The sequence below is a fragment of the Grampus griseus genome (assembly GCF_964374135.1).
Source record: "Grampus griseus genome assembly, chromosome: 5".
Classification (NCBI taxonomy): Eukaryota; Metazoa; Chordata; class Mammalia; order Artiodactyla; family Delphinidae; genus Grampus; species Grampus griseus.
This window is the reverse complement of record NC_138998.1, coordinates 131,460,246-131,604,424: the sequence shown is the minus strand read 5'-3', so window position 1 is coordinate 131,604,424 and position 144,179 is coordinate 131,460,246. Positions and strand designations below refer to the sequence as shown.

Genomic DNA, 144,179 nt, shown 5'->3' with positions numbered 1-144,179 from the left:
TTAAGCTTGGGTTTTTCCTTGTAATTCCTATGTTTGGGGATTTATTTTCTTTATTTTTTATTTTTCTTGCGCAGTACGCGGGCCTCTCACTGTTGTGGCCTCTCCCGTTGCGGAGCACAGGCTCCGGACGCGCAGGCTCAGCGGCCATGGCTCACGGGCCCAGCCGCCCCACGGCATGTGGGATCTTCCCGGACCGGGGCATGAACCCGCGTCCCCTGCATTGGCAGGCGGACTCTCAACCACTGCGGCACCAGGGAAGCCCTGGGATTTATTTTATTATTTTCTGATTTATTAATTACTGTTTTATCTTTGACTATTCCTACTCCACACATTCTTGAATTGTTTTGCTGGGTTTTTCTTTCCTTTGTCATTTCTGAGGCTGAATACTTTATTTCTGTTTTCACTTTGGTAATTATAAACTTAAAGTTATACATTATTCTCTGTGTACCCCTTTAGCTATGTACCGTATATGTTCATATGGAAATACCATTTTTATTAATTTCTAGAGTTTTAGATAATGTATATTTTATTTCCTCTTTGATTCAGAGATTTAGAAGATGGTTTATTAATTCCAAAGTAGTTAAGGCTTTTTTTTTTTTTTTAATTAGGAAGTGTCACTCAACTTCTTGAATTTGGTTTGTCATTTAACTTTTTCTCTGGTTGGAAAACGTGCCCTATAAAAATCTCTGTTTTGAAGAATTTGTTCAGGTTTTTTTTTTTTTTTTCGTAGCCAGGTTAATGACTGATATTTATAAATGTCTCACAGATGATGTAGGTGATTAAATGGACTCTGTTTGGAGAGTACAAAATTCTATCTATCTATGTATTTGAGCTCACTGATTATATTATTAAAATCCCATATAAACTTACACATTATTTGACTACGTCATCTGCCTGATTGAAACTGAGAAGCATATTCAAATAATGTATTACTAAGAAAAATAATGTATTTAGTGTCCATTTGAAGTCTGTAGTTAATTTAAGAGAAAATAGGAAAAATTAGCCACTCAGGGACAGATAAAGAGAAGGCCACAGTCTGGCTCAACTATGACTAGGGTTTTGCTGGGTGAGTACAACAGAGCAGGAGGCGGAAAGGGAGTTGAAGTTGTTGCAAGGGAGTGACTATAATCTTGTCCCCATGAAATCCAATCTGGATAAGGAGGGAAACAAAGGCAGAAGCAAGAGGATGGGCAGTGAAAAGTCATGGGTTCATTGGACTGGAGGTAGAGTAAGCAGACTAGAAGGATGGAAGTGAAGCTTTCACTGGGGAAGACTCCCTGTAACTCACTAGTAACTTGGAGGAGGTCCAAGATGCAATGATTATGATAGGAGGACTAGAGTCAGGAGGTTAGAGAACTAACTCCAAGTAGATATTGCACTGGAATGTTGAAGCCACTAAGAATGAATGAGTGAATGTTCATAAAACAATTCTGGAAAGAAATTCACCAAAAATTAACTGTTAAGATTATAAGTGATCCTTATTTTCTTCTTTGTATTGTTCTACATTTTCTAAATTTCTAAAATGTAGTAACACAGGTAGTACTCTTAAAATCAGACAAAGGTTATTTTTTAAAGTCAACTTAGTTTTTTCCAAAATCCAAAGCTTGGGCTTTCCTGGTGGCGCAGTGGTTAAGAATCCGCCTGCCAATGCAGGGGATACGGGTTCGAGCCCTGGTCTGGAAAGATCCCACATGCCGCGGAGCAACTAAGGCCGCACGCCACAACTAGAGCCTGCGCTCTAGAGCCCGAGAGCCACAACTACTGAGCCCACGTGCCTAGAGCCCGTGCTCCGCAATAAGAGAAGCCACCGCAGTGAGAAGCCCGTGCACCGCAACGAAGACCCAATGCAGCCAAAAGATAAATAAATAAATATTAAAAATAAAATTCAAAGCTTGATTTGATGCTTCCCTCTGTAATCATACTATAATGTTACTGTGTATTTATTGTATAGTTTTGCTGCCCTAGAGTAAAACTAAATAACACAGAAAAAAAAAACATTCTTTTGTCTTTATACCCAGAAGAGATACTTATAACTCTGTTGTCTCTTTTTTTTTTTTTTTTTTTGCGGTATGCAGGCCTCTCACTGTTGTGGCCTCTCCGGTTGCGGAGCACAAGCTCCGGACGCGCAGGCTCAGCAGCCATGGCTCACGGGCACAGCCGCTCCGCGGCATGTGGGATCTTCCCGGACCGGGGCACGAACCCGTGTCCCCTGCATCGGCAGGCGGACTCTCAACCATTGCGCCACCAGGGAAGCCCTGTTGTCTTTTTTTTTAATTTATTTATTTTGGCTGCACCAGGTCGTAGTTGGGGAACACGGGATTTTCATTGTGGCATGCAGGATCTTTTTGTTTTTGTTTTTAGTTGCAGCATGTGGGCTTCTTAGTTGCAACATGTGGACTCTTAGTTGTGGCATGCATGTGGGATCTAGTTCACTGACCAGGGATCAAACCCGGGCCCCCTGCATTGGGAGAGTGAAGTCTTACCCACTGGAGCGTCAGGAAAGTCCCCAACTCTGTTGTCTTTAATAACGTATCTGCTTTTGACTTTTTCCCCAAGAAGGAAAGACAGTACTGTACAAATGATATTGAGCCAACAGAGCTAAGTGAGTTCTCTCATAAAGGAGGCATCACTATTTTTGCTTTTGCATTGGTTGTATAGTTCTTAGATGTACTCATAAAGTGTCCATTGTGAATGTAATATAAATATCATATAGGTACTATGATTATGAATTATATACTCTTTTACTTTTTTTTTTTTGCGGTACGCGGGCCTCTCACTGTTGTGGCCTCTCCCGTTGTGGAGCACAGGCTCCGGACGCGCAGGCTCAGCGGCTATGGCTCACGGGCCCAGCCGCTCCGCGACATGTGGGATCCTCCCGGACCGGGGCACGAACCCGCGTCCCCTGCATCGGCAGGCGGACTCTCAACCACTGTGCCACCAGGGAAGCCCCTCTTTTACATTTTAACACTAGAAGGTATAAAATACTAAACAGATAAAATGATTTCAGCTGCTCCTCATTTTGCATGAAATATTCAAAGAAAAGTTTACTAAAAGAGACATCCTGGAGCTACTAATTGTAATCATCTTGAAGGAAAATGCTCTGCACAATCTCAGAAATCTTTCCATATTTACTAATGATGAAGGTATTTAAACGGCCAGGGACTTCCCTGGTGGTCCAGTGGTAAAGAAGCCACCTGCCAATGCAGGGACGAGGGTTCGATCCCTGGTTGGGGAAATAAGATCCTACATGCTGCGGGGCAACTAAACTCACGAACCTCAACTAGAGCCCGGGTGCCGCGAACTGCAGAGCCCACGCGCTTTGGAACCCGTGCACCACAACTAGAGAGAAGGCCGAGCACTACAACGAAGAGCCCACGCGCCTCAACGAAAGATCCCGCGTGCCGCAACTAAGACCTGATTCAGCCAAAAATAAATTAAGTAAATAATAAACAAATCTTTTAAAATAAATAATTAAATGGCCATTGGCACAAAGGAAAAAAATGAATCAAATTGAAATTTATGATTTTATATCTGTGGTTTTTGCATTATAATATCCTATTGACTTCATAATATTAACTGCAATTGTAATAAATTTTTGGCTTTTTACGTGTTTTATTATCTGTCTTCAGCACCTGACTAAAGATCCAGAAGGCGAAAGAACACACCTTTCTTGTTCATTATAACAACACATCTGCCTTGTTCATATTGATTCCTATTGCCTAGCATAGTGCCCAGACCATAGCAGATGCTCAAAAAGTATTGTTGAATGAATGGATGATAATAGAATTACCCGGTCTAAGTAGAAGATGTATTTTAAAAATACTGAATAAATTCAGTATTTCCATGCAAGGAAATAAAACATCGTTTACTTTTATGTTACTCTAAATTTCGATGAAGAGAAATTTCTTTCTTTTTGTTGAAGAAACTGTCATTTCAGAAAATGTAAGGAATAGCCATTACAGTTGAATTGCCAATACATTTATAAAAGTTGAGTGGCTTTCCACTGGGGATACTAATATGGCAAAAAAAATTTTTTTTTAACTTTTAAAAGTCTGACTTTTAAATCTGGATCCCATCAATAATCATGGTTTGACTGAAAAGATAATCTTACTGAATTAGATACAATGGCTAAATGCAGTTTCAGACAAAGAATATAGAAATTTTCTAACATTTTTAAGAGGACCATTTACCTGCTCTGGATGGAGATACCTGTCTCTCTTTACTTACAACAACTATATATTTGCAAGGTAAAGAGCTTTCCTCACTTTAACCCACTGCTTAAATGTCAGTGAGCATACCTCTATGAATATCTTTAAAAAAGAAAAATAAAGGAAGAAAGAAAATCTCTCTGAACAAAAGCTATAACTGAAGAGTTATTAAGTTGGATAAAATTACCATTACTACAAAATTAAAATAACTCTTGTTTATTTCGTTAGAACTCTTTGGTCCTAGTGTTCTTAGCTTTTTTTTTTTTTTTTTTTTTTTTTTTTTTTGCGGTACGCGGGCCTCTGACTGTTGTAGCCTCTCCCGTTGCGGAGCACGGGCTTTGGCCGCGCAGGCTCAGCGGCCGTGGCTCACGCGCCCAGCCGCTCCGCGGCATGTGGGATCTTCCCGGACCGGGGCACGAACCCGTATCCCTTAGCACTGGCAGGCGGACTCTCAACCACTGCGCCACCAGGGAAGCCCTGTCTTTTTGTTTTGTTTTGTTTTGTCGTTGATGATGTTTTGTTTGTGTGCATGTTTGCTTAAAGTAGTTCAAGTTTATTTCCATTAATTAAAAGCTAAGGGGCTTCCCTGGTGGCGCAGTGGTTCAGAGTCCGCCTGCCAATGCAAGGGATACGGGTTCGTGTCCCGGTCCGGGAAGATCCCATATGCCACGGAGCGGCTGGGCCCGTGAGCCATGGCCGCTGAGCCTGCGCGTCTGGAGCCTGTGCTCTGCAACGGGAGAGGCCACAACAGTCAGAGGCCTGCGTACCGCAAAAAACAAAAACATTTATTCTAAGGATTCTGGGGGTATCTAAGGGAACCCACAGACAGGAGTGCAGTCCTGCTTTAAGAAGAGTTGAGAATAGGAACCGGGAAACGCACAAGAATCCCATATGCTATTCTTTTTGTCCTCTTCTGCTTTCTAGCACATCTGCTTCACCCTTCTCTCCTTCTACACAGACTAGCTTTCTCAGCTCCTGAATTGACATGGTAATTGATGGCTTTCCTACAGCTTCTGAGTTCACTGCAAGTCCAGCCACAAGCAGGGACTCATTGTCTCTGTTTCAAGAGCAAAATCTTGGGAGAACCTGATTGGCCTACCTTGGATCAGGTCCCTATCCTTTGCCTAATCAGTACAATGTAACCAGTCTTCCAGCCTTCACTGGGTGGGGTGCCTTCCTCCCAAAGGAGGCAGTTCCCAAAGGCAGAAGGGGAAGTATCTATAACTACTTTAAGAACTAATCTACCCAGTAACTTATAACGAATGTCTTGTGATCTTGTTTTGAGAATAAAGAGATGTAAACTGTTGAAAATATTGATTTATATCAACATAGAGTAAAACATTTATCACTAATTAAATACACAGATAATGTCTAGTACCATTCCGTCAACAAATATTTATTGCCTACTGTGTGCCAGGCACTATGGTAGGTACCCTAAAGCTAGCAGTGAACAAAACATAAAATCTCCTCCCCCATGAAACTTACATTTTACTTTAAGTTAATGCACAGCTGTCTGCGCCAAGGCAAGGGCTAACATAATTTAATTAAATAATTAAATGATTTCTTCAGCTTTTTTTTTTCCAGAACAGAATTATTGAGTTATAGTTTTAGGAAGAAAAGAAAAATCTGTAGATCAGGGATTCATAGACTATTAGATTAGACTATTACTTAGACTACTTATTTGCCTGCCAAATAAAATTCTTACATAAAATAAACGATTTGGGAGGACTCATAGCTTTCACTACCTTTTAGTTTGCCAAATAAGTGTATAAAAACAAACAAACAGGGCTTCCCTCGTGGCGCAGTGGTTAAGAGTCTGCCTGCCGATGCAGGGTACACGGGTTCATGCCCCGGTCCGGGAAGATCCCACATGCTGCGGAGCGGCTGGGCCCGTGAGCCATGGTCGCTGAGCCTGCGCGTCCGAAGCCCGTGCTCCGCGGTGGGAGAGTCCACGGCAGTGAGAGGCCCGCGTACCGCAGAAAAACAAACAAACAAACACACTACCATATACTATCATCATTATTTCATATAAGGAAAGAGATTTCAGTACCTAAACATGGAAAGAGAAAGACAATCTCTGAATAAAGGACCATTTTTTCCCCCCAAGAAAGGACATCTGGCTACTCTACATGAACAGGGTGTTCTTACTCTTCTCATCTGGCAGCTGCCTAGGGAAAACTTCACAGGTTCATAGACCTGCATTTGGTAACTGTCGTTCCAGACTATAGAGTCTGAGTTGGCAAACAAAACAAACAAAAGTGGTTTGCCTTTTTTGTTTGAATTTATGGGCCAGTTAATCCATTTAAGGTCACAATTTGGTGGGAAAAAAATGAATCAGAATTATTGCTTGGAAAGATAACTTTAAAAAAGCACTGAACTGATTGATTCAAACAAAATGATGGATGTAAGAGTTCTTAGGAAGCAGTCTTTGTCTTCCCAGATACTAAAAGCACTCCAACATTAAATAGTGATGACACACTTGGGACTTCCCTAGAGGTCCAGTGGTTAAGACTCTGAGCTTCCACTGCAGGAGGCTCGGCTTCAACCCCTGGTGCAGGAACTAAGATCCCACGTGCCATGCAGCATGGCCAAAAAAAAAAAAGTGATGACATACTGTATTCAATAAACAAATTAGTCAGTTTAATACTCAAAGCACAGAGCATTTTATAAAATAATTAGTTTCAGATAATATACTGGATGACAGGCAATTAAAGCAGCTAGTCAGTTTCAGGAATTTAATTTCCACAGGGTCTATAACCTCTAGAAGGACCTCTGGCTTGCTTTGGCAGCAAGATAACTTCTAAGAGTTTAACTTTGCCCTTCAATTATCTGAATAGGTAGATTGTCAAAGTTATAAATACATGTTGTCTTTTCATTTGTTAGCTTGCTTTAAAACTACCAATGGTCTCCTCTCTACCCATATTCAATCGCCACTTGTACAGTGGAAGATCTTTTTGAGGTTTTAAGCCAAAATATTAACATAGTCCTTAAGTCCTCCGGACCTTGTCTTTGTTGCCTCTACCCTAATCAAGTTACTGCAAATCTGTCTCTTGGCTCTGGAGCTGCTGTCTAGAGGCTGACCAGGCACAATTTGAATCTTCGGTGATAGGAATTGGAGTTCAATTTCACCAATGAAACACTGTTGGAATCAGAACTTAAATCAATGCTGAATAGCCAGAATATAAGAACTTAGAGTAATTTGAGTAGAATGGAAGCTAGATGTTATTAACGTTCCCTATTAACTGGAAGAAAATGTTACAGAGGACGCTCTCAGCCTAGATCATCTTGCCAGTTTCCAAAAGTGAGTGATGGGTGGGCAGATCTCAATCCAATCAAAGAAAACCAGAGGCAGATGTGTATGATATAGAAATTCTTGAGCTTGGGATCTTTTTCAACTTGGAACTTAAATCTCAAGTGAAATTTTGACAGGATGGTGTAGGCAAGTAGGCACTTTGGTAGGAGTACAGACTGGCACAGCTGCTATAAAGAACTTAGAATTAGCCAAATTACAAACGCACATCTTTGGATCTAGCAATTCCACTACTAGTTCATCCTACTAGTGACCATTTTTCGAAGCTTTTCATTGCAGCATTGATTATTACAGCAAGACTGGAAATAACCGTAATACCAATTTTTTAATGGGACTGGTTAAATAGATTATGGTACAGTCTAACCGTGGATCACTATGCAGGTGGGTATTAGAAGAGACAACGTTTTATGAACAGATATGAACTGATCTCCAATTTATGTTAGACTAAAAATGCACTGTTTGCACATTGTGTAAAAAGGGTAATTCATAAAATATACATCTTTTCTTTTATGTTCATAGAATACCTCTGGAGGGTCATAAGAAACTTTTAACATTGCTGGCGAACTGGAAGGCTTCTAGAGATGGGTGGGCTTTTTTCACTATATGAATGAATGCCCCTTGTCACCTTTTGAATTTTGAGACAAGAAAATTCGCATATATGCACATAAGTGAAGGACAAGGCCCTACATTTGGTGGCACAATGAGAAAGCAGGTGAGTTCCACTTCAAAGTCAAATACCCGGTTCCGCCCTTGGCAGTTAAGATTGTTACTATGTGACACAAGTCTGAAATGTGTCACAACCATTTCCAACCCTCAAGTCGATTTTTCCTTCCGTTTGTTTCTGAAATCAGCCAGGTTTCGGAACTGCTAGCAAACCTGGCATTCTTTCGAAAACACCAAAAACACTTTTGCTTTCGTTGTAACAGAGGGAAGGTGGCTAAAATATCAGGCCAAGGAACATTTTATCCTAAATGAGATTCAGTGTTTTTGAAAGTGCTCGATAGCCATAAAGCTGTAGAAATACGAAGTGCTACTCAGTAGAGTTAGTTATAATTATCATACCACACCTCAATGCAGTCTCGAGAGTAACATCCTACCCGCTGGATTGCACTTTCCCTCGCCAAACCTGGCTCCGCCCCTCCTCCCTCCCCTCCTCCCTCCCCTCCTCCCTCCCCTCCTCCCTCCCCTCCTCCCTCCCCTCCTCCCTCCCCTCCTCCCTCCCCTCCTCCCTCCCCTCCTCCCTCCCCTCCTCCCTCCCCTCCTCCCTCCCCTCCTCCCTCCCCTCCTCCCTCCCCTCCTCCCTCCCCTCCTCCCTCCCCTCCTCCCTCCCCTCCTCCCTCCCCTCCTCCTCCTTCTCTATTTGCCCCTCCCTGCGCTTGGCGGGAGGTTTCCTCGCGTGACTACGTAAGTGCAGAAGGCGCACTGCAGCTCCCTGGGCTGAGGGACAGCAGGGTTTACTCTGTCCTCTAATCTCTATGATCCTCTTTGTGACCCGTCGGATAGCACCGAAGTCTCAGAGTTCCATGCCGATAATCCTCCACGCCGACAGAGGACAGTGCAAACAGCTGATGTTCTCGCGAGAGGCGCGGAGTTCTCCCCAAGTACTGAGAGCGGGAGCGCAAGCGCGCTCAGGGGTGCACTGTCGCTGGAGGGAAGACGCGACTCGGCTGAAGCTTGGGGGGAGCGCGCGTGCGCCTTCGCGAGTTCTGCGCTGCCGGGGCCGCGGTGTGAGTGCCGGTGGGAGACAGACGTGCGGGCCGCGAGAATGTTCCGAAAGGCCCGGCGAGTGAACGTGCGTAAGCGGAATGACTCGGAGGAGGAGGAGCGAGAACGCGATGAGGAGCAGGAGCCGCCGCCGTTGCTGCCGCCGCCGGGCACCGGCGAAGAGCCGGGCCCCGGCGGCGGCGACAGGGCCCCCGGGGGGGAGCCGCTGCTGGGCCCGGGGCTGCCTCCGCCTTCCGCGCTGACCTCGGGCCCCGGGATTGAAGCCGGGGGCTGCTTCCCGGGAGGCGCGGAGCCCGGCAACGGGCTGAAGCCGCGCAAGAGGCCACGAGAGAACAAAGAGGTGCCCCGGGCCAGCCTGCTCAGCTTCCAGGATGAGGACGAAGGTAACCTTCGCGCTTCGACCTCCCAGATCCCGACATCCCTACCCCGCGCATCCACCTCGAGTCCCCGCATCCCTGGGCTCCCAGCCTCAGCCCCCGGCAACGGAGCCCCTTCCCGCCCGACCCGCTGCACACTGTCCCCGCCTCCGGCCTTCTGCTCTGGCTGGGGACGTGTTCCCGCGCCGCCACCAGCCTTTTCTTAACTACCGCCTCCTTCTCATCGTCCTCCCGTGCATCTCCTATTCCTGGATCTCAGATCAGTCATTCTGAGTTTTTCAAGTGGAAATTCAGTGTTCCCTGTCCTGCTTCTTTTAACTGGCGGGTGTGTTTTAGGGAGAACTCGAGTCAGGTCCCCATACTGCTCTTGGCACGTTCTCTGAGCCCTCTGTAGGTCACCGTGCCCACCCCTTTTGCCGTTCTCGTCCTGGTTAGACATCCTTGATCGGGAAGGCCGGGTGTGTAAGGAGTACTCGGTCTGGGAACAGACGCCCGGAGTTGAAGCTCTGGTTCTGAGTCACCTGGGGCCAGTCCCTTGCGATCGCGGAGCCTCAGTTTACCCATAAAAGTAAACAGGGGTACAGATGTGCGGCCTTCCTCGCATTGACATTTGGACAATGAAGAAAGACAGTGTAATGGTATTTCAGGGCAGTTTATCCAGTCTGGTGTGAGGGGCCAGGCTGCAGTGGATTTAGATTTCTGATCGTAAATGAGCCTTAAATCTTAAACCGTTTTACCTCCCGAATTGTTGAGTGTGTGTTTATATAACCCAGTTAAGTCCATGTTATGAAGCATCTCGGTGCGGGATGCTTTCTTGTTTCCAGTAATAGGCAGTTTCTCTTTGGCTTTCCTGTTGTTTTTTATCTTAAGTTTGAGAGGAGTACAGCCACATTTTTGTTTTTAATGATACAGGGACAATTTGGCAAAGTGCGTTTTGACTTTTAAAGTTTTCAAATCAAGGATGATGGATACGTCATCAAAACTTATTTTTGAAAAGTGATTAGCTCTCAGCTTAGTCTTGAAATAACAGTATGTCAGTTTGTGATGAATATAGAGTTACTCGGATTTGACAGCTCTGTAAACTAGCACCTTTTGATTTTGGATGTTTTGTTTCGGATACCTTAATAATATGATAATCAGGTGCTTTTTCGATGACTTTTTCTTCCTCCTGCAATAGATGATTCAAGGAAGACAGTAGGACACAGGACAATTTTTTGCAGTTACATGTGTTTTGCCTTTTAAAAAGTCTCAAATTGGCATTATTCCAGATTAACCTATGAAGTTGACTCAGTTTTTGAGAACCTATTACAGATTTGAAATAATTTCAAGTTATGTAATGATTTGGCGTGTATGAGTATGTATTTGGAAGAATTTGCAAGTTAGAATGGAAAACACTGTCTGAAAATGGTTACTACAGACTTCGTTTAATTTCTTTTTTTAAGAAAGTGAAGAAGTTTTCAAAGTGAAGAAATCAAGTTATAGCAAAAAGATAGTAAAATTGCTTAAGAAAGAATATAAAGAAGATCTTGAAAAATCGAAGATTAAGACAGAAATCAACTCATCAGCTGACAGTAAGTACCAAACGAATATGATTCTTTTGAAATGACAAAATGAAACTGTTTCTCACAGGGTTTGAATGGATTTGGTATATATAGTGAACTTGTTCAGTTGACTTTGTCGTTGTCAGGGGTACAAATTGAGTAACGATACAGTTCTTTTGTTTAATTATAAGACAATTGCATTGTAAATGCATTTTTTAAAAAGACAGAACTGTTGCCACAGGAATGTTTCTGCTGCAATGACTAAATTGTCTCCCAATTTTCCTACTAGTGTTCCAATTGCTGTTGAACAGAGAAGGGAGGTTTCGCACTTAAACCTGAGATACAGGTTTATTCCTATTTGAAGGAGTACTGTGCAAATTCCCGTACTTGTATTTTGTAGAGACAAGCTTTCGATTCCTTTGGTGTTATTTACACAGTTGGTTTAATTCTTAGAGAACTTTTAGGAATGCCCTAAGTCTAATGTTGACAATACTCCCATTCAGCAGCCTCATCAGCTACACAGATGAAGACTCCTCAGTGTGTGGCCCCTGCCTGCGTTGTACAGACATCTCTCATGTCCTCTCACAATCTAAGTTAAAATTTTTAAGCAGTTATTTGTCCTTAGGAAAGTGGTTCCATTATCATATGCTAATATGAGTTATTCTCACTGCAAGTGCTTTAGGGAAATATTTTTATTTTATGGAATTAAAGGTAGAATTATTATTTCCCAGTTCTCCGCTATATGCTTAATGTGGAAAAGTATGTCCTTATATCTCAAATTTGCGATCTTATTTTGGAGACAACATCACTTAAATGTATAACTGGACTCAGTATTTGGCAACGTGTCCGGTGAAGTTTAACTACATTTTTTTTTAGAGGTGGGTGAAGGAATGCTTCCTAGATAAAGTGGAATTTGAAGCCGGCTTTTTGATAATTTAAATACCAAAGGCTAGGGGAGGTATGGGGATATTAAAGATTAATGTGACCTAGGCTGTTTTGGAAAAGAGCAAGTATGCCTGACAGGCCAAAGTAGACGATTTGTGGAGGAAGCGGAGGTTTAGGGTGAAAGGTACGTTGCTGACAGAATGTGAAGGATGTTTACTATCTAGTAAGGGATTTAGGGTTGCTGTTTCAGCGGCCTGCAAGATGCCGACATGATGAATGCCTTTTGAAATCTTAACCTGGTGTTAGCATGCAGCATGGATTGGCACAGGGAGAGATTGGAGGCTTAAAGCAGTTGAAATGCAAGGGCCAGCTTTAATCCATTAGTAGTGGGTTTAAAAAGGTCTCAGCTGAGCAAGACGGAGGCCTTTCCTGACTCAGTGGGAAATTGTGGATGAGTTAAAAATGTTTGCTGTGGGTGTGGGTAAAGAACTAGTAAAAGATGATTTGAGAAGTATTGCAAGGGAAGAATTGGTAGACCTAAAGTATGAGTCAGCTATTGGATTTAAAAGAAATAGTCAGATTTGAGCTTTTGTGCCAGGTGACTGAGATAATAATTATGTATGATATACAGAAATAGGGAATGCAGGTGGGAGGAGGAGGGAGGAGGGTTTTTAGGGGAACTGATTATTTTTGACTCTAGGAAGCTGCTTCATATTTTCCAGATCTCTTGAGAACCAACTGTGTACGATGAAATCGAGCAAGGAAGGTCAGGAAAAGTGAGAACTGAGAAAGGACCATTTACTGTTGGGTTAAGAAATTGAAGCAAGTACAAGGTTTTTGAAGCCACCTTCTGTGACCTCTTCTATCTTCTACTTTCATATAACGGATTTCCTACTCACCCAATAACTCAATTAATGTCCTCCCCAAAGGTGGAGCCTCTGTGTTATATAGGTCGTCATCTCTGAAGTGATGGCGCTCTGTAGCTCTTCTCATTCATCAAATCACAATCCCGGGCTTTTCCTACCCCAGCCCTCCTTAGACAGGCAGAGGTGCATTAACTTGAAAACAAGGGTAGTATCAGTCTACTTTTGTGATATTCCTAAAATGATGAGTTTACCTTTAAACTTGAATTTGAGTGGAAATGGCCAGTGAAGATTTGGAGATGTAGGTTTAGATATGGTGCTCATTGAGGTGATCATTAAAACCAGAGTAAATGGAGTTGATGAGGGAGTAGCATAAAGGAAAAATTCCTGAGGACCAAAGACTTCTACCTGTAATAAGCATACACATAGAGAAGAGGGTTTACTGAAGAGATAAAAAGAATCATAAAGTCCAAAGGAGAAAAGATAGGAAAGTTTCAAGATGATGACTGTCAGTTGTGTGAAATAGTATCAGAAAGGTCAGGAAAAGTAAGGGCTGAGGAAGGGCTATTGGCAGAGTTGCTGTGTTCTTTTCCGGAGGAGGGCATCTGGCAAAAGAGGCTAGTTTACTTGCCAAGCTCTGTGCCTGTTTGGAGGAAGGAACATCTTTTACTAAATTGCTCAGTGATACTGTATGAATTAGCTGTGGCTGCAGCCTTTGGGTTAGTTGGTGAGCTTGGAATGGGAGAAATCAAAGGCTGTTTGCCAGGGTTGAGGCATGCAAATTGGTGAGGAAGGGGTGGGTAGCAGGTCTGCACTGCTGCTTTGGGAAGTTTGGCAGAGGGAGAAGGAAAGGACGGTAGAGAAACAATTGGGATCAAGTAGAAGTTCTTTTGCTAAAGAGAAGCCTGTGTGTCTTTGTAGACAGAAGAAAGGAGAGGGAGAGCCTGACCCCCACCTCCTTTCAGATTATGTTAAACTCTGACTCTGTCCAAGTGAGTTCACTTCCATTTTCAAATTTGCAGCAATCATAATTTCAGTTTATATATTCTTAATAATATTATGACCAAGAATTTTATCGCATTAATTTTTCAGTGTTGTTTGTTGTTTAAAATCATGTAATCATCCGAATGATACATAGCTACACTACTATTAACTATACTTCCATATATCAGTGTTTATTTCCTTGTGTTAAATGTATACTTATAAATAAAACAGCTGCAAACCTAAAAAAAAAATCATTCAAAGTAGAGAGAATATTTGTGAGAGCAAGTTTCTGAAAGTAGCAGTCAAAGAAATTGAGGCACAAGAAGAGCCTAGAGAAGGTTAGTTAGCGTCTCTTTTTATAAAGCTGTCTGAAAGGATAATATATGACCAAGTCACAAAAATTCACCTGTCAGCCATGTTTTGGACTTGTATTTGCTCAATCACAAGCAAATACTTATCAACTTATTGAAACACTGAATCTTTTGAAGTCTGCAGAAATCTTTATCTGGGCATATCTGATCTAGTAAACCTTCTTGTAGTTCTGTTTTGTCTATAAAAGCCATTGATGTAGTGTAGATTGAGAGCAGAAGGAAATGGGTAGTTCTTGACTATATCTATCTTTATACATCTGATTAAACTGAGTTTTAAAATCTCATAGCCTTAGAAGTCACTTCAGAGGGAGTCTGTGGCTAACGAGGTAGGATGGTAAATTTAAAAAACTAAAGAGCCTTAAAGCAGAATGACCTAAATCTTCTCAGTAAAGCTGGGGGGTGGGGGGAGTCATTATCCCCAGCACTCTTCTTTAGGGAAGTAGAATATGGTTTGAGAAGAACTAAGAACCTTTGAAGCAGTTTTGGGGAGGAAGGGGAGCATGCTAGGGAAACAACAGAAGTTTATCTTTCATGTTTAGAATGAACTTTTGTTTTACTCTTCCGTTATATTCATGGTGCCTCTTGTGTGCATTGCCAGGTTCAGTACTTCAAGGTGAAAAACACTGATTTTCTGAGCTTTGCCTGGGAAGGGTGTAATAGGACTATTTAGTTATAAGTAAAGTAAACCGTTTGGTGTGAAGTAAACCACTGTAACAGTCTTGAAACTGGCCTCGGGAATGGCCTGAGAACTAGAGAGCTCTCTCCTCTGTCCACGTGGCCAAGTACGGCTACTCCACAACTCCCTTCCTAGTTTGCATGTGGTTTTTAGTGCCACCTAGTCTCTGACTTGTCTCTGTGTCCCAATTCCAGATTGCCAGAAAAATCAAGTTTAGTCACACATCCACTCTTAAACGTTCATTCATGGCAATGGGGTCAGGGGCTTACACAGTGTAAATGTGACTTTTGGGTCTCGACCCTTCAGATGATGGGTGACAAATGGCTGTGAACTAAGATGATACCCCGTAAAGTGTTCATTACAGAGAGGTTTTTCTGGTCTGTAATCTTTGTTCTTGATAGAAAGCTGCCTCAAGTGGGCTTAGAGTTTAACGAAATACTGACATGTAAAGTGAAATAATGCTTCCAAGAGGTTTGAACAGTTACCTATGAGAGTTTAGAGGGAGAAACAGTTAGTTGATAAACTAGTAAAATTTTGATAAAATTAAAGGTAGCGAGCTTCCCTGGTGGCGCAGTGGTTGAGAGTCTGCCTGCCGATGCAGGGGACCCGGGTTCGTGCCCCGGTCCGGGAGGATCCCACGTGCCGCTGAGCGGCTGGGCCCCGTCAGCCATGGCCGCTGAGCCTGCGCGTCTGGAGCCTGTGCTCCACAACGGGAGAGGCCACAACAGTGAGAGACCCGCGTACCGCAAAAAAAAAAAAAAAAAAAAATTAAAGGTAGCGATTGGGCAGGCCTCATGCATCCCTGCGTCCCCTGTATTGTTGTTACCTCCCAATTGTGTTTATTGTGATTTATTCATTTTCACACATCAGTGGTTTTAGTTTTTTATAAACAATTAAAATAGTTCAAGCTTTAATGAATTGAGCCCATAATTGCATTAGAAGTGACTCCTTAATTTATGGATCTTGTTTTAGATATATTTTATTACTTTTTTCAAAAATGTAGGCGAACCTCCTTTGGACAAAACAGGTCATGTTAAGGACACCAGTCAAGAAGATGGAGTTATCATCAGTGAACACGGGGAAGATGAAATGGATATGGAAAGCGAGAAGGAGGAAGAAAAGCCAAAGGCTGCCGGAGCCTTTTCAAATGCTTTATCTTCTTTGAATGTTCTCCGTCCAGGTGTGTACTTGCAAATTCTCCTTAGAACTGAAGTAAGCCCTCAAGAATGAGCTGTCTGTAAAGATGGTCGTTAGGAAGGAGTTAGCAAAGTGGTGTTTCTTATGACATCCCTCTTTGAAGCCAGGTTGTTTCATTTTGCAAATACAGAAAGTAAGAAAACGAGAAACTTCCCAACTTTCCAAGTTCATTCTCAGACAGGCAGTTTTATTATCAAAGCAAATGTAGGGCTTCAAGTAAATGGTACTAAAGTCCTTTTTTTATGTATTTCAGATTAAGATTTTAACATTTTTAAGAACTGCTACCAAAGGCAAAATTGCTGCTAGTTTTATGTTCACACTTTTTTTTTCTTTAACTTTTTTATGGAAATAATTTGTAGATATATTCACTGGCTAATCAGCTTTTGAATAAATAAATTGCTTAGTAGCCAAATTTAAATTATGAAGAGTAACCATTTAATTCATTATAAAATCTAAAAATACTTATTCTGTGGGAATTCCCTAGTGCTTTCACTGCTGTGGGCCGGGGTTCAATCCCTGGTCGGGGAACTAATATCCCACAGGCTGCGCAGGGAGGCCAAAAAATAATAATAAATTAAAAAAAAATAAAATTCTTACTCTGGGTTTGTAAAGTTGTGAAAAGTTATGTATATAGTTCTAGTAGCATTCTAATTGGTACAGTCTATATGGGAAGCAGTTGGACAGTATGAATCAGTAGATTTCAAATGTTCTTAATCTTTGACCCTGTAATTCCATAGCGAGAAATTTATCCAAGGAAATAATGTTTTTATTGCAACGTTATTTGCAATGAGCAACATTTAGAAAATGTCTAGCAGGAGAGGAATGGCTTAGTAAGTTAAGTTGCATTTACATGATGGGATATTATATAGTTGTTTAAATAACAATTTGAAGAGTAGCAAGGCATTAATTTTTACTGTAGGTGAAAATGTCAATTAATTTGATTATGTAGTAGATTATGCTTTATTGAGTGAATGTTGTAAACCACTAAAAATTATGTTTATGCAAAACAACATGGGAAAAAGCTTATGTTTTAATATGAAGAAAAAATTAGATACAGAATTATATATTCAGTGTGCTTACAGGTCAACTGAAAACTATTTGCAAGAGAAATATACTATAAATCTAATAGTGTTTTTTAGGGTGTAAGATTGTAGATACCTTTTTTGTTTTTATTTGTTTTCTGGTTTAGTAATAAATGTGATTTTATTGCTTTCGTTTACTTCTTAAAAATGAAAAAATATACCATTAAAATAAAACTGCTTTGGTGGATTTTCCCTTCCCCCCCTTCCTGTACATATTGCCATTATACATATTTCTTAGTTTCCCTAGCGACTTTTACTTTCATTTACACTAAACTAAAAATAAATCAGTTGTTTTGCAGGCACAGTTTGGGAAGGGGGACGGGGATGCCAGCAGATAACATTAGAACATCACTGTGACAAGGTTGTCTTGACGAGATTCACTTATCTTTCATATTTTCAAGAAAATAGAAACTTTATTCCCTAATATTGCATAGTTTATAATCCTCACCATTTGTTTCCAGGAGAAATTCCAGATGCAGCTTTTATACACGCTGCAAGGAAAAAGCGTCAGATGGCCCGGGAATTGGGAGATTTCACTCCTCACGATAGTGAGCCTGGTAAAGGCCGCCTTGTTAGAGAAGATGAGAATGATGCCAGTGACGACGAAGACGATGATGAGAAACGCCGGATAGTTTTTTCTGTGAAAGAAAAATCACAAAGGCAGAAAATTGCGGAGGAAATAGGTAACTTGATTTAATGGGACAGTAAGCCTGTTTCATTGCTATTAAATATAATTTGATACTACAATCAGATAAAAAGTACCTATACTTATTTAACTATGTTTAATGGTAGAGAACTGTTCTTGCTTGGGTGTAAGTGTCTTATTGGAAGTTTTTGAAAAGTGTAGCATGATTTTGGTAGCTAGTCTGTTGAGCACTGTGTGACCAGTATTGTGCTAAGCACGTAACATACATAAATATATGTAATTGGCTCTTCATTCTTAGGAGGCATTAGGTTTCCAGAGGTTAGGAAACTCATCTGAGGTTTTAATTGTTACATTGATACTGCCTTTTGCTTAAGGTATGCTGTGTGTTAGAACAAGCAAAAGCAGAAGTATCAAATGTGGGAGAGATCATAATAGACATTTTAACTTCAGTAAGATTGAGTTAATGCCAATAGTTTTGCTTGATTTTTGTGAAATATCATGGTAGCATCTCTTCCCTCACTGTTTTTTTGGAATTATTTACTTCGCTGCTTATGGCTATAGGTATTGAGGGGAGTGATGATGATGCTTTAGTAACTGGAGAACAAGATGAAGAGCTCAGCCGATGGGAACAGGAGCAGATAAGAAAAGGAATTAATATCCCTCAGGTAAGAACCAAAGAATTAAACTTCAAAAATTAAAAAAAAAGAAATTAAAAAAAATTTTAGCTTATTTTGTTAAAGTAAAAACATATTGCACATTGAACTGATCCTTTGTCATTCATTCAAGTAACATAATGAGGAAAATTATATAAAGTTATGTATACAGTAAGCTGTTAGAAGAAACTATATTATATTTTGCCTTTTACCATCCAAATGATGGAAGAATTTCTGGTTTCTTAGGTAACTGTTTCTCTAACTGGTCCTTCAGCCGGCAGCATCAGCATCATATGGAAGCTTGTTAGAAATGCAAATTCTCACCCTCCCGAGTGAGACCTAGTGAATGAGAAACCCTGGGGGTGGGGCCCTGCCATCTGTTTAACAAGTCCTCTGGGCGATTCTGTTGCTCCTAAAGTTTGGAAACCACTGTATAGATAAGGTGTTTCTTTCCTATAGAGCTCTTTTTTTTCTGACTTTAAAAATTATTTTGTAGAAGATGGATTTCTCAGGAATGCAAAAATCTTATTGTAGATGAAAAATATCTTCCTCAATAGTTGTAACAATTTATTTTATAGAAGTAAGTAGTACAGCGGAAATACCACATAAAATTTTTTTTGTTGCTCGTGTTTTGACACAATTTAATGTCCCTAACTCTAAACTTCGTTATTGTTTTCCCGAAAGTTACTAGAAATGAATCCAGTAATCGCATAGGAATTAGAAATGAATCCAGCCCTACTTTTATCTGATTTTGAGGAGCTCTGCAATTACTTATTTTAGTTACATACTATTTGGAAAATGGGTGTAGTTTATATTGTTAGTGGGTTTTTTGTTTGTTTGTTTAACACTAAAGGCATGGGATTTTTCTTTTCATAGTTTCAGCTACTAGTTTTAATATACATCCCATTTCTTTTCTAGGTTCAAGCAAGTCAGCCCACTGAAGTGAACATGTACTACCAGAACACTTACCAGACAATGCCTTACGGTTCATCCTATGGCATTCCTTATAGTTACACAGCCTACGGATCATCCGATGCCAAATCTCAAAAAACAGATAATACAGTCCCTTTCAAAACTCCCAGTAATGAGATGACTCCCGTTACTATTGATTTGGTAAAGAAACAGCTTAAAGACAGGTAGGGCAGATCAACTTCTTAAAGACCTGTCCTCTAGCTTTCCGTTCCCTCAGGCAACATGTAGTCTGGGGTAGCAGATGCAGAATATCGGCAAAGAAGATTCACTGGCCTGTCTTCAAAAGCTAAACAGAAGATGACTTCATACTTTGTTCTGCTACCTTCTTGGATTACTTCTGTGGAAGCCTCGAAAAGTTTTTAAAAATACCACTCCGTGATCTTGTTGAAGACAGTTCTGAATTTGCACCTCTTGGACTCTGAAAAAGTGTAGTCAAGATATGGGGGGAAAAACAAAACAGTGAGATTTTGGTTAGCCCACCAAATAACTTTATGTGAAGTCTGTAAACTGCCGTGTTTTTGAGGAAAAGAGCAGTACAGATGAAAAGATCCACTCCAAGCATTTTTATATTTTAATAGTGGAACTAAATGCATTATTATAAATATTGCAAGAGTCCTGACAGCATAGACTTTCAGATGTAAATGTGTTATATTTATCCTTTTCTGTTCTTAAGGTTGGACTCCATGAAAGAACTGCACAAAACAAATCGACAGCAGCATGAGAAACATCTGCAAAGCCGAGTGGACTCCACCAGGGCTATTGAAAGATTAGAAGGGTCTTCTGGGGGTATTGGTGAACGGTATAAATTTTTGCAAGAAATGCGAGGGTATGTCCAAGACTTGCTTGAGTGTTTCAGTGAAAAGGTAAGAATGCAAAAATATTAATCTCTTTGAATAAGGCAAAATTAAGGAGGTCTAGATTTCTGTATTTCTCAGAAAATATCCACTGAATTCAACTTTAGAAGTGATGAAAAGTCATGCTTCATTTTCTCCACTTCATTAACAACCTTCTATCTTGGGGTAATCTAGTGCCTTGTAGAAAACAAAAAAAGATAATTCAAAGCATATTTAAATAAGACTTTGGCAAATCCTGCCTTAATTTAATGGTAGATTATTGGCCTGTCCTGAATTATTAAAATATAAGGGACTCATGAAATTTTCTTTTTTATGGTTCAGATCTAAACTTGCCTTTAAACTGTTTCTACAAGTAATTCCAAATATGCATAAAGTTGTAATATTTTATTAGCTTTTTTTTACCCTAGATAAAGTTGATTGCCATTGCTGCTAATAGCTTTCATCTAAATAAGCCTGTGCTTTATCCATTTCAGAAACCATTCATTGGCCATAATTTCTGTTAAGGTCTCATTTCTTCCAAGTTCATTTTTTTTAGTATGACAGTCAGTTGGCACAATTATTTGCATCCTATTGTACCATTTGTTTGCATTTTTTGTTAGCTGCCCGCGGAATCCTTTTCTCAAACAGCCTTTTAATTGATTTTTCTTTAAGATAAATGTTATTGTTTGATGCATTGGTTTATAGGCATCTGTGGACTTCACAGCCTTTTCTTTAAAAAAAAGTAAAATCATGGTGCTTTTGAATATCCTGTCTCTATAAACTTGCAAGTGATACAGGATTAGAAGGCACATTTTCTGTTATTCTTGGCCATATGAATTAGCATAGAATCGGTAAGCATACAGTATTTTAACTTTTTATTATCTCCGTTGATTACTTCAGTATCTTAAGGCCAAAGGCTGGCTAAAGAACAGTGCCAAACTGTGTCTTCCAAATGGATCTTAATGGTTCCAGCCAGTCTGTCAGATCCACCAAGTCTTCTCTGAAGGATTCATGTTCTTGTCCTTATCACCTGATTTCTGGAGAAGCAGCTACATTCTAAGCTATGATATCCCTTGTGGCAGATCTGTGGCTTAGGGTGACAAATACAGGGGTGAGAAAGAAACATAGGTTTGACTGCAGAGGGGCTGGAGTCAAGAGAAGTGGACATAAATGTCGGACCTGGCAGTTGTGTCCTTCCTACTAATAAAGCCCGTATGAGCCCAGGGGACATGGTGCCGAGAGCAGGTCTAATAACCTTTTGTGACTAGAGAAAGGATCTCTGTCTTAAACCATACTTTGTAAGTGAGATTTGTCCCCGTGGAGCTTTTTCTTGAAGTATCTGGGTCTTTGCTTTGGAACTTACTTGAGTAAACTTACACGCTTGTAATTGCAAACTGAACTCTTAAAAAATATCGACAGTAATATGATCAACTAGATTGTACCATTCTTGAGAGTTAAAGAGACTAGTAGAATATCTAGTTCATATAGTTTTCAATTGCTTACTATTTTAAAAACACTTAGTGTACTTTATCTCTCCTTGATTACCCTGTTCCTAGGGAAGTATCCCTCAGACTGTGCTGATAGGTTTTTACAGAGTCACTTAGATAAATGTTTATGGAGCAGATCTTAAACGTATCTATTATATAGTGACTACAGTTTAATTAAAAGAGAAGTAGATAATTCCCTTTTAAAGATGAGTATTTCATTTTGACAGTTTCATATGCATTTGATTTTATTGAGTCTGCTGCTGAGTTAATAATGTCATAAGTTGTCATTTTGGAAATACTGAGGAATAATTGGATAGATTTGAATATTCATTCCAGTTATACTATAAAAATATTGTTTCAGGGTAAGACCATCAAAATAGAAACACTCTTTTGTTTTTTTCTCTTTTGTTATAAAAGTTCAAGTGGTTTTGAACTTAGATTTTTAATTATTTTGCAGATTATTTTAACTTTACATTGTTTTGTTTTTCTGCAGTCATCTTCCTTCTGTGTTCTTTGTCTTAAATTTGGCCTTGAAATAATGATAGTCAATAACAATTTCCAGTTTGGAGAGGGTAAAGAAATTGTCATGGTGCACTCTTGAGATAAATTAGTATTGTTAAGAAACATGAATGAGAGCCGAAAATGTGTTTTAGGGCTTTTATTCTCAGTAGAATTTTCTCTGGGCTTTGTTAAAAGGCATTGTAATTACCTAAACAGGAAAATCACGTTATCGGAATTTTAACTATAAATTGAGTAATTAAGGTTCTGTCTGATGCAACCTCAGGCGTGCAGCTCTTATAGTAGAGGAGTGTTAATAATCTCCAGGACTAAAGGAATGCATAGGTACATTTGTCTTTAGTCCTGCACAGTTTGAAAATATGAGGGGGTAGGTAAGTGTAAGTCACAATAATATGACAGTAATTGCTTCAAAAATCGATTCTAGTTAATTTTAGAGTCTGTGGGCTCAGCCCATATCACCAAGATAAATCAGCGCAGATTTGGGGACATTGTTGCCCATGGTGTGGCATATTAAAGAATAAAATAACTCCATCAGTTTGACCTTTCTGTGAACATTGGCTGCTTTTGCAATGGGATCATGCAAGTGTATAAAACTGCTTTTATTACAGACATCTTTGTATTCCACCTGCCTTTTTTTATTTTCCATTTACAGTCTGTTCAGTTCAGGACGCTGCTATAACACTTGGTGCCAGTGTTCCCAAACTCTAATGTGTTTTTTCATTTGCACTAACCATCAGGAAACTAGAATTTCTGGTTTCCTCAGGTATGTGTAGTGGTTGTCAGCGTTTGTGAGAGTTTCATAGCATTTGGTTATAGCATAGGTATTTATAAAGAGAACATTTTCTGGTTTTTCCTTTTAAGTTAGGTGTCATTCCGTAAGCTTTTTGTATTCCATATGAACCAAGTGAATGCTTAGCTGTGGCTATTAACCTGGAAGAATTTGTTGACTTTGTAAACTGACAATTTATGCAAAGAATTTTATTATTTTACTTACAAATATGGAGAAATTTAAACATTGGATAGGAAGAGAAGAACTTTCTGAGTTTTAGATAGATTGATTTTAGACAGGTTAGTGATAGCTAGAAATTTTATTCACCGTATTAATGTAAATGAATGCAGTACACGTTTGAAATGTGTAATAAAGCCACAAAGGTGCTGTTGCATCTTCTGGTATTACACGGCAATAACGGTTTATTTTAGACTACAGAAATTGGCAAGGGAGATCATGCTGCTAGAAAGTTAAAAATGGACTTTTAAAAAGGACTTTCAAGTACTTTATTCTAAAAGAAGCACTAAAATTTCTGACAATTCTTTACTCACTCTCTTTACTAATGTTAAAGTGTTTAACCTAACCAAACTTTTGCTCCAATAACTAGGCACTGGACATTATAGCTCCATATACGGAATAAAAGAAGAAGTGGTGTTTCCCAGAAATCATAAAACTGAATTACTATTTGTGTTTCATTGAGAGTTCATGATTATTCTGTCCAGAGGGTACTTTTTCAGAAATCCGGAAATAATATGGAACCCTCAAATATATAAGCAGCTGAGGAGTTTGGTGTTACGGAGTGTGTTGTATTTTTACAGGTGCCACTGATTAATGAACTTGAATCAGCAATACATCAGCTGTACAAACAGCGAGCTTCCCGCCTTGTCCAAAGACGACAAGATGATATTAAAGATGAATCTTCGGAGTTTTCAAGCCATTCAAGTCAGTCCATCTTGAAGGTTTTTATTATTCATTAAACAACCTTGTTTACTTAGTGCATCCTAATTGAAAATTAGACGTCTCAGAGCATTTTTTCTTTTTAAAGAAACAAATTTCCTTGCTCTTGTGTCAGGTAGATCTAAAATTAGCATGTGCCTGGATTGTGTTTAAGAAAATATAGCTTTGCGAAGGAACTCAAATCATGTACTAATATTCTATCGATCTTATTCTTCTTTGGGCATTCTTTCATTCTTTATAGTAAAGACATCATCAGTATTTTATCTTAAAACCAGTACCTATTTGGCCCTAACTGATTTTCCCCCCATTTTAACACCAATACAAACGCTGTTGTTGATCACAACAAAGGTTTTGAGTTAGGGGCTGGGAAATTCTGTATGGGAGAGGGGGCTTTATTACATAACAAATGGTACAACTCCAAGATGAGGGGAGTTTTGAGCTTCACCCCTTAGATAAAGCAAAATTTTTTGTATTTAAAATTTTTTTGTATTTTCTAGTTTGCCTCATATAGTGGGGTTTTTTTTTTTAGTAAGTCAGTTGGTGCCTACACTTTTTGAAATTTTAGTGTAAAAATTTGGAGATTTAATTTATATTCCTTTCATTATGATATGTGTTATGGAAAACCAAAATTAATTGGAAACCTCTTCTTAAATAGTTGAGCTGAAATTCTTTAACCAGACGTTTTAAACATTTTAATTCTGCTTTTTCATTGCCCTCTTATATTCTTGGGTGCTGTAATAGGAATTTTCCTACGTTGGATTTCTCATGGCTTCTTTTGTCATCTCTTCGGTCCCTATGTCAGCAGTTCTTAAGTGGAAGTGTACATCAGAATTACCCATGATGTTAATTTAAAATGCGGATTTCTTGGTCCTGTCCCCAGAGATTCTTGCCAGGTCTTGGATGGTGTCCAGTAATCTGCATATTAAACAACCACCCCAGGTGTTCCAAGTGCAGAGGGCCCTGTTATTCTTTCTGAAAACAATGCTTTGTCATATAGTGTGTCCTCTAAATTAGAGAGACCTTGAATCCCTGAGAAAGCATTCTCCTGTGTGCTGGATGGGTTTTGGAGCATCGTAAAGAGGTGGTAACATGGCGGTCAGATGAGTCAGACTCAGATGTAAGCCACGTGAATGGCTTTGACCTTCTGTTTTTGCCGTACACGTTTAAATTGGATTAGTGCCATTTGGGGCACCTAAATAACTAATGCATCCCGCCCAAATCACTTTTGATCCAGACAGAACCAGATTTCTGGGGCAAATTACAGGTAATCATTGTATCTATGACGGGAAGTAATTTCCTTTTAAGTTAAACGGTTGGGTGAGCCATGCATTTCATCAAATGCTTTTTCCTGCCTATAATCTGTTCTTTACAATTTGGAGGTATTTACTGATATGGAATTTGAAGTAAGCGTTGAATGATGGATGTTAATTAGATTGATAGCTGCAAAGAAGTGAAAGGTAATGAGAAAGTGAAAAGTATTTTCCTAGAGGGAGTATTCATTAATTGCCAAACATTTGAGAAAAATTGCATGGGGTACTGAAGTATCGATTCTTTTTCTGATCTTTTTTTAAAGAAACAAAAATACAGCCAGAAATTCATTTGTTTAGATTTGTAAACACTTATCACAGTTACTGCATATAATTCTGACCGAAGTGAGGGAGGCTATCTCTCGAGTCATCTACTCTCTTATATCTCTCTCAATATATATTTTACAAAATCTGTAAATATAATAACATTTTAAGTATTTATTATAGTAGAGAATTTTCTTTAAAATATTTCTTTAATGAAGGGTAGCTCTTAAAGAGGCAGGAATCATTTCTGTAGTTTGGGACTTTTTAGCCAATTCATCTATGGTGTGTAGTGGAGTTCCAGTTGAGGTAGAGCTGGGGCATTTTGTTTACTGATCTTTTTTTGTAATTTGAACTCTGGAACATACTTCCTAATATCCAAGCTATTTTGGAATATGAATGAAAAATTCAGTAAAAGAGTCAACTTTTAAAAGTAGTAGGATCTAGGATAGTTAGGATACACCGAAGTGGATACCAGCTCATTTTTGGTTTTATTTTTCCTGTTGTTGCTATCAGTGACACATCTTTGATATCAGGAAAAAAACTATGGAAAAGCCTTAAATTGACGTCTTTCATTTTGCACATGATCTCCCCCTCCCCCGCCACCACCCTTTGGGTTTTGTGCTTCTCGTTACTATCCCATGTAATACAGAATATCTCCATAGCGTAGAACTTAAGTGTAGACATGAGGAAGCGTCACAGACAGATGTTTGCCCCACTCTTCCTTCTACCCTAGGCAAGAGATTCGAAGATTCTTCTCTGGAGAAAGAGAGTGGGTCCAGAGAAAAGACTATAACATCTGGGGGCCCCAACAGAAAGTTGACTTGTACCCGGGATCTGATGGAGATGCCCCTGCTAGACAGCTCCCACCTACATCCACAAAACTTCCAGTCTCATTCTTACGTAGGAGGTAGTTAATGATCATGGTGATCAACACAAGCAGTTAGAACCAAAGGGACTGAGGAAACAAAGACAATGCAGGTGACGGGAGAAAATTTAAAACATAATTGCTGTCCTCAGGGAGATGTTGGAAGGGATCCTACGCGTAGCACAAGTAGAGGATGCTATAGAAAAGGAATGTTCTAAGAAGAATAGCTGTATCTCAGAAACTAAACACGTGGTAAGTGAAATATAAATTTAAATAGGAAGGTTGAAAGCTAAAGCTAGAAAATTGCCCTAGAAATTAAAAAAAGAGAGATGGAAAATAGGGGAAAAAAGAAATAAGGGAATTGTGCTTTGAAAGTAGGGTTTGAGAAAGCACAACTTGGTCCTATCAGATATGATTTTCAGTCTATATGTTGATTCTGCCCTTGTTCTTAAAATAGTAATAGAGAATAAATTTCTACAAAGAAAAATTAGAATGAAATAGAATAAATGATTAAACTCCTGCAACAAAGCTGTTTTTTCATCCTTCCTACTTGTGTCTCTGCTGTCATATCATTCAACATGTGATGCCTAAGTTCGTCCTTAAAAAAGTAATGTATTATTTTTCCCTTTACACAAGTAATTTAGATTTTTAATTTATTTGGTCATCATGATAGCATAAACTAGTTCTGTTACTTAGACATAAGAACAGGGATTAAGCCCATTTGCATTTGTGTAGTGTTGTTGAACTCTCCATTTATTTTTCTCTTCCTTTTCATGGGAACACAGATTAATACTGAGATTTGCTCTAAACTAGAAAACTATCCAGTTTATCGGTTACTGCAGAATCCTGCTGTTGAGATTAGAAAGCAGTCTATCATTATGGCTTATTCTGTGCAAACTCTTTCCTCAAGATTGCTGAAGGAAGGCTTTTAATTTTAACCATCGTTGTTTTACAGATAAAGCTCTGATGGCGCCAAATCTTGATTCCTTTGGACGAGATCGGGCACTGTATCAAGAGCACGCAAAACGGCGGATTGCAGAACGGGAGGCGAGAAGGTAATTCTACAGACGCTTGCTGTTGGTTTGTTTGTGAAGGGAGGAGTCTCTTTTATCTGGTTTGGGAACTTGATATTTGTTATTTAGGACTCGTCGTAGACAAGCCAGAGAGCAAACCGGTAAGATGGCAGATCACCTTGAAGGCCTGTCCAGTGATGACGAAGAAACATCTACAGATATTACAAATTTCAATCTGGAAAAAGGTTAGACATTTATTTGGAAATGAGATTCACTGTCAATGTGCTTTCTCCTTGGCTGTGGTTTCTACCATGAAATAATTTGAAGTTTTGTGGCCTCTGCTTTAGAACTAGGCACTCTGGTTTAATTATTAAAACTCGCACCCATTTTTATTGAGGAGTTCTCAAAATTAGGGGTAACACTTTGTTGTGGGGTTCATCTAGTACTTGCATTATAAATGATATCACTCTTTGAATCACAGAATTTTAAAAGTGACAAGAAAATGTTTCAGATCCCAGGGGCAGCCCTAATGCAGCCTGTCTGGTCTAGAAAGGTAAAGGTTGGCAGTAGGGCATTCAGCCCTGAAGGGAATTCCTGATTTTGGGAGCCCCGAATAATTCAGTCAAGAGGAATAGTTAGTTCTGTTACATGAAGACCTTTCCAGAAGGATCCCCTAGTAAAAGTCTTTATTTCCCACCACTGGCTGTGATTATTTGGAATTGTAGTGACTGCGAGCCCTTTGGAACTTAGTTGGATAAGCTTATTTTTTTCTCCCACTCTTTTTACAGTGAACATTTCCAAACATACGGAAAACTGGAAGGAATAGCACAGTGATCGCCCATATACACCTGTCACCCATATTCAGCAATTCTTACCGTCGTTTAGCCAAGTTTGCTTTGGATTTGTGTGTGTTTTGCTGAAACATTTGAAATTAACTTACGGACATCGTGGCACTTCCCTCTAAAAACTTTAACATCTTTAATGTCTTCTTTAAAAAAAAAAAAAAAAAAGGATGCTTTTCTACCTAACTGCCACACTGTTGTCACACCTGCGAAAATTACCTAGAAGTTTTAGTATCATGTCTGCATTCAGTTTTCCTCCGTAACAGCCCCCCGCCACCCCGCCCAGAATTCCTGGGACCGTTTCTGTTACTCTGTATCTTCTAAACCTGGATCCACACAAGGTTCCTGCATCGCACTTGGTTGTTACATCTTTTTATGTAGAATTAGTGAATATCATGATACCTTATACACATACACACACCCCTTTCTTTATTTGTTTAAGGCATTAACTTCCTGAAGAGACCAGGCCACTTATCTTGTAAAACGTCCTACATTCTAAATTTGTCTGTTTCCTCATGGTTTTCACTTGTTCTTCCAGTCGCTATATTTCTTGTAAACTGGAAGTTAAGTCTTGATTAGATTCAGGTTAAAGCTTTTTTGGCAAGAATGCTTCACACAAGATGCTGTTACCAGCATGATACCAGATGGCAAATGTTAGGTTGCCCACTATTAGTGGTGTTAACATGGATCTTGAGAAGCAGGTTGTCACGACTTGGTCTCCTCGTTATAAAGAGTCTGCTGTTCCAAGTCATATGGAGCGTTAAATAACCTTTTACTTAAAGATCCTAGCATCCATTGCTGATTCTTGTCTATGTCAGTTATTGCAGTCACCAACAGACTTTGAAAGAAGAGAGATGATTGGTCACTGATAGTGATACTACACATCTGTTATTTACGTGGTGATTTGTGGGCTGAAGAGCTGGATAACAGAGTTTGTACTTTCTGCAGTTACTCACAGTTACTCTTCCATGGTGCTTGAAATTTGAACCGAGTTTTTGGGGACAGGTGTTATTTAGACTGTGGTGACAGATAATAGTACATATTGGAACTATGCAGAACGGAGACTACCTGCACTGTGGTTTGCATGATAGACGTTTGGAACCTAAACTTACCTCTGGTTCTTTTCTTTTAAGTTGCAGTTAACAGTTATTCCTTTGCTAATGAGCCTATCTTATTGATACTCAAGCTACAAAGAAAACACTGAAAATATTTGAACTGTGTTTTTTCTCCCGCATACTAAGTTTTGATTCTCTGTGGGGTTTTGTTGTTGTTGTTTTTAGATCGCATTTCAAAAGAGTCCAGCAAGGTATTTGAAGATGTCCTTGAAAGTTTCTGTTCAATCGATTGTATTAAATCCCAGTTTGAAGCATGGCGTTCAAAATACTACACATCCTACAAGGATGCTTACATCGGCCTTTGCTTGCCAAAGTTGTTCAACCCCCTCATAAGGCTGCAGCTTCTCACTTGGACTCCCCTTGAGGTGAGTGGCTTCTATCACTGTTGAAAAGCAATATACTGGACTTGCCTGGTGGCACAGTGGTTAAGAATCCATCTGCCAATGCGGAGGACATGGGTTCGAGCCCTGGTCCGGGAAGATCCCACATGCCATGGAGCTACTAAGCCCATGTGCCACAACTGCTGAGCCTGAGCTCTAGAGCTCGCAAGCCACAACTACTGAAGCCCGCGCACCTAGAACTCATGCTTCGCTACAAGAGAAGCCACCACAATGAGAAACCCATGCACCACAATGAAGAGTAGCCCACACTTGCTGCAACTAGAGAAAGCCCGCACACAGCAAGACCCAGTGCAGCCATACATTTAATTAATTAATTTTAAAAGAAAGCAACACTTTCTTCTAAAAGGAAAAAAAAAGCAATATACCATGATGCCTTGGGCAATTGTAACCTCAAAGCTAGAGATGTAAGCCTCAGCAAAGTGTTTTTCAGGGGAGATAGGTCACCCACAGGGCTATAATTGACACATTATCACTGGGCATAATCTTACGATCTTTCCTTTTATGTTCTGTCCCTTCTTAAGAGAACTGCCTCTTGCTTTTCGATTTTTATACAGTGTCTTTCTCAGTCAACTAAAATTACATGTAGTGACGCTGAGATACGAACATGAATGAATAAGAACTTGGTTCTTTGATTCCAGAAAAACAGAACATCATGGGAAAGCTCAATGAGGAAGATGTGAAATGGGACCCTGAACTAAGTCAGTGGTGATGGAAATCAGGAGGATGAGATAAACTGATAGATTTAAGAGGTGGAATCAATAGGACCTCTTTGCCTGTTACATAAGGGAGGAAACTCAAATTGTCTGTTTACATGTAGTGGTCATGCTTATGATACGGTTTTGGAAGTTACCAACATATGGATGGAGCCGTGGGCATGAATGAGATGGGCTGGGTTGAATATGTGAACTGTAACGAAAAGAAGACTGAGGTTGAAGCCCTGAAAACAAGAGGAAAGAAATCTAAGCTCTGGGAACCATTCAGCTCCCAGCTCCTGATTGCTCTTTGCCAGACCTTGTGGAGTCCCACCCTGTGCATGTGTTTCTCAGTGTCCAGCAGAGACTCGGAGACACTCGTGTGCATCTGGGAGCTCTCCTTCTGTGTAGCTCCTTCCTCTGCCCCACAGCTTCTAGCGTTCCAGCCTTCCTGAGCTTAGATTGTCTACTAACTCAGCAGGACTGCTCTGCTTGCAGTTGCCTACCCTGATCTCCTCTTCTGACCAGGAGCTCACCTCATTTGATTCCGTTCTTTCAGGGGTCATAGTCCTATACTGCCTGTGGTCCATTGTCTGAAAATAGATGTTTCATATATTTGTCCAGTTTTTAGTTTATGACTGAAGGCTAAATCCAGTTCCTGTTACTCTTTTCATGACTGGAAGCAGAAATAGCCACTATTTTAAATGTTTGGGTAACCTTTTAACTATTTTCTAGGCAAAATGTCGTGACTTTGAGAATATGCTGTGGTTTGAATCTTTGCTGTTTTACGGTTGTGAAGAGCGAGAGCAAGAAAAAGATGATGTAGATGTTGCACTGTTACCTACCATTGTGGAAAAGGTGATTCTCCCTAAACTAACAGGTAGAGATTACTGAATTGAACATTCAAACACATTGGGTTTTTCAAATCTATTTTTAGGAGTTTTTAATCAGAACATATTTTCTCATAGAAATTATATTATTAATAATAAAGTTACCACCAGACCCAGAGACGGCTAAAGGGTACCTATCTTTTAACTTGGGACTTAAAGACCACCTTGGGGAGGGCCTGGAATTGGGGGCAGTAATTGATCCACAGGCAAATTTCAGGCTCTTAAGAACTGCCTGAAGCAGAACTGAGTACATAGTTTCAGGGGGGATATGCCTTTTTCTGGGGAGCAGTTTCATTACTTTCATCCATTTCTCACAAACAAATTAGGAATTGTTGACCTATTTAAAATATTGATATTAAAAATAAAGCTCAAGTTCAGGTGGAAATTCTTGTTGCTGGCACAGCATCTCCTAGGATACAGAAATCCTGCTTTCCCGAATCTTTATTTTCACCAAGAAGCAGAAAATCATAGGAATCTGTCCCCTCGCCACATGCGCCTAATCTTCAACATTCCCTCGGTTAAGAGAACAAAGAAGACTGAAGCTTACACTCTAGAGGAAGAAAAACGTCATGATTGGCGTTTCTAAGTTGGGGACTGCTTGACATCAGATTCAAGTCAGCAGCAGTTTACTTCTGTATCTCAGTACATTCTGCTTTTTTTTTTCCCTTAATAGTGATAGCTGAAAATATGTGGGACCCCTTTTCTACAACACAGACTTCAAGAATGGTTGGAATTACTCTAAAATTAATAAATGGGTATCCTTCAGTAGTGAATGCAGAAAACAAAAATACACAGGTAATTTAATTATTATCTATGAAAGGTTTTTTAAATTTTTTTAAATTTATTATTTTGTCTTCTCCTTTCCCTTTGAAAATGAGCAAGAGTTGAGAGAATGAGTGGTTATATTCTGAGCCAGCGAGAAAATCTGATTCTCCCACTTGAGGCATCTGTCCTTTATAGCCTGAAATATACAAAATTTGAGATAGTAGTTTTTAGTTTCAGAATATCGATTGGGAAAGATGATGTAATTGGTCTAGATAGCCTCTCGTTTGTACTGTTTTCACCCTCCTCACCACCCCACCCCCATTCTCAATCGGACTAATCACACATCCCTTGAAGACCTGTATTTTTTTCGGGAAAAGAAAAACTACTGGAATGGGTAACAATTGATAATTTAAATGCTGAAACATTTAAATAGCATGTAAAATAACGAGGTATTGTGTTCTAGAGTTTCAGAACTTCAGACTGCCGCTGCCTGCACTGAACATTCTGATGAGCTATTTAGATATGAGAAAGTACTCCTTATCATTGTTTTATTTTCACTGACCTCATTTTGAGAGGAACCAGATTATAGGTCTGATCTTAAATCTTTATATAGTAGATTAAGAGGTTGGAAGATTTCTAAATGGCTTCATTGCTTGGTAATTCATGAGGGCTGAACGAAGAGTAAGTAGTAAATATTAAAGACCTTAGAACCGTCAGTGGGGAAAGTTAAAAAATTTGAGATGCTGTTCACTCAAAATTGAATACTCTGTATGATTTGGAATATTGCTTATTTTTATTTACTAAAATTTAACTTTTATCATAACCCTTATTAAAATGCATGATCTCTTTTTAACTCCTTAGGTGTACCTAAAAGCACTTCTATTGAGAATGAGAAGAACTTTAGATGATGATGTATTCATGCCCTTGTATCCCAAAAAGTAAGTAACTCCTAAGAACATTAAAGATGATAATATTCTCCATTATTTTTCAGAGAAGACTTCTTAAACTCCGGAAAACTAAGCATAGCTTGAAATACAAGCTTTACCTACATAGTATAAACGTGTAGCCCAAAGAGAGTGGCCCAGTGGGGAAATTGCTCCCTTACGCAGCATAACCCTTAGTGTCTCACAGTAAATTGCCGTTACCTTTTAAAATTACCTTCTGGAATACAGTTGTTTGAAAATTTGAAGAATTAGTTAACTTCTTATGTTCACCCCTTTTACTTACAGAAATCTTCTAGGAATCAGATGGCATTTATCACACAACTTTGATCATGATGTGTTTCTCTTTTTTTCTTAGTGTCTTGGAAAATAAAAATTCTGGGCCTTACTTGTTTTTTCAACGACAGTTTTGGTCTTCAGTTAAGGTACGTGTCTGTAGGCTATCTAAAAGACTTCAGATTTTGTTTGACTTCATACAAACTAATTTTATTCCAAAAGTTTATTCAGGTTTGATGTTTGCAGAGGTGAAAATGTATTCTGAGTTCCAGTAAGGTCCAAACTAGCCAACAAGATGCCTTACTAAACCACAGCAAGGAGAGTACCAGATACTCTTCTAAGTTGCGGAAATATAGCACTGAATTAAGATAGAAGTAGAGCCTTCATGGCGTTTATAACCACGCTCAATTGGCAGTAGCAAATAAGTAATCTCAGGTGTGATGAGTTTTGAAAAAAAATTCAAAGTTGTATGGGAGCATATGACAAGGGTCACAAATACCTTGACGGATGAGTCACAGAAGATTCCCTTCCACCCTGAGGAAGTGATATTTAGGTTATTAGTTGGCCCTGAGGTAAGGGAGAGCAGGGTATACTAGAACTGAGAAAAGGCCAGGATGGCTAGAGTTAGGGAAGAGATGAGCAGTTCAGATGATAGGGGAGCTCTAATTTACATGTAGACATGTAACCACTCCCTAAATCAAGATGTATAATGCTTCCATCATCTCCCCCAGATTCCCCATGCCCCTTTGTAGTCAAGCCCACCCCTACGGCCTGGCCACCCCTTCTTATTGTCCTGTAGTTTTCTTTATGAGAATGTCTTAGGAATAGAATTACATACTAACTAGCCTTTTGAGTCTGGCTTCATTCACTTAACAATGCATTCGTGATTTACCAGTGTTGTCTTGTGTTCACTCCTTTTTATTGCCAAGTAGTATTCCATCGTATGGTGGCTATCCCACAGGATTTTTTTGTTTTGTTTTTTATCCATTCCCCAATTGAGGGACACTGGATTGTTTCCAGTTTGGAGTAATTATGAATAAACCTGTTTGCACACAGGTTTTTCTGGGTATATAAGTTTTCATCACTTGGGTAAATACCTAGGCAAAGCTGTTTTCTAAACCAACAATATATTAGCGTTCTAGTTATTCTTCTTTCTCACCACTCACCACACTTGGTATCTTCAGGGTTTTTATTTTTTTTAAGTCATTCTCCTAGATGTATAGTTGTGTCTTGTTATTATTTTAATTTGCATTTTCCTAACAACTGATGATGTTGAGCATGTTTCCTTTTTTTTTCCTCTTTTTTATAAATAAATTTATTTATTTTATTTATTTATTTTTGGCTGTGTTAGGTCTTCGTTGCTGCTTGCGGCTAGCGGGGGCTACTCTTCATTGCAGTGCGCGGGCTTCTCATTGCAGTGGCTTCTCTTGTTGCAGAGCATGGGCTCTAGGCACGTGGGCTTCAGTAGTTGTGGCGCACGGGCTTAGTTGCTCCGCGGCATGTGAGATCTTCCCGGACCAGGGCTTGAACTCATGTCCCCTGCATTGACGGGTGGATTCTTAGCCACTGTGCCACCAGGGAAGCCCAGGCATGTTTTCATGTGCTTACTTGCCATTTGTATATGTTCTTCGATGAAGTATCTGTTCAAATCTTTTGCCCATTTTTAAAAATTGGTTCTTCTTATTATTGAGCTTTGAGTTTTGTATTCTTGAAACAAGTACTTTATCAGATACATGATCTGCAAAGAGTTTTTCCCCCCAGTCTGTGTCTTAACAGTGTTTCAGAGTGCAGAAGTTCTTCATTTTGATGAAGTCCAACTTACTATCTTTTCCTGTTATGAGTTGTGCTTTAGGTGTTGCATCTAAGAAATCTTTGCCGAATACAAGGCCACAGAGTTTTTTTCCTATCCTTTCTCCTAGACATTTCATAGTTTTAGGTTTTACATTTAAGTCTGTGATCCATTTTGAGTTAATTTTTATATAGGGCATGAGGCCTTGACGTTCCTTTGTCCCAGCACAGTTTGTTGAAAAGACTATCCTTTTTAAAATTAAATTGCTTTTGTTCCTTTGCTGAGAATCATTTGCTCTTATATGGGTTGTGGAAGGGTTTTTGTAGGGAAGTGACATGAAAATATTGCCCTTTTTAACATATTCTGGCTTCTGTGTGGGGATAATGAAATGAAGTAGGTGAGGATAGTAATGATGAAAATGGAAATTAGTACTTATTACATATTTACTGTGTGCCAATCACTGCAGCACACATTATCTCATTGAATCCCCACAGCAGCCCTATGAGCTTGACTCTGCTGATGGGACAGTGAAGCACAGAATAACCTGCCCAGGCTCATCCCTTTGTTAAGTGGCAGAGATGGGAGTCTAACTCAGGCCAGTCAAACTCTTGAGCAGCTCTTCTCAGCTGGGTTTCTGTGGAAGAATTAATACCTGATGCCCTAAGGCCTCCATTGCGTATGCAGCTAGAAGGGTACTAGCTTGTACCATCGTTGGGAAAATTATGTAAGGAGTCACTCAGATCATTTTCTGTAGGTTTTAGTTCTCTCACAGAGCCCTGCTGGAGGAGAACTAGACCAGCGCTGTTGCTCGTAGTCAGTTGAATAACTGCAGGGCCCACAAAGAGATGACGGCAGCTTCGATCAGGGGCATGGCGGCAAGGACTGAGAGAGAGGCACAGAATGGGGAGAGGTGGGGTTCGACAGCTTGAGGGCGAGGGCGAGAATGATGAGGCTCATGTAGGCTCTGGCTCGATTGAATTGTTGGATAGCGTTGCCATTTCCTAAGATGAGAAATACTGGGAACTTAGAATTTTATGGTGGAATGGGCGGGGGCTTCCATTTTATATGTATTGAGCTTAAGTAGTTCCGATATCCAGGTTCATGAAGTCTGGTAAGCATGCAATGTGGTAGTCAAAAAAAGAATTTCCATCTTTTTGCAGGGTCACAGGACTGGTTTAGGCATGATTTTCAAGGGAGGACATTTATCTAAGAATCATCATTTGCCCACCAGTACTTTCTGTTATGATGGGAAATGGTCTGTATCTGCATTGTCCACTATAGTAAACACTAGCTCCATGTGGCTATTTAAATTTTAGTTAACCTCAGTCATTATCAGAAATATTCAGACCCTTCAAAACTGCTTATTATGCTTTGGCAAGACATGGTCCAGGGTATTTCATAAGGTGTTTTATTGTGTAAGTAATTTACTTTGTACTTAACTGCTTTACATTGCCTCTCAATTTTTTTTTCTTCTCAAAAAACCAAACTTTTAGTAATAGAAATCAGATTTGTGGTTGCCACAGGTGGGGAGTTGTGGGGAGATTGGATAAAGGGGGATCAGAAGGTACAGACTTCCAGTTGTAAGATAAGATAAGTTCTGGGGATGTAATGTACAACATGGTGACTGTAATTAACAATAGTGTATTGTATATTTGAAAGTTGCTAAGAGAATAGAAAAAAGATTTGTAACTGCGTGAGGGGAAGGATGTTAACTTATGGTGATTATTTCACAATATATATTTAAATCATTTTGTTGTATGCCTTAAACTTACACAATGTTACATGTCAATTATATCTCAATAAAACTGGGGGAAAATAATTTTCTTCTTCTTTCTAGCTCTTAGGGAATTTTCTTCAATGGTATGGCATTTTCTCAAACAAAACTCTTCAGGAATTATCAATAGACGGTTTATTAAATAGATACATTCTCATGGCTTTTCAGAATTCAGAATATGGCGATGACAGCATCAAAAAAGCCCAAAATGTGAGTTAAATGACACATATTGTAGTTTTTAAAGCATACGAGTTAAGATGGATTAAGTTTTCCTTGTTTGAAGAGATTTGAGAATTTCATGAAAACCCCTTTGATTATCGAAGTTGGTATAATGTTGACAATCTCCCCTTATCATTTTTTACATAAAAAGTTGTACTGTTATATATGTGTATATTTGTCCTTCTATCCATCTATCTGTATCAATATTTTTATAGGTATTAATAAAAGTTTCAATTTGGGGATAATTTTTTAACAGTTGAATGAATGCTATTTTAAGTGTTACTAAAGAAATGGTCTCTTCTCTCATTTAAGAAATAATTTTAGTTAATTTTTTTTTACTTCATATACATGAGTTATACAGTTTTGATAATTTTTTAAACTATTTTTTAAACAATCATATGATTAAAGAAAATGTGCAAGTACAGTACAGTTTTTCGACCTAACCACATCAGAGTAATTCTCTGACATGATACTCCCTCACCCTCAAATAGTTTTGTGTCTGTTTCCTATAAACATGGATTTTCTTGTACACGATTACAGTATGACCATCAACATCAGGAAATTAACATTTATATATTACTGTCACCTAATCCTTAGGCCCCTTTTCACGTTTTATCAGCTATCTCAATAATATCCAAAGGAACTGGCAAAAGAAATTCCCAGATCATCCTTTGCATTTAATTGTCATGTCTCTTTAGTCTCCTTTAATCTGGAAGAGTGCTGGATTCCTTGACCTTCATACCTTCTGAAGGTGATAAGCCAGTTATTTTGTAGAATGTCCCTCAATTTGGGTTTGTCTGATATTCTCTCATGAATAGATTCAGATTTTGCATCTTTGTCAGGAATCGTCCTAGACTTCATTAGTGTGAGTTCCTTCAAGTTGACCTCTGTGACCTTGTGGCATGTCCTCTAATTTGGGGGGAGCACTTTCTTGCTTTCTGGCACATGATGTTCCAGGCTTATCTTGTACCTGCTTGGCCCAGCTCTGGAATCAGTTGTTTCTCCAAGCATCCCTGGGTTCTTTGGTGGGGAGCTGTCTCTACCCACTGGCTGCTTTCTCCCGGGTGGGAAACAGCCTCCCCTTGCTCGGGTTTTGGTACCCCATGCCAGGTTGCCACCATGCCCTGTTCGCATCCTGCTTGGGCTCTTGCCCTAGGCTGCCCCTCCGGTGTGATGCTCTCTTCACTTCTCTGGGCCAGCACGGCTCCTACTGCCAGCAAGGATGCCTACTTACTGAACTGTTTGGCACGGGGAGAGGCTGCAGTTTGGTACTTATGCTATACATGTTTTTACATTAAAAGCTGCTGATCGAAGGACAGTTCAGTTCATTTAGGGCTTTCTGGAAGACTGGAAAATGAAGCAATTGGTTATCAATTTTATGTCCCTAATTTACTTAAATATTGGAGAAATTATTTATCTTTTGCTTTGAGTGTCTATATATTGAAGTTTAAAATTAGGGTATATCTAGGTGTATTTGTATAGTTTATGTAGAAAATCAGGTTTAAAAGAATATCCCTTCTAAGTAATTAGTTATGTGTTGCTCAATAGCAAGTCTTCTAGTTAAGTACATTATACGCATTATCTAGACTCAGGTTTTAGATGCTTTAATTTATTTTTGTTTTAACTGTTTACATCTTTCTTCTTCATAGGTGATCAGTTGTTTCCCCAAGCAGTGGTTCATGAATCTGAAAGGAGAAAGAACTATTTCTCAGTTAGAAAACTTCTGTCGATACCTTGTACACTTAGCAGATACAATTTACAGAAACAGTATCGGGTGCTCTGATGTGGAAAAAAGAAATGCAAGGTAATTATTTGTAATTATAGAATGAAACAGTGATCTAGAGTCTTTAGTTGTTAGGTTTAGTATTATTAAAATGTTTTCAGTAGAGACATGGTTATCTTTTACTTGAATTTTTATTTTATTTTGATTCTTTTCTTTCTTTTTTTTAAATTAATTAATTTATTTAGTTTTGGCTTCTCTGGGTCTTTGTTGCTGCGCGCGGCCTTTCTCTAGTTGCAGAGAGCGGCAGCTACTCTTCGTTGCGGTGCGCAGGCTTCTCATTGTGGTGGCTTCCCTTGTTGCAGAGCACAGGCTCAAGGCACGTGGGCTTCAGTAGTTGTGGCTCGCAGGCTCTAGAGCGCAGGCTCAGTAGTTGCGGCGCACACACAGCCTTAGTTGCTCTGCGGCCTGTGGGATCTTCCCGGACCAGGGCTTGAACCCATGTCCCCTGCGTTGGCAGGCAGACTCTTAATCACTGTGCCACCAGGGAAGCCCTATATTTTACTTTAAATTGTAAACATTGACTTAGTATTGATAAACCTACCAAAAATACACATTATTTTTTTCATTTTTGCAACTTTTACCTAATCTTTTTTCAATATTTTATTTATGAAGATATTAAGGGAAGATTTCTGGTAAGTGAATCATTGCTTTTTCTGTCTCCTCCCTTGAATAATTGGGGAAATCTCAGTCTCTTAGAATGTCATGGATCTTGGTCTTTGGAGGTTCATTTTACAGATACAAACCCTAGAAAAGACAGCCACTGAAACCCAAAGTATATTGAAGGTTATATCTCAATTTTGAGATGTTTGTGCTCTATGTTGAGTTTTTCTATATCCATATCATAGACTAAGTCATCACTCATGATTTATGGGGAGCAGCTTATACATATTTTTTATCAAGGTTTCAAGGAAGGAATGAACAAACCATTACCCCTTTTCCAGTACATTGTCTTGGGTGTTCATGGAATTTGGGGGTAGATCTCTAGCATAAAAAGTAAGTAGTAGTAATAATAACAACTCGTACCACCATTTGGAAGAATCTTTGTTTTTGTTTTGTTTTTCGGGTTTTTTTTGGTATTTTTTGGCCACACTGCATGGCTTGTGGGATCTTAGTTCCCAGACCAGGGATTGAACCCAGGCCCACCACAGTGAAAGCGCCGAGTCCTAACCACTGGACCACCAAGGAATTCCCAAAGACGAATTTTATTTTTTAAAGTTTCATTTCATATATTCTTCCTAATGTCAGAGTTTCATTTTCATTTTGATCACACCATTAGTCATACCCCCTAACAAAATCCTTTTCTTTTCCCCTGTTCCCCTTCCAGGAAAAAGAACCTTATTTTCTTGAGAGAAAATTTGCTATCTTTTATAATAAAATTAAAGGCAAAGTAGATAGTAAATACTTCAGTGGTTAAAAAAAAATCTTTGCCAGGTGATTTTGGGGTTTTTTTTTTGGCCACACTGTGTGGCTTGTGGGGTTTTAGCTCCCCGACCAGTGATCGAACCCAGGCCCTTGGCAGTGAGAGCTTGGAGTGCTAACCTCTGGACCACCAGGGAATTCCCTGGTTTATATTTTTATTTCATCCTTACCATGTCATTTTGCTGTTGGTTGTTATTTATTGGCACTAATATTTCTTCTCAATGTGTTGTTTTTTACTAGATAAATCCTATTCACTTCACTTTTTTTAAACTTTGATTTATATATGTGACAGTGTTTTTGTTTGGGAGTAAGTATCAACAAACACTATTTACTTTCCTATGGAAAAGAATTTCAGCAGCTGTTTAAGCACCTGCTGTGTGCAGTGCACATAAAGTAGGTTCCACTTTATGAGTGTGAGTCACAAAACCTTAAAAATTATAATCCTTCCCTAAAAGGTGCTTACTACAATTTTGTAGAGAAGAGACAGCCAATAATGTCACATTGTGTGTTGTTTCTCACAAGTGGTTCAAACTATTGTAAATGTTAAAAGTAGTTCCTGGCAGCATCACCTGGGAGCTTTGTTAGAAATGCAAATTCTCAGGCCCCGCTCCAGACCTACTGAACAGAATTCTGAAGGTGGGGCCTGGTGATCTGTGTTTTAGCGCTCTTCTAGGTAATCCTGATGTATGCTAAAATTTGAGGATTACTGAGAATGACTTCTAGCTGGGTGATAAAAGAAGCCAGGTTGGGCTTCCCTGGTGGCGCAGTGGTTGAGAGTCCGCCTGCCGATGCAGGGGACACGGGTTCGTGCCCCGGTCCGGGAAGATCCCACATGCCGCGGAGCGGCCGGGCCCGTGAGCCATGGCCGCTGAGCCTGAGCGTCCGGAGCCTGTGCTCCGCAAGGGGAGAGGCCACAACAGTGAGAGGCCCGCGTACCGCAAAAAAAAAAAAAGAAGCCAGGTTATACTTTATTAGTGAATTTTGGAGGAGTGGCAATTACCCTGGCTCTTGGTGGGTTGGTCATGAATACCCACGAATATAATTTGTGTTCCAGGTGTACTCTAGGAGAGCTGGGACTCTGGTTTGGGAAGGAATGGAAGGCAGAGCTCTGAAGTAGTTAAGTTAGGCAATAGAGTGCTTTCTCTCCTTTCTCGGTATTAATGAAAATCATGGATCTGAATGAGATTTTGGGGTGTTTTTAGTTTTGAAAATGGGTCCTCTGTTTCTGGGTATTTAAACATGGGCGGGTTTTTTTTTTTAATATGGAAAATTTTTTTTCCCACATGCTGTAACCTGCTGATCCGTGTTTCCTTTTTTCTCCTTTAGAGAAAACATAAAACAGATAGTAAAACTCCTTGCAAGTGTTCGAGCTCTGGATCACGCTATGTCTGTTGCAAGTGACCACAATGTGAAAGAATTTAAGTCTTTGATCGAAGGAAAATAGATCTATGAGACTGAAAAGAAGCCTATTTGTTCTAATACCATTCCCAATGTAAAAATTTTGTATATATGTAAAGTTTCTTAAACTGTAAAATATTGGCTCTTGTTTTAATACAAAGAACATTATTAATATTCAATACTGTGTCTTTAAATGCGATTTCTTCAGAATGAAATGAATTCAGATTATTTCTAGGAAGTCTGTGAATGGTTTCCTTAACTGCCTGTCATACTTTGTTTACAGAAGTATTTTATATGGTCATTTAAATTAACTCTCTCAGCTAATTGTTCTCTGTAAACAATGTGTGCAGTGTATATTGTATAATTATGCATATATATATATATATTTATACCACCATGGAGTTACTTTCACACTGGAAATTTGTGGTTTTTTTCTACAGAGTAAGCCTTTTAACAGCAGAAAATTATTCCGTAGCAAATTGTCTTAGGGAAATTACTACACTGTTGCAACAAAAGGGCTGGCAAGTGACTAAGTATTCGTCACCTTTTGGTTAGCAGTTGCTATCACCGTAGCTGTGCTGCCTTAAAATTGAGAGTTGAGTGTGGACTTAGTCATTGGTGAATGGTGAACTTTTCTTCCTTGAATTAGCATTACAGTCAACTGTACGTTTAATGTGAGCTCTAAATAAATATATGCAACATAGGTTTTTGAAAAGAACATAGAAGTTTCATTTTTGGAAATAATAGATCCACAACCTAATGCATGGTTTGGGGCTGACTCTCCTGTCTCATTCATGATTTTACTCCCTGACCAGCTTTAAAAAATACATGCATTTGGATTTTAGTAATCTAGCATTATATTTTAAATCTCACATATGTGAGTTATGATATGCAATAAAGAACACCCCTTGCTGATGAGCTACACCCAAGCAGTTTAATATCCATGGTCTTCTGTAATGTTTATACCATGTTGTAAATACTCAGAGAACTTGTTTTAAAGTTTATGCTTTCTGATTCTGTGATTTTCAAAAGAGGAACTTTTTGGAAATTAAGGACTATTGTTTGATAATTATATATGTAATTAAGCTTTAGCCAAGCATTAAATTAATTTTTAAATAGAACCTTTGTTATATTTGGCTGGCGACTAATTTTAGTTGGAGCATTTCAAATGACTGATATAGTGAGACTATTAGCATGTGTACCCTTGGTCAAGTCAAATAATATTTAGAACAGTGTCATGCACTGTAATTGCTCTGTCAATTTTATCTTTATTGTAGGATCATTGCTTATCCCTACAGATTCATTCTGGATGAATTCATTCTGGAGAAAGTGGCCTAGTAAATAGAATTAAAATAGAACACTTATTCTCAACTTAAATGGACTAAAACATATAAACTCGCATATATATATGACATGCACATCATTTGTTTCTTAAATTTGTGTTTCCAAATGCACTGAACCGATTACTTTTCCTATATCTGCATTTAAGGACTCTTGAAGTAAACTCAGATTTTTCATCATGTGACATCCATCAGGCTGTTTTAGGAATGAGTTTGAACACCACGCTAGGACCTTGATGTCAGGTGAATTTAGCATAGAACTGTGCATAAAACAAGTGGTTTTCGTTTCACAACCCAAAGTTTTTTATTCCTGAAATAGCTAAAGGACATTCTTTCTTAGGAAGGAAATTGTCAAAAGATAAATTCAGAGAGTGACATTTTAATAAAGCTGAGGTTTTGTCTTTGCAGTTTTTTCTTTTGGCGCAGTCTTCCAAAATACTTCCAAAATAGATGAGGAAGATTTTTGAAAAGGAAAGTTACTTTATTGAGACAACGTAAACCATAGGCATAAGGAACTGTAACTGCTCTTCTACCAGGTGAGGATGGTGACCCATATCCTTATTGATGCCATGGTGTCCTGCATAGACCTGCAGCTCTGCCTGAGGGCTTTCTCTTGGCCTGTGCTACAGGCTGGAGTGTCCACTGCCTAATGTCCCTGGGAGCAACCCTCAGCCAAAGTAAGGAGGGGGGACGATAAATCCCCCAGTGCGTTAGTTCAGGTCATCTGGGGAGCAGTCTCTGAGATGGCGTTAGGTATATTGATACAAGAGATTTGGGGCAGGGAATAACAATGAGGGGCAAAGGAGAGGAGGCGGGAGGAGGCTGGGAGAGCCTTAGTGCTGAGAGGTCGTGAGGCAGGGAAGGAATTAAAGAAGGTGTCAGACATCAGTGCAGTTCGAAGAAAGTTCCAGCAAGGCTGACAGGGCCTTGCAGAATCGTACAAAGTTACGATTCTAAGGAGTTTCATGTCTCCAGGAGCTGGCCTGCCTTTGGACCCCACCATGCTCAGTAATTGGTGGAGAGCAGTTCTTGGGGAGCATGGCCTGTACAACCAGATTCTTGTAGAAAATCTAAGGCCCAATTTCACGTCTACCACACCAGCTTCCTAATCTCATAGGAAAACAGTTAGGTTTCACATCATCTCCCAGAGGGCTTCATTTGATTTGAACCATGGTTGTCTGCAGTGATAACCTCATCACCCAGAACTGGCCAAGAATTTCACAAGTCTTCAAGCAAGTACCTTCCTCATGAGAATATACTAAAATGTAGAGTTCCCTAATTGTTTTAAAGACAGGTTTATTGAGGTATGAGTTATAAACTGTAAAGTTTACCCTCTGTAAACATGTATAGTTCAGTGAGTGTGGACGAATGCCTAATTCTGTTTTAAATGCTAATTTCCCTTGAAATCATGAAATCCTCCTAAAAATGGTCAAATGTTTTAGAGCTGCAAAATACAATATGAAAAGGTCAGTTGCTACATTGTAGTGGTTCTTTACGGTTACGGTAACTCTTCTGATTTCTAACATTGTAATATCCATATAGTAAAGGGAGTGTTGCCATTCCCTGACTGTGGCAAAGAACACTTTGGTCTGTGGTGTCAAGTAAATGAAAATGAGAACAGTTAAACTTATCTATGGGTGTTAGGTTCACAGCTGCTGAGTGTGACTACAGACTTCCCAGCAAAGGCAGACAGGCTAAAAATTGTTACATGGAATTGGTATTGATAGGCAGTGTTGACTGGCCCATGGTCTGCTTCTGGACCTCCGGGCCCCGGTAATTTGTACTGGCTTCCTCCCAGCCCTGTCGGTGCTAACTCTAGCAGGGGCTCAGAGGTTAGAGTCATCCTGTACAATGAGAATGCCAAGCACAGAGTCTCAGAATGTATATTGTGGTCCACCAGTTCACGGGCTCTTACTTTAAAAGATCTTCAGGAAAATGAGACTTAGATATAAGACATGACACCATCAAACTCCTAAAAGAGAACATAGACAAAACATTCTCTGACATAAATCATACCAATGTTTTCTTAGGTTCATCTCCCAAGGCAATAGAAATAAAAGCAAAAATAAACAAATGAAACCTAATCAAACTTACAAGTTTTTGTACAGCAAAGGAAGCCATAAAATGAAAAGACAACCTACGAACTGGGAGAAAATATTTGCAAATGATGCGACTGACAAGGGCTTAATTTCCAAAATATACAAACAGCTCATACAACTCAACAAAAATAACCCAATTGAAAAATGGGCAGAAGGCCTAAATAGACATTTCTCCAAAGAAGACATACAAATGGCCAACAGGCACATGAATAGATGCTAAACATCGCTAATTATTAGAGAAATGCAAATCAAAACTACAATGAGGTACTACCTTAAACTGGTCAGAATGGCCATCATTAAAAAAAATCGACACATAACAAGTGCTGGAGAAAGTGTAGAGGGAAGGGAACCCATCTACACTGTTGGTGGGAATGTAAATTGGTGCAGCCATTATGGAAAACAGTATGGAGGTTCCTCAAAAAACTAAAAATAGAGTTGCCATGTGATCCAGCAATCCCACTCCTGGGCATAGATCTGGACAAAACTCTAATTGAAAAAGATACATGCACCCCAATGTTCACAGCAGTGAAGTAAGTCAGAAAGAGAAAGACAAATGCCATATGATTTCACATAGGTGGAGTCTAAAATACAACACAAATGAACTTACCTATGAAACAGAAACAGACTCACAGACATGGAGAACATAGACTTGTAGTTGCCAAGTTCGGGGGGATGGGGTGGATTGGAAGTTAGGGTTTAGCAGATGTAAACCATTATTTATAGAGAAAGGATAAACAACAAGGTCCTACTATATAGCACAGGGAACTATACCCAATATCCTGTGATAAACCATAATGGAAAAAATATGAAAAAGAATGTATATATGTGTATAACTGAATCACTTTGCTGTACAGCAGAAATTAACACAACATTGTAAATAAACTATACTTCAATAAAATAAATTTTAAGAAGAAAGATCTTTAGGAAAATGTACCTTATACCCCGTGCTTGATGATTCACAATACATGGTAAATGATAAAGAGTTTGGCAAATCCTGTAGAAACCATTTTAAGCTACTTTACAAAAGCACTTTGACCATGAAAGCTTACCTTTTACATGTACCTTGAGATGTTGAAATTCCAGAGGTGCCTGCTGCTTAGGGACCAAGAGCCATGTTGAAGAGTGAACATCCTGCAGCCCTGATCTCAGGAAGGCCAAGCCCTGTTATGGCTCTGGTCCTTTGATTTCCACAAGAATCCTTGTGTGTCACTAAAACCATCCTAGCTCTCTTGACTTGGTTTCTTTTTCCAAATGAAAACCATTTTTGTCACATACAAGTTCCTTGTTTGCTCCAGTTGCAATTTTCTTCACTCTGGTATGTGTGAGCAATTTTTCAGTCATTGAAGTTTTTGTTTGTTTTATTCTCACAACGATTCTGCTCTCAAACTTACTATATTTTTGACTGACAAAATTTCTGTTTTTCCAGTTTAAAATCTTGTCCTTTACTATGAACTTATTCAAAGCAAACAGCTAACGCTATTTGTAACCTACTGTTGTGTTGCCTCTCAAGACCACCATTTTCTCTTTAACAAGGAGTCATCCCTGCCTGTATAATAGGTCTCTGCAGATCCTGATATGAAGGTTAGCTCTAGGCTGTGTAACCTGAAAAAAAGCTATTAAAGATAACTGAATCAGGGCTTCCCTGGTGGCGCAGTGGTTGAGAGTCTGCCTGCCGATGCAGGGGACACGGGTTCGTGCCCCGGTCCGGGAGGATCCCACATGCCGCGGAGCGGCTGGGCCCGTGAGCCATGGCCGCTGAGCCTGTGTGTCCGGAGCCTGTGCTCTGCAACGGGAGAGACCACAACAGTGAGAGGCCCGCGTAACGCAAAAAAAAAAAAAAAAAAGATAACTGAATCAGGCTGTAAACATTCCCCAAATTTGCCAAATGCTTTCTAGTATTTTTGATAAGGAAATCCAGGAAAAGTAGGCCCTATTACTAATTTACATGGTGAATCTGTCAAAATTCATAGCCTTGTAACATATGGTATATTTTTTGTCATTGGGATATTCATTTCTAAATTAATAAATCCCATCATTTACCGGTGACATAAGTGTTTTTGACCTAAAGAAACAGCAAATACATGTTTCAACCTGATACAGGGAATTGTCCTTAGGAGAAATAATTTGGTCAAAACCCAACATTTAAAAATCATGTTTTTGTTTCTTTGTTTTTTTGCAGCATGCGGGTTCTCAGTTTCCCCACTAGTGATCAAACCCATGCCCCGTGCAGTGGAAGCACAGAGTCTTAACCACTGGGCCACCAGGGAAGTCCCTAAAAATCATGTTTGCCTTCAATTCATCGAAGCTATTGGAGCTGTTATCTGAAACACCTATTGGGCTGTTTTACTGATTGTCTGTGGATGCTGTAACAAATTACCACAAACTGGGTAGTTTAAAACAGCAGAAATTCATTCCTCACAGTTCTGGAGTCCAGAGATTCGAAATGAAGTTATTGGCAGCGCTATGCTCCCTTCTAAGGCTCTAGGGAAGAATCCTTCCTGCCCTCTTCCAGCTTTTGGTAGCTGCTGACATCACTTGGCTAGTGGCCACGTTGCTGCAGTCTCTACCTCTGTCTTCACACTGCCTCTGTGTGTGTGTGTGTGTGTGTGTGTGTGTGTGTGTGTGTGTGTGTGTAATCTCCCTCTGCTGTCTCATAAGTACATTTGTGATTGCATTTAGGGCCTACCCAGATAATCCAAAATGATTTCAAAATTCTTAACTCAATCGTATCTATAGACTTGTTTTCCCTGTAAATTAATATTCACATGTTCTAGGGATTAGGATGTGGATATCTTTTGGAGGTGGTATTTTTCATCCCACCACAGGCCTCATTGCTCATTTTTTTTTTTTTTTTTTTTTTTTTGCGGTACGCGGGCCTCTCACTGCTGTGGCCTCTCCCGTTGCGGAGCACAGGCTCCGGACGCGCAGGCCCAGCGGCCACGGCTCACAGGCCCAGCTGCTCCGCGGCACGTGGGATCTTCCTGGACCGGGGCACGAACCCGCGTCCCCTTCATCGGCAGGCGGACTCCCAACCACTCCCAACCACTGCGCCACCAGGCGGACTCCCAACCACTGTGCCCTCATGCTCATTTTCAAGGTTCAAGATGGTGTCAGCCCATCTCTGTAGGCCCTTAGGACCTCACTAAGAAGTTTGTGTATACCACCTAACTTGTATTTTAAGTCAGCCAAGCCCAAAGACACTCTTCAAATTTGGTGACAATTTGTCCAGCTATTTTCATGTGCTGTAATAAAGAAGTATAAATAAGAAAGAGAGACAAGAAAAAGAAGAAATAAAGTTTTTAAAAGTCACTAATAAAATGGCCCTTATGTTTTTAAACCCTGATCATGTGCTTATTTCATGACTACAGTGGTCTATTTTGAAAGGGTTTGGCCAGAGAAAACCATAATTCAAAAAGACACATGCACCCCAATGTTCATTGCAGCACTATTTACAATAGCCAGGTAATGGAAGCAGCCTAAGTGTCCATTGACAGATGAATGGATAAAGAAGATGTACATATATACAACAGAATATTACTCAGCCATAAAAAGGAATGAAATTGGATCATTTGCAGAAATGTGGATGGACCTAAAGACTGTCATACAGAAGTAAGTCAGAAAGAGAAAAACAAACATCGTATATTAACGCATATATGTGTAATCTTGAAAAATGGTACAGATGAACCGGTCTGCAAGGCAGAAATAGAGACACAGATGTAGAGAACAAACGTATGGACACCAAGGAGGGAAAGCGGGGGTGGGTGATGGTGGTGGTATGAATTGGGAGATTAGGATTGATACATACACACTAATATGTATAAAATAGATAACTAATAAGAACCTGCTGTATAAAATAAAATAAAATCCAACCATTACCAAAAAAAAAAAACAAACAAAAAGAAAGGGTTTGGTAAAGCTGTGGCCTTCTACTGACAGCTCTACTAATGAGTCCAGTTTAACTTAAAGAAAAGCAGCAATTCAGACCAAGAACCAAGAAACATTGACCTAAATTGCCTTAGTTCAAAATCGAAAGAAACCAGGAGTAGGCAGAACATCTACTTCTAAAAGGGCCTAGCACAGATATTTCCCACTCTGAGAAAGGAGAGGTTCCTAGAGCAGCCGCACGCAGACACAGTTGCACTGGAAGTTTTGCTGTGGGCAAGTTTGTTTGTGGTCCCAACTTCACTTCAAACTGAGTAATTTTTAACAAGTTAACTTTTCTGTGTCTCAGTTGTCATAAGAAGCAACTTCCAAGCAACATACTCAATAACATCAACACATCTTCTGGAGCCATAACCTTACATGTGTTTTTCTGGTGCATATCTGTCTGGTATTCCTTCGGGGCTATACAAGTATTATACCTGAAAAGGCAAATAAGAAAAAATCCATTCTCACCCACTCCCATTTCATTTTTCTCTGTCCAGTGCAACCTCCAATTGAAGTGGGTTCTTCTGGCGGGGGGTGGGGGGGAGCAAGCAAGGACCAGTAGAGTATCTTAATGAGTTTAATTCTGAGGCTGCTGTTAGTAACCACTACCAAGAGCAAAACAGTTTTTCTAAGGAGATAGTACATATTAAATGAGAGAAATCCCCTCCAGTTCTCAGAACTAAACCTGTGTTTCTGCATATCTCCTTCTATAAAGGAAGTGGTTTCTTTTCTAATGAACTATAGCTACTTTAGTATCCTGAAACCAGGGTGGGTCCAGCTTCTCTAAAATGGATGAAGAAATGTTAAATCAAGCCAGATGACAGGGCCTGGAGGGGGAAATGATCTTGTGCAACACGCTAGATTTAAATTCTGCTTTTGCTGTTAATAAAAGCAAGAAGGGGAAGAAGCAAAGAAAGAGCAAAGGCAAGAGGAAACAGTTTCCCGGGTGCTGAGTTCTTCAGGTTTTCAATTCCTTTTGACCCTCCGGGTTTTGACTTCATTCCCGCATTTACGTCTATTAAGTGGAAATGGAATGAGAAGTCCGTGGGACACACTGGTATTAACCAGGAAAAATGATTTGTTGAAAAATGAGGATAGGATGAAAGGATAAGATGTCTTTAGTTACGAGGTAACACGGATGGCAGGAGCTACTCACCATTCAGTGCTGACCATAGCTGCCTCGGGCTGCGTACAGCCGTGTTGGAGTCTGGAGATCCTGACTTGGAACTTTCCACTCCACTGTACATACAGCTGAGCACTCTTATTTTTTTTTCACACACACACACACACACACACACACACTGTATTTTATTTTTACAAGAGATAAATAAACTGACACCAAGCATTGTAAATGGATGACCACAACAAAAGCAACAATGTTGCAATTACCAAACACGAAACACACTCATACTATGTCATAATATTGACATTCAGTCCAGGAATCCTCCACTGTAACAGCTCCTTTACTTTGCAGTGAAAATTGATTTGTATATTTTTTGCCTCTGAGTCCTTGTGGGATTTTTTTTTTTAATTCAAACAGAAAGTCACGAGAATTATAATCATCCTCATCAGTTCATTCAGTCCCATGTAATTAATTATTTTTTCATCTTGATCTTTTGTTAAAACTTTTATGAATTCATCAGTTTTCCATTAGAGTTCTGAAAATGCTTATTCATTCAGTTCAGCAGTATAGTCAGTTACCAGAAACCTGTACTTGTCAGAGTCTTTTCCATGAATTCCTTGAAGATGAAACCCTTTTATAGGAACATATTTGCAAAAGCATCAGAGTAAACCCAGAACTGTCTGTAAATGACAAAAGACTTAAAAATGACCACGGTTAAAGATTTGATGAAAGTTCATAATAATGCAATTGACAAGGAAATTTAGTTATTTCTGAGATATACATTTTACGAGCACTCTTTTTTAATAGTGCTCCTGAGGGCTCCAGAGCACACCAGAAGAAAAGGCAGCGAACAGAGTTGTTCCAAAGCAGCCATTAGTTTTTCTTCCTGCTACCTACCCAGACGCTCAGAATAAGAACTCTGCGCTGTTCGCAGTGAGACACCATGGACAGCTCTTCAGGCGCTGCCCTGCTGCCCAGCGTGCTGTCCCGAAGCCTCCCCCCAGCCAGTTAGGCGGGGGAGGCAGGGGGTGGTCCTGATACCCTTCTTGGGCACCTATCAATACCCAGCCCCCAAAGCTTTTCCCCTGAGTCCCTCCCCGTGGTTGGTAAGCTCTGAAAAGCCCACGCGAGGGGCCCGGGGAGGCCGCATCCTCCCTCTCCCAGCATCCTCAGCGGTGGGACCTGCAGCTGCAGCTTGGGGAACACGCCGCCCGAGGAGAAGGTCGCTGCGCGTGGAGGCGGCTGGCAGCTCACGGTTACCTGGCCAGCCGGGAAGCCCAGAGGGCGCGGGACCTCCCCCTGACGTCCCGCCCTTCCCCGCGAGGGGCGGGCCTTCCTCCCCCGGCCGCTGCGCCATGCGGAAGAGATGGGCCTGCTGGAGCGGAAGTGACGCTTCGGGCGGCTGTGGCGGCGGCGGCGGCGGCGGCGGCTGCGGAAGAAGGAGGAGGAGGAGCCGGAGGAAGAGGTGAGCCGGCCGGCTGGTGGGGGGGGGGCGGGGAGCGGCAGCGGCCAGACGCACCGGCTGCGGGGCGCGCGGGCCGGCGCTTCCTGAAGCAGTCTCCGCCTCCGCAGCCTGGGCGGGAGCGGTGAGCGGCGACCGCGGGCAGCCAGGTACTGGAGGGCAGGCGGGGTGGTTGGGAGACCACCGGTTGTGCGGGGCGCCGCGTCGGGCGGGGAGCAGAGGTGACAGCGGCTGTCAGCCTGCCCGCGGGGAAGGCACCGAGTCAGTTTGGGCGCCTGGTCATCTCTTCTGGCGTATAATGGAGGGATCGGGCTGCTCCGCACTTATGTCCCCCTGGGAAGGAGCCGCTCTCCGGGCGGTCGACTGTCGGGAAACCCCGAGGAGCCTCGGTCCGGTCCGTGTCCCGACTCGTGACTCTTCCCGGGTGGCCATTCATATCCACTGGCTGCTGCCTGCGGACCCCTCAGCCGGCGGTGCCCTGGCGCTGGGCTGGAGGCGGCGGTAGCCTGTACCGCTGCTCTTGCCCTTCACCGCCGCCCCCGGGAGAGCCCGTTGTGTCGGATAATCCTTTCCTCTTATCTCGCCCCCTAAGGCGCTTTGAATCAGCCTTGTTAACCTTCCTTCGCACCTACCTCTTCTTGCCCCGCAGAGGATCGGCTTGAAGTTTCCGAATCGTTTCCCTTTCAACGTAGTTGACAAATTCTGAAGCAGGAAGCTGATAAACAACTCCGAGCGAAATACGCTCAAAATGTTTCCTTTTGGTAAACATTAAGTAAAGGGGAAACTCATCTTCACCAAACCGTTCATGGACTTGGAGTGATAAAACCCTGCCTTGCCTTGCTGTGAGAATTGGCAGCTTTTCCTCTTGCTTTTCGGTAAAATTAAGTGACGACTTATCTTTTGGAATCAACCATTCTCTCCCCAAGCTCCCCCCCTTTTTTTTTTTTACCACCCCACCCCCCCCCCATCAGAACCTGGCAGGGAGGGACTTCTGGATGCCTTGCAGTCCTTTGCTGCAGAAGGAAACATTAGCTTCATTTGCTTTGCTTTGCTTGGTTTTCACAGGGCTGCCTCGGAAGAAAGGAGAATGGCGTTCAGCAAAGGATTTCGGATCTATCACAAATTGGATCCTCCACCTTTCAGCCTCATAGTGGAAACTAGGCATAAGGAAGAATGTCTCATGTTCGAGTCTGGGGCTGTAGCTGTGCTCTGTAAGTCATCTCTCACAGCCCAGCTGATCAGGGTCTGTTTTGCTTGAAATAATTCAGCTTCAACCATTTTTTAAAGAAGACTCTGATATGCTTTTATTTCCTTTTAACCAGACCTTATTTTCTTTAAAACTTTTATTTTCTTTTCTTCCCCCACTGCAGGTTTTTGTTGGGGCTGGGGAAGATGCAGGTTTTGGTACAGATTTTTGCTTTCTTGGGTTCTTCTGCTGCTTCTCAAAGTAAATCTTTCTTTCCAAAAAATTATCGTTGCAGTGTATAGCATATCACATAAACCTGTAAGATGGCTTGCTTGACATTTTGGCTGTAATGAACAGCATTTCTTATATGTCAGTTGTAGTAATGGACTATAAGTATTTATTTAATATTGTTGGAGGATTTTATGGTGAGGTGCTTACATTTTCATTAAGAGGATTGTAAACAACCTTCAAAATTTCATGTAAGGTAGGTGATTGATTTCATATTGTTTAAGAAACTACTTTGATAGTTTATTTTAAAGAAAAGGACTACTGCACCACAAGAAAAATAGTAGATTAGTAAGGCTTGGGTTATTTTGTGGGCCGATGGATGAAATTAAAACGAAAAAGATTAATTTGAACATTACACTTGGTAATATAAGATTTCGTCTGGTAACCTCAATTTAGGATTATTTCAAATGTGACTGTGTTGTCAGAGGCTCTCTAGTGGTAATGACTTGTTCTATATTATGCTTTTGCTATGTAGGATCAGTTTAGTTATTGGTCATATTTTTAAAAATTAAAAATACCATTTGAAAGGCATACTTACAACTGTAAGCCCCTAAATATTTTGAACTGTTAAACTTTCTCCATATTCAGTAGTGAAGGGCAGGAGACCCTAATCTCTGCATACAGAATACTAACGTACAGAATATTAATATCAGTTAAACCTGATTGATCTTAATTCTCTGAAATAGCAAAATTTTATGCTGATTGGGGAAAAGGATAGTGACATAATGAAAAGTCTTAAGCAGAGAACAATGTATAAGAAATATGTATTTTTTGGTACATGTTGTAACATGGTTTGAGTGAACAGGAAGAGACTATATGTGTTCTAAGAAACAAGTGTTAGTAATATGGGTTATATTCAGTCAGACTTAATTCATTTACTGATACATTGTTATTTATGCTTAAATCAACTAAAATATTACTTGCTACAATATTAATTTTGCAAAGCATGTTTCTTCATACTACAAATATTATTCTTATACTGATGAATTCTATCTAGATAAAACTATCTGTGGGGGAAAAAGGTTTGTTTCAGCATGTGAAACCCTTTTCAGCTGCTTGTGTGTTTTGGTGATTTCCTAATTTGTCTAAATTCTAAATGTTTCTCTAATTGTGATTACTGGTAATAATGGGAAGTCAAATTTTCAGCTACAAAGTTTGTATTACCTATAGTTATTAGGGTTATTGCTATACTTTACTCCAAGGTCAGGAAGCTTAAGGATAATCCTACTTCCAAACCTCCAGCAGTCCTCTCTTTTATGCCAAATAATGGTTTAAAAAAACAAAACAAAACAAAACAACTTCCCAAACCATTCTTTTGGCATTAACATTCATTTTAAGGAAAAGAATCTTAAAAACATTGTCTTAACTATTTATTAACTCTTTTTATTTTCATTAGATTTAGACTATATAAGTAATTCTTTTCAGGAGAAAAAAACTGTGAATGTTGCCTCTCTCCGTAAAGCTAGCATAAATGGATATATAATCTCTTGGGTATGTCATTAGCTTTTCTACTAATTAGCTTTTCTATGTCAGTAGCTTTTCTACTGTAAACTTTCATATTTAAAACATTAATATTTAAGAGCTAACAGACCTTTTTATAACTTGACGTGTAAAATTAATTTGACATTCAGGTCAGAATGATACCAAGGTGTGTATTGTGCTGTAGAATGTTCATTTTTAAAACCTTCACATTTTGTCAGTGCCTGTTGTATTCAGGGGGCTGTGCTTGTAAAATACTGAGATGTTCTGTTTATCTTCACCAATCTCAGACCTTTGAATTTCGATGCATCTTGCATATTAATCTACCAGAAGAATCTCCTAAAATCATTTTTGATATTAAACCCAAATGTAACCCTATTTTTCAATAAGATTAAGTTCAGACTCCTTAGCCTGTCAATCAAGGCCTGCCATCATTTGGTGCCACCCTGTTGGTTCAGTGTTGATCTCCTTTAAGGGAGACTGGTGTTTCCTCAGTGCTCTCCCAAAGTAGCGTGCTTTTTCCAACCGTCATCATGCTGTCCCTCTTCCTCCAAGACTGCTAGAATGCTTTTTTCTGCCTTTCCAGTCGAAGCCTGTCAGTTCCAGCTTGAGTCTTATTCCTTAATGAGAATCTGCCCCTCCAGCTCACTCTTGTCTCTTCCTTCCCTTCATTTTGTGGAACTTAGTCTGTATCACAAGATGAATGCTTTTTATATGCTGCTTTTGTTGTTCTCTACATGCTTGTATGCAGGTGTTTTTCTTGAACGTACATGGTGAGAGTGACCCTAGCAGGACTCAGTTTCACGTACCCAAAGTTTGTGACTTCTACAGCCTTCAGTTGCCTGGGTTTAACGTTTAAACAATTAGACAGCTTAGGCAATACATATCGTTAAGGACTGACAGTCACTTAATTTTCTTGGCTTAGGCCAGAAGTGTCATGAGATAACCAATATGAAATGTCATTTTTCCTATTAGCACATATTAAAAAATAGGGTGCGAGTGAAAATAAACTCAGCTCATGGGTCCTCTTAGGACCCAAGTATCCACTAATTAATCAAGCCTTAGAATTCTGTCTTAATGTTGATAAAGATGTTAAATCAGTCATGATGCTATGACTTAATCAATCAATGAATCAGTGATTTTCAGCCCTGTGTGCACATTATAATTCCCTGGGAAGGTTTTTACAAATACTGATGCCTGGGCTCCAGCCCCCCAGAGATTCTGATATAATTAGATTGGGATGACCATTCCTGAGCATGGTTTATATAGGCCTTTCTATGATAGATTATGGCATAACTTTTTTGGCTCGCAGACGCTATCCAAAATAACCATGTTTCCAGAATTTCAGTGCTGTTACTGTCTACTGTGGGGTCCGTAATGAGTTTCCTTGAAACCCTCAGCCTGAACCAAGTGCTGATGTTCCCATAGCGCTTTTAGTCTAGTGCTTTTCACAGAACCTGGAACTGTGTTCAGGTTTCTGCATCTGGATGCTTCACTCCTTGAGGAAAAGGCCCGGGTCTCAGTAATCTTTGTATCCCTAGTGCTTAGTTCAGTGTCTTACTCATATTGCAGAATAAATGATTATTAAATAAATGGCATGGGGGGAAGACTAACCTAATGTAGATTATAGTATTCTATGTTTGTAGTGCAGTATTCTGTGTTTGAAAGTGTGGTACCTTTTCATATAAAATTTATTTTCTGTCTTTTAAAGAATTGCTGTTTGACCGAACTGCTGATGTGAAACACATATGTTACACATTGTTTGGATTTGTTACTGAAAAATTCTCTTGGAAATAACTATTAACCACATCATTAAGGTTTTTCTGAAATGCCAATTAAAATGTGTGTGATGAATGTTCTTCATAACTACCATAAGTACTGTTAACAGTTTGTTTTAAAATTACTTTTCTTGAGATGGAAAATAATTTTATTGATTTCTTTCATTGCATTTATTTATTTAAAGAAACCTTTGGACTGCCCTGGCAGTCCAGTGGTTAAGACTCCACACTTCCACTGCATGGGGCACGGGTTTGATCCCTGGTTGGGGAACTAAGATCCCATATGCCTCAAGGCACGGCCAAAAGTGAAAAAAATAATAATAACAAAATAAAAATTAAAAAAAACTTCTGAAACGTTCTTAGATAATAGTTAATATTATTTTTAGTCACATGCCCATTTTCAGTGTTACTCATTTTTGAAAATTACTAGTCCAGAAAAATGTTCAGTTGAACCAAAAATTTGATGTCTGTGGAGCAGTGACTCAGTGTAGCAAGTGGACTCTCTGTGACTGGTATACTGCGTCTGAACCAGCATAAGCACAAGAGTGATGGTCAGCAAGTTGTAACACTACACCCTTCTTCTTGGAAACTAATTTTTTTAAAAAATTTATTTATTTTTGGCTGCGTTGGGTCTTCGTTTCTGCGCGAGGGCTTTCTCCAGTTGTGGCAAGCAGGGGCCACTCTTCATCGCGGTGCACGGGCCTCTCACTATCGTGGCCTCTCTTGTTGCGGAGCACAGGCTCCAGACGCGCAGGCTCAGTAGTTGTGGCTCACGGGCCTAGTTGCTCCGCAGCATGTGGGATCTTCCCAGACCAGGGCTCGAACCCGTGTCCCCTGCATTGGCAGGCGGATTCTCAACCACTGCGCCACCAGGGAAGCCCGAAACTAATTTTTTAAGAGATAAAGGAAGACATCTGTCAGTTTTGTGTTGAGTTCAGTTTTCCTCCACTTTGTACAGTTAGACACATGAAAAGACCATCACAGGGGACGGACAAGTAGCCAGTCAGACAGATACATGCTTTAAATTCACAGGCTATCTCATTATTTTACAACCCATCTCATGCTTTAGTAAAGGTAAATAATTTGCTTTATAATTGTATTCTAAATAGAAGATGGAGTAAAGGGGAGGTCAGCACATCGGAAATGGAGGATGATGTGCGGGTCACATAGATAGTGAGCGTAACATCTGTATTAAACGTAAGAGAGAAGTTTATAAAGGGCATTGGCAATAAACTCTTTGTTGCAGCTGTTTTCCAAGTAATGTAAATACTTTTTCCTGTGATTATGTATAGCCTTGGAATGGCGCCTTTTAACTAACCCATATGTGTTTGATTTTCAATGGTTTTTTAATATTCAAATGTATATATGGTGCTCACTTTTAGGATCCGCAGTGTTGCCCATTTATGCTGCATGGCTGTATCATAGCCTTACTAGTTGTGTGTGGTTGGTTGACCCTCTGGGTATACAAATGTTAGTCTGAGTGGCGTCTTACTCATTTGTTCATAAGTGAATGATTGTGCATGTGTTGTATGTCATAGTATGTCGTCACATAAAAGGGAGGGAGCAAATAACCATTACATTAAAATAATGTTGGACCAAATGACTTACTTGCTCTAAACAGTTTCTTGTACCCCTTAACCTGTCTTCAGAAGTTGCATAGAGTTACCGTAGTGTGTAAATTAAATATTGTGAAGTTATGGATCACCTGTTTAAAAGACGGGGATGTACAGTGTTGATGTAAACTCCTAACTCTTAAAATGAGAGCTTTCGTTCTTTTGGGTGTCACATACTGGTACGGTAGAAAGGATTAATTGCGTTTATCTGTCTAGTGGTAAGATTATCTTCAGGCTTTAACTCTGGACCTGGTTTTACCCCACATTGTCCGTCTAAGTGTCTTTGTCTACCTAATTTGTTTTCTTTTATCATGGAAACCTGAGCTGTAAAACAGAGGGATAAAATTCTTGAGCTCTTTGTCACAGAATGTGAAGTGTCTTGCCTTTTCTATGAAACTGCACACGGTAAAGGAGTCATACTTGCTATTCACTGGAAGTTACTCTGCTAGTCACAGCATTAAGCCAGAGGGGCCTAAGCTTTCTCGTTTTATGGCATCCTTGGGGTCTTATTAAGTTTTTAACAGCACCCGTAAGCCACCGTTCTGTTCATTAAATAGTTAGGTCCAAACAATAAATATTTATGTCCTAACAACCTTTAGTAGCTGTTTGGAAAAAATATTGCAAAGAAATTGAAAATAATTTACTTCCTTCATAAATAGCCACAGTTCCTTATTTACGGTATGGGAATGCCTGTTGAGCACTGAACAGCTTTTCAGACCTTGGGACCAGATTGAAAAGCACCACCCTCATTGCCTGTTCCACGTTGATTTTGGAGCAGTACTTGTTTTTTTTTAATCGCAGCAACCACTGAAAACCCAACTTCGCTAAGATCTGATGTCTGATGTCATAAAGGAACATACTGCTATCAAATGTTAAAACTCTGAACTACCCCAAGCTAATAGTTTGGGCAGTGTCCAGCATGTGTTGAATATCTCCGTGTTTCTTTCCATTTAAAATATCCCTCGTCTCTCCTGAGAGTTTGCTGAAGTGTCCCAGAGCATCTCAGCATACAGTTTAGACTGGCATTAGACGTGCTTTATTTCATTTAATCCTGTGGGTTGTACTTTTATCCACACTTCGCAGATGTGGAAACTGAGGCTTGGAGAGATTAAATAACTTCTCTAATGACATAGTCTTACCATTTGCTTTTTCGCTCTAATTATTATTTATACTTTTGTTAGGGTGGTGGTTATTATTTGGGGGGAGTTGAGGAATGAAGAGCAAAAAGAAAAGAATGCCAGTAGACTTTAGAGTGAAATGGTAAGCATTTTCTAATGAGGGAAGTGTTAAACTTGCTGTGTTTTTACCTACAAACTGTTAATATCTAAGAGGGAAACATGGTTTGATTTAGCGTTAGGTAATTAGAAACTTTATGTTTTAACTTTGCCAGGCCAAGTTAAATGTCAGGTTTTAGAATTTTGGATGAATGTAGTAGGTGGTGATGACAAGCAGTGTGCATAGTTTTTTGTTTTTTTTTTTAATTGCCAAATGCTACTAGTCAGCACAATTGCCCTTTACATAAATTGCAGTATCTTATGTCTTTTTAAGAAAAAATTTCAAGTTGAGGAAGGAAGTGCCTTTTATTTTTTTAAGAATTTTTTTTTTTCTTTTTTTTTTGCGGTACGTGGGCCTCTCACTGTTGTGGCCTCTCCTGTTGCGGAGCACAGGCTCCGGACGCGCAGGCTCAGCAGCCATGGCTCACGGGCCCAGCCGCTCCGCGGCACATGGAATCTTCCTGGACCGGGGCACGAACCCATGTCCCCTGCATCGGCAGGCGGACTCTCAACCACTGCGCCACCAGGGAAGCCCAGAAGTGCCTTTTTTATAGTTGACTTTTTCTGTGCAGAAAAATGAAATTTAGACTTGTTATATATCACTTTATGTTAGGGTTGCAAAAATTCATTTTCTTTTTGTAAATAATTTTTGGAATGTTCATATTTAATAGAAAAGAAAATAAATAGCAACTTAAATATCAACACTTAAAAAAAATCAACCTTACTTCTCTATCCTGGGCAGCAGGATTAGCCTGCTAACATAGAGCCAGTAGTCATTCCTAAGTGCCTTCATTTCTTTACCACTTAAGTGTGCTATGAGGAAATAAAAATGAAGGCAAAAAATTTCTCTCTCACTGAACAGTAAAGCCTTGTTATGTGACTTCTTATTATATGATTTCAGGTCTCTCAGATGTTCTAAAATGTCCTTAAAATATAACTAGGCCAGGAATGTAGCAGGATACTTGCTTCTGAGCATGATGGTGTAACAGGATCTGTATTTGCCCTCCCACCTTAAATAACAACAACAACAAAAGAACAAAAAAATGTGAAACAATTTTCAGCTCTTGAACAATAGGCAGCACAAGACACTGATCCCTAAGAGAAGGGAAACAAATGAGGGGAGCCTTGCAGTCGCTGCCTTGAGAGCTTCCAGGCTACAGCAGCAGCAGGGTGAACCCAGACAAAGCCTGGCAGTCTCCCTGAGTTGAGGAGATAGAGTAGGGGCTTCGGCGAAACGCGAGCATCTAGAATTCTCAGGACTAAGTACCAGGAAAGGAATAACTGCACAGAGCTCCTGAGATGTGTAGCGGATTACACTTGAGACATCAGCTGAGTTCTGATTGGTGCCAGTGTATGAGGAAGCTATCAAGGCAGGAAAGAACCACCGAAGAGGAGCAGGCAGAAAAATTCCTGGAGCTCAGGGCTGGGAATAGTTCATGCTCCAAACAGCCAGAATGGAGAAAACTGGTAATTCTTGGGGGATTGGGTTGAGCACTCAGAGAAGGGTATATTACTTCAGTAGTGGAGCCAAGTAGCTCTAGACCACATGCTGCTCTGGTCCTGCCTGACAGAGCTTCAAAGCAAGACCCAAAGGGGTCAAACTGTTTCCAGATAATTTCCAAATAACTCAACTGTATCCCAGAATAAAGATTAAGACTGTTTATAGGAATACAAAATGTATATACATGTATCCAGCATTCAACCCTGTCAATTTCACAATGTCTGGCATTCAATTAAAAATTACCATGCATGAAAAGAAGCAGGAAGATATACCCTGTAATGAGGAGAAAAGTCAATCTGTAAAACAGATGCTCAAATTAATAAGAACATTAAAACAGCTATTATAAATATAGTCCATATGTTCAGGAACACAGGAAAGAATGAGCATGTTAAGAAGAGACATGAAAAATGTAAAGGCCCAAATCAAACTTCCAGAATTGAAAAAAAACAATGTCTGAAATGAAAAAAATACACTGATGGGGATTAATAGATTAGACTCTGCAGGATAAATGAGTGGCAAATTTGAAGACAAAATAATAGAAACAACCCAAAATGAAGCACAGAAAAGCAGACTAAAATAGATAAACAGAGCATCAGAGGGCTGTGGGACAACTTCAAGTGGCCCCATATGTATGTGCAGTTGGAATCCTAGAAGGAAGGGGGTGGAGCAGGAAAATATTTGAAGAAATAATGGCTGACAAGTTTCCAGAATTGATGAAAACTATAAATCCATGGATCCAAGAAGCTAAATGAACCCCAAGCAGAAGAACCATGAAGAGAAAGAACTACACCCAAATATGTGATCAAATTGCTTAAAACGGTGACGCAGAGAAAAATCCTAAAAACAGCCCAGGAAAGAAAAAAACAAAAGATATACATGTAGAAGAAGGAAGATACAAATCATGATGGACTTCTTCAGAAACAGTCCAAGCCAGATGAGAAAGAGCTAGATCTTTATTTTTTTATTTTTATTTTACATAGAGCTAGATCTTTAATGTACTGAAATGGAAAAACAAACAAACAAACAAAAAAAACAGCCCTGAAACTGTCCACCTAGAATTCTGTACCCAGTCACAAACAAAGATGATGTAAAGACTTTCAGATGTTCCGAAGCTAAAAAAAATGAGCCAGTTATATGAGTAGCAATTTAAATAGTATTGCTTTTCTTTGCATCTAGCGCCAGTACATTCAGAAATTTTGAGGTTGTAAAGTCTGAATCAGTGACATTTTGTTACTTAGTTATGTTTTAACTCTAAGCTTGAAAGAGGTAGAAAGAGTGGAATAGATTAGTGCAATTGGGGTTAGTCTTGTAAGCAGAGTGCCAAAAGGAGGTATATATTTAAAAATTGCATATCATGTTTTTACTGGTGACAGTTTAAATTTGCTTGAGTTTTTTAATGGTTGTTAATAAGAATTTGTGTTTATCTTTTTCCACTAAAATAGATTTTGCAAGTGAAAGCCATCATTATTCCTCTGTAATGTTACACAATATAAGCAATGCATTCACATTGGAGTGCATTTCATAGCTAATGAACTAATCAAATTACTGTGAGTACATTTGGCATTTGGTGATATGCATTAACTCTTCGTGGTCAACTGGACACCTATTTAATTACTCCCTCAGTTCAGGCTGAAAGAATTTATGCGCTCTTTATACTCCTGGATGATTTTAAGATAACTTAGTTAAAAGAAAAAATAAAAAACAAAATACTTATTAAATTATTAACTAAAACATATTGAATGTTATTAAAATACTCTCTTCTTCCCTTTTATTATAGTCTTCTTACATAACTTTATAAAGTTTCTTTGCTTATATAAACTAGGTCTTCGCAATAAATATTTATTATGGGTTATGTTTCATTTTGTTCACTAGTCGACCGTAGGATTGCTGTTGTCTGTTGAATACCTTACTGAAAGGTAGATAAACAGCCTTTTAATATCCTGTGGACCATGTTCGAAGTATAGGCAGGATGAATCTTATTATTTGTTATTTATTTTATTTTTTAAATTAAAAAAATATATTTTATTCATTTATTTGGCTGTGCTGGGCCTTAGTTGCGGCACACGGGCTCTTCTTTGCGGCATGCGGCTCTTTCAGTTGTGGCATGCATGTGGGATCTAGTTCCCTGACCAGGGATTGAACCCAGGACCCCTGCATTGGGAGCACGGAGTCTTAACCACTGGACCATCAGGGAAGTCCTGAATCTTATTATTAAGTAAATTCCTAGCTGGTTGTACATTAGTGCTCGTTAGTGGTCTGTCTTGGTCAACTTTGGGGATGTGACTTTGGCCTATCTTGTTTCACAATTTGATTCTTTTCTTGGAGAATGGGGTAGAAAGGTCGTTATCAGATTTGTAGATGTTGCAAAGCTGTGTGGGACTGATACAGAGCTGGGTAGAATAATTATTTATTTTGGATGGCACAGCTGAGATCCAATTTTTTTTCAAACTGAGAAAATGGATTAGAACCTACAAAATGAAAATGCCCTCCCCCTTGTTTGAGTTTTATGTCCATTCCTGAACCAACTACTGTGGCTACAGGGATATCAGGTGCTACTTGGGTTGGGCAGATGATTGGCAAAAGAAGGTAGAAATTTCTATGATTGTTTGAGTTCCCATAAAACCCCACCTGTACCATGGCTACATAGTAAGGGAGGGTGGGCACAGGTACTGGGTCGATGGTCACCTTGACCACTGCATTCCTTCAAATCTGCTCGCCTTCAGTCTTCCTTATCTCAGGGGATTGCTTTCTATCCACCTAGCTGCTTAAACCAGAACTTAAGAATCACCCTCTACACCTCCTTCTCTCTCATTTCACACATTCACTCCATTACCAAGTACAGTCAACTCAACCTCCTAATTTCATTGAGAATCCACGCAGTTCACCATTTCAGCTGGTTCTACACCAGTCAAGCCACTGCAGTCTCTTTCATGGACCATTATAATAGCCTCCTTAAATGGTCTCGCTGCTTCCACTCCCCCTACCCACTCTTCAGTGTTCTTAAATACACAGTTTAGATCTTATTATTCCCCTGCTTAATACCCTTCAGGGGTTGGTCACTGAACTTAAAATCCAAACTCTTTAAAATGACCTGCAGTAAAATCGAGTCCATCTCCCTCTTCAGTCTTACACTGTACTGTCTGTTGGTTTCTGTGTTCCAGCCACATTGGCCCTTTTTTTTTAGTTCTGAATGTATCAGATTCTCTCTGGTCTCAGGGTCTTCACAAAAGCTGTTCCTTCTGCTCAGGATTTTATTTTTAAAGATAAACTTGTTTGCACACGTGGAAAAGTATATAAACGATAAATGTTCGACTTGACTTATCACAGAGTGAACATATTCATGTTACCACTACCAGGTCGAGAATAGAACATTATTGCTGGCTCTCCAGAAGATTCTCTCATGTTCCTTTCCAATTATCTCCATCATGATCTGCAAAGATAATCACTGTCCTGACTTCTTACCTCATAGATTAGTTTTATCTGGTTTTCAACTTAACATAAATGGAATCATTCAATATGTATCCTGTTGTGCCCAGCTTCTTTCATTCAGTGTTAAATATGGGAGATCATGCATGTTGTAGCGTATAGCAGTAGTTTATTTATTTTCATTGCTATGTAGTATTCCACTGTATGAATATTCCACTATTCTGTTGACATTTGCTTTCTTTACAATTTTTCCTATTATAAATGACACTAGTATGAACATCCTTTTACATGTCTTTTGGTGCACACACATACATATTTCTGTTGGATATTTTCTTAGGAATGGAATTTCTGGTCGTAGGGCATGTGGATGTTGTCTGGAACACTTTTACCTGCACTCTTAATTTGGCTAACTTCCTGTTTATTCTTCAGGTTTCAACTTACAGGTCACTTCTGCAGGCAGGCAGGCCTATTCTAACCACCACAGTCCCCCACAAACAATTTTAGATTAGGTCCTCCTGTTGCAGTCTGTTGGAACTCCATCACTGTACTTAGTATAATTCATAATTTTGCAGGTGTATGATTATATAATGCCTGTCTTCCCAGTGGAAGGTATTGGGGCACCGACTTTTTTTTATTCCTAGAACTTTGCCAGGATCCTGGTATATGGTAGGCATTCAGTAAATACTTGTTGCACAAATGAGTGAAAGGTTATTTTTATTTTGAAATGTTGCCAAGATTGGGATGTGCAGTTTATATAGAACACTAATTTGGATAGCTGAATATCTTTCAGCTGGAATTTTAGTTATTTACTGATACAAAGAAAACCTTTTTCCTTTAAAATAATTTTCTCTTTATGTGTGATGAAATGGAAGGAGTCTTTACCACCAGCTGGTTATATGATCTTGGATGAATCACCTAACCTCTAGTCTTTTTCTTCTGAAAATGAGTAGCTTGGACTGCACGATCTCAAGGATCCTCTGACTAGAGGCTCTCTGCTTCTACACCAGAGCGGTACCTGCATGCAAATAAGTCAGCCACAAACTGCGGTGCATGCAACCACAGGCAAATTGTGTTTCTAGGAAGGTTGTGCTAACTTGTAATCATATTCTTACTGGCTTTCTTCAGCTAACTTGTTTTCATATTCTTACTGGCTTTCTTCAGCTTGGTCTTCTGTATCATCAGCTAAGGAAAGACAGTCTGTTCCCACCTGGAAGGTTTGAGCCACAGCAGAATGTTGACCTTGGATGGCAGGACCTTCAGTGGGTAGCGTAATTATTTAGTTTGAAATATTGTTAATTCATCAGAAGTTAGAGGAATCTACATTTAAATTTAATCTTCAAAATACCATTTAGGTTTTTAGAGAAATGACTTTTTATTTATCTGAATGTCTTAGATAATAAGTTAATTTTATTTCTTTCCATTCAGATGGTAGAGTTAGCAAGGCAGATGTGACCATCGTGTTGCAATTATCCTATGTTTAATAAGCCTGTATTTTAGAGACACAACTCATGAAAATCAAGACATAGGTATATGATTATGTTTTCATCTGAATTTCTGTAGCCTGATCTTATGTTTCTTAATTGCCTTAACTTCTCATTTGAGAAGGGCGGGTGTAACACCAACAATGCTGAGTAATGCCAGCTGTGTCATATGACAGAGTGCTATAAAATAAGCCAGTCCAGCAAAAAAAGATGTTGAGTAATGTGATAGAGAACAATAGGTATGTTAAATTTTGGTAGAGAACAATTGATATATTTATACTCTGAGTGTTTTCTGTAGTCTATAAACAGATAATCTCCATACCTTCTATTTTCATTACTTTCCTGTAGTTTAAATAGGAGACGTAGATTAGGCCTGCCTTCAGTCATCAATTTGTTCAGTTAAACAACTCTGAAACAGGCACAGAGCTAAAATAATGAATAAGTTGTCTGTATTAAGTTGTGGGATATCACTAGCTTGTGGCTTTACGTAGTTTTAAAGACTTCTTAACTACTTCTGTGATGACAGGTAAAGGTAAGCTTATGATTTTCCAGCTACAAGTTTGACAGGAGGATATGAAAGCTAATTTATTTAGGATGAATGTAAGGAAAACATTTGTGACAGAGTATTAGCAATATTTACCCTTCCTGGGCTCCCCATTCTATAATTGCCGAGTCTGCTTCTTTCCCAATTTGTTATATATCTGTTATTTGATGAATATATGATAGACTTGGGAAGAGCAGGCCATGGGGCCATTCTCAAGGCTGTAGAACTTATTGCTCCCTTTCAAGTTTATAAAAGTCCTAGTGCCCATTGAACTTTTGCCTACTTGGAGGAAAATACCTCTCGGATCACTTAGAATCCCAGTAGCCTGTCCTCTTCCACTGACTGGCCAGGTTATCTTGTATTCTCTCCTCTCTGAATTTATCCAGGATACCAAAGGATGTTGTCAGAATAAATTTTATCTGGGGAAATATCAAACAGACATCAAAAAAGAGAGAATAGTGTCATTGATTCCCATGTATCTGACAGCCAACCTCAGCGATTATCACAGACACTTTTAAAAATATATTTATTTATTTATGTCTGTGTTGGGTCTTCATTGCTGCGCACAGGCTTTCTCTAGTTGCGGTGAGCAGGGGCTACCCTTCGTTGCGGTGCGTGGGCTTCTCATTGCGGTGGCTTCTCTTGCTGAAGAGCACGGGCTCTAGGTGCGCAGGCTTCAGTAGTTGTGGCGTGCGGGCTCAGTAGTTGTGGCTTGCAGGCTCTAGAGCGCAGACTCAGTAGTTGTGGCACACGGGCTTAGTTGCTCCTCGGCCTGTGGGATCTTCCTGGACCAGGGCTCGAACCCGTGTCCCCTGCATTGACAGGCGGATTCTTAACCACTGCGCCACCAGGGAAGTCCAATCACAGACGCTTGTGTTTATCTATATCCCTTATCTGCTATTGCCCCCCCACCCCCGCCACCACTGTTTATTTTGAAGTAAACCCTGGACATCATTTAATTTCATCCATAAATATTTTTTGAGAATAAATGTTTATGGCACATATTTTATTTTGCTTTAAATTCTTTTCTGTGACCTGATTCATATTCATATATTCACTAGGAGTAGATTCAGAGGCCCTTCAGATGATCAGTTCTAATGATGTGAGAATATGTTAAAAATATAGCTATAATTATAAATTTATGCTTAAGATAGCTCTGTGTTCTCAGGAAATGCACATTTGCACTAGATTGATGACTAAGATTTAAAGCACGAATGAAAGATAGTGTTGAATGTGACATGAGAAGAAAAGTTTTTCCAGTTAAAATAAGGAAAATAAGGAGGAGGTTAGTTACTGTTGTTGCCTGAGGTGTCACAGCAGTAACTTCAGAAGCCAGGCTCTGTCTTACCTTCCGGGCTTAACAAATGAGCTGAAGACATGTGGCCCTCCTTACCTCAGCTGAACTGCACAAGATCTTGATCGGCTCAGAATGACTCCTAAAACAATGGGCTTCTTGGCTATTCCTACCTACCCGTGGTTAGAAATCAGTCACTTGTAAAAAGAAAGGTTTGTTTTTCCTAGCGTTTCGTTTGTTTAATAACAACATGAAAAGGAGGAAAAAAACCCACTTCTCTTTCAAAAAGCAGTCTGTTGCCCTCATGGAAAGCGTAGTAGATAACATTGAAAGAGCACTAACAAGAGAGTGAGTAGCCTGAACTTCCGTATCACCACGTTTCCTGAACTTTCATTTCTGCTCGTTGTTTCCTCTGAGCTCTCCACACCCCCTGCCATTTTATACACTCCACAGCTTACACCCTCGTTAGCAGTCATTTAACAGTGCCCATTTTCCCATCCTCACCTTCACACCCCAGGACAGACATGACCTCACTGTGAGGAGCTGTTAAACTTCAATAATGAAGGCATTCAAATGCTGTCAATAGTAAGATAAAATGTTTATCTTTTTATGCATTATTTATTTATTTATTTTTAAGGTTTTTTTAAATTTTTAATTTTTTAAAAAATTTTTTATTTATTTTTTTTTCGGTACGCGGGCCTCTCACTGTTGTGGCCTCTTCCGTTGCGGAGCACAGGCTCCGGACACGCAGGCCCAGCGGCCATGGCTCACGGGCCCAGCCACTCCGCGGCACGTGGGATCCTCCCGGACCGGGGCATGCACCCGCGTCCCCTGCATCGGCAGGCGGACTCCCAACCACTGCGCCACCAGGGAAGCCCAAATTTTTTTTATTTAAAAAAAAAATTATTATTACTACTATTTTTGGCAGTGCTGCGCGGCTTGTGAGATCTTAGTTCCTGAACCAGGGATTGAACCCAGGCCCCCTGCAGTGAAAGCACAGAGTCCTAACCACTGGATTGCCAGGGAATTCCCCTTATGTATTATTTTAAAACTTACGAAACATTCCCTTTTGTGCCAAAATCTCTCAATTTATTTTTGTCTGTTAGATGAATAATCAATAGCTGCAGTGTTTAGAGTCACTGTGTTAGGTGGGCATCGTGTTGAGATATAAAGAAATAAGACTTAGTTTCTATTGCTACTAGTAGACGAGTGTCTGTGGCATAAAGTAAAGAGAAGAAAGATTTCCTTCCAGCCAGAGTAATCAGAGGAAACTTCAGGAAGAAAGCGGCATTTTTTGTTAGGTATTGAAAGATGGGTAATATTTGGAAACACAAAGATGGCTAACAAGTGTTCGGGATGGAAAGAACGTGGTGAACAGCGAAAGAGGGGAGGGAGGGGAAAGAACATGGAGCCTGTAGGAGGGGCACACGTCACTCATTTTGGCTAAGGCCTGGGATGCAAGGGGAGAGTATTAAGGAAAGAAGAAAGATGGGGATGGATTGAGTAAAGTCGTTACAAATGCTGTGTTTTATCTAAAGGTTATACACATTATTTTAAAGTGTTATGGCTTTCTTTCTTTTTTTAAATTATTTATTTTTGGCTGCCTTGGGTCTTGGTTACTGCACGCAGGCTTTCTCTAGTTGCGGTGAGCCGGGGGGGCGGGGCTTCTCTTCATTGCGGTGCCTTGGCTTCTCATTGTGGTGGCTTGTCTTTTTTGTGGAGCACAGGCTCTAGGCGCCTGGGCTTCAGTAGTTGTGGCTCGCGGGCTCTAGAGCGCAGGCTCAGTCGTGGCGCACGGGCTTAGTTGCTCCACGGCATGTGGGATCATCCCAGACCAGGACTCGAACCTGTGTCCCTGCATTGGCAGGTGGATTCTTAACCACTGTACCACCAGGGAAGTCCCATGGCTTTCTTTCTTTTTTTTTTTTTCCCCCCATGGCTTTCTTATTTTAAGTAATCTTTTTACAGTGGAGGAATCTCAAATTATTTTCTAGAATTAAGTTACCAGAGAAATGGGATAATAATTTAATTAGATCCCTCCTAATCATATATTTCTCTGGATTTCATGGAGTTTCATAAAAGAAGGGAATCTTTTTCCCCCAATTAAAAAAATACATATGGGGAGGGAATAAAATGGTATTATAAGAGTTTATCTTCATGCCATTTAGAGAAAAAAGCTTCATAACTTAGGCATATGCACATGTATTTTCAAAGTTATTTTTACTGGCTACATTAAGAAAAATTTTTTTAATTTTTAAATAATTTCAAATATATGGAAAAGTTGAAGTTCAGTACAAAAGAACTTTTTTTTTCTGAACTATTTAAGACTACTAAGTTGCCAACAAGTTACCCTGTCACCCCCAAATACTTTATTACATATTTCCTAGAAAGGTATTCACCTACATAACTACAATATAATCATCAAAAAATTAACATTGGTACCTTACTGCTGTCTAATCCTCAGACTCCATTTAAGTTCATCAATTGTCCCAACAATGTCTTTCGTAGCAAAAAAGGTCCAGTTGAATTTTGTGCATTTTATTTAGTTATCATGTCTCTTTAGTCTCCTTAAATGCGGAAAAGTTTCTCAGTCTTTGACCTTTATGACCATAAAACTTTTGAAGATGAAGGCCATCTTCATTGTTTTGTAGAATGTCCCTCACTCTGGGTTTGTCTTATGGTTCCTCGTGCTCAGATTGAGGTTGTCTTGGCAGGAATATTACAGAAGTGCTGCTGCGTTCTTTTCATTGTATCCTGTCAGTTGACACAATCTTGACTTGTCCCATTACTGTTGGTGTTCACTTGGATTACTTGGGTTAAGGTGGTGTCTGCCAGGTGTCTCTGGCTGGCTCTTTTTTCCTTTATAATTAATAAGTGTTTGGAGGTGAGGTACTTTGAGATTATGTATGGTCCCATTGCTCTTCAAACTTTCAGTTTATGGGTTTATTCAGTGGGTTGTAATCTGTTACTCTTATAATTTATTTTGATGCTCAAATTGTCCGAGATTTCACCAGTAAAAGAAGCCCCTTTAAGCCAGCTTCCGCATTTTTGTAACATGCCACCATCATTCTTTGAACACTCCCTTACTTTCTGGTGCAAAAACATGTTATAGGCTCATCTTGTCCCTGCCCTTCCCCTGGAATTAGCTGTCCGAGGAGTCCTAGTTCCTTTTAGTGGAGAATGGTATTAGAAGGCAAGGTCTGGGTGCTAGGTGTGCTGTTTGTTATTGGAGTATTGCTGGTTGTGGTCCTGTCAATGGCTAGAGCTAAGGAGAACATGTAAGTGTATATGATATGCATACGTAGTTATACCCACCCATTTATATCTGTGTCAGTCTGTCTCACTAGAAAACTGTGAGTTCATACTGGTAACTCCAATTCTGATCAGCACTGCAGTGTCCTTTCTAGTTTTCTCTCTTTCCATGTTTGCAGTTCCCTTCTCTGACAGTGAGAAGCCTACTCCTGTGGTCTTTGATCATTCCCCTGTGTATAACCACTCTCCTGTTGCCGCTGCAGCCTCCTCCACCGTGTGGCTGCCTTCTTCACCCCAGTGGGGCTCCAGCACCCTGCCTGGGGCTCCCTCCAGTGCACCCTGCCTTCTCATCCTGTGCCAGGCCACTCCTACTGTCTCTGGATGGACACCACCCTCCTCACTCAGACTTCATCTCCTGCCCGGCTGCTCCTCCCCACAAGTGGATGCTTTCTTTCCCCACCTCTGGCTTCAACTCCATGAACAGGGCCACCCTTCTTACTCTACCTAGATTCTCACAGCCTGCAAAGGACCTCCTTCCATCCACCCCAGACCTTTGAAGCGTAAATGGAAAAATAGGTAATCATCTGCAGTCCTTAAATAAAAATATTTAAGAAGAAAACACTTGGTTTTCTTTTATGAAATTGGAAGTGTCTAGAGATAAACGTTCATATGGCTCTGAAATTGCATTCACCAGTTCATTGAACATAAATTACTGAACCCCTCCTGGGTGCCAGGCACTGAGCTAGGTCACCGGGGATAGGACGGCGAGCTAGACAAAGCCCCTTCCCTCATGAAGCTGCATTCTCTGACTCTGTTTAAGCTTAAACAGGTTAGTAGCAACTTAGTAATCTCTCTAAGCCTGTTTCCTCATGTCAAGTGGAAGTAGTCACAATTCTGCTCATGGGGTGCTTGTGGAAATTGAATAACACATGAAAAATACCTAGCCCAGTAACTAGTTAGCTACTGTCGTGATCATCACAGAAACAATATACAAGTACCTCAGCTAAAATAATATTCGTCACTCTAAAAAAATCATTTAAATTTTTCATTTAATATTTTGAGGGGAAACCAAAAAAATTCCTGGCAGGGAAGATGAAATCTCATCTATTCTTTGAATCTTTTTTTTTTCTTTTAGCATACTTTTATCTAAGAATATGCACTTTAGTTTAAATTGTGTGTTTAAATGTGTCCTGTTTCTTGAGCCTCAGAATATAATACAAGAGCACAAATAACCAGGCAACATGACATTTGTCTGCATGTTTGTATCAGGTGACAGTCTAATAGATGGGTCTTCTTTGGGCCTGAAAGACATGGTAGATTCATATGTTTGGAGCACAGTTAATGAAAAGGTAATTATTATGCATTATTAGAGAGAGAACATTTTGTTGCAGGATAATTTGTTATAAAATGACTTTCTCTTTTCTAAGGGAAGGTGATGACTTAATATTAAAAATATATTTTCTTTTTAACCCTTACTAGCTGCTGGTATTGGAACCCAACTGGTTGCTGCTAAACTGATAGATACATCTAGTAATGTCTATATTATTCTACCAGTGATAGTATTTGAAATGCATGTAACATGTAACCTGTAAAACTCTGGAATAGTATTTGCCCTGGAAGCCATGCCTTCTGTCATCAGAGATAGCAAGCCTCTCTAAGGTTTGCTTTTGTACATGTGGTACTCTTAACAAGGCAGTATTTAGGGGAAGAAGTTCCTGTTTTTCTTTATAAAATATTAAAATTTATGTTGTGATGTTTTCTAGCTGTGTTCCTTGTCACTGAATGTTAGGAGTAACTGTTCCTAAATATATAGTGCAGTAATAATCATAGGAACTCTAGGAATGCAGAATGAAGTTCAAATCCCCGTAACTTTAGTGGCTTGGTGAAATCTTCCTCACTCCTTAACTTCATACTGGGTGGTTTGATAAAGATAAAGACCTACCCCTAATAATGAACATACTAGAAAATTGTGACAGTATCAGCTAATTGAGTGACTGAGTCCTTCAGTCTTATAAGGCCTGTGCTGCCAGCTAGCAGAGCACAGCTCATTCGAAGGCAGAAATGGGATAACTAGGAAGAAGCATAAGAGTAGATGGTCTGAAAAGAGGTGAGGCAGGCAGAGAAAGTGAGCTGGTCTGTAGAACCCTGGAGAAGAGCTTCAAAACAAAGGAAAAGAGCTCTAATGCAGAGTACTATGGGATATTAGGAAAGCAGTAGACTGAGAAGATAGCCATTTTGTTGGCCATAAAGGTCGACAGAGAGGGACTTCCCTGGTGGTGCAGTGGTTAAGAATCTGCCTGCCAATGCAGGACACGCGGGTTCAAGTCCTGGTCTGGGAAGATCCCACATGCCGCAGAGCAACTAAGCCCATGTGCCACAACTACTGAGCCTGTACTCTAGAGCCCGCGAGCCACAACTGCTGAGGCTGCAGACCACAACTACTGAAGCCCGTGTGCCTAGAGCCCATGCTTCGCAACAAGAGAAGCCACCGCAATGAGAAGCCCATGCACTGCAATGAAGAGTAGACCCCGTGGGCTTCCCTGGTGGCACAGTGGTTGAGAGTCCGCCTGCCGTTGCAGGGGACACAGGTTCGTGCCCCGGTCCGGGAAGATCCCACATGCCGCGGAGTGGCTGGGCCTGTGAGCCATGGCAGCTGAGCCTGCGTGTCCGGAGACTGTGCTCTGCAACGGGAGAGGCCACAGCAGTGAGAGGCCTGCGTACCGCAAAAAAAATAAAAGAGTAGACCCCGCTTGCCTCAACTAGAGAAAAGCCCGCGCGCAGCAATGAAGACCCAACGCAGCCATAAATAAATAAATAAATTTTAAAAATGTACTATAATTCTGTATCAGAATGTAATTTATTAGAATTTATAACATACTATCGTTCATGTACAGATCATAGAGGAATGGGGAAAGGGAAAAGGGGTAAGTGCAAGAGATAAGAGGTAAATGAGGAGTAAACCAGTCAGCTAAGAGGTGAGTTGGTGGATTGTGGGTAGGGAGTGGATAAGGGAAGGCAGTAAAGAAGAAAAGAACTGGAAGGGAAAGGATAGAATGAGAAAGAGGCTCATACCTTTCCAGATTTGTAGACCTTAGAATGTAGTATTTGTACTCGTCCATTGAGTTACTAGCTGTGGTTTATGTTTCTTTGGTTCTGTGTTCAATTTTTAATAAGTGTATTTGCTAGGAACTAGGCATTTTCCTTTAAAGCTTCAGGATTTGTTTTTTTGTTTGTTTTGTTTTGTTTTTTCTGAATAGAATAACCACAACAGCCTGTCCTAGGGAAATTATTCTGTGCGTTATATTCATTAGCAGATAACATTAACTTCATAGCAGGAGAAATAAATCCAGACAAAGGCCAGAATGACGATTTCCCCCCTGCTAGACTCTGTGGTCAAGTATTGCCATTAGCTTTCATTATTTAAACGTTAGTAGCCTTTTGTGCGTCAAGCACTGTTCTAAGTGTTAGGGATGAAAGGATGAATAGGACAGAATTCCTGCCTTCAAGGAGCAGGCTGGCTAATGAGAAGGACAAGCAATGAGTATATTTTAAATGTTTGGGCAGCGTGAAGAGGGAGCTCTGTGAAAGACCTGTGCCTGGAGGAGTAAAGAAAGGTTTCCAGAAAGTGATTTTGTGCCTGTGTTTTTATAGGGTGAATAGAATTTTGCCAAGAGGCAAAGGTTGGGTATAGAGTCTTTCAGGCAGAAAGCCAGATCGCTGTGCAAAGGTGCAGAAATGTAAAAGACCATGCTTGGGCCATAGTGATAGTTTAATATGATTGGAGCCTAAGATGCAGGGGGTGGGAAGGAGAGGAGAGTTATGAAGAATGAAGCAGAAAGGGTATGTTGAGGCCAGATTCTGGAAGACTCTTTGTTAAGGAGTTGGGTGTTGTCCTATAGGGGATATCATAACAGAGAGTGTTCCTGGTATTAGAGTAGGTGAACAGATCAGTGGAACAGAGAAGAAAATTCAAAAGCAACCTCCAAAACATACGAATATTGTTAAAGGTAGTACGTCAGATCTTTAGGAGAGGATGGATTAGGGAATAGATGGGGCTGGAGTAACTTGTTAATTCTTTGGGAAAAACTGTTAATTTACTGGTTTGAAAAAATCTTTTATGCGATGCATTTATGTTAAGAATATCAGGTTTAGATTTGGACATTTTTGCTTGAAACTCTGGCTTTATAGCTAAATAGAATCTGATGTTTCAGGTCCTTTTTCTTACCCTAAAACTTTTATTTATTGATTGATTGATTTTTATAGCATCAGCAGAAAAAGAAGCAATCAAGAGTACATACTCCAAAGTTCTCGATGCCTATGGACTTTTAGGTGTTTTACGATTAAATCTTGGTAAGTAGTCGATATAATTGATCTATTTTTTTCATTTCTGTTTTTGTAATTCTAAGGATTTGAGAGAGACATCTATTTCAGACTCTATATCTGAGCTATAAGTGTGGTAACAGCTTTTAAACCTTAATTAAGCTAATCTTGAGATAATGCTTCTTGCCCGAAAAGGCATGCTACATGCTGGTGCTCTTGTGATTTTAAGTTCCAGAGACAGCGTCCTATTTGAACACTTTAAGAGACTGGTATCAGTTGTCAAAAGAGAAAATCAGGGCATTGCCCTTTTTCCTTGTTTCAGTGCATTTAGGAAAAGATGTCTTAGTGGGAACCACACACTGATTTCCCTGGTTTATAGTGGAAAAGACATCTGCTTTGTATTCAAAAGGTCTCAGTCGAGCCTGTGTCTGCTACCTAGTGTCACCATGGGCTGCAAAGTAACCTTTATGATTCTATAACGGTGTGACTCGGAGCGTGGCCCAAGGACTGGTTACGTTCCATAAACTGTTTTGTTATTGGTCTGGATGAGAAGAGAAGCCAGCACCATCGTGCAAATCAACACATGGCTTCCTTCATTGATGAAGTCTTACTATGGAGAAAAAAAGAAGTCAGCGAAACCAAATGGTAAACTTAGTGATACCATTTTCTGTTCTAGGAGAAGCACCTTTTCTCACCATGAACTGGTACCTGTGAACTGGTTCATGGGGCATACTTTGAGGAGCTCTGGTCTATCAAATGGAGATTTGCCATATGTTTTGAATCTATCACGTGTAAAGTACTGTGCCTAGCTCTTAGCTAATACTGTCTTGGGTCATCCTCGCAGTCCAGTGAGATTTGTTTTAATCTTATTTTCTAAGGGTGGATATCTCAGGTTGGTTATGTTAACACAGTGAAGTTGGTCTGGATAATAAGTAGTGGAGGAGCCAAGGCGCAGGGTGCTTCTGCCTACGTTAAAGCCCACGTTCAAAGTACACCACTGCTGGTGGTTAAGAATCCGCCTGCCAATGCAGGGGACACGGGTTTGAGCCCTGGTCCGGGAATATCCCACATGCCGCGGAGCAACTAAGCCCGTGTGCCACAACTACTGAGCCTGCGCTCTGGAGCCTGCAAGCCGCAACTACTGAAGCCTGCGTGCCTAGAGCCCGTGCTCCACAACAAGAGAAGGCACCGCAGTGAGAAGCCCGCACGCTGCAATGAAGAGTAACCCCTGCTCACCGCAACTAGAGAAAGCCCGTGCAGAGCAACAAAGACCCAACACAGCCAAAAATAAGATTAATTAATGAATTAAAACAAACAAAAAAACCAAAGTACACCACTGCTGAATTCCACCTTCATACCCATTGCACAGAATTTTTGTCAAAACTAGATGAAAAAATCCCTGAGTTTTTTATAAGCCAAATTGCTTTATAAATTGTTTCCAAGGACTTTTTGTCCACATAGCAGCAGCAGCAGCTCACATTTATGTGCCATTTTTTCAACCTTACCATTTACACAGAACTCTCACATTCATTGTCTTGTCTGAACTTCCTAACAGTCTTAAAGGAAAGGTAGGGAAGATAACGCATATATATTTTTTTAATTTGATAAATCTTGCATACCCTTCAATTAAGTAGAGGAACAGTTTCATAAATGTGAGATTATTCTGTTAATGTTTAAATGCTTCATTATACTGAATGTATCTAAACAAGGATTTTTTCCCCTAACTTTTGCCAAAATCTAGTTGTGAACTTAAACATGTCTATGATAAACTTAAAATAACCACAAGGCCAGATTTTCAAACATGGAGACACAAGAAGGAAGGCGGAAGAAACTTTGAATAGCTTAAACATTGGGACTTTTCATCCAATTAAAGTCTTTGGTTTTTGCAGGTGATACTATGTTACATTATCTGGTCCTTGTCACTGGATGTATGTCTGTTGGAAAAATTCAAGAATCTGAAGTTTTCCGAGTTACTTCCACTGAATTTATATCACTACGAATCGATTCTTCAGATGAGGATCGCGTTTCAGAAGTGCGAAAAGTGTTGAATTCAGGAAACTTCTATTTCGCATGGTCTGCATCTGGAGTCAGTTTGGATCTGAGTCTTAATGCCCATCGTAGCATGCAAGAACATACAACCGATAATAGATTTTTCTGGTGAGTTCATATTACATTTTTCCCTTTGTAATCACGTGCTGTGCAACATAGAAGGTTGAACAGTTATTTCCAGAGACAGCAGCAGTGGGCATTGCCCATTGAGCACACCGCTCTTTCCTGCTGCAGTATCCTCAGCAGAGCATAGCAGGCATCCACTGTCATTTTTTAAAAGTTGTCATGTGATGTGAAACCCATTTACTCTCCCTGATCTAGACTGACCTTCCATTTCAGACATATATTTAAAATATTTATTTTAAAATTAGGAACGAATTAATTGTAATACAATTGCGTTACTCACATCCACTGTTCTTAGTTTTGAGGTCTTGTCTCTGGCAGCATTGCCTTTCTAAGCCCACATTCCCTTATTATTTTTAATTTTAAGGTTGTAAGTAGATGATCTTGATTCAAGAGCAACCGACTACGAGGAAGTAGTACGCTGGGATAAAGTTTAGTACTGTAATAAAGTAAGACTTAATAAAACGTACCATAACAAAATATGTAGCTGTGCCATGTTTCACGATTATGCGTGAGTGTGCTGTATTGTAAGTAAGCACTAATGGGGGCAGGGCCCACATGACTGTAATTAGTACCACTTTACTGGAGCAGACCAGATTTCTAGTATAGCTGTTCTCTTGTCCACAGTCAGCATCGATGTTGACTTTTTTCCTTAACACAACGGACAAATTTTATTTCATTTGTTTACTTATGTTATAAGGCCAAAGTCCGGGCCTCTCTGCTCTCGGTCTCCCTCAGTAGTTCAGATTCAGGGTGTTTCCTCCTGTATACTTTCCCTCCCACTTTCGCTATCTGCCATTATGGTCCTGGAGAAGGCCCTGGGTGTTAGAGGGCTTAAAGTCAACAACCTTAGGACAGGAAGCTAACTTCAGAGCAATAGCTTGGTCACCTTGTAGATCACATGGAAGTATCTTGGCCCAGAGGAGTGGCATGGGGGAGCAGAGAGGGCAGAGTGAAAAGGGCTTTGGAGCACTGTAGTCAGGGGGTGGGGTGTGGTGGGGAGGTCAGTGGGACAGATGAGTGGACGGAGTCCTGTCTGCTTGTGTCAGCCCTACACTTTTCTGATGGAAGAGACATTGAAGATTCTGCAAAAGGTAACGGTGTTGCAGCTGGACTTAGGGCAGCTATCCTTACCTTTTTCCCCCCTGCTCATTCTTACCCAAAATTTCCTTGATTGAGAGAGAAAAGTTTTCCTGCCATAATTAGAAGTCCAGGCAGGTGCAGATGCATTGGCTGAATGGTCAGCAGTCCAGAACATCACTAAGTTTAATCAGTGGGAATAATTCATGTATCCTTTCATTCAATTATGGCTAGAGTTGGGGCAAATTTAGATAACAGATTGAAGGGTTTATCCAGCAGGAGACAGGCTGAGCGAAGGGGACGCTGAAATGCCAAAGGTGAGTTTTGCTCGTTTTACAGTTTCTACAGTTTTGCTAAGGATTGGATACTGGAGCTTCACTTAGTATAGAAAAACGAAAGCTCTTAGAACTCATTGTGCTACCCTTGCAGCTTATTAGTAGGAGTATTTTCCAGGATACAGCCAAGTAAGTTTTGTAGCCAGAGAGTAGCAACTTCCTCCATTGGAGATTTGAGGCTGCTGCCAGTCGAGAGTCAGGTGTAAATTTAAACAATCAAAACAGCAAGGCATTGACTGCAAAGAAAAATGAAGACTGACAGCAGAGGGAGAAACTCTACCTGAACAAATGTATGGATCCCGCTCCTATTTAAATGGGGGACCTCTGCTAGGACAGGGGCCTCAGCTGTGGTGTCTGGACAGACTGGGTCACAGTTTGAGCTTTGCCTCAGATCAATGTAGATAATAGTAAGCGTGGAAGCTTACGTCCTCTTTTGAAATTAATGGCGGTCATTGGATTTAATGTTATCCTCCGAGTAATCCTACTACTCATCGCCATTCCAGTATGCTTTCCTGAGCGGGTGAGAAGGGCTGGGGTTGTAGCTGGTTTTCCAGGGCTGCACGTGGCCACCACCTGTTTTCTCTCTCCTACAGCTGTCACTTGAGGAGGGGGTTGGGGACAACTGCTCCAGCCGCGTTGCTGTGTATTCTTGGTATTAATGGCCCTAAGGCGTCAAGAAAATGCTGTGACATTGTTTTTATACCTCTTAAGACAACAAGATAGTGCAAGGCACTTAAGAAAGATTTCCGCTTAGATTGGTAGTTTTAAAACTCAGAGAACTAAGCTTCAGTATTCTAGAAACTTCACTTTTGTAAGGCACCTTTTTATCTGAAAGTACCAGATAGAAAGTTTTTCTTCACAACAGTATATTTGCTTTGGTGGTAGGTTGGTGAGGAGCTTCACGTGTTTGCTGTTGGAGGAATAAGGTTTGGACAGAGCCCCTGAGGCGGTCAGCAGGATGAGAAGATGGCCGGCGTGGCAGAACCCCAGCCCCTCAGCCCTGCTTTAGCCGTAGCAACTCTGCTTTTATGTTTCCTGATCACCAGGCTTCTGCGTGTTCGTTTGAACAAAACTCTTTGCCCCAAAAAAGTTTGGCAACCAGGCCCCATCCGTTATCTAGAATGTAAAAGTATTTGGAGCAGTGGAAAACTCTAGACATGCATTAATACGGTAACCACTAGCCCTTCTGGCTGTTTAAACTTAAATTAATTAAAATGGAGCCTTATAAAAGTCAAGCCTTAAGTAGAGCCTTCTAAAGTAGGGTGGGGATGTGTGTATGGAACCCTTTTTTGGAACAAGTGATAAATACATTATGAATAAAGACATAACAGAAATGGGGCCCAGATTCTAAAAACATAGAATGTATGCTGCTTTTCTATGGACCATAGATCACATGTCCAAGGATCTCATTTTGTAGCCCTATCTTCCAATCCCTGCCATAGTAAATGTAAATGAATTGATTTATTTTTGGTGCCTTTTAATGTGCATGTTCCAGGAGCAACATTTTGAAATGTACGCTGTGAGTCGTCCAGTGCTCATTACGCTAATGCAATTACTTCTTTTTCTGTTAGGAATCAGTCTTTGCACTTGCATCTCAAGCACTATGGTGTGAATTGCGATGACTGGTTATTACGCCTCATGTGTGGCGGAGTAGAAGTCAGAACAATTTATGCTGCTCATAAACAGGCAAAGGCTTGCCTCGTTTCCAGGCTAAGCTGTGAACGAGCTGGGACCAGGTTCAATGTCCGGGGAACAAATGATGATGGTCACGTCGCCAATTTTGTAGAAACAGAACAGGTATATGTTTATATTGCTTAATTCATGTATTAGGGGAGGGGCACAGAGAATAGTACGATAACAGATTTTTATTGATTCAGAACTCATTTCGACATCTGTAATGTCGTTTTATGGTTGTTCTTGGCTACTTATTAGCCTTAAGAGAGGATTCCCAAAAACAAACTTATTTAGCCATGGCTCTTCAAGTAAGTAACAAAACTTTTTGCTAATCAGCATGGCATTGCCAGTGTCATACGTTTTAGTATTGAATTTAAAATCCTCAATTATAGAGCCAGACAGCTTAAGAAAAGTGTGTTTTGATGAAATTAAGTCAAACCCAACTCTTAAAGCTAGGTATGTAGTACCATTAAAATGAAAAGTTATAATATTTTTGACTATGAAACTATGTAATTGTAAATTCAGGCGATGCCCCCGGTCCATTTCAGATCTTCAAATTAGTTTTTGAAAAATAGAAAAAGCTAAAGAAAAAAAATGAACTCTGAAGGTGTATGTATAAAATATTGAAATTCAAAAGGAATTCCTTTTTAAAAGTTGTAATTCTTATGCTTCTATAGTCACGATTTTCTTGGTTAATGTATATAGAAGAACTATCACTAGTTGAAAAAAGAATCCAACTTATTTAGTGGCCTATTGGATACTTTGTTAGGATCGTTTGTATATGAGCGATTGGTCATGAGATATAACTGGCGTGCACTAGAAGTTAGGAAACTTGTCGTTTGCTGTAGAGGTAACAGCTTCGTCTGTGGAAACATTTTACCCATTATTTTTCTCTGTAGGTTGTGTACTTAGATGACTGTGTTTCTTCCTTCATACAAATCCGGGGGTCTGTCCCATTGTTCTGGGAGCAACCAGGGTTGCAGGTATGCGTTTTGACATTCAGGTTTTTTTTCTCTTGAGAACTTTCCATATTTTCTAAAGTTTCAGGATAGTTTATCAGTTCATTTGATAGTTCTACTACTCAGTCTAATAATATTAGCTAGATCCATAAATGAGGATCCAAGTACAGAGGTCCTGGAATTGTTCTAGTTATTTTTTCCTTTAATGTTCTTTTAAATATCCATAGAAATTCAGCTCCCATATTTAATATTAAAATTTTGACGTTTTCATGGCACACTGATTTTCAAAGTGTTTCTGTGCTTACTATCTCAGTATCTTAGTGTATAACAATTTAGTCTCTGTAGGTAGAAAAATGTAGTAGTTAAAACAAAGCTTCTGAAACCAGACTTCTCAGTTTGAGCCCTTACTTACCACTACTAGTTTTGTGATCTTGGACAAGTGATTTAACCCCTTTGTGTCTCAGGTTTCTTATCTGTAACATGGGAATAATATTAGTAGTTCCTACTTCTTAGGTCTTAGGGTTCTTATGAGGATGAAATGGAAAGTGCTTAGAATAGTAACTGGCACACACAGTCAGCACTAGGTAAGGGTTAGCTATTGTTGTTAATAAGAATATATCTGCTACTGAAATTTTACTTTGTAATTTGTAGTGACTTGTCATCTTGAATATGTTCTCTGTTTTGCTTTCTGATCTTTTTTTCCTAAACTTTCCTTTGTTGATTAAATGTAAGATTTTTTTTCACCTAAGATCATAATACTGGATTGCCCATAGTAGTGTGATTTTGCATTTTATTTTTACTCAAACATGTTTAGTTCTGAAAGTGTTAAATTATATTCATTTTAGGCTTCTGGTATATAATGTGTAGTAAATTTTGTGCCTCAGTCTACAGTATTGAGAAAACAGAAAAAAAAAAAATCTTGCCTCCATTTAGTTCACAGTTGTATCTCTCTTATTCTAGGATGGTTATTGTGGAGGAGAATTGCAGACCACTTGAACCTTTTCAGTAAGGCAGTTTATTCAAGACAGGCTAAGAATTAACAAGGATTAATACTTGTGCTGCTTTGCTAAAATTCCTGAGTTCTCGTTAAGACCAGTTTAACTCATGTGGGTTTTATCTTTGGCATATAGACGTAACTTAAATAGATACATTGCTCCCCAAGTCTCTCTTGGGAAAGAATACCCGCCCTACCCCACTTCTCCAAACTTTTTGTGACCAGAGGAGGGTGTTTGGAATATTTGCTTTAAGAAATTTCTAAAACCCTGTTTTGATGCAAGGTAAATGCTTTTGCTCTAGAGACAGGCTAGTATAAGAGATTGTAATAGCCTATTTATAAGCCCTCTGTTTACCTGCTTTCTGTGTTATTAGGAAGTCCAGAATTACAGTGTTTGGCTATTCAGTAAGGTTGGATCCTGAGTAGTTACACTGAGGGATCCTCCTGGGGTGGGACTTCCTTCCGGCTTCCTTCTGTGTTCTGGGGCCTGTCCACACAAGTAGTCTGGCTGGATAATGTCATTTGATTATGGGCTGAAAACTACAGATTTTTAAATCGTGCCTTTCTTGATGGAGATAGTGATTTTTGAGACATCAAGGCAGTCCAGCAGTTCTGCCAAATCATCACTGAGCTGGCCTGTTGTCTCAGGTTGGGTTGAGGATTGGGTCAGTAGTTCCCAGTTATTTAGCTTAGTAGTTTTTAAAGCCAGCCTTTCTTTGAACAGGGATGGATCCGTTTCATGAGTATTTTTTATCATTTCCCCACCATTCTAAAAGAGTAGGTAATAGAGGAATGAAAATAATAGATATTGCTTTTAAAAAAAATAAAAATATCAAGACCCCAAGTTCATTTTCTCATAGAAGACAAATAAGGACTTTTGACTTAGGGTGGCTGTAAATGGTCGTTAGGTGTCCTGTGTGTTCTCGGGACTGGAATTTATTGTTGGGAATCCTTGAAGTTAGTGTTGCCTAGTGAGATGTCGCACTTCACAAGTCACAGACAGAGAATCCTCAGGCAGTTGTCCCTTGTTCTACCTCTTTTCGTCCATGAATAATTCCTCTCAGGTTCTTAAAATATTTTAAAGGAATCTTTGGAAGTGATTTTAAAATGCAGATTCATGGCCTCAACTTCACTTGAATCTTTTTGAAAGATTCAACTTGAATCAACTTGAATCTTTTTGAAAAGATTCAAAAAAAGAATCTTTTGGAATTGGGCCAGGAATCTGCATTTTAATTTGAGTGGTTAAGTTAACCACTCAAATTAGAGAACTTGTGCTGTACTGGATCCTTTCCTGCTGCCCTTGCGGTGTATCCAGCCCTGCCTGCTCCAGCGGCCAGTCCTGAGCCAGCAAGGCGGCCCTGTGACGCTTAGCCCCAGCTTTCTCCTAGGTCTTGGGACTTTCTCTTTCTTTTCATCTCCACTCCTGTCATCTCAGTTAAGGTCTTCATAATTCCTTCTTGCCTGGAAGATTCTCACAGTTTTCTAACTGGTCTCCTCCCTGCTTTCTGGCCATTCTTACCACTTTTGATCTATTTCACTCAGCAGATCTGTGCACCCGTTTCTTCGTGTTCTGGCTTCCTCTACTTATCTGGCTTCATGCCTGGCTGTTTCTAGCAAGAATCCTCTGCTCCCCAAACGAAGGTTTGTTGTCCTTCAGTAGCCGACTCAGATCTCGTGGAATGGATTCCGGTCACTCCTCCACACTGATCTCTTCATGAAATCCTTAAGTTCTTCTAAACGTGTATTATTCTGTACACATTAGGTGTATATAGTCTTGTATCCTGTGAGAAATTCAAAGACTGTAGTGATGCTTCAGAGAGAGCTTGCAATCTGTTTGGGGAGACAGGCCTTTTATGGAAAAGATAAACATCAGTATCAATTAGTTCGAGGCATCATAAGAGTTGTCATAAGGTGCTGCCCAGGTAAGAGTGATATTTCAAGTGCTGGCAACTCACTCATTTTACTTATGATTTCCTTTTTTTGAAGGTATTTAGCATTTATAATTTGTAATGTTCCTCTGATACTATATCATTACATTATATTATAGCCTATATTAGTCTTAAAAATGGTAAGCATCATGAGATTTATGCCTGGCGTGGTGTGGCACATTGAATATTTGGTTGAATTGAAGTTTCAGAAGTATGTGAACACGAAGCAATACTATTGTCAGAAGATGATGTTCCATACCACCCAATGAAATGGTTTTCTAAAAATACCTTTGATGTAACTTTTTTTTTTAATGGGGTAAATTTATGGTTATTTAAAGCCTTAAAACTTTTATCACCATTGACATAACTTTTTTATTATAGAAGTTTTTTTTAACATTGGGTAATAAAACCTAGTCTAGTCTAACCAACAGATTGCTGTAAGTGTTATGATGTGTAGCTAATTGTGTATATGCGTTGGGGAGCAGACAGTAGGGAACCAGCACAGCCGTTACCTAAAAAACATGAGAAAACTTGTATTTTTTTCACCTTCTTAACAGTTGAGAGTACTGTGCAAGATAAATGTTAATGAATAAACAAAATGCTAAGTCTTGAACTTTTATAGTATAGGCAATTACCTGAGAGGACTCCAAAGAGAAAGTTTTCTGCCGCCTAAAATGCTTAAAGTCCTGGAGCACACATCTTTCAAAATTTAAGATTTTATGCAGTCTGTTAAGCACTAGAAAATGAAATGGAATATAGATGTGACATTTGGCTAATCAATTTCTTACTAAGAATAAAAAGCACTAAAGAGAGAATCCACTGATTTCTCAGGACAGTCATTCAGTTGTCTCATCAGATCAGGAGGGGTAATGCTGAGTGGATGATAATACTGTTAATTCAGTTTTGAACTGAATTGGATGGGCATATTAGTGCTTATTTTCTAGTTTTATTTGTCCAACTGCATGACTGATTTGGCAGCCCTCCTCCCACGCTGCCTTTAAAGTCACTTTGTTCACAGATTAGCAAGAACGAATTCTGGGGAACTTTGATCCCAAAGTCTCAGGGAAATGTTTAAAAGTGAAATTCAGGGAAGGAATCTGGTCTCACTGCTGTACATCTTCTTGGCATCTGTTATACCTTTCTCAATTCTGCCTCATCTCTCTGTTGCTTTCCTATAGGAGAAAAGAAAAACTGTAACAAAACACAATCGCTAGTTATTTTCCATCTTGTTTAATTCTCTTAACCCAGATTTTCTGATTCTGCAAAATGTGCTGTAACTGTAGTTGTGTGCCTGAGAGATTGACTTGGAAAGTCTGTTTTTCCAGGAACAATATTTTTAATTTGTAGGATCTTTGGGTGAGGGAGGAGTGAACAGAGTATTCAGCATAACAGAGAAAAAAAGAATATGTAGACATTGCACTTGTCGGCAGCCCGGAAGAGTAGGAATTTTTGTCAGGAGGCCTGAATTGTCATGCGAATCTTTTTTGAAATGAATGCTGTTGCCCTGAGAGGACAAGTTTATTCACTTGGCTGTATTCGGTTTTTTATTGCCCAAATGGCAATATCGGTTGACATATGAAGGGCACGTAATTTGAGCTTAAAACAAGGTAATGTATGTGAAAGCACTCTTAAAAATATCTTACATAAATAAAAATCCTTGTTAGTTTACAAGTGTTTCATAATGGTCTAACTTCTAGTTCTTTTTTTGTGAGGTTGTGTTTTAAAAAATAAAAGGGATGAGAACCTCCTAGAACTTGTTTTTTAAAGAATATCATGAATGGCAATCACTCAGCTCGCTACTGGGTGTTTAGCAAATGCATTGTTACATACTGTAAACAATATTTCTTTTGTCTACATGTTGGCTTTTGGTATGGTTACACATATTTTTCTTATCTTAGGTGGGATCTCATCGTGTTCGTATGTCAAGGGGGTTTGAAGCCAATGCACCTGCTTTTGACAGGTAAGACTGATTATTTTTACATAGTGCTGTAGGTTTTGATATTGCTAAGCAGTGAGACTAGTTCTAATTGTATTTACTGATTCATTTCAGCTTTTTTGGCTCTAAGGAAAATTTCTTCTTGACTCCTAATTTAACTGGAGGACAGTGACACTTACTGTTATGAATTCTAGGGGTGGTAGCACTAGGTGTGTGGGTCTTGTCGTCTGGGCCTTAAAACTACCTCTCACCGGTGCGCTGTCCAGTACGGTAGTTACTAGCCGCCTGTAACTCTTGAGCATTTGAAATTGACTAGGCCGGATTGAGATGTGCTGTAGGTATATAATATATACTGGATTTGAGACTTAGTGCAAAAAAAATGCAAAATACTTTATTGATATTTGTTTTATATATCAATTATATGTAGAAATGATATTTTAGCTGTATTGGGTTAAATAAAATATATGTAAATTAATTTCCTCCTTTGATGTTTACTTTTTTAATATGCCTTCTAGAAAATTTTAAATTTTGTCTGTGGCTCATATTACATTTCCTTTGGACAGCATTGCTCTCTAGCTTCTGGAATGGTTAGAAGCTAGAGAAAATAAAGGCTTCTATTTGGGGTCTCTTTTCCTTAAGGCTAGAGCTATTAAGGAGGTCTCTCTGAGTACTCACGGAGTGTGTGATGTCCTCATGTGTGAGGTGCAGCCCTACGCCCTCTGCCCTTGCTGCCTTCCCACCAAAGCTGGGTGGCTCGTGTTTTCCGTGGCTGTCTAGCTTCAGCCTCAGGGTGGAGAGGGATCTAGATGATGCCAACAGCTCGAGCATAGGTGGGAGTTTGTCAGAGAGGAAATTGCATTGAGTTTTTATAAATTCAGAGTTTTGAGACTGGGTGGAATGGATTTGTATCCAGTTTTGCCAATTGTATGAGTTGAGGGGCTTCCCTGGTGGTCCAGTGGTTAAGACTCCGCACTTCCACTGCAGGGGGCTTGGATTCGATCCCTGGTAGGGGAACTAAGATCCCACATGCCACAAGGCACAGCCAAAAAAAAAGAAAGAATAAAATACTGCCACGTGGGTCCTGTTTAATAATGGGTTCCTGTTTATTGAAAAAGGTTTTTGGCTTGTCATTTGACATACGTTTATTTCCTTTCTTTCTTTAATAGGCATTTTAGAACACTTAAGAATTTATATGGTAAACAAATAATAGTAAATTTGCTCGGATCTAAGGAAGGGGAACATATGCTAAGTAAGGCTTTCCAGGTAAGTGTGATCATTTTTTTCTTCTGTTCTGGCCCATGGACACCTAGAATGGTATTTTTAAATAATACAATAATCAGATTCTTCCAGGAAGTAAATTACTTCCTAGAAAAAGATTGGGTACTTGTTGGAACCATTCATTCTTTGGGGCAATTAGGTAACAGTTTAGGATAATCTTGCTGAAATTGGGATTATGGAAAGCTTTCAAGGCAATTGACCCTGTTTTCTAATCTGCTTATTTATGTTGTAGAGAAGCAGAAGGATACCCTCCCCCTAAAAAATGCTCGTCTGTCACTGGCATAAAGATACCAGGCAGGGCTTCCCTGGTGGCGCAGTGGTTGAGAGTCCACCTGCCGATGCAGGGGACACGGGTTCGTGCCCCGGTCCGGGAAGATCCCACATGCCGCGGAGCGGCTGTGCCCGTGAGCCATGGCCGCTGAGCCTGTGCGTCTGGAGCCTGTGCTCCGCAACGGGAGAGGCCACAACAGTGAGAGGCCTGCATACTGCAAAAAAAAAAAAAGATACCAGGCAGTTTCCTCCTTCATCTGTTCATCGTCTTGCCTATTTCCTAGAAACCATAGTCACTGTTTTAAACCTATGAAATGTTGAATAATGCATTTGTATACACACAAGACTTCTTGTACTGATGAGAGAAAATTTGAGAATTTTCATTAAATAAGAACCTAAAGAAATGTCTGACTTCTAAGGAAAAATATTTTTCATAAATGTTTATTGAGTCTGAATTGATATAAATTATAGTGTTACATAAGATTATAAACTTAAACAAAATGGTTAGAAAACATTTTCTAAAGTTTAAGCTAATGAAGTCCAAAATTAATTATTTGGCTATTTTGTTTTAATATTGTTAATAAACAACTTATACTTTAGAGAATGTGGTAAACTTTTTATGGTAAACTTTTGAAACGTTTGTATATATTGAAGGTATAGAAAAATGAATTTTTCAATGGGCTTTGTCTTAAAAAATAAGCTATTTTATTTTGAGATTCTGTAATAGATATAAAGTCATTATATTTTTATGGTAAAAAATGAAACGCTGGTGGCTGGAAATCATTTTTCATTTTCTAAACCAGATGGGAATGTTATTTAAGTTCCCTGATATTAATCATGCCATACCCAATCTTTCCGGGGTAGTATATGAGGTTTTAGGAAAAAGATGCCATAAGATATCAGCAAGTAATTTTCCATTTTACTGCCAGTGGCGATGAAAGCTTTGTGAGATTAGTAAGATTTCAAGGACCTGCTGAGATTTTCATTTAAAATGTAAAGTTCCATTTATAACAGTATATTGATAAGATCATATTTAGTTAACATTTAAATGAATATTTACCTTTTATTTTCAGAGTCATTTGAAAGCTTCTGAACATGCAACTGACATCCAGATGGTGAATTTTGACTATCATCAAATGGTTAAAGGAGGAAAGGCAGAAAAATTACATAGTGTTCTTAAACCTCAAGTCCAGAAGTTTCTGGATTATGGATTTTTTTATTTCAATGGAAGTGAAGTTCAAAGGTTTGACAGCTCTGTTTCTCTTTTCTTTAAATTGGGACTTTGCTATAATTTTATTTAATTAAATAAAATACCTTCCTTTATTATACTTGATTTTAAGCTTGTTTTCCTTTCTTTCTAGTAATAGCTTACATTACTGGGTACATACCATGGGTCAAGCAGTACACTTAGTCTTTACAAGTATAATAACAATCGTAGAGATCAGTTCTTTTATTATCTCCATTCACATTTGAGGAAGCGGAGGCACAAAGCTATCATCTGCCCCAGGTCATATAACTAGGAAACGGTAGAGCTTGATTTATCTGGCTCCAGATCTCATGCTGCTATCTCTGAGGCTATTACATTTCTCTCTTAAAATTAATGTCTTAGGGGCTTCCCTGGTGGCGCAGTGGTTGGGAGTCCGCCTGCCGATGCAGGGGATGCGGGTTCGTGCCCCGGTCCGGGAGGATCCCACATGCCGCGGAGCGGCTGGGCCCGTGAGCCATGGCCGCTGAGCCTGTGCTTCCGGAGCCTGTGCTTCGCAGTGGGAGAGGCCACAGCAGTGAGAGGCCCACGTACTGCAAAAAAAAAAAAAAAAAAAAAAAAAATTAATAATATTTCTTGGCTTCAGTAAGGATTATTATTATTATTTGGCTGTGTTGGGTCTTTGTTGCTGCATGCGGGCTGTCTCTAGTTGCGGTGAGCGGAGGCTACTGTTCGTTGTGGTGCGCGGGCTTCTCACTGCGGTGGTTTCTCTTGTTGCAGAGCACGGGCTCTAGGTACACGAGCTTCAGTGGTTATGCAAGCAGGCTTAGTAGTTGTGGCTCACGGGCTCTAGAGCGCAGGCTCAGTAGTTGTGGCGCACAGGCTTAGTTGCTCCGTGGCATGTGGGAGCCTCCTGGACCAGGGCTTGAACCCGTGTCCCCTGCATTGGCAGGTGAATTCTTAGCCACTGCGCCACCAGGGAAGACCCCAGTAAGGATTATTAAATGCAAAAAAAAAAAAGAAGACATTGGTTATTGTCTGCTCTGATACAGAACTATGGGGTTATAAATCTGAATGTGTGTTTGGCTCCTAACTACTGGCCTAATTAAAAATAAGTGGTAATCATCATCGTTCTATGAAGGCCTCTGCACATTCAAAAATGGAGGTGCTTAGCATGGTCTGAGGGTGGAGTTTTTGGCCCTCTGACATCAAAAGGTCACTGACTCAACATTCACACATGCCCAGTTGGAGGGTTGGTGGTCCTAACCAGTGTTAACCAGTTCAGCTTGGTCCTATCCAGTCTTAACCAGCTCATCTCCAGCTATACACAGCTGACTCCAAGTCCCTGGAAAATAACTTGGACAAACATCTTATTGCTTAGCCTGCCTGCTGCTTGGAGGATGTGCAAGTCTTAAAATGCCCTTGATTAGTGAAGGCAGGTAAAATGGATTTGACTAATAATTACCCATGGTTTAATTATAATCTACATAAATCATTTATTTGGAAACAAAAAAAATAAGTGGATGTGGTTGAGTAGAGAGATATGTAATAAAGAATATATGGCACATTTCAATTAGGATGTGGTCACAAATCCCCCCTGAACAGTGCCATGGAGGGGGTGAGTATAGAGGACTTACAATTAGGTGACTTGAGTTCAAATTCTAGTTTGTTCCCCTTCTGATTTTGTGAGCCTGGATAAGTCACTTAGCTATTAGGAGTCTATTTCTTATGCTACAAATGACCCAGATTCCGTTAATAGTTAATGAATGCCTGCTAGGAGCTAGAGGCTGTGCTAGGAGGGAGAGGTCCAAGAAAGACAAGATGCATTTCCTGCCTTAAAGGAGCTCATGGATTAGTGAAGAAGATACAGTCTATAATAGACATTTTCCCCCTCATAGGTTATTGAGGGTGTTCAATGATGTGTATGAAGGGACTTGAAAGCCTAAAATACTCAATAAATGTAAGCTGATGCTACAGCTCTTGAAGATAATGATTTTACAAATAATTAGGGGCATCTGAATAGAGTACTCAACTTTTCCCTTTCTCTATGTTCCCAAAAGTCAGGTAACAAGAAAACAATTCAATGTAATTCCTTGTGACTTTCTAAAGTCTTTTGTGTTTTCAACAAATTGAATGGAGATAATAAAATCTATCTTGCAAATCTAAAAAAAAAATGTGTGGCAGAATGTTAACAGTTGTAGAATCTGGATGGTGGGTATATGGGTGTTCACTGTAAAACTCTTTCACCTTTTTTGTGTGTTTGAGAACTGTTAGACCAGAAAGTTGGGGGGGGGAGAAAGTAGATGCTACACTTTAATCAGCTTAATTTTTCTCAGTTTGTTTTAGGTTTGTTATTTTTGTTTTAAACTGTCTGCTTAATTTCACTGAATTTGTTACAGATGCCAGAGTGGTACAGTTCGAACAAACTGCTTGGATTGTCTTGATAGAACAAATAGTGTGCAGGCATTCCTTGGCTTAGAGGTAAAAAGAATAAAATATGTCTGTGCAACTTGTATCAAATGCCTTTTTCAGTGCTTTTGTAATATTTATGTTTCTCATTAATGACTTTTCACAAAATGAAGTTATGCTAAAGGCATTCTTTACTTCTAGTCTTTTTCTTTGGGGGAGGGGGCAACATCCCTTTTCGTTTAAATGTTTCCTTTATCTGTTCTAAATACTTTCTTTAGATAGCATCTGTTTCCCTCTATTGTTCCTTAACTTTCCCTTAAAAAAAACCCCTGCTATTTATACTATTCCAGTAATTGCCTCTTTCTGCCTGTCTTTTGGATAAAGAAAAGAAATACGTGTATAGTGTGTGTGAAGAAAAAACAAACAAACGTGTATATATTTGGCCTTCATTCTCTGTGTTGTCTTTTAAAAGTCTTTTTGGAATGGGGGAGGATCTGTTTTCACATGTACAATCCTATAGGATTATATTTTCGACAGAGTCTGATCCAGTGCCATTTACATGGCATTTTCAAATCAGTAGCTACAAAAAACAGGACCAGATGAAAATGTCATTGTTAGAAGGAGAGTGAATGAGAGCCAACTTCTGTAACGAAGTCTCTGTTTAAAAGTTTTTTCCTTTACTATTTATATATCAAATTCAGTCTAATTTAGGCATAATCTCAACTATTTGACAAACTGTGTAGCAATGCTGAGATTTCTAAGTCTTGCCTATTACGCAGCAGTTAGGTTCATAAGGCTATTGTGGGTCTTCATTTAGTTCCATAGGAACTTAGCGTAGTTCTCAAATACTATGAAAAACAGGAATAGGAAGTAACAGGTTCTTATTTCCTCTAACAGAGGATCTTAAATTTGGCCAGAATATTGGTTAATTAGTTACTCTGCAACTGAGGGTCTTTCTTTCTCGAAATGCAAGTACAATGTATAGAATTGTCTACTACAAAAATGTAGTTTTCATGTAACTAAGTAAATTTTACTGCTTTGCCTTTTTTGAAATCTGTCCTTGAGGTTTACTTAGAAAATACAACAGAAATAAAAGTAAAAGCAGGAATTTGGTCCTAGGGATGGAGTTTATCACACGGCTCAGGTTTGTTTTGAGTTCTGTTCTGAAGTGGCTAAAAACATTTAGTTAGATTCTGAGAGTAAGCTTAGTGAAGTACTTGAACATCTTCATTAAAAGTAGAACAAGTGTTAGAATCTGACTTAGCTGACTACCCACTGTCTGTTGTTAGGTGTGAGAATACTCCCTAGTATAGCAGTTGGTTGACTGGTTACAAAATATACTGCTAGTGTAGGCAAAACCAAACTACTTGTAGTGAAGGCCACTTTTGCCCAGTTCCTTGAAGAAGGAGGTATAAATGATAAAGGAGATGCCGGAGGCTGATTTTGTTAATACTCCATGCCAGCAAAGAGTAGCCCTGGTGTAGGTCTCTAGGCAATCAGATAAACCCAGTATAGGGTTTTTAATATTATTTTAATGTTTGATCCCTCTATAATTATGGATAATGTCCACTTATAGACAAGATAAAAGGAAACACAAATGGGAGGGAGTTAAGTAAAAATGCAAGACATCGACTAGATTCCAAATAAGAGAAAGAGACTGGATAAGGATTATACGTTGCTTTGCCTTTGCCAGACTTCAAGGCTAAGAGTCATTCATAGTAAAGACCAATAACTTTTCTGAACACTTCTACTGTGATGAAGGAACTGTGGGAGCCCAAAGATCCTTGCATTCCTTGCATGCTGTGTCCCCCCTAGTTCTCCCTTATATGCTTTACTGATACGAATTTTATACATTAGAAGCTGTCGTGACTTTATTCAGAGATATGACTCACTTTTAAAATTTTGATAACAATTCAAGAGCAGCTCTACTTTTCTCACAATCTCCTGACCTTAATTACCCAAATGTGTAGACCCAAATCCAGAAATTAAAGAAACTTAGTTATTTCTACATATATTTAAATAAACGAGGTAAATATTGATATATTTCTCTGCTCCAATGCGTGCTGTTGTGTATTGTTCTTTTAGGTGAACAAGATAAACTAGTCTGATTTATAGGGACATTTTTTTCCTGCTTTTTGGCTGCGCGGCTTGTGGGAACTTAGTTCCCCAACCAGGGATTGAACCTGGGCCCTCGGCAGTGAAAGAGGGGAGTCCTAACCACTGGACTGCCAGGGAATTCCCCATAGGGCCATTTTGATAAGCTTAATATCATTTAACCAGAAAGAAGTTCTTATTACTGCAAGGGAATACTGAGTTACTTGTAGGTTTCATTGATGTGATATTTACTTTAGAAATTGACATGGTGGAAAATAGTAAACTTGTGTTTTCAGAATCCAGACCCACAAAGTCCTGTAACTGTAAATTCTTGGTTTGATTCTGGTAGTTCTTAAAAAGTCACATCATAATGAATGTATTCATATACTTACAAAAGTTTCTCTTTTGCTGTTTTAGATGCTAACTAAACAATTGGAAGCTCTCGGCTTAGCTGAAAAGCCTCAGCTGGTGACTCGCTTCCAAGAAGTTTTTCGGTCAATGTGGTCTGTGAATGGTGATTCAATCAGTAAGATTTATGCAGGAACTGGAGCTCTTGAAGGAAAGGCTAAGGTAGATCTAGAGCTATCATAACATTATAAAAGATCCTTTTTCCTTCTTTAATAAAGCTTTAAATGGACTCTTTTAAATTAATAGTTTGGTTTTTATAAGGTATCTGTTTTAGAATTCTGCTTTATCATGCTTTTATGTCCTCTTTAACACTTCCTTCTATAGTGGATACTAATGATTGAACAGATAGTTATTTCCCTAGGTTTGAGGGACACGTATACATGACATATTCAGTTGTTTAGTGATAATCCACTAGGCTTAGATATGTGTTCCTCACATTTTTTAAAATGATTTTTCACCTGCATAATATCTGTTTTACTTTTCATATTATTTTGATTAAAAATATGTTTCTTTTAAACCTTTGGTTTTGTGTGTGTGTGTGTGTGTGTGTATGTGGCCGCACAGCACGACATGCAGGATCTTAGTTTCCTGGTCTAGGGATCGAACCCAGGCCCCCTGCAGTAGAAGCACAGAGTCCTAACCACTGGACTGCTAGGGAATTCCCCCAAATATGTTTTTCTTTAAAAAAAAAAAATCAGAGACTTCCCTGGTGGTTCAGTGGTTAAGATTCCACACTTCCAGTGCAGGGGGCATGGGTTTGATCTCTGGTTGGGGAACTAAGATTCCACATGCTTGCTGTGTGGCACGGCCAAACAAAAATTTTTTTTTAATTAAAAAAGTAAAACAACAAAACAAAACCTCCCCTCCCTCCCAAATCATAGTCTTCCCAATAAAGAGTCTTGTCTTATTTGACTTTGTTTACCCAGCACTTGACGCAGTGCATTCTGTTGGATAGATGTGTGATAAATGCTGGATGGACCAATAAATCAATGGGCAATTTATGCCACACCCACTGTGAACCAAATGCTATTAGGGCTTAAGTTTGTTTTTTGTTTTTGTTTTTGCTTTTGTTTTTTTTTTTGCGGGGTACGCGGGCCTCTCACTGTTGTGGCCTCTCCCGTTGCGGAGCACAGGCTCCGAACGCGCAGGCTCAGCGGCCATGGCTTATGGGCCCAGCCGCTCCGCGGCATGTGGGATCCTCACGGACCGGGGCACGAACCCGCGTCCCCTGCATCGGCAGGCGGACTCTCAACCACCGCGCCACCAGGGAAGCCCAGGGCTTAGGTTTTTATTCTTTTTCTTTTCTTACCTTGAAAAGGAGGCTATCAAAATGTGCAAAGGAAGTGTGAAATACGGACATAATTATAAGTCTGTGCCTCGTCATTACTTTTATCTACAGACTACTTTCTCCTTTAGTGTTTGGCCCTTACTGAGGGACTTTGGGTGCATACTTGAGGTATTTTTCATTATTTTATATACTTAAATATTGACCTTTTATGTCTCCTGGCCTCCATTGAATTTAATATTCTAAATCCCTATCCCCAGAAATAGAAACAGGGACATTTACCACTTTTATAGTTTCTTATTTAGCCGCTTCAATATAGCAGCTGAAGTTCATCATCACAAAGTCTTCTTTTAATTTCCAAATCTTCCTCCTCTTCTGTGTCTCATAAAGTGTCATGCCTCTGTTCAGAGGCATTGGCCTTACCTGCAAAAGTTCCTTTTGTTCAACTCACAGAAATAATTTGTACTGACATTTACAAATATTTACATCTCAAATGGTCCCTTTTTTTTTTTTTGGCGGTACGCGGGCCTCTCACTGTTGTGGCCTCTCCCATTGCGGAGCACAGGCTCTGGACACGCAGGCTCAGCGGCCATCGCTCACGGGCCCAGCCGCTCCGTGGCATATAGGATCTTCCCTGTCCGGGACATGAACCCGTGTCCCCTGCATTGGCAGGCGGACTCTCAACTACTGCGCCACCAGGGAAGCCCCCTTAAATGGTCCCTATTTTTGAAAACCCGAGATTGTTAAACTTTCATGTATTCCTTTTGAATAAAGAACATAATTCTTGCTTTTAAACCTGATTCTCTACAACTATTGCTTAAAATATTCTTTTATGTTCTGCCTTTTTGTTTCTGCAGTTGACTATCTATGTACAGAGGTTACATATATTTTCAGCGGTCTTTTATCTCTAACAAAATAGATATGAACTTTTATGTATTAAATATTCTAGTCTGAATTGAACTAAAATCTAACATCTGAACTGCTCTTTCTTTTCCTTTCTCTGGGTTCCTTTTGATTAATTGCCTGATAATGTGAATGGTGAGTCTCTTTTCAAATAATGTCATTTGCATATGTTTTATGGAAGGAAATAACATTTTAAGCCTCAAATTCCTGTTATTTCTTTAAGGAATAAAAATTACATATTGCAAACTAAAGTTCTTTTTCTAAAAGGCAAGAGTTTGTTGTTGTTTTTTTAAAACAATCATCAAAATCTGTAAGATTAAAATATCTTTATGATAGCTAACACACCTGAGTAAAATATATGTTCATTAGAAGTTGTAATCGGCTCTCTCACTGTAGGAATTGGCATATATTTATTTTTATTACTTATATTTACATAGGCAAAGTGACCTAAAATATACAAACTGTAGTTTACATGTTACAGACTAGACCTTCGTTCTCATATTCAATTTTAGTTTTAACTAATGTAAGTTATTGGGAGCAATTTCAATTTTATTTTTCTACTATTAGAGTACTTTGAAGTTTTCCTGAGAACATGCAAGTGCAGTGTATCCTCCTTTATCTCCCCTGCTTCTCCCCACCTATCCCATCCATCCCCAGGTCTAAAAGTTACTATGTAAGAAGTAATTTCCTTGTCTTGAATAAGTATATTTCAGTTTATTTCCTTTATAGTAAACAATTTTAAACTTTTAAGGCTCTAGATATCATTAGTGGATGCAGTTGTGGCGCTGAGCTTCTTCTGTCTCTGTGCAGAGCTGTTATCCAAAAGAGGAAAAGAAACAGTGACATCTTGAGGCATTTTAATGTGATGGTTTGATATTCAAAATAGAATAATTAGGTCCTTTTTATTACAGTAAAGTCATATAAAACTTATTTAAAGTTTCAGAATACCTATTGAATAAAAACAATTTAGAATGAAAGTCCATGCTTTTTTCCCCAACAGGCTGGAAAGTTAAAAGATGGTGCTCGTTCTGTTAGTAGAACAATTCAGAATAACTTCTTTGACAGCTCCAAGCAAGAGGCCATTGATGTTTTGCTACTGGGAAATACTTTAAATAGTGATTTAGCTGACAAAGCTCGAGCCCTTTTAACTACTGGAAGTTTGCGTGGTATGCGTCCTTACTTTATATTTTACTTCATATTGTTTATATTCCTTCTAAAAGTCCAAGAGGTAAATGTAAACTTACTTACGTAAATACTTTTTAGATTGAGTTGATTAAAATAGTTTTGGAAGGAATTTCTGTCCGTGTAATTTTCTAAAATTGCATTCTCCAAAGGAAGTTTATCTCTCCTAAAACGTCTATATCATTAGTGGAATTATTAAGCTAAAACCGAGGCCCATGCATGTTTTCTTTTATAGATTATGATTGAGGAGGGAAATGGTTTAAGTATTGCTAACTTTATATAAGGCAGGAATTCATAAAATATTCAGCTAGTACTTTCAGTAGAGTATTTAATAATTATGTAGAAAACATTGCTTTATTGAAAAAAACAATACCTTTGTTGGTTATTTAGCTAATCACCACCCCAAAAGTTTCTATAACTTGGTCCTACCTTTTAAATGCTGTTGTTTGAATAAGCATTAAATCATATTAATAATTTTAAAATGCTTATTATTGGACACCATCATTCCCAATTTTAATATTTGACATAAATATATGGCTTTCAGAATGGCTGTTTATCTTTCACTGTGTCTTTCATTAAAATCAAAAGAATTTGAGCTCATATCAGTGAGCGTATATTAAGCAGTATCGTGGGAAAACTCAATATACATTGTAAAACTTAATAGACTTCCTTAATTTCATATTTTTTTCTATTTTAACACTGTAGCACTCTGAACATTTTCATTTCTTCTGTTACCCCCCCAAACCAAACCTTTCAGTTTTCCCTGTTCAAGTAGGAGAAATTGTTCTTCATCGAATTATGTACTCTTGGGTCATCACTTAGTCAAATACGTTATCATGGATTCTTTCAGAATTCTGCATGGTGCTGAAGGTAGTTAATTACAGTCAGCTCCTCAGGGGTCTGTGAGTAGGCTGGGGACTGAAGTCTACTAAAGCTCTGAAAACCAGAATCTGATCTTAGCTACTCCTTTTAACATCAAGCTTTCTTCCTGGCTTCCAGCAGTAGACGCTGACTGATTTGCATCTTATCACCTCTTTCCACCTGTGCCTACTTTGATATGGAGGCATTTATCAGCAACAACTGAAAGTAAGCCATTGAAGGAAAGAGAAGAAGTGAGGGACCTGAGTAATTCCCAGACTTGATCATCAGTTTTTTTGGTTTCCTGCACATTTTACTATATGAAAAATATACCCTTAAAAAAAGTACAGTCAGTTCTGCTCTAATGCTTATTCTGAGAATGGGAATTTTGTTCCAACATGGATGCTATATCAGGGAACATTTTGAGTATAATGCCAGTTCTGCACTAGTTTATGCGTGATTTCACTGGTAATAATGCTGGGGAAATGCGGAAAGCTGCACCCAGCAGAACTGCGTTGGGTGGAAATATACACAACACACGTACACATGTGCGTGCACCTGAGACATCTCTCCCTCCGCTCACCAGATCCATCCGTAACTGGTGTTACAACTTACCGTCCAATTGCAGAGACCTCTTCTCCCAGGATTCACAATTACTTACAAGCACAGGCCTCCTGCTGCCCATTTCTCTGAGCAAACCTTAGGTCTTTGTCAAAATGAAGTGCCGTATTCTAGACGTATTCGTACATTCCTTAACCATCTAACATGCGTAAAATTCTGCTACTGTTTTTATATTAGGTTCCTATCTTTCTTGGCACGTCATTGCCGAAGTGTTTGAATGTTGTGCCCGAACCCCATTTTTGCCATAAGCCCTGTGCCTGTGGGAATTGGCACCATTTTGCCTAGCATGGTGATTTTGCTGGAATGTATATGTTTTGTTATAACTGAACTGATAGTACTTACCAGCTGGTGAGTCCCAGAAAGAATGCTACAAGGTGTAAGGGCAGTAACTTCAGTATTTCAAAGTCCTCCAGCCTCTTAGGTTTTCAGGTTCATATTCTCCCTCACAAGTATATGCACGTGCACACACACAGACTTACATACGGGAGTAGCCTGGAAAGCAGGCCTAGACCCTTCTGATTGTGAAACTCTGGACATCACTGAGTCCCCATAGGATTTTTCTTAGATGCAGAAGGTTTGCATCAGTCATCATCATTTATTTTTATCTTTGGTGTCCTACAGCCATCAGAAAAAAATTAACTCCTCAAACTAAATCAAAAGAAAAAAATGAGGCTGTCTGAGAATGTTTTGTCATAACATTCTAGACTTCAGCTGTAACTTGCTGTTTTACTAATGATTCTTTGTTTTCTTCTTGATGCATCCATAGTTTCTGAACAGACATTACAGTCAGGTACAGTATAGAAAATCAATCTGTAAATAAAAGCAACTTTTTCTCTATTTTTTTAAAAAGTTGATGTTGTATATAAATAAAGCCACAAATAAATGGAAACTTTATTTTGCCCTCCGAATCTAACATGATAAATTGATAACCTTGTTTTAATCTGAGAAAAATATTTTGAGTTTGAGAAAACTAAGTATTTCGTTTAGAAGGAAATATGCAATGCTCTTTGTATTCCTGTAGCAAATGCTTAATTCCAATTAAATGTAGGTCATCTAGTTTTCATTTTACTTTCATATTTCATTGAACAAACATTATTAGTGTTATATCTTACTCTTTATAGGCTACTGGAAGAAACCCAGGTGTGACTCTTTCGGATTAATGCCCGAGTACTGTGATATTTATGACTACTCAGTGGTGCTTCTCACACATAATATTTTAAAAGGCATTTAGTGTACTAAAATATCTGAAATCTTTTAAAAAGCATTAAGATTGCTAACAAACTTAGAAGAGTTAAGTGTGTAAGACCTAAAGGTCATTATTTTTCTTGCCTTTCCTGTTCTTAGGAATCTCACGCCTTCATTCTCTGGACAAGGTTTATGATCTTGTCTTTAAACTTGAATCTGTGGTGAAATGAGCAAAAGCTAAACTCTTGCCAGAAATTTAGCTGAAAAAGACTTTCACTTAAGATTTGGTATCCCTTAAGATTTGTTTCACTTAGTTATTGTGCTGAGTGTTTTGAGAAACTATTGGCAATTCTTTTGAGAAGGATGGAGGAAGAGAGTCCTTGGATATATTTTTGAGTTACGTCATGGAATCCATTTTCTGAAATGGTATGGTATTTAGGGATGGACATCTGTTTGAACATAGACTCATGTCTTTCTGCACATTAAGGTGCCAACCAGTTAAGAATAAACTAGGAATTTTTTGTAAACTTTTTATTCCATTTGTAAACAGACTTTAGTAGCTCACTCAACGTGGCAACATGTTTTTGTTCACACAATTCATTATTTGTCTTGCTGGATATTTTAAGCTGTTAAATCATTATGGAACTTGTGTTTTGATGTAGAAAAGATTGTAGAAGCTGTTTTCTAGCAGTAACAATGGCAATGACTTCAATTAGAAAGACCACTGATAATCTGTAGTAATAGAGAATTATTCTTTATCCAGGTTCAGCAGGCTTTCAGTTAACCATACCAACAGGCCAGAACAAATAATCTGCTTTCATTACCACTGGACACCTCTATATGAGTAATCAAATCAAATAGCAAGAGGGCTAGAAATGTGCACGTTTGCCCCTGGGAACAGTGGGGACGTGCTTGTCATGTAAATCAGCAGTCCTTTCATGGGATTCACAGGTCAAACTATTTTCACTCTAATCCGAAAAAGTTATTTGCCTCTTTCACTCGTTCTCTCACAAGACTGCTTGCTGTATGTACCTTGGTATCCAACAATAATAATTAATATCGTAATAAAATAAGATCCTGTGGTGAAAGGTGAGCACCATTGTGATTTCCCTTTCCTCTTGCCAGTTAACCGCCCGTTAAGGGCATATTCTCTGTCTTTAGATTGAAGTCCTGTTAAGGCTCTGTTAATTTAAGTGCCAAGGATTTGACTTAACCTAAATGAAGCATGGTTTAGGAAGAAGAAGGATAGGTGGAAGTCAAAAAAATAAGTGGGGAAAGGATTGAGGATTCAAAATGTATTGAACATTTATTCATTTAACCATTACTTGCTGAGCACTTACTATGTACCAAGCGCTCTTCTAGTCACTAGGGATATTAGACCATTTCTGCCCTCATGGAGCTTCCATTCTTGTGAGGGTCCAGTGGCTGAGCAGTGAGAGAACAGGGATGGGGTGGCAGGTGAGGGCAGAAAGGTGGGGCAGGTTGTTTGGGGCCTTGCAGAATGTTTGTAAGGACTTGGTGTCTCCTCTGAGCTGGGAGGCATTTAGTCATGGCTTCATCTCCATCCTCTCATTATTGTCCATAATTTGTGTTTTTGTCAGGGGGCCATTATTCATTAAACCACCTGTCAGTAGCTAGAATCCTAAATGTAATGGTTCTTGAATGTTTTTGTTTGGGGAGAAGTAACATATTTTTACTAGCCTCCGAATGAAAGCTGTATGAAAGTCAGTTGCTATATTCCTAAAAATGTGCAGTCTGTGCTTTTGTATTTCATAAAATAGTGTACCATTTCAGTGAAACAGAACTGTTTGTTCTGCATGTTTTTTTGTTGCTGCATTAATTTTGTAATAGTTTTTTTACTTGGGCTATTGTACTTAATGTATGATTTTTTAAAAGTTGTGTTGGTTAATTGCATTGTGCTGGGCTCTGTGTTCAAGGCTGTCTTTTTTGTGCTTATGCATGTATCTGATGCTTCTTTGTGCTGATGATGGTAATTGTACTTTCCAGCCATCATTTCTCAGTCATGAAAATCAATTTTTGTAAATGGTTAAATGCAGCCAAAATTCTGTTGTGTTTTGTTCTCGATTAGCATCTTCTAAAGTTCTAAAGAGCCTGTGTGAGAATTTCTACAAGTATTCAAAGCCCAAGAAAATTCGAGTATGTGTGGGCACCTGGAATGTGAATGGCGGGAAGCAGTTTCGCAGCATAGCTTTTAAGAATCAGACCCTCACTGACTGGCTTCTCGATGCACCCAAGTTAGCTGGCATCCAGGAGTTTCAAGGTTGGCTTTTTATAATACGGATTTAATTAATTAACCCTGACTGTGATTTATTAATCTAGAAAAGAAATGTGGCACTTCACAGTATACATTACCTTATAAAAGAAACTGGGATTTATACATTTGAAGACCAACATTCTTATAGGTAAATCTGTTCAAATCTTAGGTCTTTTGTATTCCTAGACCTTTATCTACTACTTCATAAGAAAACATGGTAAAATAAAAAATCCTTTTCTTTGTTATTTGATTCTCAGGAAATTGGATACGTACATAAATTGATATCTTTAAGGTAACTACACGTATAAGAAAAACTAGTTCTGTTTTTATTCTTTAGACTGATACAAAGGAAGCTTATTTTATGATTGATAATTTTTCAAATTTAATATGTTCTATTTTTCAAATACAGTCCTTTATTTGCTAAGATAAGAAATAGGGTGATCATGAGCAGTTTTACAAAACTTGTTTTGACGTTTGTTGGCCCTTTATAGCAAACGGTACTGACTCACCCTTGTAAAGACTTGTCATTCAGTTTGGGTGCTCTGCCACCAAGCTCTTACTAGCCAGAACCAAACGCTGAGCTGAGGATGCTTGTATTCAGATTCTAACTAGAGTCAAGGATTTGAGGCCTTCGTCGTTTAAGTCAGCTTTAATTCCTTTTTCAAATGGTACAAATTTACCAAGTGTTATTTATGAAGGTGATGTACATAGGAAATACTGTGAGATGCAGATTTTCCTTTTTTAGTTGTCTTTAATCAGTCACACCTTAAACCCTGGGAATTTCCCTAAACTTTTATTAAAATGCCCTTTTTCATTTACACTGAACCTAACTTGAAACTGTTGTTGTAGTAGTAATAATAACAATAATAAAATAACAGCTAATACTACAATTCTAACTACTTTACATCTATTCATTTAATCCTTATAACAGACCTAATATACCATCACTATTATTATTCCAATTTCACAGATGAGAAACTGAGACACAGTAAGAGAAGTGACCTGCCCAAGGTCATACAGCTAGTAGTGGCACAGCCAGGGTTTGAACTCAGGCAGTTTCCTTCCAGAGTTGGGCCACTGCATTTTATTTGTGAACTCGGGCAAGTTGCTTAGGTTCTTCAAAGCCTCAGTTTCCTGTCTGTAAATAAAAGGCAAATATAATCTGTCTCCTAAGGTGTTTGTGTAGTAAATGAGAAGATTTGTATATAAGCCTTGCACATAATAGCAGTCAATAAATTTTTTTTCTCAGTATTTGTTCATAGTATTTATAAGTTCTTTCTCTAGCTATTTATCCTCATTTCTGAATGCTTGGGCCACCCAAAGTACCCTGGGGTTGCTTATCTAAAGCAGCTCTGTTCTCTTTTGGTCTTGTCAGCTATGAGAGAGCTAATGACTAGAACAGAGGGGTTAGTCTGAGCCCCTGACTCTTCTCATTTTCCTAGATTGCTTCCACTTAGGAATCTTCAAATTTAAGTGTAAAAAATCCCTCTCAACTGTTTCCTCTAATTTGAGACTGTTACTCAACCACTTTATTATTTGTACCCTTTCTGAAAAATTTCTTTCCCTCTCCATTTTGAGTCACTTTAGCCTTTGAGCAGTGGCTTGTTCCTCTGCTGTCCATGGTACAAACTTTAGCAAGAATTCTTTCAAAATGATTTCTGAAAGGACTTAAGGATCTTCAAGAATAACAGTCTTAGATAGGCAAACTTAGGTCACCTAAATAGAAACTAAATGGAAAGTAATTTTGTCCCCCTCAGGGGGTTTTGCCTTTAATTTGAATTTGGTTAAACTTGAAACGCAAAAGTGGACTTTCATGAGATCTGATGTTGATCTTAGTTGGGTTGGGGGCTAGGGGGGTTGCCATTTAACTAAGGCCATCTCTTAAAAGTCTCTCCTGGATGCTTCATTGTAGATAAAAGAAGTAAACCAACTGATATATTTGCCATTGGTTTTGAGGAAATGGTAGAGTTGAATGCTGGAAACATTGTGAGTGCAAGGTAAGCCAGCCAGGTAACACACAGGGAAACTTTCTAGTTGATGGGCATGGGGAGCAGATAACTAAGTACTTGTTACAAGGATAGATTGAGAGAATATATGTGAAGATGCTTTTTAAACTATAAAATAGCAGTTCTCAAACTTTTTGGTTTCAGGTCTTGCTAAACTCTTAAACATATTGAAAATCTTAAAGAACTTTTATTTATGTGAGTTTTATCTCTTGATATGTATCACATTAGAAATTGAAAATGAAAAATTTAAAACATTTAATTCATTTAAAAATAAGAATGATAATAAACTCATACATGTTAACATAAATAACACATTTTCTTCCTGAAAAGTAGCTGTTTTCCAAAACAAAAATTTACTGAGAAGGATGGCATTGATTTGATAGTTTTGCAAATGTCTTTAGAATCTGGCTTAAGACGGCTGTATTCTCACATCTACTTCTGCATTAGTCTGTTGCAATATGTTGTTTTGGTTGAATTATATGAAGAAAATCACATAAATATGTAGCTGGAAACCGAAATATCTTAATAGCCTTTTCAGACCATTTCTTCTCTGATACCACTTAACAAATAGTTTCCCAAAGGTTAGTTGCAGTGTGGAATCTGAAACCATAGCGATGACCTTTTTGTGCTCAGTTATATTAAAACATTGGTCTATCTTTTACCCTTGCATGATTTTGAAACATCATGTGTTGGTCATTTGGAACATATTAGTTCACTGAGTTATGTAGATCTTCCAAATTTTGACACATTTCATTATACAATATTAAACATTATATTGGTTAATTTCATCACTCATCTCATCAGCAAATTCTTCAAGTATGTGGAAGCTGTCAAGATCAGAGTAGCAGATACAGGTTTATCAAGATTCTCATTTTGCTTGAAAACATAAATTTTATCTTTGGGAATAGATGCTATTTTTTTTCCCCTTGAAAACACAGACTTGGCTGAAAAGCTGTTTGCCAAATAATCTAAATCTGAATAACCATAGTCTGTCACTCGTTCTTTCTTATATTCTATGAAAAAAGGGGCATTTCAGCTCTGACCTCAAAGTATCAGGTGCTTTTCTCTGAAACAACCATGGTGTATGCATTCAGTATGCAGCAGAAGTGCTTGATGTGTATTGTCCATTCATCACACAGAATACTATAAAGATGGGACTCAAGGATTGAGCTTTGACAGAATTAATAATGTTTACTGCTTCATCAGGATTTTCTTAGGTGAAATGGCATTTTTTTAAACTGTGAGCGCATGGGGGTAAAGATTATAAGGAATACTAACTAGTACAGTTTGGTGCCTGGATTCCTGCTAAGACATCAGCACTTTTACTTATTGTTTTTGCACCATCATGCAAATGTCAATACAGTGAAAAAGGCAATCTCTTAGCGATATTAGGGAGACAGTTTTGACCTCATGGGTTTTAGGGATCCCCAGGGATGTACCCCGACCACAGCAGAGAACTGATGTTCTGAAGTGTTATTACAAATACAGATTATTTTAGTGAAATTGAAAGCTTAAGTGTTTTATTTTAAGAAATGATGCTTGCTTTAAAAGTTGAGTAGTTGCCCATCTTTTGTGACTTTTTTTAAAGAATCTTTTTCTTTTTTTAATTTAATTAATTAATTTATTTATTTTTGGCTGCGTTGGGTCTTTGTTGCTGAGCGCGGGCTTTTCTCTAGTTGCGGCGAGCGGGGGCTACTATTTGTTGCGGTGCACGGACTTCTCATTGCGGTGGCTTCTCTTGTTGCGGAGCACGGGCTCTAGGCGTGCAGGCTTCAGTAATTGTGGCTCGCGGGCTCTAGAGCGCAGACTCAGTAGTTGTGGTGCACAGGCTTAGTTGCTCCACGGCATGTGGGATCTTCCCAGACCAGGGCTCGAACCCGTGTCCCCTGCATTGGCAGGCGGATTCTTTTTTTTTTTTTTTTTTGCGTTATGCGGGCCCCTCACTGTTGTGGCCCCTCCCGTTGCGGAGCACAGGCTCCGGATGCGCAGGCTCAGCGGCCATGGCTCACGGCATGTGGGATCTTCCCCGACCGGGGCACAAACCCGCGCCCCCTGCATCGGCAGGCGGATTCTCCACCACTGCGCCACCAGGGAAGCCCGGCAGGCGGATTCTTAACCACTGTGCCACCAGGGAAGTCCTCTTTTGTGACTTTTTAAAAAAGATTTTCAGAATAAAATTATGGACTGAAATAGTATGGTATTATAGTCATCAGTCTTGAAAATGACAACTTTCTTCTTAGCTAAAGTGAATAACAATTTATACAGGGAAGTAGAAAAGAATTCCGACTTCATTCATTTTGCTGTTTGACTCTTTCCTGAAAGTACAGATTCAGGTCTTAGAACATATTCTGAGGGCTCACATTGTTCAGTTGTTGGTCTAAGTAGAGATTAATCAAATTATTCTTTAATGAAAATGGTGATTATTCATTCATATATTTAACCAGTATCTACAGAGCACCTGCCCTAAGTGCTAAAGATACATCAATGAATAAAACAGACAAGTATCCCTACCTGTGTGCACCTTCTTTTCTAGTGGAGGAGACAGACAATAAATAACTCGAATAAGTAAGTTATATAGCATGTTAGAAGACGGTAGGTGCAACCGAAAGTAGATAGATAGAGGTCAGGGGATTGGGCATGTGGAGGTGGGGAGGTGTGTGTGGTTTGGAATGGAGTGATCAGGGTTCATTGAGAGAGCTGAAGAAAGGGATGAAAGCTGTCGTTCTGTTTTCAGAATCCAAGTCTTGGTGGTGGGGTTGGTAGGGAATCCGTGCTCTGAATTGGTATTTTGGAGGCAGTGTGGCATGGTGTTAGATAGATTAGATGGGTGGATGTGAGGTCGTATTCTGGCTTACCGTTTATCGTTTGTATGACCTGGAACTACAAGAAGATGGTTTTTGCTCGCCACTGGAGGTTCTTGGGCACAAACTTAATACTCTGAAAATGTATAAAGAGAAAGACTCAAGCATTTTTGCTACCTTCTTTATACGAACTGTGTTTCAGAATAACTGAGTAGTTGATAAGAGAGAAGTTGTTTATAGAAGAATTCCAACTTATTACAAATGCCCATGGAATGCTGAAATTATGAAGTCAACAGGTTGTAACCCCTAATGAAATAATGGATCTAGGCAATGATCATCAGTCGATGTTAAAACCTTAGAAGAAGGATCAGTGGAGTAACTTTTTATTACAACGAGTCAATTGTCACGGTCCTAACAGCCTATCGGGTGTAATATCACAGAGATTAGTTCCCACTATCATGCAAGGGTGACTATACCACCTGTGAGGTTATTTTTGCCAAAACAAATCAATAAAATTGAATGTTTCTTAATCAAGCTTCTAGAGTAACCAGTTTAAAACAAACCTGACAGAGGAACAAGGTACCATGAAGACACATCAGACAAATCCAGACTGTTAAACATTTTACAGACAAATAGCCCAGCTTCTTAAAAAATAAATAGCATTAAAAAGAGGGTTGGGTGAGCTGAGAGACTGCTAAAGATTAAGAGAGATTAAGAGACAAGCAAATGCAATGTGTGGACCTTATTTGGACCCTGTTTTAAAGAAACCAACTGTAAGAAGAGGTTTTTTTAGATAATCAGGGGAATTTAAATACGAACTGAGTATTAGATGATACTAAAGAATCGTTAATATTTGAGTGTGATAATGGCATTGTGACTATGCAAAAATGAAAATGTCCTGTTGCATTTACAGGTGCATACCAAAGTGTTTCTGGGTGAAATGGCCTATGTCTCAGATTTGGGTTAAAATATTTCAGGTTTAAAAAAAGGGAAGGGGGTATGGAAGAAGAATGATTGGCAAAATGTTGATAAATGTTGAAGCTGGATAATGGGTGTATGGTGGTTTATTTTATGAGTATCTCTTTTTTGTGGCTGTTTAAATTTTTCCATTATAAGGTTTTTTTTAAGGTATTATAACCCATAAAAATAAGAGAAGGCGGGGAATGTATCTGGAAGCATGTTCTTCTCTGTTATCCCAATGAATACTAAAGAAAAAATAAAGTATACAAGCTTGAGATTACTCACATGGTGAGCACTCATTTAATCAGTAAGCTCATATTTTCTTTGTAAGGGAGTAATAGGATAGACTTTGAAGTGTGGGTGTTCTTTTGGCTAAATTTTGGGTTTTCCTTTTTAAAGGAAACAAACAAAAAAGCCCAGCCCGCGTAAAGACTTCACTGTTGGTGTGGATTTCGTGACGTCAGTAGTTTTATTAAATGTGGGCATATAAAGGTATAATTGACAACTGTCTTATAAAACAGGCTATATTACTGTCACCATCTTTTTGAAGATTCCCTCTTTAATATTTTCTGTTAGCACAACAAATCAGAAGCTCTGGGCCGTGGAACTTCAGAAGACCATCTCCAGAGACAACAAGTATGTGCTGCTAGCCTCCGAGCAGTTAGTGGGCGTCTGTCTGTTTGTTTTTATCAGACCACAGCATGCTCCGTTCATCAGGTCAGTAAACAGATCGCTCTCCTAAGGCTGCTTCCTAACATCAGATAATAAAAAGGCCTGTCATGTTTGTGGCTTCAGAGAAACACTTGTTCATGGTTCTTGTTTTTAAATGTGCTTTTTTTTTTAATTGAAATATAGTTGACTTACAATGTTGTGTTAGTTTCAGGAATACAGCAAAGTGATTCAGTTATACATTTGTATATATATCTATTCTTTTACAGATTCTTTTCCCTAATAGGTTGTTACAAAATATTGAGTATAGTTTCCTGTGCTATAAAGTAGGTCCTTGTTGGTTATGTTTGATTTTATTTTATTATTTAAAAAAATTTTATTGGGGTATAATTTGCAATGTTGTGTTAGTTTCAGGTGTACAGAAAAGTGAATCAGTTATACATATACATATATCCACTCTTTTTTAGCTTCTTTTCCTATATAGGCCATTACAGAGTATTGAGTAGAGTTCCCTGTGCTATACGCTAGGCCCTTATTAGTTATCTATTTTATATATAGTAGTGTGTATATGTTAATCCCAAACTCTTAATTTATCCCTCCCACCAGCCCCCTTCTCCTTTGGTAACCATAAATTCGTGTTCTGTGTCTGTGGGTCTACTTCTGTTTTGTAAATAAGTTCATTTGCTTGTAAGTGATATGGTATTTGTCTTTCTCTGACTTCTTTCACTTAGTATGACAATCTCTAGGTCTATTCATGTTGCCACAAATGGCATTATTTCATTCTTTTTTGTGGCTGAGTAGTATTCCATTGTATATATATACCACATCTTCTTTTCTTTTCTTTTCTTTTTTTGTTTATAAAGTAGTACTTACTCTTTTTTTTAAACTTTTCTGAAGATTTAAATTTATTTATTTAAAAATTATTTATTTATTTATTTATTTATGGCTGCGTTGGGTCTTTGTTGCAGTGCACGGGCTTCTCATTGTGGTGGCTTCTCTTGTTGCAGAGCACAGGCTCTAGGTGCGTGAGCCTCAGTAGTTGTGGCACGTGGGCTCAGTAGTTGTGGTGTACAGGCTTAGTTGCTCTGCGGCATGTGGGATCTTCCCAGACCAGGTCTTGAACCCGTGTCCCCTGCTTTGGCAGGCAGATTCTTAACCACTGCGCCACCAGGGAAATCCCTGTACCACATCTTCTTTATCCATTCATCTGTGGATGGACATTTAGGTTGCTTCCATATCTTGGCTATTGTAAATAGTGCTGCAATGAACATTGGGGTGCATGTGTCTTTTAGAATTATAGTTTTCTCCCAGTGTATGCCCAGGAGTGGGGTCCCTGGATCATATGGTAACTCTATTTAAATGTGTTCTTGAGTAAAGAATCACTAATAGTTTCACTGTTCTCTTTCACAGGCTTGCCCTCAAAGTGCCCCACAGTGTGTAACGTTATAATTATGTAACAGACATTCCTATTTTCTTATGCACACGGAACTATTGGAATTTCTGATCTTTGATTTAGAATTCTTCCTTTTAAAGGGATGTTGCAGTTGATACTGTGAAGACGGGAATGGGAGGCGCAACTGGAAATAAGGGAGCAGTCGCAATACGAATGCTGTTCCACACCACAAGCCTCTGCTTCGTCTGCAGCCACTTTGCTGCAGGACAATCGCAGGTCAAAGAACGAAATGAAGATTTTGTGGAAATAGCGCGGAAGTTGAGTTTTCCAATGGTAAACTCTTGTGGCTTGTTTTTGAAGAGGAAGCTTTGAAATGTGTTTCAATTTACCCCAAATTCTATATCAGTTTTTGAAAATTTAAGGTAGTTCCTAGAAATGTCAGCATTGTTCACCTAAATATTAGGTACTTCATGTGTAATTACTGTGGGGTTAAATAAATCGGGCATGGCAGGGGTGAGGCAAAGAAGAAGTTGTAAAACATTTTTTTAATTGATTGTTTAAAATTCTCTCTTTGCTTCCAGGGGAGGATGCTGTTCTCCCATGACTACGTATTTTGGTGTGGTGACTTCAACTACCGAATCGATCTTCCTAATGAAGAAGTGAAAGAGCTCATAAGACAGCAAAATTGGGATTCTCTTATAGCAGGAGATCAGCTTATCAACCAGAAAAATGCTGGACAGGTAGATACATACTTAAGATACTTGCATTGGGAAGAAGGGGACCTTTGATTATGAAAACATACTTTTCTTAAAGTGTTGCTTTTTTTTTTTTTAACCTCTTGGAGTCTCTTTATACTTAGTAGATATATATCTATAGTTTAACAGGTAGAAAATTGCCTTCTCTCTTTTTTTTTTTTTTTTTTTTTTTTGGCGGTACGCGGGCCTCTCCCTGTTGTGGCCTCTCCCGTTGCGGAGCACAGGCTCCGGACGCGCAGGCTCAGCGGCCATGGCTCACGGGCCCAGCTGCTCCGCGGCACGTGGGATCTTCCCGGACTGGGGCACAGACCCGTGTCCCCTGCACCGGCAGGCGGACTCCCAACCACTGTGCCACCAGGGAAGCCCTGCCTTCTCTTTTAAAAAAAGAAAAGGAAAGGAAAACTCATAATAATTTCCAGGAGGAAAAATATATTGTGTCTCCATAAGATTCACTTTCAGGTAGAAGAACATACATTTTTTCTTTCAGTAACAGCGAATTGAGAGTCGTACTTGTCAGGGCTAGGGCTTTTTGGCTTTAAGATCCTATGGTAATTTGCTTTATTTTGATGTTGTTGTTTCTCATATCATCTGCCTTTTTGAGACTTAGTTCTAAAAACTTGTGACCACAAAAGTTGGAAGAATTTATTTTAAAAAAAGTTTTTTAAGAAGAGGTGATTGAAGCCACTTGATATGGTATCTTTCTGGTCATCAGACTTAAACTCTGATGGATACCATGTAACCTCCTTAGGCCCCAATTCCTCATTTGAGAATAAGACATCAAACTATTTGATTTCCAAAATCCCATACAGTTTTACATGTGTCATGTAGCTCAAAAGTCTGGTGGAATTCCATTGTTCACGTTTTTGTACTTTGCTTAATCAAATGTCAGACAAGTGGCATGATAAAGCCCACGTCTTGGGTTATTTTTTCTTAAGCTCTGTTCCATTCAGTTAGAAGTGTTCATCAGAGGCACATAAATTTCATGAGTCTCCAGTGCATAATAGACATTTAATGCATGGCTGCCTGAATGAAAACAGAACGTTTTTGCCTTTTCGAATAACTTACTTTATGTATGTTTATTTTAGATTTTCAGAGGATTTTTAGAAGGAAAAGTAACCTTTGCTCCAACATATAAATATGATTTGTTTTCTGATGACTACGACACCAGTGAAAAGTGCCGCACCCCTGCATGGACAGACCGTGTCCTCTGGAGAAGAAGGAAATGGCCTTTTGATAGATCAGGTTGGGAAAGTTGGAAATGGACTTCTTCATTTAAGTGAACTAGTGCAAATTTTACAAGGAAGAAGGGAATGATACAAATAAGGCGAGGAGGACTACTTTTTTTTTTCAACACAGGTTATCTAGAATAAAATAAATTCAATTTAAATATAAAACTTAAAAAAAATTCTCAGACTTGCTTGTAATACTTTAATTTTTCAATTTGTTTTCTTTCAGTGGTGTAGTGTCATACAAAGAGAAGCAGGGAAACATTTTTACGGAATTGTCAACTGAATGCTAATTAAGATTTCTAATTTGAATAACTCAAGTGGTTTGCAGATATTTTGAACTGCTACCTGTCTGTTCAGTTATTTTTGAAACACTCTCTGGTCACAGGCCTTTAAGTAGCCTCAGAGTAAAGGCTCATCTTAATTTTAACTAAGTAAAGCATAACATGATAACCTCACCAAGAAACCTTTTTAACTTAACGGTGTCTAGACTTCTTGCCTGTTAGCAAGTGTGTCTGGCTTCCCAGCCTCAGGCAACTGAAGCCAGTGAAATGAACGAGCTCCACATGATTGGTCATGCTCAGGTGGCTTCTCCTATGTTTTGTTTTATTCTGACTGCAGCTGAAGATTTAGATCTCCTAAATGCTAGTTTTCAAGATGGAAGCAAAATCCTCTACACGTGGACTCCTGGCACTTTGCTGCACTACGGAAGGGCCGAGCTGAAGACTTCTGACCATAGGTTTAAACAGTCTCTGTATTCCTAATTGTGCTTGAAATTTATTTGAAATACATCCTTCCTTAAATGTTCCTAACACATCTTCCTTCCTTTATGCCTAAGGCCTGTCGTTGCCCTGATTGACATCGATATATTTGAAGTGGAAGCTGAAGAGAGGCAAAACATTTATAAAGAAGTAATTGCCGTTCAGGGTCCACCAGATGGTACGGTGTTGGTCTCCATCAAAAGTTCTCTACCAGAAAATAATTTTTTCGATGATGCTTTGATTGATGAACTTCTGCAACAGTTTACAAATTTTGGTGAAGTTATACTCATAAGGTAAGTAAAATATGTATTGTCCAAAAGCAGCTCATGATCTGTAAATAATATTTTCTGTGTTAGAAATCACTTTATTTAGTATTTGAATAGCATATGAGTATTTGTATTTCCGAACTGAAGGCGAATCATACTATAGAACTATTATTCAAAGAGCTCATAGGTTTTGAAACTGGACTTGCTACTTAGAAAGTTTGAAGTTGAGTAGCAACGCTTGATGTGAACAACTGATGACCAGAATAGGTGCACATTTAGATGTGTTCTCTCAGGATTCCTATACGCTATAACATGTAAGCCCTACAGAAGAATGAACATGTGATTGCTATTTCATTTTTTTAAGGAGTGACAGGAGTAAAGCGGAGTGACTTTTCTGCCCTCGGTTTAAGAAATTTGATGTTTTCTGTAATTGTAAGTCGTTTAATTTCCATCTGATGGAGGAGCAGCCCTGCCAGGTGAATAGTCAGGAGTCATTCTTTCCCGTCTTGGTTTCCATCACTGACTTAACCATCTGCCTTTTGCAGAACCAGATGCCTCTTGTGTGGTTTAAAAAAACGGCCTATTCCAAATGCCCAGCAATCTTGAGAGACTGAATAACATGTATTGAATTCCATAGGGAAGAGGTACTATCCAATTCCTTTCTGTGCTGTTCCTCTGTTTATTTAGGGATGTTCTATAGCTATTTAGTGGGCAAATCTCTATACTAGGTGCTGTGGCAGAGCAGAGGACAAATGGAAGACCCAATTCCTGTTTGGAATCTAGGGAATATCAGCATGTGTGTAGTGGCTTTCCTAGATGCTACACAGAATACTCCACAGAATGAAGATGGGGTAGTTTCTTCTGGAGTGAGAAGCATGCCTGGGAAACCTTACTCTCCTTTCTGAGAGTACATGGGCGAATAGAGAGGAAATTGTATTTAGACTTAACCTGAAGTCATTTGACAAAGGTCTACCCCAAAGGTTTAAAATGAAACAAAAAATGGCTAGAGATCTTAAGACTCTAGCAAGTACGTGGTGAAATCTCCAGATGACAGTAAGCTTTGCCAAGTACAGAAATGCCAAATCACCGGAGCATCACATGGACTGTGTGAGTGGGCAGCACAGTAGCAGATAAATGCCCTTTTGAGCAAGTTAAAATATTGCACTGGGCCAGAGAGAACCCAGAGTGTGCATAACGGATGAAAGACTGATGCAGGAAGAGGACCTGTCTGCCTTTATCCTAGGCTCTAAAGAACTTGGTGTTAAATTGGAGCTGAAAACTTTCCCCAAAATGCTTGTTATCATTGGAAAAAGAATTGGTAACGAAACAAGGCATTATCCTAGCATTATAAAACCATGCTGTGCCTCCTCACCTGGAATATTCTGGTTGTTACACCTTAGACAACCAAGTTAGAATAGAAAAAGCAGACGATGAAAGTAAACAAGGACAGGACTACTGTCACTGGTAGGCTAAACTGATCATCACTTTTTGCTCTGGAATAAGGCAACCATTAGGGAATGAGTGAAGTCTTTATATGTAAGTAAGAGATCCCCTGGAAATGTAGATGGGGCAAATTTAGATACTTGTATTAATTGGGGGAAAAGTCTAGAAGCTTTTATCCTCGTGAGTGAAAAAAAGGAAGAAAATACAGCTTCTAAAAGGTCCTATGTAAATCCATGGATATCAGAACCAGAATCTCTTGTTAAAGTTCAAAATGTATAGGGGGCACATTGCCACGTAAGGATAGGACCAAGAAATTAGCCCTGCCACGTGGCCACAAACGCTTTGGTACCAGTATCAGAGAACAAATAGGGTTTGGCGTGGGGGAGACTGGTGCAGCGTAAATGCAGCCTTTTGATAGTGATTATAACCTTTGGAGGATGGATCTGGTCCATTGCCAACGATTTGAAAAAGATCCCCTTCATGGTCTTTAGGTAGGAATGATGTCCCTGTGTCTTTCAAATGCAGCATCCTGCAATTTAGGAACTTTATGCCAAAGAAATTGTCTCTTACCTGTGTTTTGTGTGGGGGGGTATGTACGCATGTACATGTTTTACTGTCTCTCATCTGAAAAATCTGCAAGGATTTCTGAACCTGATTTATACAGTTGGGAGTAGTTCAACTAGTAAAATTGTTTCTGTAAATAAGACTGATAATGTTGTAATTTGTTTTCTTTTTTCATGATAACATTATTATGTATCAGTGACCATCTCCTTCAGAGCTTGTTCCAGTGTCCTTTTTATTTTTCCTTTTGGGGGTTTCTTATTTCTTATTTCAAAACTATAAACTTAGAATGATAGCACAGGCCTTTGAAGTCATTTAAATGCCTGTCATTGAATAAAAACAAAGACCATAATCTAAGGCTCCTTGGGGCCAGTCTGATTGACTGATATCAATTGTTTTTTTGTTTTTGTGACAACTCCCTGTCTTCTTTCTTGGTCAAAGGAAATTTGCTTCAGGAAAATCACTGAGACAGTGAAAATACATAATACTGGACTACAGGGTCAGGAGAATTGGGTCCTAGCCCTGTATTTTATTCTCATAGGGTCACTTTGAACAAGCCACTTCACCTCTGGCCCTTTTTCTCCTTGTCCATGAAATGAAGGATTGGATTAGCAGGGATCATAATTGGAGGTCCACCGGTCCATTTCTTCTGGCAGGCTGTTTTATTAACAAAGTATTTGAAAGAAATTTGAATTTGAATGCTTTTAGGGAAAGAGTGCCCTCTCCAGGTCACCGCTGGCCCTGTTGCTCTCGCTCTTACTTTCTGACCTCTATAAGCCCTTGTTAATCGATAATCATTGGACTAGTCATTGGGCTAGTTATACCTTAGGTATTAATTATGATTTTTTTTATGTTTCTTTTCCCCTTCCTTAAAGATTTGTAGAAGATAAAATGTGGGTTACATTTTTGGAGGGAAGCTCTGCCTTGAGTGTTCTGAGCCTGAATGGTAAAGAGGTAAGGTAGCATTTGTTGAGTCTAAACCATTCTGTAATTAAGTGTCTGAAGATTGTATTTTTAGAGACATGCAGCAAATTATCTAAATGTGTTTCCAGTTCAGGAGGATAAAAGACCTAGTATTGCGCTTTAATATTTATTATTTAGACTAGATTTCAGACTAATTTAGGATTATTTTGGTCCTGCCCTAGAGATGTTAATCATTGATATAGACTAAGAAGAAAACATGTTTACTACCAAATTTTATTTTATTATATTTTCTTATATAAAACTTTAAAATGTTTAATTGGAATAGATATTCTGGCTCATCTATATAGTAGAAAAGATTTCTAGCAAATGGAAGAAAATGCTTCACTTACAAGAAAACAAAGGAGGAATGTGCTCATTATTCCAAGGAACTTGTTTTATTGGCTTGGATTGTGGTACCCAGGTCCCTTTTTCAAGCGTAGGTGAAATAATTCCCGTAGATAACAAATCCATCCCATTGAGGCATTTTAGAAAGTTGTAATTAGTGGAGATATTCCTAACCTACGATTTGAAATGGCATTGGTTGTGGGAAACTTACATCAATGTCCTGGAATAGCTTTACTGCTGTAAAGTGCTATGTCTATTAGTTTTTTCTGAATGCTTTTAGACAAATCCTATATATCTAAGTATATGGTCACTAGATAGGATGGACTAAAATCCAGGCCTGATTTCTCCAACAGCAGGCAACTCGGTAAAGATTTACCTGAGCTTCCTCTTCTGTTACATAACTTCCACTTCCTTGGAGAAAAAGATTTCCATGTGTATATTGCTTTTGAAATAGATTTTGTAGGGTTTTGCTTGTTTTTCCCAAATGCATTAGTAATACGCTCATGCAAAAGTAAATTAAGAAACACAGAAAAGTATGAAGAAATAATAAAGACCACTTGTGGTCCTACCATTATAAAATAATTTTTCTAAACCTTCATATAGGCATATATATATATTAAAACAAATGGGATTACATATACATGTACATATATATTAACAAAAATGAGATATACATATCATGGACATCTTTCTATATGAACAAATATGTCATTTTTAATGACTGCATTTTAATTAAAAATTAATTAAAATTAATTTTATTATGTGGATAAATATATAAATTTATTTAACCAAACTCCTATTAATAGACATCTAGGTTGTTTCCAACTTTTTTTTAAATTTATTTTATCTTTAAATTTTTGGCTGTGTCAGGTCTTCATTTCTCTGCGAGGGCTTTCTCTAGTTGCGGCAAGCGAGGGCCACTCTTCATTGCGGTGCGCGGGCCTCTCACTATCGCGGCCTCTCCTGTTGCGGAGCACAGGCTCCAGACGCGCAGGCTCAGTAGTTGTGGCTCACGGGCCCAGCTGCTCTGTGGCATGTGGGATCCTCCCAGACCAGGGCTCGAACCCGTGTCCCCTGCATTGGCAGGCAGATTCTCAACCACTGCGCCACCAGATAAGCCCCCTGGCAGGAGTTCTTTAGACCCAACCAAGTTGTCAGTTACTTGCCGCGCAGTCTTAATTTGGATGTTTGGTGGTCGTCTGGGTGGATCTTTTCAAGTCCAGAGAGATAGAGCAATAGGAGAATGAGAAAGACTGAGGGGGAAAAGCCTTGGCCTCAGTGCGCTTCTTCACGGCCAGAGCACTGGTCTCTGCCAGATCCTGCAGGCGACGTCAGCTGCCACTTAACGGGCTACTTGAATCTACATGGCTCAGGGTAAGTCCCAGCCGCCCTTCAGAGGGGAGCCATAGCCCAACAGGCGGATCGAGATTATGGCCTTGGAGGCCCCGCATTGGGTGCCAGGAAAGATGTTGCAGGAGAGAGAGTGGGGTGCGAGAGGATGGTCACATCCCAAGTCATGTCTGCGTCCCTGGGATGGCCGCCCAGTGTGGGTTCTTGGCTTTGTGCAGGCAAGAATTCAAGAGCAAGACACAGTAAAGTGAAAGAAGGTTTATTCAGGGAGATACACACTCCATAGACAGAGTGTGGGCCATCTTGGAAGGCAAGAGGCTGTTTCCAACTTTTAATTACTAAAACCAGCATTCCAGGGAACCCCTGTGTACGCTCTAACTTTGCATGCTTAACTATTATTCCTTAAGATAAATTCTTAAATGTAAATTTGCTACGACAAAGATATTAACATATTAAATGTTGATACTTGTTGGCTAACTGCTCTTCAGGAGGAATGTATCTAGTTGTATTATGCCTCGGATTACCTAACATCCAACATTCTAATCAGCATTGGATGTTTTTTAACTTTGACCGTCTGAAAAACTAGAAGTAGTATGTCACTTCTGTGTTAAGATTTTGATTGCTAGCTCTTTTAATTCATGGGTCATTTTGTACTTCTCTGACGAGCTGTTTGTGACCTTAGCTCATTTTTCCCCTGGGGTATTATTCATCTTTTGAAGCTCCCTTGATGTTAATCCCTTTTCATAACATGCTGCAGATATTCTTCCCAGTTTGCTTTATGACTTTGTTGTGTCTTCACCATACGGAAATAACTGATCTTTAAATTTAGTTCTACCTTTGATATCTTAAAAAGCCCTTCCTTCTCCCATGGTGCTGTAAATATTTAAGAGCGGCTCTCAGTTTGGCATTCTTTGTCAGCTCTTATTCCCTTTCTGAATATTTCTTTTGTCTTTCCCCTGATAATTTTCCTTGTTTGGTTTTTTCTTCCCTTCTTTTCAGCTCTGTTCCTTACCCTCAAGTCTAGTCATGTATGTTATGCTCTTAGAAAGGACCCACCCTTAGCTCCCTTAAAAGATTTTCAAAATTCTGAAAAAATAATGTTTTGGGAAAGTGCATAATAATGTTTGATTTATCCTTTTGAAAGTTAGACATTTCCAAACCTCTAGTCTATCTTTGTTAGTACCACTGTTTCAGCCCGAAATCTTCTAGACGCAAGACTAATAGGAACACTTCCAATCCAGGGGAGAGTCTGGAAAAAGTATATAGCGTAAGCAGGACAAACCTGAAGGATGACCTTCTTGAGCATTTTCTTTTCTGTCGTCTAAATTTCTTTCTTTTCATTTGGCTCTGATCTCTGCCAAGTGGATATTCTTGATGAAGTGCCTCTTAAATGGCCATTATTTTAGTTATTATTAGTCAGCCCGTTATTAGTGACTGAGGCTTAAGAATACTTGTTAGTATTCTTTGGTGAATATATAAAGAATGCTGTTGACTTTAAAAAGTAACAAATGGCATATGAAGCCTGTTGCCAAGTTCTGAAATTTAATTGATTTGGTCTAATAAGTGAGTAAAGAATTATTAGTTCTTAGGACTCTGACTTCAAAGCTCAGGATGGACACTAAATTCCTATTAAACACGGCTGTGCTGTTCAGGCCAGCAGCTTTCAACCTCTCCAGCCTATGCCTTCAAAGAATTCTAATGTCAATAGCACGTAAGGAAAATATTTTTTTTAATACATCCACAGGACAGTGTAACTTGATTATAATATGTTGGTTGTTTTAGATTATACTTTTGTCTAAAAGCTTCTCACATTTATAGGAAAGGCAGGGCGCCAGTTTCACAGATACCAGTCTTTCTGTTTTCAGAATGATTAACTTTTGTTGAAGATTTAAAATGGTCTTAAATTCTCTCAATATTCTTCTGACGTTTGAAATGCTGAAACTACTTTGACAGTATAGCACCTTTCAAGACCATTACACCAAGTTAGGAAGGCCCAAATGAACAGGGCAATTATTTTAAGGATTTTCTACTGTCCTTTCTTTAGTTGTCTCATGTAGGAACAATTATTTAATCTGTGAATCAAAATCATAGGAAGTATAAAATTATGTAGTAGAGTTGTCAGTGAATTTATATCTGGCCAGGGAAAGATACTTACTGCAGCAAAGGAAACTTAAATCTGTGTGCATCCTAAGAAAGACCTGAGATTTAGCAACACAGGCTTTTAAAGGGAGGATTGGGGACATTTGAAACTAGTTAAGGGAATTCCCAGGTTAGGACTACGCGCTTCCACTGCAGAGGGGGGGTCCGGGTTTGATCCCTGGTCGGGGAACTAAGATTCTGCCAGCCACGTGGAGCGGCCAAAAAAAAAAAAAAAACCCCAAAACCAAAACCCAACCAAAACAAAACAAAAAATTAGTTAAAAATACAGTATATGTGAAATGGTTATGTTGAATTGAGTCTAGCTGAATGAAGCCTATACTGTTGTCGTAGTATGACTGAGGCAGGCACTTTATTCCAAGATAGTGAATTTTCATGCAATGAATTTTTATTTTGTATCTCTTTTACTCAACTAGTTATTGGGTCGGACTATAACTATTACTTTAAAGAGTCCAGACTGGATCAAAACTTTGGAAGAAGAAATGAGTTTAGAGAGAATCAGCGTCCCCTTGCCGTCCTCAACAAGCTCCACCCTGCTTGGTGAAGACGCGGAGGTTGCGGCCGACTTCGATATGGAAGGTCTGCTTGTTGAACACATTTACTGCTGTCCTTCAAGATGTTTCCTTCCCATCAGTAACGTCTCAGTCTCCAAGTTTATCCTTCTCTTCCTTCTTGTAACACGAGAGCAATATTAACGAGATTTTGTTTTGCATCGTATTGTGTGTCTTTTGCTTGTACCCAGACTTAAATGTATTTGCCATTCTGCCATGCAAAGGTCAAGACCTTTCCAAATGTTAGTTTATGTCCTTGTGTCGTAAGAGCACAAAGTGGTATTTTTGGTGTGTGGTTTTGTCCCCCTAATTGTAGTTAAGGTAGAAAAGTAGAAGCTCAATGTGCTGAAATGCGTTCAAAATAATTACTACAGAAGAATAATTACTACAAAAGAAGATATATTGCTTTCTTTTTTAAAAAATTTATTGAAGTATAGTTGACTTTACAGTGTTGTATTAATTTCTGCTGTACAGCAGTGATTCAGTTATACATACACACACACACACACACACATACATACATTCTTTTTCATATTCTTTTGCATTATGGTTTATCACGATATTGAATATAGTTCCCTGTGCTTTACAGTAGGACCTTGTTGTTTATCCATTCTACATATAATAGTTTGCATCTGCTAGTCCCAAATTCCCAATCCATCCCTCCCCCACCCCCCGCCCCCTTGGCAACCAATAAACCACAGTAATTTAAAGTAATTTTAATTACTTTAAAATTTCAAAGTAATTTTAAAAGATTCTCAAAGTGGCTAGGAACACATGCATTTGAAACTGAACCCAGCCATATAAATGTAATCATTTCAAGTTTGGAGTTCGGGACAGATTATCTCGATATAGTAATTTCCTTAAATGTGATTAAGAAATGCATTTGCTTTTTAATGCTATATATGTGCTATATTATTTTAGCATATTTTCCATTAAGATGCATACCTTAGTTTATAAAATGACAATGCATCATATCGTGATACCCTGTATGTCTAGATAACGCATTTAAGAGTTGAACACCTCAGAAGATCATCTCACTTTCACATTTCACTGTTCATTTGTTTACTTGGTCCACACATTTATGTAGTACCTTTCATGTGCCAGGTCCATGCTAGGTGCTGTAAATTCAACAGATGTCATCCTTGCTCTCCCCAAGCTCACAGCTCAGTTGGTGTTACAAACAAGTAAGCAGGCAATTGTAATCATGTGACATCAATGCACTGGTGAACGACACTGCAGTAGTTCATGGGGCAGCTGCCTGACCTAGAGTTGGAAGTCGGGAGAGTTCTACCAGAGAAACTGAAATTGAGAGTCTGTAGACTGAGTGAGAATTAGATTAAAGAGGATAGAAAGGCGTGAACCAGGAAGAAGGAATGTGCAGAGACCTCAGGGGACAAAAAGGATCTAAGTAGACGATGCAAGTACGCTTGTGCAGGGGGAGTGGGTGTGGATGGGAGGTGGATTTGGTTTTGAATATGTTGAGTCTGAGGTGTCTGTAGGGTCCATCAGGCCCAGATGTAGGCTGTGGTATGTGGGCCTGGCACTCAGCAGAGAGCTCTGGGCCCACCAGGCAGCTCTGATGACAGTTTAAGGGCATGCGTTTTTATTAGCTTGGCCAGGAGGATGAGATAGAGATGGGAGAGGACTGGTCCTGGGATCAAACAGAAATGCAGACTTCAAGGACAGGCAGAAGAAGGCTGCCCATAAAAGGAAAATGAGAAGAAAGAACCAGAAATGTCAAAGAGCCAGGAGAATATAGCAGCTTAAAAATCAAGGAAAGAAAAGATAACAAGGGAGAGTGGTCTGTGGCAAGAAGGAAAAGTGAGCACCGCAGCCTGCCCTTTGGGTTTAGTCCTGGGGAGGAGGCTGTTGGTGACATTCAGGAGAGTGATTTCAGTGGAGTGAAGAAGGCAGATGGTGGTAAATCGGGGTGTGGATGCAAGGCGAAGACGTGTAGAGAGTGTCTGTAGGCAACTCTTCACAGAAGTTTGGCTAAGGCGGGGGAAAGGGAGAGGAAGGCAGCTGCTCCAGGGAGTGTTATTTTGAAATGGGGACGCTTGAGAACGCTTAGTGCTGATGGAAAGGGCTGACACCATTGGGGAGGGGCAGGGCAGAATGAGTGGCAGAACACGGTCCCTGGGAAAACGGGGGTGGGCAGAACCCCACTGTTTCCATCCACAAATACCTGAGTGCCAACCACGTGGTTAGGCTCCAGTTGGGGGCCAGATTGTTGAAGAGAGGGGGTCCCATCTTAAGACTACCCTTTTCTCTGTGAAGTTTAAGGAGTGGGGCAACTCATGGTTTCAGGAGAATTGAGAAGGTTCAAGATAAAGCTCCTGAGAAGGGGTCAGAGGGAGAGCCAGCCAGGAAATTGTGGAATTACCAGGCAGCCCTGGGAGCCCAGATGAGGCTGAAAACCACAGAGTTAACATGGCTTCAGTCATCGGGGCCACGTGGTTGTCTCTGGCCGCAGCACCCAGCAGCCCAGGTGCGCAGTTATGGAGAGGTTAGACAGTGGAGTTGATGCAGGCGCGATGGAAGAATAGTGCAGGAGGGGAACGGCCGAGCTGAGGAACCAGAGGACGTGAAGACAGATGCAGAGACACAAAATCAAAGGCCTGGATCCTGGTGAAGTCAAAAGAGGAAAGAGTAACTGAGGGCGAGAGTGGAAGTCTGGGAAGTGGTGGTCAGAGGGCAGTGTTCTGAGTTCACCGTTTCAGAGGCACTGCAGTTCCAAGGGGCATATGTGCCAGGAGTGGAGGAGAGCATCAGCAGGGAAAAGACATCAGGTTGTTGATGGGCTGACCACATGGACTTCGATGTCGCCCAGAAAGATGGCAGGACCCAACTTACCAGCTTGCTCTCTCCTTAGTCCTCAGTGAATGGGTGCAAGAGACCAGAAGGCTGGAGGTTGGAGATTATGGCGGCAAGCGGGGGTTGAGGGAGCTACATAAATTCGTGATGGCGCAGCCTCAAGGAAATAGGCCTTTTCGTTCAGGCTTGGAAGATTGAGTTCTGCAATTGGAATTGGGTTGCAAGGGGCACCCTGACCCCACTTTCCAACCCTAAGGAAAGAGGAGGTGAGGAGATCTCAGGGGAGAACCAACTCCCCCCTGTTGTGTATATGTCAGGTTGGGGGAGTCCAGGGGACAGAGTAGCGAGGAGACTTCTGGGGAAAGTGTGTGACCGCGTGAGAGCCTGTCTACTGCGAGGGCAGGACCTGAGTTGAGGGCACTGGGGAGCGGGCAGTTCCATGGGCGAGAAGGAAGGTTTGGAGGGAGAGCATTAAGCTTCCAAGTCAGCCAGCACTGAGACAGCTGCTCAGTGGAATATTGAAAGCTCTGGAGCCAACCCAGCTCCAGCTGTTAGTCACCACCGGCCTCCTGTTGCTCTGAAACAGAAGACTATCTTCAGTTACATTTCCTATAAGAGCGTTTGCACTAATTCTACTTTTATATGTATAAAATTTTTATATGTGCCCACATGCTTAACCTATATATGTTTGCAGTGTCATAATGTTAAATGTGTTTATCTTATGTATATAACCCCTTAAAGCCTAGATTGGTGAAAAAAAATCTCTGAGAAAGTTAACATGGTGGTAACTTGGCTGACCTTGGCTGACCTTGCACTTTCTCAGGTGATGTTGATGACTACAGCGCTGAGGTAGAGGAAATCCTTCCTCAGCATCTCCAGCCATCTTCCAGTTCTGGCCTTGGCACTTCCCCAAGTTCTTCACCCCGGACCAGTCCCTGCCAGTCACCTACCATATCAGAGGGGCCTGTGCCTTCCCTTCCCGTGAGACCAAGTCGAGCTCCATCAAGAACACCCGGGCACCCAGCTTCACAAAGTGTGTATTTTACTTAAAGTTTTGTATGACTTTCCCTGGCTAATGCATTTGATTTTAGACGGTTAAACCTCTGATGCCTTTGCCTCTCCTTTGGAGACCCATTTTTGTTTTAACTTTCATATCCATAGGCTGAAGTGTAGCATGTTTTCTGTGTATACGAAAGAGGAAACTTCGCAGATGGTAAGCCCTAAATGGAAAGGATACTCATCACTGCCACTAGATGAGAATTTTTCTTAGTTCTTTTTCTATGTGGCCAGGCTTGTCCATGTCTTATCGTTGATGATTTTCTATCGTTACAGTCAGGACCCATAACTATTCGGGCTTAACTGTCTATCTGTACATTACCTAAATTATAATATGAAGCAGAAAGAGACAAGATATATTTTTTGAATTCAACTTGATAGTCATGACTTCTCCAAAGTTGGAAGATTTATCTCTGGAGGTTGTTACGTTACATGGTTTAGTCACTGTTCCATGCTAACCAATGTCTTCAGAAAATACCTTCCATTTCATAAACTTCTCTAGCTCGCCCATGCTACTCTTAGAGGACTGGCTTCATTCAATAAATTCAAGATAAGCCAGGGTATAGAGAGAAGAGACACCCTTTTCTTTTTCTTCTCTCTATTGGCCAGTACACTGCAAATGACTTAACTCACACAGTACTTCATGCCATCTTTTTTTTTTTTAATAATATAACCACTGTCTCTTTTTTTTTTTTCGGGGGCGTTGGATCTTCGTTGTTGTGCATGGGCTTTCTCTAGTTGCAGCGAGCAGGGGCTATTCTTCTTTGTGGTGCGCGGGCTTCTCATTGCGGTGGCTTCTTTTGTTTTGGAGCACAAGCTCTAGACACGCGGGCTTCAGTAGTTGTGGCATGCAGGCTCGGTAGTTGCGGCTCGTGGGCTCTGGAGCGCAGGCTTAGTAGTTGTGGTGCACGGGCTTAGTTGCTCCGCGGCACATGGGATCTTCCTAGACCAGGGCCCGAACCCGTGTCCGCTGCATTGGCATGCATATTCTTAACCACTGCACCACCAGGGAAGCCCCCTTTGTGCTGTCTTAATAGGGCCGCTCGATAAATCCCCTTCAGCACCTGGGGCCTGGGTAAGAAGTCCACAGAGAGCTAGCCTGATTGCTCTCATGGTACCAAAGGGTAATGTAGTAGCAGAACTGCTTATGTTATTGATACCAGAAATGTGTGACATTACACTGTAGTACAAATTTAGAAAATTAGCAAAATAATTTATCATACGCGTATAGAAAGTACCTTTGTGCTCACATCCACTTGGAACGTGATCCTCTTACCTCAGGTACTTTTTCGGTAGGTTCTCCTGTTGACACTCAGCCCCTGGAGCCCAAGCGGCCCCCCCCTCCCCGCCCGGCTGCTCCTCCTGCGCGTCCAGCCCCCCCACAAAGACCGCCTCCGCCTGCAGGTAACAAACCATTTATTTCCATTTTTGCTCGGTTTAAAATCTCCCTCCACTCTGTTTAAAAATGTTTTGCATGTTTCAAACTTCTAGCTTCTAGATTTTACTATTTTTCTATCACTGGTGCTACTTCCTCAGTTTTTCTCTAAAAAACGTGGTGGGTGTGACAGAACAGGGAAAAATATTGTTTCTCAACTAGATTCCTGTAACATGTTTTCAGAGCTGACCTTTTACAAGTGTGAAAGAAGTGTTTGTTTTGTTTTTGCTAATGGGGTTGTACTGATTTCTATAAAATGCATGATTAGAACTGAAGAACATACATATACTTATTTACTATAAAGTTTATATATTTGTTTAAATGTTCTTTTAAAATAAGTATAATGTTTCTATTTAGAAGCATTTGCATTACATAATAGCTTTTTTATAGCACCAAGACATGAATATGTGGTTTCTACATGATATTTGACATCATGAATACTATAGTAAATCTTTGACATTTCAGTTCTTTATTTAATGTCGTTTCCTTTCTGCTGCACATTCTCTTATGAACCATAAGGGGCTAGGAGTCCTGCACCTGCTAGAAAAGAATTTGGAGGTAACCATTTATATTTGTTGTAATGTATGGATCTTGGTTCATTAATTTTTTTGGAGTTTGATTCCTATAACTGAAAGACATTTTAGGTTTGTTTGATAAAAGTCAAAATGAATGACATTTATATGCCAAGTTAAAAATAGCTCCAAACTTCCATTATATTCCTGTTAAGTAAAAGATTAGAGCTTGGTTTTATTAGTGAATAGAATTAACAAGAGCTTCCATTTCCCAGATAGAGGTGAATTACTCATCAAGGCCTGATACACTTTTTCTTAACAAATACAGTCAATTTGGTTACAAAGATTTAATTCCCCCAAATCATACTACTTTCAAAAGTGATTCAGGCACAATGAGTATAGAATGTTTCCCAAGTATTTGATTATATTAGATTGTATTAGAGCTCTAGTACATTCCCTTGCCAGTAGCCTGTGGATTAGCAAAGTGTCCTAGAAATGCAATTTAAAATAATTATCTGAAATATAGCTTTCATTTTGCATGGCTCTATCATAACTTGTCATAGCATTCATGCCTCATTTTTAAAATGTAAGAACAATTTTCTTTTATATATTTCAATAAGGAAATTCTTACTAGCACATGGGTCACTTTTTGTTAAAAGTGTAGTTTACTTGGTTTACATGAAAACTTTCACAGAGCGTAGTTGGAGGTATACATTTGACAAGTTTATTTAATCTAATTCTCAGGAAAGGCTGAGGCAAGATATTTCAGAAGAGCTTTTACAAATCCAGTTTTAATGTCATTAAGGCTCACTATACACATGCAGTTGGTCTTTCTACTCTAGCTGCCTAAGGACATTGCGGACCGGCTCGTGTGTTGTTACAGATTGACTTTGCTGTGTGTAGATTTTAATGACTTTGTATAATAAAGGTAGCAAAGTTATTTCAGCACTGTGGCCTCTGCAAGATACTGCTGGAGTATAACTTTTCCATTGACTTACAGAAAACATTAATTTTTCCCGTTTCAAACTTGTGCTTTTATTTATAGTTATAATAGACTTTTATTTATTTTCTCCTTTAATTAGGAAAACAATCTATAGAAATAAGTTGCTAAATAAATTTGTGAAAAGTTATACATGATAGCAATTCAGTGGCTTACTTAGAAATCTGATTTAATTTTAAAAATCACTTCTCTTCACAATTCTTTTGTAGGCAATGTTCGCAGTGTATTTTTTTAACCCTATAAACCAATAACTGCTTGAAGGCAATAAGCTGAGAGAAAGTAATTACAGTACTTTTAGTTTTTTTTTTTAAATTATGTATCGAAAACTAACTTCTAAGAGACTAATATAGTCTCAGAGATTTCATATGAAATTGGAACTTTAAGATTTTTGTTCCTTTTTGACTGGCAAATATTGGAGCTTTTATTAGTGATTTAACTCTGAATATAAAGAATGAGATGATCATAAAGCAAAGGCTTTCATTACACATATTTTTCAATTCCTTACTGCTAGTAATGTCAGATATAAAACGCAAACTGTCCTTCTCTTGCATTCTAACTGTGGAAAGGGCCAGACTCAGGTTTGGGCCAGGCACCTAAAGTCACTTTGGTTTGTACTGATATCTTTGAAGAAATTTAAACCAGTGAAAGAACTTTTTTGCAAAAGTAAGCTTAACTCAGAAATTGTTTTGTGTGCCTGCCTTTCATTCTGTGTGCTATGGGCCCTGAACAATATACAGCTTCTGTTCTTTCTCTAAAAAGGTATTGGAGCCCCTCCCAGTCCTGGGGTAGCTAGGCGAGAGATGGAAGGTAACAAGACTTTTGCATCATAGAAATGGATCTCTCGTTTTATTTCTAAATGTCAGCCCCTCCAGTGTTTAAAGGCATACCAAATCTTTTCTTGGTCCAACTGTAAACTCCCCCTCCCATCCTTATGTATACCTTGTAACTTGGTATTTTTTTTCTCTTTCCATTCTGTGTTGTATATAGTTTCTAATGGATGTCCATTTAATTTCCGCACAGTTCTCATGTTGTTTTGCACTCTGTGTTGTATATATTTCATATATCCTTTGGATGTGAAATTATTGTACAATGTTATTTTAAGAAGAATGCCTTCAAAATTCTTTTCAGAATAAGTCAAATGTTTAGAAATGTACTATACTAACTCTGGAGTTTTAAAAATTAATAATTGTAATTAAACCTTATTAATTTAATTGTAATTAAACCTTATTAATTGAGGTCCAAGAATATAGTGTTTTTCGGATGATTTCAGATAACAGAAATGTTTTAATGACGCTGAACTAAATTTGCTTAAAAGGCTATAAAAACTAGAAGCCATTCATTAAGATTATAGTTCTTAAAAAGCTGATGGATTTCATACAACAATCACACTTGAATTTCCTTTCAAAAAGAATAAATATGAGATGCAGGCCTCAATAGTGTCCCCTAACTCCTTTTGGCCCCAAAAGTAGTTTATTTCATTTCATCCTTTTACTACCTTTCTAATGAGTTTGAACCGTAGTTTAACATTGTCTTGCATAAGGCAGATATTTGGTAATAAGATGTGCCTTCATCATAGGATTTTGCTATAGAAATCCCAAAGATCTCATCGTGAGATTCCTTTATCCATAATGACATCTACAGCGTGAAGCCCTGAAACAGTGCCATTAGGTGCCTCTTGTGTGACTCGGAAAATGTAGTGCCGTCTGTTTGCTCCGGAGCTGTTTGTCCACCAAGCTCTGGGAAACAGCGGGGCTGCATCTTGTGACCATCCCCCTAAGCTGACCATGTGTTTTCAAGGTTCACAGGAGAGAGCTCTGTTGGGAAAGTCACCTTAAAAGTGACCTTCTGAATGAGGTATCAGACCAAGTGCTAAGCTGGCTCCCATGAATGTCACTCTCAGTATCCTAATTTTTCTCTTTTTGGGGGTATTTCCTTCAGAGCTGGTAATACGCTTCCTTCATCATTATCTAAAGCAAAGTACTTTTGTTTCCATCTCACGCCCCCAATTTCTGCTGGTAATGAAACAACAGCAGCCAGTGTTATGCAGTATGGCTTGATTGTTTACTTATGACTAATTTTTTTTTCCTTCCTGCTTCAAAGCACCCAAAAGCCCTGGAACGACACGGAAAGATAATATAGGTAAAAACACTTGAATTCAGCTTAACCTTAAAACTGGACCGTGAATAGACACTTGGGATATAAGTAATGGTTTCTTGTTTCTTTCTTTTTTAAAAAAAATGAAATACACGGTGCGATGTCTTTGTTCCAGGACGCAATCAGCCTTCACCTCAAACAGGACTCACAGGCCCAGGACCTGCTGGATACAGTACAGCCAGACCGGTAGGCAGCATCTCGCCTGGGAGCCAGGAGGTCTAGGTTCTAGGTCCCAATTTGCTGCTAATGAAATGTGTTATCTTGAAGAAATCATGGGGCCCATTAAGGCCCCAGTTTCCTCAACTCTAAAATGGGGAATTGCACTTGACGCTCTCCAAGGTACCTTTCAACACTAAGTATTTTAACATCCTCTTCAAAAGTAACTAAACATACTTTCTTATTTGAATAAAAGTGATGCAATTAAGTAGTTGCAGTCGCTACATAAATATCTTAGAATCTCTATATGAGGAAGTGATGTTTTGGGGCAACTTTTTATATTATCTGAGTAATTCTTCAATCAGAAGGATTTGAAAACTAGATTTCAGAAAACCCATTTATGATAGTCGGTCAACTAAAGCTGGTTCTAAAGGTATTAAAAGCAGGAGAGCAGGTGGCATTGCAGTGCCTTTCCCTGTGTTGTGAATCTGTGGTTTTCTGCGTGTTTATCAGTGTTCTCTTATACACAGAATTATCCTCTTATTCACCCAAGTGAAAATTTTCTCTGGGATAGAGCAAGTAACTTAAGGGGAAAAAAAGAAAGAAAGAAAACAGAAACCAGGATCAGTCTAGTGGGTCCTGGGACTGCTGGGAGGCCTCCAGCTGAAGAGTAAGAAGTGGGAACTGTGACTGTAACTGGAAATTAAGAAACTTCTGTTAATGAAACTACTTCTAATTTCTAAGGAATCCTCATAAGATTTATAAGATAGAAATACTTCGTTCTTTCTCTTGTAGCTTTCTATTTAACATCCAACCTAAAGGCCTTTTTCTATATATAACATCACACTCCAAAGTAAAATGTCTGTGGAGTATACCTAAAGATAGCCGTTACCCACTCTCCTTTTTTCCAAAGAAGGGGAAATTGCTATCCGTCGATTCTACCACTTCCCACAAAGTACTTTCTTTATTTAATACTGTAAGAATAGGGAAGGAAAGTCAGAATTTTGTGAGATAACATTCATAACTTTTGCTTAAAATAAGGAGTATTGGGAGCTTAAAGTCTTCAGCAAATGTGTGAAAATAGAAAAGACGTTTTTCACCAGTGTGTCTTCCAGTGTATTTATTTTAGCATATCGAGTAAGGCACTCAAGAGGTTTTACATCTGTGTTTAAAAAAAAAGACCTCGGCATCGTTTTTCATAAGCCACTTAGTTACACAGTGTATGTCAGGTCACGTCCTCGTGACCTGTAATACCATCCCCGTCGCCCATTAAGGCAGCATCACACAGGATGAAGAGCACGGCCCTGCAGCGGGTCAGACCTGAGTCTGGCTCCTGGCTCTACTTTCTAGCTCTGTGGCTTTGGGAAAGTTGTATACATTTCTTCATCTTCATTTATAATAGAGATGATAAAAGAATACCTACCTCTGAGGGCCATTTGGACAATGAAATGGAAATGCCTCCACAGTGCTTAATTAACACAGCGCCTGGCACATAGTAAACGGTGGAAAATAAAAAGGGAAGATTTTTAAAACTTGTGACGATGTGGCTATAAATAAAGAGCCATTAAAATGACAAGAGGCTGAGGAAATGAGATGAGATGCAAAAGCAAATATTTTCACCAAATCTTATCTGTTGAAAATAAGTAAATATCTCAACGGTTACGTTTTCCATTTTTAGATTATTCCACCCCGTGCCGGGGTGATCAGCGCCCCCCAGAGCCATGCTCGGGTGTCTGCTGGAAGACTGACTCCTGAAAGCCAAAGCAAACCATCAGAAGTACTGAAAGGTAGGCCCTGTATTAGAAACAGCAGTGCCGTTCTGTATTCTTTCCCTTTTTCTTTTTCTTTTCCTTTCTGCAGTGTCTCGCTTTTTACAACTTACTTGAATTGGAATAGCCTTGTGTCTTTCTTTATGCCACAAGAAATGAGGCTGCTTGGGGCCAGGGGTGGGCGGGACAGGGACTAGAATCCCTTACATTTCACTAAAAGAAGGATAGAAAGTGGTTTTCTAGAAGACACCTAACATCTGGAAATGACTTTTTTTAGGGCCGGCTGTTCTTCCTGAACCACTGAAGCCTCAGGCCGCCCCTCCTGTGCAGCCTTCTCTGGCCCCGCCGGTTCAGCAGATGCGGGAGCCTCTTGTCCCGGTGGCCACACCTATGCCTCAGTCTGCCCCGCAGCCGCCCCCTCGGAGCAGGTCGTCCCACAGCTTGCCTTCTGAGCCTTCAGTGCAGCCGCAGGTAAGTCCTGCCAGCCGGCAGAAGATCATCTGGACGCTTCTGTGAGGGTTTGGGCTTATTTTTTGTTTTGTTTTGTTTTTCTGTTTTTCTTTTTTTACTGAGGTATATTTGATGCCTTTGGTATAGTCTTTGAACATACTTATTTTAATTATTAGCTTAAGAAATAAACAAATATGAGATTCACTTTTAACAAATGTTTGTCTTTTGGTAGACAAACATTTAATCGCATGTTCAGATATGACTTCAACAGGCGAATGTCATTGGACATCTCAAACCAGTCACACAACAGATGCATGGTTTGGCTGTTTGAGGTTTGGGGTTTCTGTCTGTCTGTCTAACCTGTGGCCTGGATCAAGGGTTCTCAGAGAGTGACCCTAGATTAGGGATCTTTAAGGAATTCCAGGCAGCTCCCAGGCTGTTTTATCTTGTTAATGTTTAAAGTGTTGGTGACTTTCTGGGTTTTTTATGCATAATTTACTTTGGATAGTTAATGAATTAGGATGGACAATAATAATTTATTTTCTTATTGCTCACAGTTAATAAGTTTTGGCTTTTACATCCTGGAGAGAGAGGCAGTCAGATCACTCCTGACCACTGGCAGTCAAGTTAATTTCCAGTAACGCTCTTATTCCTCCTGATGCCACACAGCTAGCTCTTTTCCGTGGTGGAGCCAGCACTGGGCTTCCTCAGGGATCTCTAGCAGTTTCAGACACTATTGGATCAGTTTAGAAGTTTTGGGCGTGCAGCAGCAGGCTTATTCACCAAAGTGAAAACCATCAAAATAATGTTATCTCATGAGTGTCACACAGAAAACAGTGCCATTGCACTGTTGAGGATGCTGAAGATGTATAATAATTGTAGAAATCCTTCCAACAATAAATATCTATTATTTTCTCTCTGCCAATCGGCTTTTAGTGTATCATGAATTTTTCTTCTCATTTTCTTGTGAGGTGTACTATTGTATTTTTTTTTTAATGTAATTGGAGGGCAAGAAACTTTCAAAGTAGCCGTATCTTAGAGCTTTGTATTGCTGTTTTAGGACAGAAAGTGATCATGAGTTTCATAGTAAAAGTGAACCCTGATTCCTAAAACTCTATAAATGTTTTCAGTATTGAAAGTAGGTATGGTACTCTGAACAACTTCAGAAAGGACACACTTCAGGTAAGGTTGCAATTCTCAGTAGAAAGTCATCTGTGACACAGAAGTACTACAGGATGAGTATTCCAATGACTGCCATGTGTCATTTTCTTAGGTCATTTTTCAGCTTGTTTTGCTTTCTGATTTTCATTGGAGTGGGTGCGGTAATCTGGTGACAGGCAGCAAGCCCATGCTTTGTGTGTGGCTCAGTAGATTGTGTTCTTGACTCTTGTATTCTGTTCATCAAAACTATGAAAGATGTTTGTTTTAAACCTTCTTTTTGCCTCAATCACCGATACCAAATTCCTCTGCACATTATATACACAGACTTTTCTTTTGGGGGAGTGGGATCTTGTTCATGTCTTTGTGACTGTCTTTGTGACGGATCACAAAGTGGTTAGTTTCCTCCTTGGAGCTTACAACGCTGAGGGGCCGGAAGGAAAGGGAAGTATTTTACCTTTTGTGCCTTTTGAACTTTGAACCATAAGAATAATACCTATTCAAAAAATAATAGACATTTAAAATTTTTAAAATCTTCTGTAGTGGCTATAAGTTGAAAAGGATGGGATAGTAAAATATGACATTTGTTATTTTGGTAATAATATGAAATAGTCTTAGAATTGAACACTTAGTAATTTTTACAAGTCTTTATCAATTCTGCCAAAAATCTACAAGGTATTTAAAACATAAAAACACACATGACCCAGCTTTACTTTTTATAACTATTTAAGTGTCCTTTGATTCGATAATTCTATATAGAAAAGATTCTTCTAATTCATATGATTATACCACATGTTATATATCCTTTACAAAATGTGAAAATGCCTCACCTATCTGACTTCCAACATCTTAGTCATCTGATTATCAGCTAAAAAGCAGAAGTCAGGAATCCAATGAGAAGTAAAATATTAGCATCGTGGCTATACTGTCAGCGTGATTGCTGCCAGTGAGGGAAGAGGGCAAGTGGAACACCTCAGCATTCCGGATCAACTGAATTCCATCCCTGTGTATCTATCTTAGTATAGACCCATTCCTGTGTCCTGTCCTGTGCCAAAGCTGATACATCAGGACCATCAGGAAAGCTTAAATTCAGGAGTCTCATGTTTCGTAGGCAGGAAACTCTAGTAATACTTAATACTTAAGTAATACTTAAGTAATTACTTAAGTAATACTTAAATTGTCAAAGAGAGTTTTGGTATTTTAAAATAAGGTGAGCTTTAAATATTGGGGAAGATTTGCTCAAACTGTTCCTTGAGAATACTGTAAGTTTTAAAAGTACTGCTATATTATGAAAAGATTATGATTTCATTTTTAAACAACAAAAAGAGGATCCAGTTTCTTACCTTGTTGTACCTTCAACTCATAAATTATGAAGTGAATTAATGATAGTATCACCCTTCAGAAAACCTGAGTAATATAGAACAAGCCTGGATCCTGACCATTTGTTAAATACCATTTTTCACTTTTTTGCAAAGTGATGCCATTTTGTACATTTTCTCTAATGGTGATAAACCCACAGACTATCTTAAGGCTGTGTCCTACTCTTCTTGGGCTGCCATAACAAAATACCATAAACTGGGTGGCTCAAACAGTAGAAATTTGTTTTCTCACAGTTCTGGAGGCTGGAAGTCTGAGATCAAGATGCCACCGTGGTTGGGTTCTGGGCTGTTTTCCTGGCTTGCAGACAGCTGCCTTCTTGCTGTGTGCTCACATGGCCTTTCCTCAGTGCTTGCACGAGGAGAAAAAGAGCAAGCCCTCTGGTGTGTCTCCGCCTAAGGGTGCTAATTCCATCGTGAGGGCCCCACTCCCATGACCTCATCTAACCCCAGTTACCTCCCAAAGGCCCCATCTCCAAAGACCATCACTTTGCGGGTTAGGGCTTTCAACATATGAATTTGGGGTGGGGGGAGACACAAACATTTCATCCATAACAGGCTGCTTCAAATATTTTAGAGCTTCCAAACCCTATTTGGAATATTATTTTTGGAAAAATCACTTTGAACTAGTTAGTAATCAACCTCAGACAAAATTAAGTTTGAACACTAATTCAACAATACATTTTTCATTCTAAATGACAGAAGAAATTGGAATTGTCTCTTGGTCTTATGCTATGACCTGCAAATATCACTGCTCTTGGATTTTGTATATAATATAGAAATAAAAGTATTTTGAAGGCTGAATTGTTAGGGTTGTTGGTTGGTCTCCGATTGTCCTCCTAACTCTTTCCTTTGATGTCTGTGTTCCTTTTCTCAAAGCAGGAGCAACCATCAGGGTAACAGGTATTGGATTATTTCTCAATCTTATATGTGCTTTTCATCTGTCTTAGCACATTAGATGTATGAGTCTTTCGCTTCATACATCTAAATTTTCACTCATTTTAAAAACCACCTGTCCACATTAATAAATTCTATTATCATACCATAAAACCTTTTTTTCTTAGTATTTTGAATTTTTAGGAACCATTTTAGTTCTTGCTAATGCTTTCCCATTTTTTTTTGCTTCGTTTTTTACAAAAATTAACAAGACTAAGAAGTTTAACTTCAAGAAGGTAAGCTTTAGGTATATAGAAGTGTATTTGGCAAAACCAAAAAGGTTCTTGGTTTTAACAATGGCATAATTACATAAATACAAAATTCAATTTTTTTTCTTAGATTTCTTTTGGGAAATTAAAAAAAATAATTTTAGTAGCACAATTCTTTTTCGTAAGGAAGAATTGATGATTTACAAAGATGAAAGTTAACGTAGCAGGATTGTTTAAGGGCCTTTCCAACACCCTTCTCTGTAAAAATACCATCGTCATTAATGTCAAGTCATCACAAATCCTGCTTAGATATATATAAATTAATTCCAATGTAATGAATGATGGTGTGGCTCTCATTATAATTTCAAGTCTGATTGGGCAAAATGATCCTGTTCCTATCAAATTACCCTTTAAATTATTTTGAAAGAAAATATTTTAATATATGAAAATAAAGATATTTAAATGTCTAGCATTTATTTGGCAAGGGCCTACTATTCTAAGCTGTGCAAGCATAAACGTCTTACCTGTAATGTCTGTGTCGTGGACTCTTATATCTACCATGGGAGAATTGGGGCCCAGGCCCAATCAAGTACTTCTGTTTTGTTATATGAACCATAAATAATCCAGACATTATTGGTAATGTAGAGCTAATTGTAATTTTATGACGTCTGTAATAAATTTGTCTCTCAAGTACTTTAATACACTTAGAATACAGTTTAGAATCTGTGACATGTTTACTCTTCAATTTTGTACAAATTTATTGCCACATTAAGTTTAAAGAAAAACATATTTGTTTATTCAATTATAAAGTATGTTCTAGATCAGTTGAATAAAACAGATACAGAGAGTGATTCACTTACGAAGTTATCCACACTGTTTCCTTTTGCAAATGAACAGCCTTCCCTATTCTTAAGCACCAAGTTACTGTTTCATAAGATGCAGTTACATTTTATTGGGACTGCTGCTCTTTTTTTCAACATATTTCATGAATGTTTAGTTATTTGTTTAACAACGATCTAAATTCATTTTGGGTCATGCTCTGTTTTGTTACGTTGCAAGTCTTGAGCTAAAATTCTCCCTCCCCTGTCCTTTTCAACCCAAAGGTTTGTTTCCTTACCTTTAATTTGACATAAATATCCAAGTCATCTACCTAGTTTTAATAATTATGTAGGGTTTTGAAAATTATTAAAATGAAGTTCCTGATGAGCCAGTTTTCTTATAAGGCCAGGTCCCCAGTTCTGTTACCCGTAGGGAAAGTTGGCCGTGCTCAGTCCCACAGCCATGCTCCACTCCAGCCAGCTTCTTTGTGAAGTAGGCACACAGGGCAGATTTTTCATGACTGTGAAGTAATTCCGACCCCTCCTCCTGCCAGTAACAGTGCACAGCCAACTCTGTCACGTAGAGAGGACTGTGCACCCTCTGGGCACAGCTTCATTTTGGTTTAAGAATTAATATACCAAATAGAAAATGGGACTTCCCCCACCACCCCGTTTTAAACAGTCATTGCATTTGATTGTTAACAAACGTATCCATTTTGGAACATTTTTACAAGATGAAGGAAGGTCAATTAAGGAGTACCGTTATGTTACTCACAGCGTTTATCCTGCAAAGGAGAACCTACATTAAAAAGCAAAGAATGCTTTGGAAATTCATTTATCCAAGTAGAAAAGGAAAAGATGTATTGTTTTCAGCTGGTGAATACAAATATACTAATAAAATTAATTTTCATCCATAAAGTTGAATTTCCATATTTAAATCTCAATGAAAATATATTTAAAAGAACAGTGAAACCACATCATCATCATAGATGGGTGCTGGAAGTTTATTTATAGAGATTTCGCGTAAGTTCTAAAGATGGATTTCTTCAGTTTGTGTGAACATCTGATAGTACTGGGCATGAGCAAGACTCGTCTGCTAATTCTGTGCAGTTCCCCATTTTACTGTCTCAATACTTGCATGGATAAAATAAGCTCAGTTTAATAGAAGGACTTATTTATTCAGTAGCGAGTTTTTACAAAATAATACTTTAGCTGTTATCTTACTTAAACCACCAGAGTAACAAGCCACGCAAAGCTGCTTTTTATTTCCTAAATTCGTATACTTCCCCACCCCCACCCCCGAAAATGAGGAATAACTGAGACAGGAAGAATAGGGGGTATTCAAAGTAAGTATATTGCTTTTTGGTTGATTATTCAGTGCTCGCTCTCTTCTCCAGGTAAAAACAAACGGGGTCTCCGCCATCAGACTGGACTCGCCATTAAAGACCGACCCATTTGAAGACCTGTCTTTGAACCTGCTTGCTGTATCAAAGGCTCAGCCATCTGTTCAAACCCCAAACCCAAAGGGGTTGATTCCATTGCCTTCTGCAACCCCAAGTAACATGAATACTTTGAGTTCTGTAAGCTGCATGCCGACAATACCTCCAATTCCAGCCCGGAGTAAATCCCAGGAAAACACACGATGTTCTCCAAACCCATTCACTGAGAGCTCGAGCAGCACAAATCCTTTCACCGACAGGACTGCCGCTCCCAGAAACCCCTTTAGAGCTGAATCTCAAGAATCAGAGGCCACTTCGTGGTTCTCCAGAGAAGAGCCCCTTGCTCAGAGTCCTTTCCCTTCTCTGCAGCCTCTCAGACAGAACAGTAGCAAGCCTTCATCTTCACTGGATGGCTTTGAGGACAGTTTTGGTCCGCAGGGCCCACCCACACTAAAAAGCAGCAACCCAAAAGGATGGGTAACCTTCGAGGAAGAAGAGGACTTCGGTGTGACAGGAAAGTCAAGGCCCACTTGTCCAGACCTACTGGGTCATCAGCCGAGTTCGTCTTCTGGCTCCAAGGTGACCCTTAGTGATGACTGGAATAAAGGTACCAGTGTCTCTTTCTGTGTGTTGCCAGCAAGAAGACCACCTCCGCCTCCTGTCCCTCTGCTCCCACCTGGCACCACCCCTCCAGCAGACCCTTTCACAGCCTTGGCCTCTAAGGCATCACCCACGCTAGACTTTACAGAAAGATAATGTTATACAGTAGAAAGCAGTTGTTTTTATAGTTTTGGCAGGGTAGAGCCAAAAGAATTGGGCATTCGTTATTCATTATGTGCAATAAGTAATTGTTAAGTGCACTGATGTTGTCATGAAATACCACTATTTAATGTGTACAAAGTTGGAATATGTGTATATTGGAAATAAGGAAAAATCTTTCTCATTATTAACTGGAATTTTGGTGTGTTTCTGTTTGGATAAATACGAGAGAGTAGAAGCCATAAAAAGTGCTTGAAACTACTTCAGAAAATAGTCCTTATTCAGAAATTCTTTGTCAGTCTCCTTTACAGAATCTCAAAAAGCCCAAACAACTTCTAGCTGACATTACTGCCAGCCCCTTTCTTACTTGTTAAAAATTGGTATTTATAAGTATTTATCAAAGAGCTGTCAAACTTATACTGAAACAGAATTTAAAAGGATATATATATATATATACACACTGTGTGTATATATATATATATATACAGTAATTGTATGTGTATATATATACAGTAATATGTATATATATATATATATATATATATATACACACTTATATATTTGTAAAACGCATAACTTAAATTCTAAATCAGACCAAATTTTTACCTAAAAATTCGAACATAGTTCTTCTTTCAATATTTCATTATCTAAAGGATGGCTGAAAATGAAATTTGGATATTTCATTCCTTTTCTTTCTAAAACTAGAATGATCTCACTAGGGAACCAGAATCGACCACCGTTCCACACCCACCCCCGTCTGACACGCACACCGCGCACACCCTTGTTACCTGCCACTGCAGCACGTGTGCCGGCTTTTCCGGGGGAGGAGCTTCTTGCAGCCGGAAGCGGCGTAGTGTGTGGTTACAGTCGGTCACGTGGACCGACACCCCGGCCCTTTCAAAAAAGCACGCTGGCCCAGAAAGTCGGGAAAGCACGTGCCACCAAGCTCAGTGAAAAGCGTTAGAGCTCAACGTACGCGAAGGCATCCGCTGCCCACGGCCCTTGCGCGCTTCTCTTGCCGCCTCCGCTCTGGAAGTGGTGAGCGGGCCACAGGCGCCGCCCGGGGCGGAACTGGGATCTACTCCTTGTGTGTTCTCTCCCTCTCACGAACTACACGACACATCTGTGATGCTGCTTTACGTTTGTAGAGGCTACACCTCAAATTAGCTGTGGATTTTGTCTCCTGCACTGCCAATATGCAGCTGATCCTGCTTTAATTTTATGAAGACGTACACAGAATGTATACAGAATGTAGTATTTTGATACCATTGAGTAATCCTAATCAGAAAACTCCTTGAGCAATAGTTGTTTTGTTGTCAGTTTAAGATTACCTTTACCCATTATATTAACGTTCCTTTTATACAAAGAGTTGTATATGTCGACCTAAATTCCGTTGTCTGCATTTAACCTTTAAAGATGTGCATTAGCGGAATATCAGAAAAAAGAGTTCCTGGCTAAGAATACGTAAAATGTAAAAGCACAGCAAACTGCATCGCACTTAACCGCATAAAGCAAATCTGTTAGGAAAAAAGCACTTTTCTAAATACTCAAATGTTATCAGAATACTATGTTTATAAAAGTAACCCTCTCTCTATTAACAGCCAGGATTTGCTGTTAGAAATAACTCGTGAGTTTTATATTGTGCTTTTTGGGGGGGTTCTAATCATTTCAGCAGTAGTATATTTTAAACAGCAGTATTACTATAGGCAGTGTGCTTCAAAATGTGAATTAACTTGTTGAAACTGTGGCTTTAACAAATCTATGTGATTAGTATATATGGTATTCAATATTTGCTCTCTATTAGCAAAATAATTCATTATAAACTTCACTAGTGCAGATTGCAGTTCTGTGAGCAATGTTTCCTATTGAATATAAACTACTGTCTAAAATATACATATCATGTAGCAGCTCAGCCTTTATCAGCAAATTCTACTTGGCCAGTTGCTGAAAAAGTACACAAAGTTATGAAAGTTAAAGGTCTGCTGCAAATAACTAGCCACTATTCTGTGTATTATTAAAATATTTACCAGTTCTGTTAAAAGCAGAGCAGAAGCTAGACACAGGATCTCTTTGTGAATTCTTCATTCTCTATAGTAGATTGCTGTTTATATGTAAGAATTTTATTGCTTATGTGGCATACAGTATTTATAACTATATACTTTATAGAAGTACAGTATTAAAGTCAGTGGTATGTAAACACTCTGTACATATCCTGTGAAATGTGCTCTCATATGAAATAAATGTACCTGTCTTTACCATATTGACTCCTTTGCTCAAAAGGGAGGAATTTTTCTCAGCCGTTTTCCTTGAAGTTTATATATACAGGTTTGGTGACATTTGGGGATTAATTCTTGTTGTATAATTGGGTATTTTAATTCAAGGTCTTATTTTCATCCATTTCACTTCTCTATGTAATATTTCGGCTAAAAGTAAGAAGAAAGCTATTCTGAGATTACTAATCACCGTTAAGAAGCCATGCACTTATTCTGCAAGAGAGGCCCTGATGCAAAATCTTGTTGGCTCGAAAATAACACGTGAAGCATGAATGATGATTTTCTAACCCAGAGCAAGAGAAACAGCCTGGGGGGTCCAGGGGAGGCGCAGAAGGGAGACAGGTGCACGAGGAGTCAGGCGAAAGAAGAGACTGCCTTAAAAGACCCAAAGTCGGGGGCTTCCCTGGTGGCGCAGTGGTTGAGAGTCTGCCTGCTGATGCAGGGAACATGGGTTCGTGCCCCGGTCCAGGAAGATCCCACATGCCGCGGAGCGGCTGGGCCCGTGAGCCATGGCCGCTGGGCCTGCGCGTCCGGAGCCTGTGCTCCACAACGGGAGAGGCCACAACAGTGAGAGGCCCGCGTACCGCAAAAAAAAAAAAAAGACCCAAAGTAAGAGACCGAGGCCAGTTGTTCCTGTGAGTATTGCCTTTTTTCAGATTGCCATTTAAAACAATAACCTTGATTCTTACATAGTTCAGTTATGTTCATTAACCTCTGATTAAGAAGTTACAGATACAGAATAATAGGCTTTGTAAAACCTTTTTATTTTAAGGTAAATTTGTATGCAGTTATAAGAAATAATACAGAGAGATCCCAGTTTCCCCAAACTGGGAAACTACCTTTTACCCAGTTTCCTTCAGTGGCAACATTTTGCAAAACTATAGTACACTACTACAACCAGGACATTCACATTGACACAAGACCTTCCCATCACCACAAAGATCCTTCATGTTGCCCCTTTCCTGCTTCCCTCCCATCCCATGCCCCTCTCCTGTGTCCTTAACTTCTGGCAACCACTAACCTACTCTCCATTTCTACAATTTTGCCACTTCGAGTGTTCCGTAAATGGAATCATGTGTAACCGTTTGGGATTGACCTTTTTTACTCCATAATTCCCTGGAGATTCATCTGGATTGCGTGTATCAATAGTTTGTTCCTTTTTATTGCTGTGTATATCAATAGTATTCCATGGTATGGATGTACCACAACTGGGTTAACCATTTGCCCACCCACTGAAGGACATCTGGGTTGTTCCAGTTTGGGGCTATTATAAATGAAGCTGCTATGAACATTCATCTCAGGTTTTTATGTGCACATAAGTTTTCTCTGGGATAAATGCCCAGGAGTGCAATTGCTGGGTCGTAGGGTGGTTGCATGCTTGGATTTTTTAGAACTGCCAGATTGTCTTCCAGAATGACTGTACCATTTAACATTCCCATTGGCAATTTACGAGTGATCCAGTTTCTCCTCATCCTTGCCTGCATTTGCTGCTGTTACTATTTTTTACCTTAGCCATTTTGGTAGTAAATATTTCATTGTGGCTTTGTGTTTCCCTAATAGCTAATGGTAGTGAACATATTTTCATGTGATATTTGCTATCTAACATCTTCTTTAGTGAAATATCTATTTGTGTCTTTTGTGCATTTCCTAAATTGCTTTTTTACTATAGTGTTTTGAGGGTCCTTTTTGTATGCTAGATGCTCTACCTCTGTTGGATATGTGGTTTGCACATATATCTCTCTGTCTGTAGCTTATCTTTTCAGCCTCTCCACATGATCTATAGCCAAGATCCTGAGCCCCGCAGGTCCACATTTACGGCATGGTGACCGACACAGGAAAACCAAACTCACAAACTCATGTATAAATCAAAATGCCAATTTATTAATGTTAGAAAAGTAAGTCTGACCACATGAAGATTTCGCGAACATGTGGAAATATGGGAACTCATACACTGTTGGCGAGAGGGCAAACTGGCACATCAGCTCTGGAGAGCAATTCAGCAACATCCAGTAAAGTTCCTGCATTCTATCACAACCAATTACACTTGGAGAGAAACTCTAGGACATGTGGAGCGGGATGTGCATTGTTTGTAATGGTGAAAACTAGAAAGAAACTAACCATCAAGAGGGGAATACAGTGACATATTCATAGTGGAATACTATACAGCGGTGAAGTGAATGAAATATTAGTAAATCTCATTATGGAGCCATAAAGCAAGGTACAAAATAATACAGTATGACATTAGTTACATAAAATTTAAAACATGCAAAACAATATTCTCTATTCTTTACGGATACATATGTGTGTTAATGGTATATATATATATATATATATATATATATATATATTGCGGTATGCAGGCCTCTTACTGTTGTGGCCTCTCCCGTTGCAGAGCACGGTCTCCGGACACGCAGGCTCAGCGGCCATGGCTCATGGGCCCGGCCGCTCTGCGGCACGTGGGATCTTCCCGGACCGGGGCACGAACCCGTGTCCCCTGCATCGGCAGGCGGACTCTCAACCACTGCGCCACCAGGGAAGCCCAATGGTATTTAAAAAAAATTTTTTTTTTAAATACAGTAAAAATGTGCTCTTTTCCTCCCTGGCTACCTGTTATCTAGCAGCCATCATGAATGGCCCATTAGTTATTTGTACCAGAGTGTTCATCACTAATGCAGTGCTTCAGCAGATACAAATGGTCATAAGATGCCCTTTACCCTAGAAAGGCAACAGTACCTAAAATATTGAGACAATAAGCTAAAGTACACAAGACCACCCAGATGTCATCTTTGTCTTCAGATTCAGAACCCACTTGGGTGGTGACAAGACAACAGGCTTTGGCATGATTTATGATCACTTAAACCACACTGAGAGGGCTTCCCTGGTGGCACGGTGGTTAAGAATCCGCCTGCCAATGCAGGGGACACGGGTTCAAGCCCTGACCCGGGAAGATCCCACATGCCGCGGAACAACAAAGCCCGTGCACCAAAACTACTGAGCCTGCGCTCTGTAGCCCGCAAGCCACAACTACTGAGCCCATGTGCCACACCTACCAAAGCCCACGCACCTAGAGCCCGTGCTCCACAGCAAGAGAAGCCACTGCAATGAGAAGCCCGCGCCCCGCAATGAAGAGTAGCCCCCGCTCACCGCAACTGGAGAAAAGCCCGCGCACAGCAATGAAGACCCAACGCAGCCAAAAATAAGTAAATAAATTTATAAAACAAAATAACCACACTGAGAGAAAGCTACGCACAGAATTTGTAAGACATGGACTGTATGAGAAGAAAAAGACCTAAAGAGAACACTGAAAGGAATGCAACGGAAGAGTAAAGTTAAGAGGACTACAAAGGCAAATATCAGTGCTGACAAAGGTTAAAGATGGTGCAAGGGCTCGACCTGTGACAGTCTGGCAGATT

The 144,179-nt window shown here is 39.4% G+C and overlaps 2 protein-coding genes across 3 annotated transcripts; both read left to right on the top strand.

The window, feature by feature from the left end:
* Positions 1-9,240: 9,240 nt before the first annotated feature.
* On the top strand, positions 9,241-42,896 carry PAXBP1 (PAX3 and PAX7 binding protein 1). Its single transcript, XM_082654286.1, has 18 exons — positions 9,241-9,626; positions 11,063-11,191; positions 15,944-16,120; positions 17,681-17,902; positions 18,427-18,530; positions 19,437-19,654; positions 20,164-20,353; positions 23,917-24,040; positions 27,447-27,546; positions 27,634-27,749; positions 29,627-29,826; positions 31,290-31,434; positions 32,118-32,239; positions 33,071-33,147; positions 33,509-33,575; positions 37,053-37,199; positions 38,858-39,012; positions 41,737-42,896. Exons 1-18 carry the CDS (start codon positions 9,284-9,286, stop codon positions 41,852-41,854), a joined length of 2,754 nt encoding a protein of 917 aa, XP_082510412.1. The 5' UTR covers positions 9,241-9,283; the 3' UTR covers positions 41,855-42,896.
* A 9,935-nt stretch (positions 42,897-52,831) lies between these two features.
* On the top strand, positions 52,832-138,893 carry SYNJ1 (synaptojanin 1). Of its 2 annotated transcripts, XM_082655002.1 has the most exons (28): positions 52,844-52,970; positions 75,139-75,225; positions 77,085-77,352; positions 80,354-80,579; positions 81,356-81,439; positions 86,236-86,297; positions 87,440-87,536; positions 88,895-89,064; positions 91,425-91,506; positions 93,946-94,098; positions 97,134-97,290; positions 102,060-102,251; positions 104,158-104,242; positions 108,589-108,729; positions 110,215-110,407; positions 110,656-110,814; positions 111,915-112,071; positions 112,677-112,794; positions 112,894-113,109; positions 115,962-116,040; positions 120,318-120,480; positions 124,090-124,299; positions 125,619-125,726; positions 126,277-126,315; positions 129,539-129,609; positions 131,258-131,366; positions 131,626-131,819; positions 137,693-138,893. In XM_082655002.1, the coding sequence occupies exons 1-28, from the start codon at positions 52,847-52,849 to the stop codon at positions 138,488-138,490; spliced, it is 4,542 nt and encodes a 1,513-aa protein (XP_082511128.1). In that variant the 5' UTR covers positions 52,844-52,846; the 3' UTR covers positions 138,491-138,893. The 2 variants fall into 2 exon arrangements, with proteins under 2 accessions (XP_082511127.1, XP_082511128.1); XM_082655001.1 differs by lacking the exon at positions 126,277-126,315 and having other exon boundaries at positions 52,832-52,970; positions 97,125-97,290.
* Positions 138,894-144,179: the final 5,286 nt, after the last annotated feature.

Coding starts and splice junctions, on each gene's coding strand:
- SYNJ1 (XM_082655002.1), top strand. CDS start 52,847: ATGGCGTTCAGCAAAGGATTTCGGATCTATCACAAATTGGATCCTCCA. Junction 97,291..102,059: donor AACTACTGGAAGTTTGCGTG/GTATGCGTCCTT, acceptor GTTCTCGATTAG/CATCTTCTAAAGTTCTAAAG. Junction 116,041..120,317: donor TGAGCCTGAATGGTAAAGAG/GTAAGGTAGCAT, acceptor TTACTCAACTAG/TTATTGGGTCGGACTATAAC.
- PAXBP1 (XM_082654286.1), top strand. CDS start 9,284: ATGTTCCGAAAGGCCCGGCGAGTGAACGTGCGTAAGCGGAATGACTCG. Junction 27,750..29,626: donor AAATTTCAATCTGGAAAAAG/GTTAGACATTTA, acceptor TGTTGTTTTTAG/ATCGCATTTCAAAAGAGTCC. Junction 32,240..33,070: donor CAGAAAACAAAAATACACAG/GTAATTTAATTA, acceptor TTAACTCCTTAG/GTGTACCTAAAAGCACTTCT.